This window comes from Coregonus clupeaformis, chromosome 40 (assembly GCF_020615455.1).
Source record: "Coregonus clupeaformis isolate EN_2021a chromosome 40, ASM2061545v1, whole genome shotgun sequence".
Taxonomy (NCBI): Eukaryota; Metazoa; Chordata; class Actinopteri; order Salmoniformes; family Salmonidae; genus Coregonus; species Coregonus clupeaformis.
The window spans coordinates 25,967,176-26,111,354 of NC_059231.1; the positions used below are offsets into that span (position 1 = coordinate 25,967,176).

General features: G+C 44.2%; 4 protein-coding genes across 5 annotated transcripts; all 4 read left to right on the forward strand.

Annotated features, from left to right (window-relative positions):
• The first annotated feature begins 3,905 nt into the window (after nucleotides 1–3,905).
• LOC121571602 (BCL-6 corepressor) lies at nucleotides 3,906–60,558 on the forward strand. The gene is made up of 16 exons (XM_045212122.1): nucleotides 3,906–4,255; nucleotides 18,887–19,038; nucleotides 21,625–21,700; nucleotides 23,130–24,706; nucleotides 24,756–26,487; nucleotides 28,200–28,256; nucleotides 28,840–29,005; nucleotides 29,923–30,204; nucleotides 31,625–31,990; nucleotides 36,422–36,759; nucleotides 42,015–42,290; nucleotides 46,900–47,066; nucleotides 47,254–47,399; nucleotides 48,746–48,823; nucleotides 59,135–59,279; nucleotides 59,483–60,558. The coding sequence occupies exons 2-16, from the start codon at nucleotides 18,950–18,952 to the stop codon at nucleotides 59,955–59,957; spliced, it is 5,970 nt and encodes a 1,989-aa protein (XP_045068057.1). The 5' UTR covers nucleotides 3,906–4,255; nucleotides 18,887–18,949; the 3' UTR covers nucleotides 59,958–60,558.
• A 4,928-nt stretch (nucleotides 60,559–65,486) lies between these two features.
• On the forward strand, nucleotides 65,487–79,589 carry LOC121571604 (renin receptor). Its single transcript, XM_041883159.2, has 9 exons — nucleotides 65,487–65,607; nucleotides 66,432–66,562; nucleotides 66,656–66,784; nucleotides 66,915–67,010; nucleotides 67,132–67,269; nucleotides 69,265–69,318; nucleotides 69,471–69,620; nucleotides 78,291–78,410; nucleotides 78,566–79,589. Exons 1-9 carry the CDS (start codon nucleotides 65,529–65,531, stop codon nucleotides 78,758–78,760), a joined length of 1,092 nt encoding a protein of 363 aa, XP_041739093.1. The 5' UTR covers nucleotides 65,487–65,528; the 3' UTR covers nucleotides 78,761–79,589.
• An 8,030-nt stretch (nucleotides 79,590–87,619) lies between these two features.
• Nucleotides 87,620–105,515, forward strand: senp7 (SUMO specific peptidase 7). Of its 2 annotated transcripts, none has more exons than XM_041883152.2 (23): nucleotides 87,620–87,794; nucleotides 90,957–91,114; nucleotides 91,237–91,308; nucleotides 92,084–92,199; nucleotides 92,773–93,015; nucleotides 93,163–93,218; nucleotides 94,477–94,625; nucleotides 94,771–95,173; nucleotides 97,567–97,703; nucleotides 99,953–100,084; nucleotides 100,216–100,249; nucleotides 100,751–100,984; nucleotides 101,111–101,547; nucleotides 101,704–101,834; nucleotides 101,959–102,075; nucleotides 102,204–102,323; nucleotides 102,441–102,533; nucleotides 102,859–103,076; nucleotides 103,813–103,871; nucleotides 103,990–104,033; nucleotides 104,123–104,191; nucleotides 104,334–104,484; nucleotides 104,727–105,515. In XM_041883152.2, exons 2-23 carry the CDS (start codon nucleotides 91,052–91,054, stop codon nucleotides 104,889–104,891), a joined length of 3,243 nt encoding a protein of 1,080 aa, XP_041739086.1. In that variant the 5' UTR covers nucleotides 87,620–87,794; nucleotides 90,957–91,051; the 3' UTR covers nucleotides 104,892–105,515. The 2 variants fall into 2 exon arrangements, with proteins under 2 accessions (XP_041739086.1, XP_041739087.1); XM_041883153.2 differs by having other exon boundaries at nucleotides 90,957–91,099.
• Nucleotides 105,516–112,252: 6,737 nt separating this feature from the next.
• On the forward strand, nucleotides 112,253–137,047 carry LOC121571600 (interphotoreceptor matrix proteoglycan 2-like). Its single transcript, XM_041883151.2, has 19 exons — nucleotides 112,253–112,587; nucleotides 112,693–112,944; nucleotides 115,532–115,698; nucleotides 115,950–115,975; nucleotides 116,114–116,146; nucleotides 116,401–116,438; nucleotides 117,081–117,298; nucleotides 119,198–119,256; nucleotides 119,530–119,550; nucleotides 121,507–121,727; nucleotides 128,214–128,281; nucleotides 129,330–130,475; nucleotides 131,132–131,386; nucleotides 131,576–131,795; nucleotides 132,283–132,493; nucleotides 133,066–133,254; nucleotides 133,869–134,070; nucleotides 134,288–134,367; nucleotides 134,868–137,047. Exons 1-19 carry the CDS (start codon nucleotides 112,509–112,511, stop codon nucleotides 134,902–134,904), a joined length of 3,522 nt encoding a protein of 1,173 aa, XP_041739085.1. The 5' UTR covers nucleotides 112,253–112,508; the 3' UTR covers nucleotides 134,905–137,047.
• The last annotated feature ends 7,132 nt before the right edge of the window (nucleotides 137,048–144,179 follow it).

Genomic DNA, 144,179 nt, shown 5'->3' on the forward strand with positions numbered 1-144,179 from the left:
TCCAATCCAAAGTGAAATCTAGAATCGGCTTCCTATTTCGCAACAAAGCCTCCTTCAAACATGCCCTCGTAAAACTGACTATCCTACCGATCCTTGACTTCGGCGATGTCATTTACAAAATAGCCTCCAACACTACTCAGCAAATTGGATGTAGTCTATCACAGTGCCATCCGTTTTGTCACCAAAGCCCCATATACTACCCACCATTGTGACCTGTATGCTCTCGTTGGCTGGCCCTCACTACATATTCGTCGTCAAACCCACTGGCTCCAGGTCATCTATAAATCACTGCTAGGCAAATCCCCGCCTTATCTTAGCTCATTGGTCACCATAGCAACACCCACCCGTAGTATGCGCTCCAGCAGGTATATCTCACTGGTCATCCCCAAAGCCAACACTTCCTTTGGTCGCCATTCCTTCCAGTTCTCTGCTGCTAATGATTGGAACGAACTGCAAAAATCTCTGATGCTGGAGACTCTTATCTCCCTCACTAACTTTAAGCATCAGTTGTCAGAGCAGCTTACCGATCACTGCACCTGTACACAGCCCATCTATAATCAGCCCACCCAAATACCTCATCCCCATATTGTTATTTATTTTGCTCATTTGCACCCCAGTATCTCTATTTGCACATCTTCTTCTGCACATCTATCACTCCAGTGTTAATACTAAATTGTAATTATTTTGCACTATGGCCTATTTATTGCCTTACCTCCATAACTTACTACATCTGCACACACTGTATATAGATTTTCTATTGTGTTATTGACTGTATGTTTTGTTTTATCCCATGTGTAACTCTGTGTTGTTGTTGTTTTTACCGCACTGCTTTGCTTTATCTTGGCCAGGTCACAGTTGTAAATGAGAACTTGTTCTCAACTGGCTTACCTGGTTAAATAAAGGTGAAATAAAATAAAATAAAAATAAAAAACGAACATAATCTGACCAACTGGGGACATTTTGTTAGTCCCCATTAGGTCAAATGCTATTTCTAGGGGGGTTAGGGTTAGAATTACATTAAGGGTTAGGAGCTAGGGTTAGTTTTAGGGTTAGGAGCTAGGGTTAGGTTTAGGGTTAAGGGTAGGATTTTGGGTTAGGATTAGGGTAAGAGTACGGGTTAGGGTTAGGGTTAGGGTTAGGGTTAGGGTTAGGGGTTAGGGAAAATAGGATTTTGAATGGGACTGAATTGTGTGTCCCCACAAGGTTAGCTGTACAATACTGTGTGTGTGTGTGTGTGTGTGTGTGTGTCAGCGTTGCTCCAGTGTCTGATTGCAGGAGCAGATGGCTGGATCACTGTGACCTCCCAGAGTGCTGCTCCTACACTGGGATGTGTGTGTGCATTCGCTGTTTTGGTTTACTGACACACGCATGCACAGACACAAACACACACTCAGAGCTCTGACTGTTTCACATATACAGGGGCAACCGCACTACCTCACACACAAACAAACTTACATGAGCACAAAGTCACACACCCACATGGATGCACACGCGTGCACACACACTCACAGACCTCTGATTGTTTTACCACAAAGGTTCATTCAAAGGCTTTCAGCCTTGAAAGGGTTGCTCGTTTTTCTCAGAGCTCAGTTGACATGTGTGCTCTTACATTTGAAAGAGAGAGAGAGAGATAGATGGTGTTAGTGCTCTGATGTAGGACTGGCCCGTGACTCAGCGTATGGTGGCAGTGTGTGCATGTGTGTGCTCCAGAGGGCTGAAAGGGGACGTATGCATTCATGCATCAGAGCTTTGACCTTCTAGACCAGGCCAGTGACAACACCACCAGCCTTTGTCAGATGGACACTCCATCAGGTGGCTTTTTCCTGGTTGCACTTAAGTATATCAATAACTATCACTGAAAGTCTGAAATATGCCATTTGTTATATGTTTATGACAATATTATGCATTTTCCAGCTACTATAAAAGGTTGTTTTTCCTTGCCATGTCACAAGGCTCAGAGGGTTTGGTTGAATGTAAAATGATACATTTCAGTTCTCTGAAAGAAAATAGACAAAGTATTCTTCACGACCTGAGTTTAGTGTGAACCGTTTCGTGAGACCCATTTTTTAAAAATGGAAACAAATCTGTTTTTGATCTTTGTATCTCTCTCTCACCCCCTTCCCTTCTCTGATTCACCTTCCATGCCCTCACTACTAAAGCAACCCTTCCCCAGCCCAGCCTTTTCAGGATTCTCCACCCACTCTCATGCTAATAGCCTACGTGTGTGTGCTCGAATCCCTTGGGGCCGGCGGCTCTCTGATTTCAGAGCAGAATAATGCAGCACTCAGCCCCTCTCTTTCATCTCCTCTCATTCTCCATTCTCTCTTTTTTCCTCTCTCTTTTCTCTCTTTCTCTGTCTGTCTTATCTGGTTCCCTCTCTCCTGTCCCTGCCTCTGCTTCTCTCTCTGACTTCAGTGGGCTAGTTTTATGAAAATTCTCACCTGACAGTTTGCCTTCAAGGACTAATTTGTATGTTTTTTTAATGTGTGTGTGGATTGTGATTGAGAGAGAGAGTGTGTGTCAGGCGTTGCTTTTTCAGCTCCTACTCTCAACAGCTGCATAAAATACACCCAGACCTTCCCCTGCCAACTCTCCTCCCTGGCCTCTTCTCCCCTCCCTCCTCCCTAACCCTCCCTCTCTCTCGCTCGCTCTCCCTCACACACACACACACACCACAACTCCGGCTAGGCTGGATATCCCTAGCCTCCTCCTCTACTTGACACACAGACCTAACAGATGAATCTCAGCCTTGAGCAACCAACACAAAGTCTGCCTTCCCACTTCCTCTTTTTGTGTCTGTCTCTCTTCCTCCCCTCCTTCTTTCTCTCTTTCTGGGTCACTCTCTCATCCTCTCTTCCTCATCACACTTCTCAAACTGACTGCATGGTATGACTTTGCAACATGCAATATTGACCCAAACATGTACAGACAAAAATAGTTATGCTGTAAGACCAATGTCCTTGGCCATCCCCTGTCAATATGTTTGGGTGGAGTGACATATTTGAGAAGTGGATGAATTGTGAGATGATTTTGGGTAGTAAAGCCCAATCTTCCAATCTGCTGTACATTGGGCTGGAACTCAGGAAGTCTGCCCATCTAGTTCACTGTGTGTGACAGCACAGTGTTTACTGTCTTGACACCCAAGGTGTCAGATACACACACACACACACACACACACACACACTATCCACACATCCCCCTGAGGGTCTGACTCAGGCTGCTTTTCTTCAAGTTCCAGAATGAACAGATCTTCATTGAACTTGGACGAGCAGGTTCTCTCTCTCCCCCCCTTCTTTTTCCACTTCCCTCTCTCTGTCATAATCCTACTTTACCTCTTTGCTTTCCTTATTCCACACTCTCTCGCTCTCTCTGCCTGAGCCTCCCGTTAAGCTACGCCGTCATCCCCCAGTCAATTTCTACCCTTCCCTTTCTTTTTTCCTTTTTACCGTTCTCTGCCACCCTCCCCCTCTTCTCCCTAGTATTTTGTTTTACACGCCCGCCCCAGCGCGCGGTGTATGTGCTGGAGGTTTATGGTAATTGCGGTCTCCCGACTGGCCTTCTGGGTAGAGTCTGCGCGAGTGGGAGAGTCGCTCGCAGTACAGCACTCCACTTCGCGCGCCCCGTTCGGCGTCCTCAGCAACTCGCCACGAACGGAACTACCAGCAGCTTTCAGAGAAAAAACGACGGAAAGATCAACATTCCCGACCTTTTTCCCAATATCGCCGGAGATAAATACTATATATTCGGAATAGATTGTGATTGGAAGTAAGAGCTTTGAAACGGCATGCTCAGATAAAACCAAACATGGCGCTGCGAGATACGACCGAGCTGAATGAATTTCTGGAGTCCGCGGACCTCGCCACCTGTATCCTTGCGCACTGCTAAACTGTACGTTACCAGCCACTGGGACGTTCTATAAAGGATGATTGGAAACCTTATTTCTAGGAATTTGTCACACGAAGTCGATTTTGACGACATTTTCTCTCGTGTGGAAACATATTGACATTTCACTGTGAAAAAGTATTGTGCGAGTGTAAAGGAAACACTATAACATTTGGTGTAATTGACTGACAAGTAAATAACCTGTTAGAAACACTTCTGCATATTTATATCCAACGGTTTGAATATTCATTGGCCCGGAATGTCTATGCTTTTATAAAGGAATCGTAACCTCCACGCACGAATCTTTGCTCAGAGCCGTGAACAACTTGGAAAAACAGGAAAAGGAAAGTTGGAAATAGAGGCTATTGACCAGGTAAGACAATTATGTGGGTAATAAAGACGTTTGGTTTTGGTGGGTCTTGTATTCGTTTTGCCACTGTTTAATGGTTATAAACCGTGATCTCCCCCCGCCTATGAGAGGATAGCCTATTGTGGATAGCCTTTCACCACCACAACGACAAATTCATTTTCTCCAACCTGACTCTGTCAAAACCAGAAGTGTAATAAGCCTGTAAGAGAATAATGTCAAGTTCTACTATACAGGTTCGGAGTGATTTCATCTCCGTGTCTGCGTGGCTGAGAGAGCGAGAAGTGGGGAGAAAGCGGAACGCCAACTTCTAAGAATAGCGCATAGGGTGGTCTTTGTGTGTTTCGGCGGGGCAGTGGCATGTGGTTGATAAATAACATGGGTTTAGTTAGTCATTCGGCCCTGTGCTTGGCGTCCGGGGCCGTCCTGTCAACCGTTAGATTGATGAGTCGTAAAGTCATACAGGAGGAGGCTTCTCCCCTCAGCGAACGGTCCCGAGAACGGTTGGATGGAAAGTGACTGATAAGACTGAAGTAGGCAAGGCTACTAAATCAATCTTATTTTCTTCACCAGATCGAATTGTTCTTGAATCAAGTGTTCTTAATATGTGCGTGTGCGCGCCCTAAACAAGGTTACGGAATCCAGCCTCGCCCTGCCAAGAGGAGCGGATTGTTCCGTTCACACACGGTTCAACACACTCCATCTCTCTCTGTCATTTGAACCCGATCTGGGATACAGGCTGCAGAGCTTTTTGCCTGCCTAGCAGTTTTAGTCTTAAATCACCACCTTGCACCAGCAAATTCCTTAACTTTTGGGGAGATAGTTTTCTTCCATATAGGTCTATTGTCACTCCTGTCCATGTTCTAGCTGCGCACGCAGCCATAGCCCAGTGCCAGGGTTTCTCGCAATGACTGTATGGTTTCTCGCCGCGCATGAGGCGTGTGTCCTCGGGCCAGTGATAGAACACTAATTGGGGTGCGATCGATGTCTCCTATTGTCTCTCATTGTTTCCAGCTCATTGGTATTAGTTAGAGTTGTAGAATATTGGAGTCGACCAAATCGTCTCTCTGGTATACAAACTCCCCTGCAAATACACCAGCATATGCACAAACACCCACACCCTGTTTAGCCTTGTAATTAAAAATACATATAGGCTCCTTCGCTTGCCTGCGTTTATAGCATAGGCCTAGGCCTACTACGCACGGCTGGGAAGGAAATTACACGGGCCATGGCATACTCTTTCCCCAACCGCCTTGAGCTGGTATAGGTGGAACCGTGATTTCTGACATAGTGTTTCCCCCCTAGTCATTGTGGCAGAGAAGTGATCACTTCAAATAGACCGATAGGCAGAGGACCAAAGTCAAAGTAAGAGCTTGCGTTACGATTGTCCCATGACATGACTCAGCAATGATAATAAGTACCCTGAAAGTGGGAAATTAATAAGTGGTTTATTTGGATAGAGGTTTTGGTCTGTGCAAACGGACTCATAGTAGAAGCGAGAGAAGGGTGTGCTTTCCCAATGGAAATATTACATTTGAGATGGTTAAAGAACTGGTCGAATCAACGTTGTTTCCATGTCATTTCAATCAAAACGTTCCATTATTTCACCTAACTTTTAAACTAAATCCAATGGGTGAAATATTTGGTTTATTTCACGTTGAATTACCGTTAGTTGATGACTCAACCAAATGTAAATCAGAACTGGACATTGAACTGACATCTGTGTCCAGTGGAAGGTATTCTGTTTCCAATTACAAAATTCCATATAGGTTATATATTGACAAGTTGCGTGTTGGTTTTGTTTGCCTTCCTCCAAGCCTTGCGCACAGCACAGAGCGTACACACACACACACACACACACACACACACACACACACACACACACAGCATAGGGTAACTGGGAGAGGTATCCATATTTAGCCAAGATCTTATAGATTTGTTGGACAATGCCACTGTAGGTCTATGCTAGATTTATTGTGATTGTTGTCCAGGCTCTGTCGCAACCGGCCGCGACCGGGAGACCCATGGGCGGTGCATAATTGTAAATAAAAAAATACATGTATGCATTCACTAACTGTAAGTTGCTCTAGATAAGAGCGTCTGCTAAATGACTAAAATGTCAAATGTAATTGTTCGTTAGAGACCCTTTAAAAAAAATAATAACGTTTTTTATTAAAGTTGGGCGCATTACGTGGTTGTTGTATCATTCTTTGTGGAATTATTGAAAGACTGGATAAGAGTGTCTGAATGACCCAGAGTAAACGACCCGCTTCTTCCTAAAGCTGTGTTATGTGCATAGGCTAACGTTTAATCAGCAGACCTATACTTGGACTTTCAATCTCACTGAGTTGATTCCCCCTCAGGCTACTATACTTCATAAAGTCTAAAACAGCTGATTTAGATTTTGTTCTGGTTGCAGTTTCTTTTTATAGCATCCCATTGGACTGTTTAGCGCATAATTTTCCACTATGCTCGTGAGATGAGGTCAGCCGTGCTGATCCATTCTCCAGGTGTCTGTTCGCGCCCAGAGGTCAAAATTATGCACGAGAGAGAGAGAAAGAGAGAGGAGGAGGATTGTGTGGGGGGGGGGTGTATTATGTGCCCACATGAGACCTTGAATGAACAATAACGGAGGAGAGGGATGGAAAGAGAGAGAGGGGACAGGAAACTAGACATGAAAGGAAGAAGAACATGGGAGGCCCCGTTTTGGGGAGTATTTGAAGTTATTTTGGTGTTTGCATGTTATTCGATCATTTGTTTTCCCCCCTGACCGTGCAGTAGATTAGCCTGTTATAGCGTATGTTGTTGCATGTTATTTCATTGAATAGCTCTCCATCACGTGTAGGAAGGTCATTGTTTCCTCTCGTTGCGCTCGAGTTATGATCTCTCCATACACTATACCACCATGTCCATATGGGCAGATCGGCCGAGGGACTTTATCAATGGAGCAGGAAGAAGATTGCAAAGACACTGATCTTAGGTCAATATTGCGTTTATCCCCTTAAATGATTGGATCGGGAAGGGTAAAGCCTACCCTTCTGTCTACCCGGAGCCTGGCAGGCTATTGTCCTGCGGTTTGATGTATCTCGTATTTGTGACAGCGTCTCTAGGCTCCCCGCGGGGCGGAATGGGGATGATAATCTGCCGCACACAGGGACAATCTCACCGCCTCCATTCTAAACCCATTAACCGCTGTTGGGCCGCTTTGTAATCAGCTGAAATCAATAGATCTATGAGGGGGAATCCATGCGCTAATATGTCAATATAATCCTCTGTGACCATGTGGACGACCATGTCTGTGTCACCTGACTTTGGTTCGATATGGTGCAAAGGTGAAATGGACAGTAAACCTTCTGTATGGGAAGTGAGAAATCATGACAGTATGACTTATTAAAAAATAACCATGTTTTTATGATTCACAGTATATCCCACCTGCAGTTATGGCAAGGCATGTAGTTTTCTTTGGAGCTTGTGTTGGTATATCCCCTGTCATTCATTATGTTGTTGTCCTGCGATTGATTGTAGGCCAGAATATAGGCAATGTTTTCTGTTTACAGCGTTGCTGAGACAAAGCTTCAGCCCTCCCTTTTTAGGCTAATGTCAGTTGTTGTTGTTTGTGTTCTCTCACTGAATAAAACAACAATCCCAACACCACCGCTGCGCTCTTGGCTGCTCATGCGAGGTGCATGTGAACAAAAGTGAAGGCATGGCTGAGAGCTGGGGGAGATCGAGTTTCGGTGCGCTGTACGCCTCCCGGAGGAGATGTCATGGTTTGATTGAAGCTGGGCCTCGGTCCAGGCCTCCTGGGACCTCGCGCTGAAACGGGAGAGGCCTTTTTTCTCTCTGCTTCACAGAGCTTTTAGTTCCGCCGAGGCCCGGAGCACACGGATCACTTCCCCGCAGGGAGACGTGTCACTGCCCCCATATAGCACCCACAGCGTGTAGGCCTGTGACGATAAATAGCCTGGTGTGAGATACTGTTCTTCTTTCATTGAATGGGGAACAAATGAATACAGGTCAGAATTAAGTGTGTCAACCATCCCGGTCCTTCTTTGGTCCGACCTGGAGTGTGTTGATATTTTCATTCTAATAATGTTGCTTTTGTGCAAGGTAGATTGTTTATTTGGCCTATGTTCATGACCTCACTGAATTAGAATTTTGGGAGAGGATGCTGAGGATGACTTCGCCAGCCCCTCGTCCTCCTTTTCGTCTCAGCAGGCCCCATCTTGATCAAGCGGGCCCTTTTGTTTTTAGATGTTACCGCCTACAGCTGACGAAATCCTACAGACACCCTGCACAGAGCGCAGCAGTTCGAGGGTGTGTGTGTGTGTGTGTGTGTGTGTGTGTGTGTATGTAGCCTTATTTGTATTACACTGCTCACGATAACATTAATTTTCCACCGAACCATAAAGTTCTTAATTACGCACTGTTTGGATTTACATGCGAGACGTGGGCTAGGCCAGTGGTTCCCAACCTTTTCCGGTTACTGTACAAACAACTAAATGTAGTACCCCCTTATGTGCGTGTTACATAGAAATCCTGCATTAAACCTTTAATTTGAAGCATAGCAGCAGCATGGATAATTTGAAGGTAATGTAATCACACAGTAGGCCTATCTGATTCACAGCCACTTCCATCACATTCGCAGCCAATAATTTAAAGCAAAAGAAGACATTTGATTCAGGGGATATTATATTCCCAAATATCTGCATATAGATTGAGCCATGGCCCACTGGGCACACACTGGTTGAATCAACGTTGTTTCCACGCCATTTCAATGAAATTACATTGAATCAGTACATTGAATTGACTTTTGTGCCCAGTGGGGGATTTCTCAAATCTCAAAAATGTGTAATAGGATGTTTGAAAGAAAAGGCTAGGGATGTTAAACGTTCAGGCTGCTGCACAGACACTATGGAGGCTGTAGTCAAGAGCACCCGGTTAAATTGTGTTTGAGAGCATTTAACGCTCTAATGGTTAAATGATTGAGGAATACACTGTAGACAGACAGTGTATTAGGTACACCACCCCTTTCACAAATGGTTCGCTCCTACAGACAGTAAGTCACGTGGCCGTGGTTTACCATATAAAGTAGGCCGACAGGCATAGAGAAATTCAGTTACTTTTCGATAGAATGTTAGAATGGGCGAAACGAGTGACCTAAGTGACTTTGAGCGTGGTATGATCGTCGGTGCCAGGCGCGCCGGTTCCAGTATCTTAGAAATGGCTGGCCTCCTGGGCTTTTCACAACGACAGTGTCTAGGGTTTACCGAGAATGGTGCAACAAACAAAAAACATCCAGTGGCAGTCCTGTGGGCGAAAACAGCTCGTTGATGAGAGGTCGAATGAGAATGGCAAGAATCGTGCAAGCTAACAGGTGGGCCACAAACAGGCAAATAACAGCGCAGTACAACAGTTGTGTGCAGAACGTCATCTCAGAAAGCACAACTCGTCGGAGCTGGTCACGGATGGGCTATTGCAGCAGAGGACCACACCGGGTTCCACTCCTATCAGCTAAAAACAAGAAGAAGCGGCTCCAGTGGGCACGTGATCACCAACACTGGACAATTGAGGAGTGGAAAAACATCGCCAGGTACGACGAATCCCGGTTCCTGTTGCGTCATGCTGATGGCAGAGTAATGGTTTGGCGTAAGCAGCATGAGTCCATGGCCCTATCCTGCCTTGTGTCAATGGTACAGGCTGGTGGTGTAATGGTGTGGGGAATGTTTTCCTGGCACACGTAGGTCCCTTTATACCAATTGAGCAACGTTTCCATGCCCCGAAGAATTCAGGCTGTTCTGGAGGCAACCGGGGGTCGACCCAGTACTAGATGGGTGTACCTAATAAACTGGCCACTGTGTGTAGATGTCATTGTTGCAATAGTTTGTGAGTGGGCAACATATACTTTCATCTTAAACTGACATGTTTAATTATTTTGCCATATTAAATTATTGTATGTTGAGGTAATTTACCTAATGTGGACAGTTTGTGTTACTACCTTACACAAGCTTGCATTTTCACCCAATAAAATTGAATGGAATTACACAACAGTTGATTTTGTCACACACTCTGGGATGCGCAGGACTTAGAACCACATAGAATGCGGAGTTAATGAAATGGCACAGAAAATGTGGGACAGTAAGTCTATAAAAGTTGCTGGCCACACACCACCAATACATGGATTGGACAGTCAAACTATCACTTAAATAGCAGCCAACCATTGTCACTGTTGATATCCTATGCCGCATCATGATTCGTTTAAATTAACTAACAGATGAAGTGGTTTGTTACCTTTTCCATGATGGCAGCCTCCAGAAATCAACATCTGACATTCCAAAATATACATAAGCCTCCTTCTACAAGTTCTCATCTAACCAACCATGTAGGCCTATAGGTTATTCCAAGTTTCCGTGTGGCCGTGGAATAGTGTTAGTTTAAACAGCGTTACACCCCAAAGGTTTGCCCCCTGTTCTATTGATTTCAGCGTGTGATTAACAGAAAGTGTTGTGTTACACTTACAACATTGGCGACCCACTTGAATTCAAATGCAACATATCAAAATGTAGCTAGCTGTCTTCTACAAATTGTCCTCTAACCAGTGATGTACATATTATTCACAGATTCCGTGTGGTTTTTGAGCTGAGTTAGTTTTTACAGGACGTGCAACCTCATCTCCCCCCTCTCGCACAATTGATTTCAACGTGATATCGATATGAGTTATTGACAAGTGTTGCATTTCTCTTTCCGTTTTGGTGACCCACAAATAAAAATGCAACATTCCAAAATGTAGCTGTGTTCTGCAGGTTGTTCTCTAACCAGTAATGTAAAAAATATCTCCAGTTCCCATGTGTTTTTTGTTGTTGTGTTAGTTTCAACAGTGCATACAACCTGATTTCCCCCCCTAATCGATATCAGGGATTTATGGGCACGTCAAAACAACAGGGTTTTTGGTGTGTGTACAGTTTATAAGGTGGTTCGTTAAAAAAAGTAATAATATGAATACTATTGTTGCGCATGATTACTATGATTACAGTATGTGTAGATATTACATTTTATGTTTTCAATATCACAAACTGTTTCTGCATATTGGTTATTGATTTGGACACGTTAAAACAGTGTTTTGACATTGGGCTATTTATCAAAATGTCTTGTCAACAGGAAGCAGCTACAGCATAATTTTCAACTTAAGTTTTAGCAATATAAATGGTACTTTCAACATTAATTTCCAATGGTATTGTCAGGTAAAACACTGCTGAATGGATCTAAAAACGTGCTGTGATTGATTTTATTTTGATGATATTGGCCTACCAGAAATCACCAAAACGGGTTTGCCCTGCCTACTAAGGCGACTAACATGCGCATCCTTGTTACTAAAATCCTGGCCCCTCTGGGGACATAAAAGGTCAATTTAGTCCTAATCTGGGCCGGAATGAATGGCCTGGTTCAGCGGCCGTCGCCGGTTCTCCAGTGACAGCACGGGCCACACAATGTCGGCGTTGTTGGCGGTCATGCTGCGGGGTCAATCCTCCCGCACTGACTTGCTTTCGCCTGTGTGGCGGGAGGGCGCGAGGCCCTGTTTACAGCCCGCGCGCAAATAATGGACCCCCCCCCCCCTCTCTCTCTCTCTCTCTCTCTCAATTCAATTATATTCTATTCTATTCTATTTAAGGGGCTTTATTGGCATGGGAACATATGTTTACATTGCCAAAGCAAGTGAAATAGATAATAAACAAAAATGAAATAAACAATAAAAAATTAACAGTAAACATTACACTCACAAAAGTTCCAAAAGAATAAAGACATTTCAAGTGTCATATTATGTCTATATACCGTGTTGTAATGATGTGCAAATAGTTAATGTACAAAAGGGAAAATAAATAAACATAGGTTGTATTTACAATGGTCTCTGTCTCTGTCTTTCTCCCTCTCCCCGTGTGTATGTGTGTGTGTGTGTGTGTGTGTGTGTGCACTATAGTGGAGCTCTCTCTCTCGTCCGTTCCCTCCTCAACCTCCCCACTCCCTCTGCCACGGGACTGCGTGCATGGACACAATGTCCCAATTGTAGGGTTATGTATTTCATTGGTCATGACTTTGTTCGCTATATGGAAATTATAGATTCATATGTACATTTACATTTACATTTTAGTCATTTAGCAGACGCTCTTATCCAGAGCGACTTACAGTTAGTGAGTGCATACATTTTTCATACTGGCCCCCCGTGGGAATCGAACCCACAACCCTGGCGTTGCAAACGCCATACTCTACCAACTGAGCTACACGGGGCAATAAAACCTTGCCAGGAAATGCAAGACACAGATGACTACAAGCACGATTAGCAGTCATACATTCTGTAGCACTCGATTGCTCCACATTGAACGGCCCACTTCTTTCAGACAAATTGGAGGAGGTTGTAGTAATACAAAAATAATACAAAAATAACAGCAAATATGATCACAAGAGGGGAAAAAACTAACATGCTTCACTTCAGAGTTCTGGTGCTGATAGGAACATGTTCTTTCCAAACTCTAAAAGCTAGGACAATGAATACTACATTTATCAAATACTCCAAGTGCAAGATATGTCCACAGTCCACTATCTTACCTAGATAGAAACAAATATGTTCTCAGAAATAAAAACGACTTCAGGCCAAACTGAGCTGCTTTGAGCTTGTGGTCAAGTTCCTGGATAATGTCAAGTTCGTGGCAGGGGAGTACTTCAAGTGTTTAAGTAACTATTGTTCACATTCACACTCAACCCAATCACTCTCTCACACACACACACACACACACACACAAATACAATATATTCGCATAGTGGTCCTAAGGTTACTAATAGTATAGCCTGTACGACCTACAAGGACCAGCCTAGAAACACATTTGGGCCATGGCTGCCCTAAAGACACAGGTAGTAACATCTGGACCAGGGATAAAGCACACCAACCACTGGTCCACCAGAAAAATAAGAGCCAAGCTATCAATAGGAAAATAAAAGGAAACCAAAAAGGAAACCGGAGGCATCAACTTTCACTGCATGACAAGTAGAAACATATTAAGCGTAAGGAGTCACTAGACTTTTAAAAACACAGTTCATAGATTTGGTACAAAATGTACTAAAATGTATTGTAAGTTTAACATCTGAGTAATGCATGACTTAAAAGTCACCCCTTCAAAATAAAAGCTTGTCTAAGATTACCCCAAAATATTCAGGTAAAGTCATGAGGAAAGCCACTAATAAGCTGGTAAATAAGTGATAAGTATAATGTAGCCGTCCCCATGCTGATAATTTGTTGACAATTGTGGATACATTGTACTACATAGTTGGGATTAGGAGTGATTCAGACTTGGTTGTGGAATTATTTCTGGAATTGAGTTTCTGACTTTCCATGGGGTCATGTTGTGACACTGTCCCCTTCTCTCACATTTAGTCCCTGTGTGTTACGGAATAAACTGCTGCATACTGACTACGGGATTGTTGGATCATGTGGAGTGGGAAGTGAAAGCCCTCCTCTGCCCGTTTGAGCCCCTCTATCTGCCGCTGTCTGCCTATCGTGCAGCGCTGGAGGCCTGCCCACGTCTCTCTTTCTGTGTCTACAGGGAGCTGTCTCGGAGTTTCCCTACCCCAGTCTCTCTCTATGACACACACACACGCTGGAACGCAAACACACAGACACTCTCTCTTTTGGCAGCTGCGTGTCTCTCGAGATGTGCTGTTACGCACGAGAGTGAATGAGAAAACTGGGGGACTGGAGACCTCTCCATGACCGTAACCCTTGCCAATCCTAACCTTAACCAACTGCAATGGGGTAGGATCCCGGATAACAAGGACCCTGGAGAAAGGGTTGCTACATTTGTTGTCTTTGTTCGGCATAATGATCCTGGTAATGAATGTTACAAAATAATTTTAAAAAAAGTGATAGATATCAAAAGACCCATTGAGAACTATTATTTTATTTCCAACAATTGAGGCACACCTGTAATCCTTGTATTACCTTAAACGAGACAAATTATGGGCCCCCCCTGGCATTACGGGCAAAGACGCAGCCTTCATTTTGAAGTGGTGAATATATTGCAGGAAAGCTAATCTCTAGACGTGACTTTTAAGCCTTTCTTAGCTTTGTTTTCGATGTTTTATTCTCGGTCATCCCAAGTGGTATGCGCTTTCTTTTCGTTTTGGCAGCGTGCACACACACAAACCCGAGCCCTGCGTAGTGGTGTGTGCATTAATCCGTGTTAATCCTCACTCCTCGCCCCCGTCGCTGCAGAGATTATCCTGCGTCACACTGCATTTTTTTTTTAGAGCAGGAGCTCGAGCCGCTGCACTTCAGAGAGAGTTGGCCCCGGGCCCACTCCCCCGGCCCTGCTCGTCACAGTTCGCTCGAGCCTGCCGGTCGATATAGAGAGAAGGACTTGCACAGCAGCATGCCAGACACAGAAAAATTAACACATTTCCAGATTTATAGCCTACACCACCCAAATCAATATAATGTGTTTGTTGTTTTTAACATATATCAGTAATGTCACGTAGCCTAAACATTAAAATGTAGTTTAATCTCCAGACAGTTTAGCCAGTTGTTGTGCGAATGAAGACTATATATTTATTTACCAGATTTTTCTCGTATTTTATGAATTGATGACCATACCACTGCTCTACCACACACACACACACACCTTCCATTCTTCTCTCCTGAGGAATAACAACTGAAAGGAGGACAGCCTGGGGAGTTGGTTGAGTGCTGGCCGAGAGGACATTATTGTTCCTCCCCATATGACAGGTCAGATGGAGTTGAAGTCGTGATAGTAAAAGGAAACGAGATCGGACTGGAACTGAGGTCTCTCTCACTGTTTGCCCTCTCTCTCTCTCTCTCTCTTTCAATTCAATTTCAATTTAAGGGGATGCATTGGCATGGGAAACATATGTTTACATTGCCAAAGCAAGTGAAATAGATGATAAACAAAAGTGAATTAAACAATCCATTTTTTTACAGTAAACATTACACTCACAAAAGTTCAAAAATAATAAAGACATTTCAAGTGTCATATTATGTCTATATACAGGGTTGTAATGATGTGCATAGTTAAAGTACAAAATGGAAAATAAATAAACATACATATAAGTTGTATTTACAATGGTGTTTGTTCTTCACTGGTTGCCCTTTTCTTGTGGCAACAGGTCACTAATCTTGCTGCTGTGATTGCACACTGTGGTATTTCACCCAATAGATATGGGAGTTTATCCAAATTGGATTTGTTTTCGAATTCTTTGTGGGTCTGTGTAATCTGAGGGAAGTATGTGTCTCTAATATGGTCATACATTTGGCAGGAAGTTATGAAGTGCAGCTCAGTTTCCACCTCATTTTGTGGGCAGTGTGCACATAGCCTGTCTTCTCTTGAGAGCCAGGTCTGCCTACAGCTGCCTTTCTCAATAGCAAGGCTATGCTCACTGAGTCTGTACATAGTCAAAGATTTCCTTAATTTTGGGTCAGTCACAGCGGTCAGGTATTCTGCCACTGTGTACTCTCTGTTTAGGGCGAGTTTGCTCAGTTCTTTTGTAAATTCTTTCCAATGTGTCAAGTAATTATCTTTTTGTTTTCTCATGATTTGGTTGGGTCTAATTGTGTTGCTGTCCTGGGGCTCTGTGGGGTCTGTTTGTGTTTGTGAACAGAGCCCCAGGACCAGCTTGCTTAGGGGACTCTTCTCCAGGTCCATCTCTCTGTAGGTGATTGCTTTGTTATGGAAGGTTTGGGAATCGCTTCCTTTTAGGTGGTTGTAGAATTGAACGTCTCTTTTCTGGATTTTGATAATTAGCGGGTATCGGCCTAATTCTGCTTTGCATGCATTATTTGGTGTTTTACGTTGTACACAGAGGATATTTTTTGCAGAGTCTCAATTTGGTGTTTGTCCCATTTTGTGAATTCTTGGTTGGTGGTCTTTTTTTCTCTCTCTCTGTCTCTGTCTCTGTCTCGCTCTCTCTTTCTCTCTCTCTGTCTCTCTCTCGCTCATATTCAATTCATTTCAAAGAGGCTTTGTTTACATTGCCAAAGCAAGTGAAATAAAATCAAGTGAGAAGAAACAAATGTAACAACATCAACCAAAAACATTGCTCTCAAAAAGGTTCCAAAAAGATAGACGTTTTCAAGTGTTATATTATCAGCTATGTACAGTGTTTAGCAATTTGCAACTAGTTGTAGCACGAATCGTGGGGGAAGATAAATAAATAAATATAGGTGGTATTCACAATATTGTTTGTGCGCCACAGTTTCCTCCTTTCTCTCTCTCTCTCTCTCTCTCTCTCTCTCTCTCTCTCTCTCTCTCTCTCTCTCTCTCTCTCTCTCTCCCCCCCCCCTCTTTATTTCTTTATTTCTCTCTGTCTGTCTGTCTGTGCGCGCAGATCCCTCCCACACAACACATAATAATGGCTGGACTGCAGGTTATGAGGCTTGCTAAAAACACCCGGTGGTTTAATGGTGCGAATCGTGCTCCGCTCCAGCGGTCTGTTTTATAAACGTAGCCCGGCTACCCCTCTCCGGTCTGCCTGCCGCCTGGCTACGGCCTGATGGATTGCCGTCGGGAGATGTTTGTTGTGCAAACTATTCTTAGCACCGGGGATGGGCGTCGACGTGGTCTGGCTTTTCCTCCTGTTGTACACACACACACACTGGACACACACACACACACACACTGGACACACACACACATACCCACACACAACCAGCTCTTCAAAGATGTGCAGCTAGTTCTTTTACTATTCACCTGTGTATTGTAAAGAGGCGTAGCTGTCAAACATTCCAGCCTCGGACACTGTAAATCAGTTACAGCCTAGGCATGGTGGACACGTAGCATATAGCCTACCCTTATAGGTCTACAGAAATATAGAGAAACCCTCCCTTGACGTGACAAATGGCTAAAGCTGCCATTATCTTTGTCTATCCTAGGAAATATCTAAAACACTTTTTTAAATATATAGCCTATATATTAAATATCTATATTTTAAACATATAATATATATAAACATTTATAGGCTTAGAAAATACATAAAAAATACCTTAACCTTTAAAAAATACCACTCAATTGGTATTTGTAGTAGTGTGTGTTTGCGCACATTGTTGAGGATTTTGTGCCAATGGATATGGTCAATAGGCTATTGAACATTACACAGTGCATTGGCTACATGGGCAAGGCGCTACAGAGGGTATATCACTGGGGCCGAACTCCCTGCCAACCAGGACCTCTATACCAGGCGGTGTCAGAGGAAGGCCCTGAAAATTGACTCCAGCCACCCAAATGATAGACTGTTCTTTCTGCTACTGCACGGCAAGTGGAACCAGGGAGTGCCAAGTCTGGGACCAAAAGGCTCCTGAACAGCTTCTACCCCCAAGCCATTAGACTGCTGAACAGTTAATCAAAGCGCTACCTGGACTATTTACATTGACCCTCTTCATTATTATTATAATTTTGTATAATTGTGTGTTTTATTTGCACGGACTCTCTTGCACCGGTCTATGCACACTCACTAGACTCTACTCACACATACTACGCTGACACTTCAACACAGACACACACACAGTGGTGAAAGTACTTAAGTAAGTACTTTGTACTTTAATTTACTATTTATATTTTTGACAACTTTTACTTTTACTTCATTCCTAAAGAAAAGTATGTTTTCTCCATACAGTTTCCCTGACACTCAAAAGTACTCTTTACATTCACACACTTATCAAGAGAACATCCCTGGTCATCCCTACTACCTGATCTGGCGGATTTACTAAGCACAAATGCTTTGTAAATTATGTCTGAGTGTTGGAGTGTGCCCCTGGCTATCCATAAAGAAAAAAGAAAATTGTGCCGTCTGGTTTGCGTAATATAATGAATTTGAAATGATTTTTTAAAAATACTTAAGTACATTTTAGCAATTACATTTACTTTTGATACTTAAGTATATTTAAAACCAAATACTTTTAGTCTTTTACTCAAGTAGTATTTTACTGGGTGACTTTCACTTTTACTTGAGTCATTTTCTATTAAGGTATCTTTACTTTTACTCAAGTATGACAATTGTGTACTTTTTCCACCACTGCACACACACTCACATATAGACACACTTTAACACTCTTCACACACGCTTCTGCTACTACTCTGTTTATTATCTATCCTGATTGCCTAGTCACATTTACCCCTACCTACATGTACATACTGTATTACCTCAACTACCTCGTACCCCTGCACATTAAGTTGGTACTGGTACTCCTTGTACATAGCCTCGTTATTATTTTATTGTGACTATTTTTTTTGTGCAAATATTCTTCTTACTTTTTAACTCTGCATTGTTGGGAATGGGCTCGTAAGTAAGCATTTCACGGTAAAGTCTGCATCTGTTGTATTCGGCGCATGTGACCAATAACATTTGATTTGATTTTGAACCCCGTTTGCCCTAATCGATCTCGTGTTGCCAATTCCTTGAGCCAATTGAACAATCGAAACCTGTAACCCCACACCTACAGGTTTCTGTGTAGGCCTAATGCATTCTGCTATTTTATGTAGGCTTTTAATGTGGTTTATTGCTTAACATTGTGAATTTAGGCCTACATGGATGGACCGATGGAGAGCGTCATAGCACCGTCTGGTTTTAACTGTCTTGCAGAGCGGTGGTCGGTTGGAGGTGTTTTAAGACGGACTGTATACCGGCGTCCCATGAGGGAATGACATGCTCTCCGCTACACAGATGTACGGAACGGTTCCCCCATGGATGAGTCACGAGAGGGCCCAAATGTATGGGATGGTCATGGAGGAGAGGTCAGTTTGCCTTTCCATCCATCCACCTCTCCTCCACCCTCTATTCTCTCCTCTCAACCTCTCCATGCTCCTCAGTCGACATACAATCTGGCTCCACTCTTTTTCTCTTTCCCCTTCCGACTGCTGAATTCAGTCCCCCTGACAAGGTTTCCTATGAGTGCATGGAAAAAACAGTGTGCAAGTGACGATATGGCGGGTCGGGTAAAACAGAACGATCCTGACTGTTTGGGCTGCAGACTTTCTCGGGCAGATTCTCACACACACAGGGCTAACAAAAACATCCATGCCATTCGGGATGACCGGGCATAATGCCTGTCACATGCTTCCCAGTGGAAACAGTTCACCCATATAAATTATTATGACGACAATTTGTGACGTTTTTGTTAGTTTTGGTGTTCGGCAGGGGCAGAGCCAGCATTATGGGCGTCCTTAAGGGTCCTGGCCCGCCCTACCGTACCTCCTTGCCCGTCCAAATAAAATATTAAAATATTGATAATTTATTTGACCGAGACGCCGGCGACAGAAAGACGCATCAATCTCAGATAAATCATTAGAGCGAGGGAAACAGCGCCCCTCTGTCTCAGTATGTGTAGCCCATGTATCTGATGCTGTCTGGACCAAAAGAGTATGGCATGTCCCGTCCCGCCATATAATAACACAATAGAATGGCCCGCCCTGTTCTTCATTCACAATTGGTGATTACATATTTGTTTTATTATATTGTTATTAAAAGAAGCTGTTACCGCGTTCCAAAACATATGCTTTCTGTTTCATAGTTGTTTTAGTGATAGCATATTTGAAATGTATTAATTACACTGTTAGAATGTTGCAGTCACAATTAGCTTGAAGGGGGGTCCCTCGAGGCCCAGCAGTTCTAGTGTTAAAATAATCAGTGCACGAGCAAACGCGTACACACATAGGAGGTCCCATGAAAAAAATCTGCCCCCCTATGGAAATCAAATGCGCCTCCAACTGATTCGTTCTGGCGCCGGCCCTGGGCAGGGTTTTTTTTCCGGCTGTCTAAGTTTGGTAGCCGGAGTCGACACCCCTTCGTCAGTGATTGGTCAACAGTACTACTCCTAGTAAGAGTGGGAACTATGGATGGGATTCTTCAATTAAGTGTTTGTTTTCATTCAACGAGAGACTACTAGTCACTTGAGACATAATGCACAAAAATCTTAGTTAAATGTAAAATTACGCGACTAAGACCTCCTTGGCAAAAACGTAAAAATCTATTGCAGATTTCTTGATTTTTCTTAGATTAATTCAGACTTTTTTGAGGAAGTGTATACTGGCTATGTTGTTGCTATGGTGTCTCAAGAGGGACAAACAGTCAGCTTCTTTCTTGTTTTTCAAGCGAATGTCTCTAGTTAAAGGGAGTATGTGAAGCACAGACATTCACTTCGTCTAGCCAAGTTCTTCTGCTAGGAGCAAACCGAACCTAGTATGCGGGCACCTTAAGAGTTCTCAGAGTTCTCAGTTTCATCTCATGCAGATGTTGTTCGGGCAGGCCAGGCAGGCAGGATTCGGTTGTGCTCAAGCCTCCAGGCAAGGAAGAAGAGGGGGAAGGGAGGAGCTGCGCAAGCGAGGGAGAGGTTGAGCGAGGGAGAGGGTGATTAATGAGCTTGGGGTCACTGTAATAAAAGCAGCATGCCGGTGGCGCGGCAGCTCGAGCCACAGACGCCTTTCTTTCCAATGATGGAGGAGCTGAGTATCTCTCTCTCTCTCTCTCACTCACTCACTCACTCACTCACTCACTCACTCACTCACTCACTCACTCACTCACTCACTCACTCACTCACTCACTCACTCACTCACTCACTCACTCACTCACTCACTCACTGACTGACTGACTGACTGACTGACTTGGCTATATAGGGACCTCTCGCTAGTCGCTACCAGCACTTTCACCATACACAGGTCACGACAAAGTGTGTATTAAGTTCTGACGCTGTGTGTGTGTGAGAGACCGGTTTTGGGCCATTTTCTACTGTGTGGGCTACCTAAGAAGAGAACACTTTCCTAGTCTGGGTTTAGAAATACATGACCATGGAGTTTGTTTATTAATTAGTGTGTGTGTGTGTGTGTACGATCCGTAGCAGAGGTTGAATGGCCTCCCACTGGAGCAGTCTGTGAACTATGATCATCCCTCGCTTAGCTGGCAGGCAGAATGGAGGGAGAGAAAGAGGGAGAGAGAGAGAGAGAGAGGGTCAAGGAGGCCAGAGCGAACAAGTGAAAACGAGTGTTTGGAGAACGTGACTGAATGGCCTGGGCCCCACAATGCACGTTGTCTACTCCCTGGGTGGGGGGGGCTACTTCAGCTGGCGGGCATGTGAGTGTGTGTGTGCGTGTGTTTGTGTGAGAGGGTCGTGATAGATGTTGCTATAGCAGATACATCAAACCCTCTCCCCACCTTTCTGCCCCTCCCACCTCTCTCTCTTTCTCAGCCTGGTGTGTTGCTGGTGCTATTGAAAACTCAAGCCTTTAAGCTTGTCATTAACTCGAGCACTGCCACACCACTGTGTGTGTGTGTGTGTGTGTGTGTGTGTGTACAAAAGATTCTGACCATGTGTTTTCTCTTTCTAGGAGAGTACCTGTTAGTGATGCGGGGACCCAGAGAAACCTGGATTTAAGAGAAGGCAACCACATCACACAAAGCATGGTGCGTCATCCGTGTATGAGATGTGTATTAGTGTTATAACACTGTTTATAATAAGGTTAAGCGACGTTAACCATAGCCTCATACCTCACACAAGTAAAGTCATACCGTGTGTGTATACTGTAACATGCTACAGGTGTATAAGGCAAGTTGAAGAGGTGTATAACCAGTTGAAGAGTGGTGTATAACAAGTTGAAGAGGTGTATAACCAGTTGAAGAGTGGTGTATAACAAGTTGAAGAGGTCTATAACCAGTTGAAGAGTGGTGTATAACAAGTTGAAGAGGTGTATAACCAGTTGAAGAGTGGTGTATAACTAGTTGAAGAGGTGTATAACCAGTTGAAGAGTGGTGTATAACTAGTTGAAGAGGTGTATAACGAGTTGAAGAGTGGTGTATAACTAGTTGAAGAGGTGTATAACCAGTTGAAGAGTGGTGTATAACCAGTTGAAGAGTGGTGTATAACTAGTTGAAGAGGTGTATAACCAGTTGAAGAGTGGTGTATAACTAGTTGAAGAGGTGTATAACCAGTTGAAGAGTGGTGTATAACCAGTTGAAGAGTGGTGTATAACTAGTTGAAGAGTGGTGTATAACAAGTTGAAGAGTGGTGTATAACCAGTTGAAGAGTGGTGTATAACCAGTTGAAGAGTGGTGTATAACCAGTTGAAGAGTGGTGTATAACCAGTTGAAGAGTGGTGTATAACCAGTTGAAGAGTGGTGTATAACCAGTTGAAGAGTGGTGTATAACCAGTTGAAGAGTGGTGTATAATCAGTTGAAGAGTGGTGTATAACCAGTTGAAGAGTGGTGTATAACCAGTTGAAGAGTGGTGTATAACCAGTTGAAGAGTGGTGTATAACCAGTTGAAGAGTGGTGTATAACCAGTTGAAGAGTGGTGTATAACCAGTTGAAGAGTGGTGTATAACCAGTTGAAGAGTGGTGTATAATCAGTTGAAGAGTGGTGTATAACCAGTTGAAGAGTGGTGTATAACCAGTTGAAGAGTGGTGTATAACCAGTTGAAGAGTGGTGTATAACCAGTTGAAGAGTGGTGTATAATCAGTTGAAGAGTGGTGTATAACCAGTTGAAGAGTGGTGTATAACCAGTTGAAGAGTGGTGTATAACCAGTTGAAGAGTGGTGTATAACCAGTTGAAGAGTGGTGTATAACCAGTTGAATAGGTGTAAACCTTGTGTATTATGTGTATAATATTGTTTATCATCAAATCAAATTATTTATTGAGCACATTTCTTCCAGGGGATGCATTTCAAAGTGATAAACAAGTTGGGAAAGTTAAAAACGAGACAAATTAAAATAATAAAACAATAAACAGTGCACCTGAGAGACTAATGCATTAAAATAAATAAAATCAACAAGATATATAAAATTGGATATAACACATTTATAACAGGTTTTAACCTGTGCTATTTCTCCTGTAGGTGGATGCCAGGCTAACCCCCCTGGCCGCCATGGGGATGGACCGCAATGCCTTGATGCGGGAGGGCCTCCGCATGCATGGCGGCGTGGTCTACCCAGGGATCCGAGCGCTGTCGGCCGAGAAGCCCCGCGAGGGGTCCACCGCCCTCAGCTACAACCGGGACGGCATTCCAGACCTCCTCTACAAGCCTGACGTCTCCATGGACAGGAGCAAGCCTACCAACGGCTACCATGACATGTACAAGAGCCCTCCACCAAGCCTTCATAGGGGGCCAGAAGGGCTGGACAGGAGAGGTGTGGGACCTGGGGGGGAGAAGCTCTCAGAGCTGGGCCTGGGGGGTGCTGGTGCTGGAGCAGGCGGGTACCTGCGTCTGCCCTGGGGGCTGAGCCGGGGGCTGTACCCCGAGGCGGGCCTCTACCCCTATATGGACTCTTCCAAGTATGCGGCCCTCAGCATGTACAAGGCCCAGTTCCTCAATCAGCCCAGCCCCTACCTGCCCCAGCACCTGGCCTACCAGTCCCTCTGTGCCTCCCAGGGGGGTAACATGAACCCTGCTGCTGCCTCCGCCGCCGAGAGGCTCTACTACATGCCCCCCTACCCCCCGTCCCCCATCTCCTCCCCCCTGGTGGGGTCTCCCATGAGGATCCCAGCGGTATCGGTGGCCCCCACCTCCATGGTGCACTGCCAGGAGAAGGGGTTGAGTGTCAGGTCTCGCATCCACCACGAGGGCTCTCCGTTTGGGCAGCAGCTTCACCAGCCTCCCCCTCCACCCCAACACCTTCTCCCCCCCCACACAGACAGAGACCGAGACAGACCCCCCAGCAGGAGCAGTAAGCCCAGTAGACCACCCTCCAACAAAGGAGCCAGTAACAGCAGTGGTAGTAGTAGTAGTAGTGGTGGTAGCAGTGGTGGGAGTAATAGTAATAGTAGTAGCCTTCCCATTGATTCCTCCCCTCGCGCCTCTTCTCGCCTCCCCCAGCCTGCTCCTCCCCTGCCTCCCCCTCACATCGACAGCACCTTGGACCTACAGAGGCCAGTCTCTAGAATAGTACCATCATCTTCCTCCTCCTCCTCTTCCTCCTCCTCTTCCCAGACGATGCCTCACCCGTTCTATGTGAGCAGCATGGCTCCAGAGCACCCCTCCCCCGCCCGGCCCAGCCCCCACAAACCCAAACCCAGGGATGGGGCATTGGATCACAGGGCTGGGGGATGTGAGAAGAGACCCAGTCAGTCCCCTTCTAAACTATCCTCTGAGCGGCCAGCCCCACTGAACCAGCCCCCGACTACCAAAGACCCAGCAGACCCAAAGCCTCTGGACCTCTCTGGAAGGCTGCTGGAGTTAGGCCTGCCTCCTAACGGCTTCCCTGTGAAGATGGAGACTCTGGGGTCCCCGGGGCCTCGGTACGGACATCCCCCGAGCCGGGAGCGCCTGAAAGAGACCCTCTCCCTCTCACCCCCCTCCCAACCCTGCCACTCCCCCTCAGTGGTCAGCAGCACTTCCTCCAAAGCCCCAGAGATGATCAGCACTTTGCACTCCTCCTGGGTGGTGCCCACCCTTACACCCTCCTCCACCATTGGGTCCACCCACGCACACCCCCCACCCCCCAGCCCTGTCCTCATCCCCCAGGCCCAGCCCAGACACCCAAGGGAAAGGCTCCTCTCCCTCCGTCATCAAACACAAGGCTCTGGAGAGAGTCCTGCCCCAGCCCCAGCAACGCAGCCCATCCTGCCCCAGGGTAGGAGAGCCAAATACTACCCCAATACCTTCCAATCTCAATCCTCCTTCCACAATACCCCTGTCCCCCAAACCCAATAATGATTGGCCCAAACACAGCCCCAGCCAATCAGAACGTTCCCCCATGGCCGGCCATCATAGGAACTTCACAGAGAAGCCCCCCAAAGCCCCCAAGAGGGCTGAGACGTCCCAGGAGGTGTCTCCATATAATAAACGTCCCTGTCTAGAGAATGCCAATGGGCACCCACCTAGCCACCTCTACCTGCCCCAGAGCGAGGCCTACCTACCTCACAGCATGGCCTACGCCAACCGATACCTGCACTACTCTGTACCCGACAGCATGGCCCTCCACTCTCTCCCTCTGCCAGGGAAGGGCCCGGCCTACCCTCACCCCGTCCTGCTTGGCAGTAACAGCCTTTACCCCTCCCACCTGGCAGCCAAACACCCCTTACCCTACCATGCTGGAGAGTACCTCACCTACAACTCCCAGGAGATGGCCCACCCTCTGATGCACACACACCCAGAATCTAAAGCCCAGGAGCGGGTAGATCAGGGGCCCAAGTCCCGTGGCCAGGGCCAGGACAAACCTAGGGGACTCACAGAGGATTTTGGTGGGTCCCACAGGGGCCGGAGTGATGTGGAGACAGGGGAGGGGTCCCATGTGAATCGCAATAAAGATGCAGGGGAGCGGGGAGGGAGCCAGCCCAGAACCCTCTCCTCCTCCAGCACCAGTATTCCTTCCAAAGACAGAATCGTCTGCATTGACCTCGTACACTCCGACACAGATGGAGAGTCTACGCCGACCGCCAACAAGCCGCCACTCCCTGTCATCGTTCCCATCGCCAGGGGCAACCAACACAAGTGTGGCCAAAGCATGAGGGAAGTGAAGCTGGAGCCAGAACACCAACTGCATCATCATCATCTTCTTCATCATCATCTTCATCACCACCCCAGCCCAAGCTCCACCCTGAGAACTACCCACACAGACAGACAACCAGAGACCACCTGTATGAGGCCCAGGCCCCTCCAGGAGACGGGCTGTCCGGGTGTGGCCTCTAGCCCACCTCAGGGCTCCCCAGGACTGGTTACTCAGGCCGAGGAGAGCCCTGAGGACCAGAGCCCTTCCTCAGACCCAGGGGACCAGGGGGAGCAGGTCAAAAGCACCTTGCGCTGTGCCCGCACATCTGGGGACCGCACGTCTGGCGACCGCAAGATGGGAGACCGTACTTCTGGAGATTATGACCGCACAGCAGTAGACCGTACAACTGGGGATCGTGGCCGCATGTCTGGCGACCGCACGTCTAGACATTGCACATCATCTTGCGACCGCCCATCTGGAGAGGAGAGAGAAGAGATGGACAGACAAACTTTCTCCCAACCCATCCATCGCTACATGGACCTGGGGAAGGAGAGTGAAAGAGAAGGAGGGAGCGTTGGAGACACAGAGGAGTCACATGGAGAGGGGGATGAGGACGAAGAGGGTGGACGAAGAGGCTCACGGAGGACCAGCCTGACCAAGAGGATCGCTAACTCTTCAGGCTACGTGGGCGACCGCATCAAATGTGTCACCACCGAGCTGTATGCAGACTCTAGCAAGCTGAGTCGGGAACAGCGAGCCCTGCAGGTGAGTTGAGAGAACTGCGGCCGTAGTTGGGTTAGGGTGGCGGGCAGCAACTGTGGATGTGATGATAAACATGACCCATTTATCTGAAGCCTTTTACAGTTTACATTTCAGTTCCCATGTGGTCCATGCAGGAATCAAACCCACTACTCTGGTCAATTCTGCCACTCATTTTAGCGGGTCATAGCAGGTCCTTGTAGTTTGGAGAGACAATATGTCTTCATATAGATGTCTTAGAATCAGACTATGTATCAGACACCTGCTCCCCCTATCTGAACTAGGGCGGGGTTAGTCCAGAGTTATAGGCTTATCCCAGCCCTTAGCTGTTGCCTCAGAGTTTATGAGAGGACATTTTAAGCCTGTTGACAGTCAGTGATAGGTTAACCTAGCCCTGTGAGTTGTCTAGGCAACAATGGTTAAGTTGTTAGCGTGCTCTGCTCTGGGGGGGGGGGGGGTAGCCTCTTGCTGTGCTTAACCCCAAGGTGAGCCAGAGGGGCTGAAAGGTGGATGGATGGGGTTCCTTGTTTATAAAGTCCCCTCCACCCTTCCAACCACCCCCCACCCACCCTGGCCTTGTCCAAGGTCACACATCCCTCCCCAATGGCTATTAGTGCCTGGCTTCTCACACACGCACACACACACATTGAACACATGGACAAACACACGCATGCTATATACTCAAACACTGATTCAGTGCTGCACGATTGAACCCATTCCACCTGTGCTGCATTATTGAGTGATCATCCACTGCATCTACTTTTCTACTTATTAAAGACCAACATCAGTGGTTCTAGTTAGATTAGATTAAAAACACATGTGTATACCATTTCTGGCTAGACACACACACCTATTATGGTGTATCTGAATAAGGCAGAGGCACATTTATGTTACTGGTTGGTTCCACCCGTCTGTCCATATGTTGTGAACATGCCTTTGAACCATCTGGTTATGATTGCTGATACAGAGCTGGAAAAAAAAGCTTTCAAATGCTAGATTTCTGCACGTTTACTATCATCTTAATAACTCAATTAAGTTATATTATATACACACAATTCCCCCATTGTAATTAAAAAATCAGTTCAGAAAACAAGGGTTTGATAGTTTTATAATGTGTTTATAGATCGACTCACTGGTTTGATTTGACTATGTTTGTGTGTGCTTGGTGGGACTGTGGCTACTAGATTTTGTATGTGTATAACAGGGGTGCTTCAATCCCAGCTTCCAGGTCTTCAGTACTACTGGTTTTCCGTCATGGTAGTTAATTGATTGATTGATTATTGTCAATGATTGGCCAATCCTTGATTAGTGGGGAAGAAGAAAAACCAGCAGTTCTGTGGACCCAGAGGCCTGGAGTTGAGAAAGGGGGTTGCAAAGACGTGGAGAAATACATTTTAACATACAATACCTACATGAAATGATGGACAGATATATTGAAATTATGAAAATGATGGACAGATATATTGAAATGATGGACAGATATATTGAAATGATGGACAGATATATTGAAATGATGAACAGATATATTGAAATTATTAACAGATATATTAAAATGATGGACAGATATATTGAAATGATTAACAGATATATTGAAATGATGGACAGATATATTGAAATTATGAACAGATATATTGAAATGATGGACAGATATGAAAATGATGGACAGATATATTGAAATGATGGACAGATATATTGAGCCCCCCGTTCTAATTGCTTAGATGGAAGTCATATCACGAGAGGGGAGTAATATAAGTCAACCTGCAGCTAACTGGGAGGTCAGTTCTTTACATTTCTTTATCACACTCTACCCCTCAGACAGGCTTTCTCTCCCCTTCTGCCCTCTATCAGCTCCCTATTTATTTTTCTCTCACTTGCTCTGTACTGCGTCCTCCTTTTCTCTCTCTCTCGCCCTCCCTCTCTCTCTCTCTCTCTCTCTCTCTCTCTCTCGCCCTCCCTTTCTTTTTTCTCTCTCTCTCCTTCTCTTTCTCCTTCTCTTTCTCTCTCTGTGAGCCTCAGGGCTAGCCGTATGTGTTTCCTAGCTGTGTTCATGTTTCAGGAAGGGAGATGGCAGGAACTAGGGCCCAAGAGCGATCGCATGGACTCACCGTGGCTGACTGCACTAGTCTAACCTAACCGTGTCTGGATGTGCCATGCTTGTTCATTTATCTCTCTCTTTGTTCTGTTTTGTTTTGGCCTCCTTTTTTGACACAATGTGATCTTGTTGTTTGCTTCGGTAGTCGTTCAGCCCAGATTGAGGTTTAGAGAGGTGTGTGCGGCGCGGGCTAGACGGTTAGTGGGTTTCATGGCTGTTTTCTCTGTGTGTGTCTCTGTGTATGTTGTGTGTGTGTGTGTGTTTAGCGGGCGATGATGCGGTTCTCGGAGCTGGAGCTGAAGGAGAAGGAGTGCGGGGGTGTGTGTGTGTCTGCGTCGACAGCGGTAGCAGGACAGGAGTTGGCAGACCGCCAGCGGAGAGAGAGAGACTGGGAACACTGCCAACACACCGCCAGGCAGGGAGAGAGCGAGGGTGAGTAACCCAATGCGCACACACACACACACACATGCACACACACTTACAGCAAAACTCAGCTAGGCAGGGTTTGGTCACAACACACACACACACAGTGAGAGAACGAGAGAGACATGGGGAGAGAGTCTTATTTTTAAGGAGCATTTTGTGCTTATCTGTGTGGAGAGAGGATAAAGAGGATGAGGCAGAGATCGAGTGAATGGCGGAGAGGAGGAGGGGGAGAGCTGAGGGGTGAGCCAAAGCAAGTTATAGAGAGGGAAGAGGAATAGTTAGTGAGTGAAAGCGAATGGGAGAGAAGAATGGGAGTGAGCGAGGAATAGAGAGTGTGCCAGAGAAAGAGAGGGAGAGAGTGCGAGGGAGGGAAAGAGAGAGAGAGCAAGAGGGATGGAGGGGGGGTTACTTGTGTTGGCGGGGAGCCCAGCTGTGTATTGAAGCGAGCCCTGGACTGACGTGGGAGCCTAATTATGGCAGAGAGAGGGAGAGAAAGGGAGAGCGAGCGTCACGCTCAGTGTGGGAAGGGCGTGGCAGGGTCATGCCAGGGGGTGGATGGGGGAGGAGAGAGGGAGAGAATGGAGTGTTTTCGTCCTAAATAAAAATAAATCCTCTTGTTCCCTCCCTCTCTCTCTTTCTCCCTCTCTCCCTCTTTTCCATAGTGGCAGCGCCGGTGTGAATGGTTAGACTGTTAGCTCCACTGACACTCTTTACACCATCAAAGTTTTATAGCCTGTCTTTAGAAGAGAATAAACGTTGGCTGCTGTTTAACAGCCCTTCTCTCACTCTTTCTCCTCCTCTCTTTCTCTCGCTTTCCCTCACTCTCTCGGCACCCTCCATCTCTCCCCTCTCTCCATGGCTTCTTTCTCCTCCGCTTCCCCCCCTTTCCTTCTCTCCACTCTCGGTCTTCCTCCCTGGTTTAGGTGGAAGGCAGGACTATGGGAACAACAGAGTCCCAGTCCTACAGAGGTGTGGGGGCCAGAGGGAGAGCCTGTACCCAGGACAGGAGGCCTGGGAGGGGGCTAGAGATGGTGCTAGAGAGGGCGAGGGTTGGCGATGTTCACCCCCAGTACTGGCACCGGCAGACGGGCACCCCCAGGAGAAGGGTGTGCAGGGCATGGTAGCCATTAGGAAACACACACACAGCCTACAGAAGGGAGAGGAGGAAGGAGAAAATAGCTCAGAGAAGGCCAGGATGACTTCAGGTGAGTGTGGGGGATGTAGTTTTCTCTTATCGACCCGTGTCAATGTGGCTCTTTCAGCCTTTTCTCTCCATCTCACCCTTTCTCTCTCTCTGTCCCTCCTCTCACCCCTCTCCCTCTGTCCCTCCTCTCACCCCTCTCTCTCTGTCCCTCCTCTCACCCCTCTCTCTCTGTCTCTCTCTCACCCCTCTCTCTCTGTCCCTCCTCTCACCCCTCTCTCTCTGTCCCTCCTCTCACCCCTCTCTCTCTGTCCCTCCTCTCACCCCCTCTCTCTCTGCCCCTCCTCTCACCCCTCTCTCTCTGCCCCTCCTCTCACCCCTCTCTCTCTGTCCCTCCTCTCACCCCTCTCTCTCTGCCCCTCCTCTCACCCCTCTCTCTCTGCCCCTCCTCTCACCCCTCTCTCTCTGTCCCTCCTCTCACCCCTCTCTCTCTGCCCCTCCTCTCACCCCTCTCTCTCTGTCCCTCCTCTCACCCCTCTCTCTGCCCCTCCTCTCACCCCTCTCTCTCTGTCCCTCCTCTCACCCCTCTCTCTCTCTCCCTCCTCTCACCCCTCTCTCTGTCCCTCCTCTCACCCCTCTCTCTTTGCCTCATCACCGTAGGTGTCCAATCTCTCTTGCTCTGTCTGGCTCTCTCTCCCCCCTCCATCTCTGTTCCCTCTCTCTTTCAACCCTCTGTCTGTTCCAACCCTCTCTCCTTTTTCTCCCACAACCATTGTCCTTCATTTCTCTTTCTCTCTGTCCCATCCCTCTCTCTGTGTGGCAGCCAGTTCAGTGAAGATAGAGCATGAGCGAGAGAGAACACACAAGAGGAGAGGAGAGGAGTGAGAGAAGTGTTTAATCCTGTCTTTGAGAGAGAGAGAGGGAGAAGGGAGGGAGCAGGACAGCCATTCTCTCCATTCCTCTACCACTACCTTCAAAGCTGCTCTTTTCTTTTCATATCCTTTCTTTCTTCCCTTGCGTGTTTGGGTTTCTGTTCTTTTTCCCCTTTTCTTTTGGCATGTGGTTGCACTCGCTCTCCCAGTGCTGGCAGGCGAGAGGGCTATTCCTCCCTGGGGCATTTGAGAACCCCCCCCCCACTTCTCTCTCTCTTTCCGCCCCCTCACTCTCTCTTTCTCTCTCTCTTACACAAACACACAAACACACACACACAAAGGCTTTGCCTATGCTTAAAGTGTAGCTTACATGAGGCTGTACAGCTCATCAGCTTGTGAGAGTGGGCCTTGTGTCTTTTTTGTCTCTATGTGTGTATGTGTGTCCATGCGTGTGTGTGTATGTGTGTATGTGTGTCCATGCATGCGTGTGTCTGTTTATGTTGTACTCCTGTGTCTGTAAGTGTGGGTGTGTCTGTATGTGTCCTATTGTGTGTGTGTGTGTGTGTGTGTGTGTGTTTGTTCTCCAATAATGCCCACTCTCTGGGTCCGTAGATGTGTGTGTGCTGTGGGGCAGTGAGCAACCTACGGCTCCTACTACTAATGATGATGATGATGATGATGAAGAGGTGAGGAAGCTGAAGGTGTGTATCGAGCTGAAGGGGCTCCACCTCCGCAAGCCCACCGCTTCCTCCCCCGAGAGGCCAGAGGTCAAAGAGGAGAGGACATGGTCATCACATCACAGTCCCTCCTTCCTGCCCCGGCCACTACCCCCGACCCCAACCTGGACCCCAGCCCATGCCCCGCCCACTCAGGACAGGAAGTTCAAGGTTGACCCGGAAGTGAAACCTCTGTCACAGAAGCCAGAGATCACGAAGAGTTGGGCCAGAGAGATGCTGGCTAATGGAGACGCTAAACGAGGTAGGCAGTCTGTCTGCAGTCTGTCTGTCCGTCTGAGTTGTCTGATTCTGATTGTCTCTGTGGGGTTGTCCTGTAGCCTTGTCGCCAGTGGTAGTGGGCTTTTACTCCTACTATGTACAGTATGGAGCAGTCTTTAATCAATCAATCAAATGTAATTTATAAAGCCCTTTTTACATCAGCAGATGTCACAAAGTGCTGTACAGAAACCCAGCCTAAAACCCCAAACAGCAAGCAATGCAGATGTAGAAGCACGGTGGCTAGGAAAAACTCCCTAGAAAGGCAGAAACCTAGAGAGGATCTAGGTTCTGAGGGGTGGCCAGTCCCCTTCTGGCTGTGCCGGGTGGAGATTATAACAGTACATTGGATTTTTCTCCAAGATATTCAAACATTCATAGATGACCAGCAGGGTCAAATAATAATCACAGTGGTTGTAGAGGTTGCAACAGGTCAGTACATCAGGAGTAAATGTCACTTGGCTTTTCATAGCCGGGCATTTAGAGGTTGAACTAGCAGGTGCGGTAGAGAGAGAGAGTTGAAAACAGTAGGTCCGGGACAAGGTAGCACGTCCGGTGAACAGGTCAGGGTTCCATAGCCGCAGGCAGAACAGTTGAAACTGGAGCAGCAGCACGACCAGGTGTACTAGGGACAGCCAGGAGTCATCAGGCCAGGTAGTCCTGAGGCATGGTCCTAGGGCTCAGGTCCTCCGGGATGGGAGGGAGAGAGAGAGAATTAGGGGGAGCATACTTAAATTCACACAGGACACCGGATAAGACAGGAGAATAACACCAGATATACACCAGATATAATAGACTAACCCTAGCCCCCCGGTACATAAACTTTACTTTGCAATAAGCTGTTCCATATCTTTTTTTATGTCCTTCGCATCTCCTCAATATCTCCTCTCTGACAGCAGTGTTGAAGCCACAGACAGAAGTTAATCTAGGCTCTCTATGGTTTTGTGATGAGTGTGATAGAAGGAGCAGGCGCAGGAGGGTATTCCATCGTACACAAATAGTGCTGGACAAACGAAACAGGCACAGGGGAAAATCTACCCTGGCAATACAAGGTAACGGTAGCTCCAACAATAACAGGCACAGGGGAAATATCTACCCCGGCAATAACAAGGTACGAGTAGCTCCACCGAGCTACACTACTCTCACAATTAAACAATCACCCACAAGGACAAGGGGGGCAGAGGGAACACTTATACATGGACTAATGAGTGGATAAGAACCAGGTGTGTGTGATTGACAAGACAAGACAAATGGAATGATGAATAATGGAGCGGCAGTGGCTAGTAGGCCGGTGACGACGAACGCCGAAGCCTGCCCAAACAAGGAGGGGAGGCAGCTTCGACGGAGGTCGTGACAGGTTTAGCCTTCAATATCCCTGTGCTTTGTGATGTCACTTCCTCTCTACATTAGCGGCGTAGTCAGCCTGCCAGGGATCAGGGGCTTTCCCAGCAGAGTGGACAGGAAGTGACATAGGAGGACACTTCCTGCTGGGTCCAGAGGGCCTGTGGAGGTCTCTTTAGCGTGTTTAGGGTTTAGAGTGTTAGAGAGGCTGTGTCTGTGGTTAAAACTAACAACTAACGTTCCCACAACTTTAGAGAACGTTCCTTTAAGAGTCTCATTAGGTCAGAACGTAAGATATTAACGTTCCATGGGAACGTTGGAAAAACATTTGTGTCCCCCCCAAAGAATCATTACATATCATGTTACTGTTGCCGAGCCAATCAATGCCCTGATTGGTGAACCACTGATCCATTCACAGCTCTTTGTCTATTGGTAAGGTTAGGGATACTCACACACAGTGCTTTTAAGATAGTTTTGAACTTATATATTTGACACACAGGATTACATTGGGCATGTTCAATTAATCGGTAATTATTATTCAACATGTCCTCAACTGGGATTTGAACTCACAGCCTCTTGGTTCACGGTACGCTGATCTTTACACCTCCATGTCCGTGTAAGGTATCAGTTAATCTGACTATTCCCTCATCATTGATTTTATTTGCTTATTTCAGCAATTTAAGGGCTTTCTGTATAGTTGTCTAATGTTGGTGGGCCATATATTTTAATGATACTCCTGAATCATTATGATCAATAAAATATTTTCTTGAGTGTACTTTTAACAGAGCTGAGATTTATTTCAGAGTGCATTCACCCTATTGGTTACACCTATCAAGTTGTTTCAGTGCCTAGGGAAGCGGGGTTTGTTCTGGACAAGGCCTACCTATACTGATCCAATAAGCACTTGCTTGAGAGATATCCCTTATTGGGACAGTGGTGAGGGCATTTGTCATTGGTGCTGGTGGCTTGGGTTCGAGACCCGCTATGGGAGTCACCCTACTCTCACATTCTTAGCAATATACTCTATGTTAATGTCATTATTTGGCAACAGTTACAACACACCGATCTGATCGAATTAAAATGAGTTTCTCATTGAAAGATGGGAATCTGTAGGATTACGCCTTGAGCATGAATTATAACCACATTTCCACTACCTCTCATAAGTTATCAGTATTTGTTAATTCTATATAGCTGAGCATCTCTCCACTGTCTTCTTGAAATCAACACCACATACCATGTATGTCAAGTGATTCTGTTGCAGTTGGTCTGTTTTTCCACGTTAAAGCTTGGAGATGGAACTCTGTGTTGTGCATTGTTTTGGTACAACTGGCATAATCATTGCTTAAATGGCAAATGTGAGAAAGTAAAGACATGCTACTGTAAATATACACATTTCTGATATTCTGAGAATATGGCAACCTAGGTATATTTCTATCAGAAGCAACACCACCACCTGGGCCATGTTTTGGCAACACATTGGAATGTTCCAGATAGAAATGCAATGTGAGCTGATGTGATTCCTAATCAGAGACATGTTTGTTCTACATGATATATGTGGCGTGGATTTCAAAAAGATGATAGAGCGTTGTCTTGTAGATGCTCAGCTATCGAGAATTCTACCGATTCCCATCTTTCAATTAGATACTTATTTTAATTAGATCAGATAGGTGTGTTGTAACTGTTGCCAAATAATGACATTAACATACAGTATATTGCTAAGAATGTGAGAGTAGGGTGACTCCCCTAGCAGGTCTTGAACCCGGGCCACCAGCACCAATGATAAACACACTAACCACTGTCCCAATAAGGGATAGCTCTATGGCATGTGCTTATTGGGCCAGTATAGGTAGGCCCTGTCCAGAACAAACCCTAACCCCTCCTCCCTAGGCACTTGTGTAGATCTGAAACAACTTGATATGTGTAAGCAATAGGGTGAATGCATTTTGAAGTAAATCTCATCTCTGTAAAAGTACACTTAAGGGAAATTGAGGAGTATCATTAAAACAGGTATATATGGCCCACCAACATTAGATAACAATACAGAAAGCCCTTACATTTTATAAATAAATACAATTAATAATGAGAGAATAGTCAGATTAACTGGTAACTGGCACAGACATGATGGTGTAGCAGGAATATCTGAATGTGTGTGTGTGTGTGTGTGTGTGAGCCTGTGTGTGAGCCTGTGTGTGTGTGAGTGAGAGCACGTGCACATGCCTTTTAGAAATATGGGGGCAGGTGTAGTGTGACTAACGTGTGATGAATGACTGTTTCCCTTCAAGGCCAGTCAAATAGAGAGAGAAAAACAAAGAGAGAGAGAAAGACAGAGAGAGAGTGTTAAACTAGGGCTTTCCCCGTGCTCACACCACAGTTGAGAAAAAGTGTGAGATGAATATACTAAGAAAGAGAGAGGGATTAAAGAAGGAGAGTAAGAAAGGGTATTACCTGCTGTCTTGATGATTCCGTGGTAACCAGAGAGTATGATTGACAGCGAGGCGTCGCCCTCCTCCGACCTATTTAATTACAGCACTACGGCAACCACTGTCCTGGGTTAATGAGGCGTAATATTCCACCACTGTGTGTACGGGTGAGTGTGTCTACTGGTGTGGGTGTGACTGATGTATGTACGGGTGAGTGTATTGGGGGGAGCTTTAAGAGACAGTGTGTGTGTAATGTGTTTTCCAGGGAAGAAAATATTTAGACTTGTAGGCCAACCACCCTCACCCTCCAGCCATTGTAATTTCAAGGACATTTTTTAAAATGTCCATCATGGGTACTTCTTCACTGTGTGTGTGAGGTTGAAAAAAGACAGTGGGAATTGCATTTACTCATTACTCAAACTGAGAGTGCCTCTACAATGTGTTTGTGTGTGTGTGTGCTTGTGTGTGTGTGTGTGTGTGTGCGCGCGCGCTCCCAGACAGAGATATTCATCCTCATTAATAAATCAGCAGACGTAGAGAGCTAGTCGAGCTTTACCTCTGCACCCCTATCCTTCAGTCTCTCTTTCACAGTGAATGTCTTTCTCTTCCTTTCTAAACTTACATTCTTTCTCTCCCTCTCTCTCTCTGTCCTGTAGTTGGACTGCTCCCTTCGACCCAGCAGAGGGACAGATCTGCCCCCCAGGGGCCCCTCATGGGGCCAGGCTGTGACTGGGGATCCAAGGAGCCCAGGAGAGGAGGGCTGGGGGTGAAGACTGAGGGTCAGTGCCCCCCCTCCTCGGCCCCTGAGCCCCCCACCGAAGACACCGCCTCTCTCAAGCCCCGTCGTCATAGTGACACGGACAAACCCAAGGGCAAGCGGCCGTGCAAGACCAAACACACCAGCCAGAGAGAGAGGGAGCGGAGGAGAGAGCTGCTGAATGGCAGCAGCAACCAACATGGAAGCACTGATCTGGGAGCAGCTTTGGAGGACAAGGTGAGTGTGGTGGAGTCATTGGCGTTTCAGTGTTAACAGGTCTGGTGTCTGATTTAACAGGCTAGAATGGGCCTGGGAGAGACGGTGAGATAAATTACAGAGACAGTGGATCGAGGAGGGTCGGTCCACCTCAAAAAGCACAAGAAAGAGGATTTCGACACCCACCATCTCAGATTATTCTGAAATCGTTTCTGTAGTTAGTAACAGATACTATTAGCGTTCCTGAAATGTTATTTTGTTGAAATATAATTTGATCTCTGAGAAATTAAGCTAATCGATTGCACCCAAATTGGCCATTTTAATTTATAGGATTCAGATAATATGCAATAAATATATTACCCAACATCCAATTTGGATCAAACTTCTTCCTACCAATGAGTAAGACATGAGGAATAAATAAAAAGAAAAGGTCAAAAACCACCCACGGACCCCCCACACCCCACACCCAATGCAAAAGCCATCCCAACAACCAGTTCTCTATGTTTGACAAGTAGTATGAAGCTGTGGCTTGTCGTATTGCTTTTCCATACTATGTAATGCATTCCCTGTGAATCTGGTGATGTTTTTTTCCCCTGTTCAGAGAAATTAGCCATTGAAGTCGCTTTGCATTATTTAGCATAAAGTAGTGTGAAAGTAACAGATTTTGACCACTAGATGCCACTGTTCCTGCTATACCACCACACTCTTTATCAATTTTGCTGGTCTCTTGTGTTCATTAACTAGATCACAACATTTCCTTTGCAACTTTGGGTAGAAAACCAATAGATCTGTCTCATTATGAAAATAAATTGTGTGGTCATCCTCACAATTCAAGCCAGTCCTCCATGAAAACAATTCCGTTTGTCTTAATAGCAACCTAATCCTTCAACCCAACTATCCTTTTTATTTTAATTTTTTCTATATTTTATTTTTTCCCCTTTTTCTCCCCAATTTCATGATATCCAATTGCGATCCAATTACGTTTTTGTCTCATCGCTGCAACTCCCCAACGGGCTTGGGAGAGGCGAAGGTCGAGTCATGCGTCCTCCGAAACATGACCCGCCAAGCCGTGCTTCTTAACACCTGCTTGCTTAACCCGGAAGCCAGTTGCACCAATGTGTCGGAGGAAACACCGTTCAACTGACAACCAAAGTCAGCTTGCAGGCGCCCAGCCTGCCACAAGGAGTCGCTAGAGCGCGATGAGCCAAGTAAAACCCCACCTGCCAAACCCTCCCCTAACCTGGACAACGCTATGCCAATTGGTTTTGTACCCAAAGTTGCAAAGGAAATGTTGTGATCTATTTAATATACACAAGAGACCAGCAAAATTGATGAGTGTTGCGGTTTAGCAGGAACAGCGGCATCTAGTGGTCAAAACCTAGTACTTTCACACTAATTTATGGTAAATAATGCAAGCGACTTCGATGACTAATTTCTCTGAACAGGAGAAAAAAACATAATCAGAAGGAATACATTACATAGTATGGAGAAACAATACTCCAAGCCACAGCTTCATACTATTTGTCAAACATAGAGAACTGATACTGTATACTGGCTGTTGGCGTGGGATTGGCATGGGGTGTGGGGGGGTCCGTGGGTGGGTTTTGAATTTTTAGGGGGATTCCTCATGTCTTAAATCAGATGTTGGGTACTATATTTATTGAATATTATCTGAATCCTATAAATTACATGAAAATTGACAATTTGGGCGCAATCAATTAGCTTAATTTCTCCAAGATAAAATTTAATTTCAACAAAATAATGTTTCAGAAACAACAATCCTACCTGTTTCTAACTACAAAAACAATTTCAGAACAATCTGAGATGGTGGATGTCATGGGTTGCTGAAATTACATGGAATAGAGAGACTGAGAGGGAGAAGGGGGAATGAGAGAGAGAAAGGGATTAAATATGTTTACGATGTTTAGAGTGCTGCTGCTGCTCTGACATCTTCCTGCCCTGGAAAACTCCCTGTGGATTGTGTTTTTGTGTGTGTATGTTTGTGTGTGTGTGTGTTGTTGTTCTGTGTGTGTGTGTTTTTTGTGTGTATTACACTTCTTTGACATAGGATTCAAGGTATTTTGCCTGTAAAAACAATTGGGCAATGTTTCTTTCAAACAGCCCTAATTTTACCTCTCTTATCGGTATTCACCTTTTATATAGCCATTTCGTTTACCAGCAAGGAGCAAGAGACATTCAACTTTGACCCTGTTTTTATGACCATTGTCATGGTAACCTGACAGCTGCATGTTCTAGATTCCTTCGTTTAAATTCAGACCTTCCACTGCTTTAATTTCTTCACATTCACAACAGTAAGTTAGCAGCTTGCCATAGCCCGAGAAGCCGGTGTTTGGAGGATATATTGGCACGGGAGTTGTTAGGCCCAAGAAGAAGTCGAGGGCCGGAAAACCATGCCAATATATCCTCCAAACACCGGCTTCGAGGGCATTATCACTTCTATAAAACGGGTTACCAACATATTCAAATAATGATTGACATATTTTCATTAAAAATGTTATTTTGATGAATTTATTCGTACTATTTCATCCTTCCACAAGATATAGTCCCAACACTGAAGCACGTAGGGATCGTCGGGCTCACAAGCAGACTAAATGCTGCTTCACATTCACACACAGACACTCTCGCTTTAGGGTTGCTACCCAAGCCGGCTGGTCGTTCGTTCTATCGGTTCGGTTGCCAGAGACACGACCCAGTCGTTCAGTCTTTTTGTTCTGTATCTATGGACGTGACCCAGTCCTTCGTTCTAAATGTTCCATTGCCATACTGGGTGGCAACGTTCTTATCCCTTGCTTACTAGCTAGCCAACTACGGCTAACTTACAGTCACGTCAAACAGTGCAGCCAGAATAACAACATTAGCTGCATTTGCATTTGTTTAAGCTGTTTTCTAGTAACATTTATTTTGACCTATCCATAACAATGAGCTAATGAGTAATGATTTCGCCTGGCATAGAAAATGTGCTCTCTCGTCAGGACACTGTTGTTCAGAGGAGCTAGCCATCATCACAGCTAACAGAATCACTTCAAACTGAAGCTGGAAAGACTGCAAACTAGCTGCACGTTTCGTTTGACCTTTTTTCAATTGACATTTCTTTTTATATATCCATAAAAATGATCCCAGCTGATTCATAATTTCGACTGGCTGAGAAACGCTGCCTGCCTGTCTGTCTCGTCCCAACTCCCGACCCCTATACGTTCATTACTATGGAACAGCAGGAAATATTATTTGAATATTGAAACAATATTGCAAATGTTGGAGAGACAGACGGCAAGGTTTATACAAATCTCCTCTGTTGAAAACTAAATGTTAGTCTAAAAGAAATGTGAGATAATGTCTAGATGCTTTTTATAGAGGAGATCAAGTTTATAAAGTGCTTGGCTGGGCTGATGAAACAGTGGATTGCGAAGTCAGATGGAACAGAGTAAATAGGCATTTTAATGTAATAGATTTAGCCCTTGGTAACTTGTGGAATAGACACTGGCTGGAATGTGGTTTTAACCAATCAGCATTTAGGATTAGACCCACACGTTGTATAATTGTAAATAATTGGTAAATATTATCCTTGTATTTCCCTGTTATGTTGAATAAAAAGTTGTGGTAATAATATGAGCTGGTTAGACAAAGAAAATCCATTATTAATTTGTTTATGCACATCCTAAGAAACATAAGACTAATAACATTTATTTTCAAAAGAATAGAATAGCATATTTTGAGTTTAATTATGTTACTGGTCTGTGCAGCCCATGGCTGCGCCATACAAATGAAATCAATAGTTCTTATTTTGTTAATTAAAGAGACAAGAGACACACTTGGACTACATTCCCCTGCCCTGATCAGTCAACAGGCCTATATTTTAAAGTAAGAATTAATAAAATGGAATATGCCAGAATAAAATAGAAATCATATTTTTTCCAAACAACTTGAGTGTCACGGCCATGTTGAACCGCTGTCATATAACAGAAAAGTTGTATTTTGTTCTCATTTTCTTTTGTCATAGAAGCATTAGAATCTGCTCCTTCCGATCATGTCAATAAATTAAAAATCTGATCTGAATGAACCTCTGTAGGATGATTTCAGAAAGTAGCTTTTTTGATCCACGTTGGATGTTGGATTCCCCCAAGCATTTTTGTGACAATAGGCAAGAACAGCTCAAGGACAGAACTACATACATTTAAATGGAGAGAATAAATGTAACCTAATTCTGTGAAGGACAGGTTTGATGTCGGACAACAATAGAATATTCATGATTTAATGCGTGCCAAAGATGGTAAGATGGAAGGCGACGTTTATACTGAGGGGTTGGCGGGACTTTTAAATACATTACCGCAATCATTACTAGGTCGGTTGGCAGAAATAAAAGTACAGGGCTTTGTTGCCGGCAATACCTTTCAGATATAAAGAAAAAGCAGCAAAAAGTTGGTGGCATGGTAAAATTAGCAGAAAACGTCTTGGTATGAAAGGTATCTTAGTGTGTGTGTGTATGTGGGTGGGTGTGTGTGTGTGTGTGTGTGTGTGTGTGTGTGTGTGTGTGTGTGTGTTAAGTGTGCGTGTTTGTGTGTGTGTGTGTGTGTCTGTGTGTTTATCTCCGGCTTCAAGCGTTGGGAGTGTGTGTTATTGTGTAGGTCAATGCCAACACTGTGTGAGTGTATGTGCATTCTTTACATAACGAGAAAACCCTGGAGCATTTGAGCAGTAGAGCACTCAATTACACACTCTCTCTCTCTCTCTCTCTCTCTCTCTCTCTCTCTCTCTCTCTCTCTCTCTCTCTCTCTGTCTCTCTCTCTCTCTCTCTCTCTCTCTCTCTCTCTCTCTCTCTCTCTCTCTCTCTCTCTCTCTCTCTCTCTCTCTCTCTCTCTCTCTCTCTCTCTCTCTCTCTCTCTCTCTCTCTCTCTCTCTCTCTCTCTCTCTCTCTCTCTCTCTCTCTCTCTCTCTCTCTCTCTCTCTCGCCCACACAGCTCACAGGAATGTGGTGGCTGAGTGTCTAAAGTGTCGGAGTTGAAAGGGAAAAAAGGAGAGGGAAAAAAAGGCTAGTTGTTTTCCGCTCGCACCGTTCCCATCCCTCGCTTCAGATTACAACAGCTGCTCCGACACGGAATTCCGCTGGGGGGGGGGGGCACACAGACACGTTGTGTGAGGGTACGGCTTCATGTGTGAGAGAGCGTTTGTCTGTATGTGTGTGTGACTAGCTATATCTGAATTGGTGTGTGTGTGTGTTCTTGCTAACCCCCTCCTCCTCCTGTCTCTCTCTTCCCCAGGTCAGTGAGCAGTGTGCTCGGAGGAAGAGACCCGCTTCTCCCCTCCATTACCTCGGCTCTCCGGTCAAGCCCTGTTCCCCCGCGATGCGGCCGCCCTCGCTACCCCCTCAGGTGAAGGGCTCTGGGACAGTCCCACTGGAGGGAGCAGGGGTGAGGAGGGCCCCGCCTGCTGAGCCTCCTGTGGTGCGGCCCATCCCCCCAGAGGCGCGGAGACTAATCGTCAACAAGAACGCTGGAGAAACGCTGTTACAGAGAGCAGCACGGCTCGGATACGAGGTAAGACAAATATTGTCTTTGTTCTCGCTCTCCCTCTCTCCCTCTCCTTTTCTCTCTGTTTCCTCGCTCTCCCTCTCCCTCTCAGTTTTTCTCCCCCCTCCTCGCTCTCCACCCCCTCCTTCCTCCCAGCGCTCTCTCTTCTGTCCCTCCCTCTTTGTGACTCACATTGTTGTTGGCACGTACACACAGACACATACACACACACACACAAACACTGAAGCACGTAGGGATCGTCGGGCTCACAAGCAGACTAAATGCTGCTTCACATTCACACACAGACACTCTCGCTCCTTTCTTTCTTTCTCCTCTCTTTCTCTCTCCTTTCTTCCTCTCTCCTCTTTCTCTCTCATCTCTTTCTCTCTCCTTTCTTTCTCTCTCTTCTCTTTCTCTCTCCTTTCTTTCTCTCTCCTCTCTTTCTCTCTCCTCTCTTTCTCTCTCCTCTCTTTCTCTCACCTTTCTCTTCCTCTCTAATCTTTTTTTTATTTTGGTAGTTTTTAACTCTTTCCCTGCTGGGCTGTGAATCTGGATTTTCCCTGCAGTGAATTGTGGGAATGTTGTATTTCCCTGTGGAATAATGCTCTGCTTAGGAATGAGGTCTGGAGAAAGGAGGGATGAGTGTGGCAGACTTACAAGGAGGAGGAAAAGATCAGTTCTTTTTTTGAACGAGTGTGCATGTGACAGTACTCCGATTGTTTTCAGCTTCTCTGGGGCAGAGACTAGCCCCTATATGTGTGTGTGTGTGTGTGTGCGTGTGTGTGTATGTTTGTGCTCCGTCTCTGTTGTGGCACAGCTTTTTCTGATCTCACACACTCCCGCTCCTTTCCCTGCTTTCCTTCCGCTCTCGCAATCTCCCTCTTGCCCTCATGCTCTCCTCCCTCGCTCTCACGCTCTCCTCCCTCGCTCTCTCTCTCTCCTCCCTCGCTCTCACGCTCTCCTCCCTCGCTCTCTCTCTCTCCTCCCTCGCCCTCTCTCTCTCCTCCCTCGCTCTCTCTCTCCTCCCTCTTTCTCTCTCTCTGTCCTCCCTCCCTCGCTCTCTCTCTCTCCTCCCTCTTTCTCTCTCTCTGTCCTCCCTCTTTCTTTGATTCTCCCCAGGAGGCCTACTTAGCCCCTCTTTTTCTCAGAGCCACACACATGCTGCAACTCGTGAACACACACCCACACACATTTCCCCCTCCCTCCCTCCCTCCCTCCCTCCCTCCCTCCCTCCCTCCCTCCCTCCCTCCCTCCCTCCCTTCTCTCTTTCTTTCTCTCTCTCTGACTCTCTCTCTGGGCTGTAGTTCATTAAGTGGGCTGTCAGTGACAGTTAGATTGCTGTTAATTAACCCCCCCGGCCCACTATGTGTGTTTAAAACAGACCCAGCCTGTATTTCTTTATAACCCCTGGTTTCATTTCCACAGGATTGCGTTGGTCCTCTCTCAGCGCCTTTCAACACATGCAGACTATGTGTCTGTCTATCATCTATTATCTCTCCTTTCTCTGCAGCATGTGTGCCTGTACAGCCGTGTGTGTGTCAGTCAATCTTTCTCTCTGTGTGTGTGTGTAATTCATCTCTGATGGAGGTGTCTTGATGGGGCTGTTAAATAGGTGCAGTAAGAAGGGTGGGTAGGGTGTGTGTGCGGTTGTGTGTGTGTGTGTGTGTGGCTAAGAGGTAAGCGCTGGGAGTATAATTGTGTTCTAATGGCCCTCTAATGTGCCGTGGTGACTGTGGTTAGCAGTGGCGGCGGCTGTTCTTCTCACACACACACACACACACACACACACACACACACACACACACACACACACACACAACCGGGCGCAGCGCAGCAGCGGGGCTCAGTCAGCCGGCTCGGCTCTGATTTATGCGTCTCTCTCAGAGCGTTTTTTTTTCTCCTTCCTCTCCTCCATGTGTCGAGGGGAAAGAAGGAGGGAGGGGAGGGAGGAGGAGAAGGCGGGGTTGTTGTTTGTGCAGCGGTCAGCGCCTTGTTTGTGTAGTCTCAGGTTCTCTCCTTCCCCCTATCCCTCCCTCCCTCTCTCTTTTTTCTCTCCCTCTCCATCTCAGGAAGCGCGTCTCTCACTGCCTGTGTGCGATAAGCCTGGGGCAGACCCCCGGGGCTTGCACACACACACACACACACACACACACACACATACACACATACATATACACACACACATACACAGAGCGTCTCACGCTTCTCACACGCAGGCAGAGAGACATGAAAGCTGAGACACACACACGCATATATACACACACACATGCACACACACACACACATATATACACATATACACACACACAGTGACCCAGTAAGCACACACACTAGCATACTCATGCTCCCTTCCCAACACTCACTGTGTCTCTCTCTCCCCCGTGCGCGCACACTTAACACACACACGCCTGGCATGCCCTAGCCAACACTCTGCATTCTGCATATTTCATGTTGGTTTAGTTTTGCCCTTCGTGCCGCTTCACATGAAAGCCCACTCTCTCTCTTCCTCTCTCTATCTCTCTCTCCCTCCCTTGCTCTCTCTCTTTCAGCATTTTAAATGGTAATGAGAAGAGACTCGGTGGATATCTTCATCTTTCTCTCTGGGCTTGGTCCCATCAGCTTCAGCTCAGACATACAGCCTCATTCTACATCCATACTGCTCAGCTCCTCACCACTGACTTATAGCCAGAAATGCTATAAATGTATTGCTATTTCTGTGTGTGTGTTTGCATGCATGTGTGTGATACATAGCTTTCCTTCTCTGTATGTGTTTAGCAGATTTCTCTGCCTCTCCTGTCGACTCGCAAGGCTTGGCAAGGGATCACACTCTGTGGTCCTGGCACACACGCGCACACACACACACACACACACACACACACACACACACACACAGAGAGAGCTGTTGTGATGTGTGGTGTGATGATGGTTGTGTGTAAGGGGTTAAATGTCTGAGGGATGCATTGATTGCAGTTGAGCGCAGGGAAGCATTCTAGAGAGGGAGATTAGAGGACAGGGGTAGAGAGAGAAGGAAGAGGAGGAGGGAGGGAGAGCGTCTCATTTTACTGCGGAGGAGTGTGTGTGTGTCTGGCTGTGAGCTGGAGCTCTCGTGCTAAGCTCCTCACTCTCTCACAGCGATATTAAACACGGCTCCAGAGGTTTAGCGCTAGGTTTCCGCCACACACACACACACTCTGAGACGTACACTCGCACACATACACACACAGCAAGAGGAGTCTTGGAGCTTGGGTACACTCCTGAGTCCATTTCCAGTTGGCAGAGCTAGAGGACTTCTATCCTTCTTCCTCCTCTTTCTCTTTGTCCTCTCCTTCCTCTCCTTCTCCTTCACTCTATATTCCCCCTCCTCTTCCTCCTCTGTTCATTCTCCTTATCTCCTCTTCCTCATTTCCCTTTCCTCTTTGTCTCCTCCACTCCTCCTGTTCCATCTCCACTACCCTCCTCCCTCCTCATCTCCTCTCTTCCTCTTCTCCTGCTCTCAGAGAGAAAGTGTATGATAAACACTTGCAGTCGACGGCTGTCCAAAATTAGCATAGAAATGGAAGTTTGGAACCGTTCCCTAGGTTCATATGAGTGTGTGTGTGTGTGTGTGCGTGTGTGCGAGGCACGTACGTGTGTGTGAGCGATCGTGTGCGTGTGCCAATGCTCTCTTTTTGAATGAGCACCCCCATAAAGACACATATAACCCCTACACTACCAGAACAAAGCTGTGCAATCGTTCCACTCAAGACTTAAGTTTCCACACACCGCTAGCGGTGTTCATGTAAAGCGTCAATGTGTCAGCTCCCTCAGGTTGGTTAGTAACAAGAGATGATGAACACCAAATGGAACCCAGCCCAACCCTCTCTGTGTTCCGTCTCTCATTGTCATAACCACATAATTGGTTCCAACTCCTGAACAGTTTGAACAGTTTTTTCCCACTCCACTCTACACTACCGGTCAAAGGTTTTAGAACACCTACTCATTCAAGGGTTTTCTTTATTTGTACTATTTTCTACATTATAGAATAATAGTGAAGACATCAAAACTATGAAATAACACATATGGAATCATGTAGTAACCAAAAAAGTGTTAAACAAATGGAATCCAGGTGACTACCTCATGAAGCTGGTTGAGCGAATGCCCAGAGTGTGCAAAGCTGTCATCAAGGCAAAGGGTGGCTATTTCAAGAATCTCAAATATAAAATATTTTTTGATTTGTTTAACACTTTTTTGGTTACTACATGATTCCATATGTGTTATTTCATAGTTTTGATGTCTTCACTATTATTCTACAATGTAGAAAATAGTAAAAAAAAAAAAAAACTTGAATGAGTAGGTATTCTAAAACTTTTGACCGGTAGTGTATCTGTGTGTGTTCTGATTCCAGCCGTAAGCTCTACAACAGTGTGTTCCAACCATGGCCATAGTTGAACGAACGACAGACAGACAGAGTTAGACAGACTAGCTCTATCTGAGTCATTGTTGTTGTCCCAATTCTGGGTTTGGATTCTTGCTGTGCTGTTGTGTGTGTGTGTGCACACGTGCGCGTTCTGTGTGCGTGCAGCGTGCATGTGTGTGTCCAGTTCTTTGTGGTGTAGACACACACTCATCTGTACCTCCCTCCCTCTGTCCTCTGCAGGAGGTGGTGTTGTACTGCCTGGAGAACCGTGTGTGTGAGGTGAACCACAGGGACTATGCAGGCTACTGTGCACTCCACGAGGCCTGCGCCCGCGGCTGGATCTCCATAGTCATACACCTGCTGGAGCACGGTGCCGACATCAACTGCAGTGCACAGGACGGCACCAGGTACATTCACAATGCCCTATACATTACACAGAATGATACAAAAACACACACACACACATCACACATAACACACATAAAGCCGTATACACACACACACTAATATGCAGAAATGGACACACACACAATGTGTATCTCATAATGTGTTTTTCCTTGAAGACAATTTTCATTCGTGTGTGTGTGTGTCCAGGCCTCTGCATGACGCGGTGGAGAATGACCATCTGGACGTAGTTCGGGTGTTGCTGTCCTACGGGGCTGACCCTACTCTGGTCACCTACTCCGGCCGCGGTCTGCTCAAGATGACCCACAGCGACAGCATGGAGCGATTCCTCACTGGTCAGTCACTAACTACTGTATCCCTGCTATACCCTTCATATACCCCTCATATACTGCTTCTATACCACATTATACCCCTCATATACTGCTTCTATACCACATTATACCCCTCATATACTGCTTCTATACCACATTATACCCCTCATATACTGCTTCTATACCACATTATACCCCTCATACTCCCTAGCCCAAAATCTCTTCACCATTTACATTCCTTCTCCCTCTCTTTTTCTCTCTCCTTTTCTTTCTCTCTTTCTTTCTCACAAACACACACATACAGACACGCTGAAAACAGTCCCTTCTCCCTCCCCACCCCCAGACCACCTGTGTGAGGGGATTCAGTTGGCCAGAGTGCGTGCTTTCTCGCCTATCTGGTAACTTAGCAACATCCGCTCTGTTTGCTTAGTGTACGTGCGGACATGGGCTTCTCAGAGAGCACACTCACTCTAGAGACTAGAAACAGTGTGTCTGTGTCTGTGTCTGTGTTTCTGTGTGTCTGTGTGTCTGTGTCTGTGTCTGTGTCTGTGTGTGAGAGAGAGACAAATGAGCTCTCTGTGCGACATACACATGGAGGAAGAAAAGGAACCACACACACACAGACCCCTAACAAGTAAAACCCAATTACCTCTGAGACAGACAGCCGACCTTGAGAGAGAAGGCGAGAAAGGGAGAGGAAGAGGCAGAGTGAGGGAGAAGACATAGAGAATAATGGTAAAAGAGAAACTCGTAGTGATACAGATTGAGTGTGCTATTCAGGTGGAGGTGGATATAGAGAAAGGCACTGGAGAGAGGTTTAGAATGATAGACAGAGAGAGCTACAGAGAGAGCGAGAAACAGAGACAGAAAGAGCAAGAGCAAGCGACAGAGATTGTGTGTGTGTGTACTCCTCCCTCCACCTGGTCCCACTCATCTGGAGGCCGTTAATCCCTCCAAACACACGCCATACGCCCAACGCGTCAGTACTGGCACTCAGCCCAGCTCTCACTTGCTCTATCTGTGTGTGTGTGTGCTAGGTTTGTGTGTGTGTGCGCATGCAGACGCTCCCAGTACTCACTGTGTCTAAATGCCTTCCTCTGTGTGTGTGTGCGTGTGCACACACATGTACTCAGGATGTGTGTGCCGATATCTGTGTGTGTGTGTTTCCGGATCTGTGTGATATGCTTGAGAGAGAGTGTGTGTGTGTGTGGTTCATTTTTAGCAGATTCCTGTAGCCTTGGCCTGAACCAAGCCAGCTATCTCTCTCTCTCTCTGTCTCTCTCGATCTCTGTCTCTGTCTCTCTCTCTCTGTCTCTCTCTGTCTCTCTCTTTCGCCTAAAATACTGTTTGTCCCTCTCTTCTCCCTGTAGATTATTTTGCTGACCTGCAGGGCCGCTCTGATGACGACCCAGTAATCTATTGGGAATTCTATGGCAGCGCTGTGTGTGGTGAGTTCAGTGCTGTGCCTATTTGTGTGTGTTTTGAGTGTGTAATATAACTCTGTGTATATACTGTGTATCTCTCTCAGTCCTTAGTGGTGTGTTTGTGTGTTAATCTAAATGTGTATCTCTCTCAGTCCTTAGTGGTGTGTTTGTGTGTTAATCTAACTATGTATCGCTCTCAGTCCTTAGTGGTGTGTTTGTGTGTTAATCTAACTGTGTATCGCTCTCAGTCCTTAGTGTATTGCTCACAGTCCTTAGTGGTGTGTTTGTGTGTTAATCTAACTGTGTATCTCTCTCAGTCCTTAGTGGTGTATTTGTGTGTTAATCTAACTGTGTATCTCTCTCAGTCCTTAGTAGTGTGTTTGTGTGTTAATCTAACTGTGTATTTCTCTCAGTCCTTAGTGGTGTGTTTGTGTGTTAATCTAAATGTGTATCGCTCTCAGTCCTTAGTGGTGTGTTTGTGTCTTAATCTAACTGTGTATTTCTCTCAGTCCTTAGTGGTGTGTTTGTGTGTTAATCTAAATGTGTATCTCTCTCAGTCCTTATTGGTGTTTTTGTGTCTTAATCTAACTGTATATCTCTTAACTGTCCTTAGTGTTGTGTTTGTGTCTTAATCTAACTGTGTATCGCTCTCAGTCCTTAGTGGTGTGTTTGTGTCATAATCTAACAGTTTATCGCTCTCAGTCCTTAGTGGTGTGTTTGTATGTTAATATAACTGTGTATTGCTCTCAGTCCTTAGTGGTGTGTTTGTGTGTTAATCTAACTGTGTAAATCAGTCCTTAGTGGTGTGTTTGTGTGTTAATCTAACTGTGTATCTCTCTCATTCCTTAGTGGTGTGTTTGTGTCTTAATCTAATGGTGTGTCTCAGTCCTTAGTGGTGTGTTTGTGTGTTAATCTAACTGTGTATCTCTCTCAGTCCTTAGTGGTGTGTTTGTGTGTTAATCTATCTGTGTATCGCTCTCAGTCCTTAGTGGTGTGTTTGTGTGTTAATCTAACTGTGTATCTCTCTAAATCCTTAGTGGTGTGTTTGTGTCTTAATATAATTGTGTATCTCAGTCCTTAGTGGTGTTTTTGTGTCTTAATCTAACTGTTTATTGCTCTCAGTCCTTAGTGGTGTGTTTGTGTGTTAATCTAACTGTGTATCTCTTAACAGTCCTTAGTGGTGTGTTTGTGTGTTAATCTAAATGTGTATCGCTCTCAGTCCTTAGTAGTGTGTTTGTGTGTTAATCTAACTGTGTATCTCTCTCAGTCCTTAGTGGTGTGTTTGTGTGTTAATCTAACTGTGTATCGCTCTCAGTCCTTAGTGTATCGCTCACAGTCCTTAGTGGTGTGTTTGTCTTAATATAATTGTGTATCTCAGTCCTTAGTGGTGTTTTTGTGTCTTAATCTAACTGTTTATCTCAGTCCTTAGTGGTGTGTTTGTGTGTTAATCTAACTGTGTATCTCTCTCAGTCCTTAATGGTGTGTTTGTGTGTTAATCTAACAGTGTATCGCTCTCAGTCCTTAGTGGTGTGTTTGTGTGTTAATCTAACTGTGTATCGCTCTCATTCCTTAATGGTGTGTTTGTGTCTTAATCTAACTGTGTATCTCAGTCCTTTATTGTGTGTTTGTGTGTTAATCGAACTGTGTATCGCTCTCAGTCCTTAGTGGTGTGTTTGTGTCTTAATCTAACGGTGTATCGTCTCAGTCCTTAGTGGTGTGTTTGTGTGTTAATCTAACTCTGTATCTCTTAACAGTCCTTAGTGGTGTGTTTGTGTGTTAATCTAACTGTGTATTGCTCTCAGTCCTTAGTGGTGTGTTTGTATGTTAATCTAACTGTGTATCGCTCTCAGTCCTTAGCGATCGCTCACAGTCCTTAGTGGTGTGTTTGTGTGTTAATCTAACTGTGTATCGCTCTCAGTCCTTAGTGGTGTGTTTGTGTCTTAATCTAACTGTTTATTGCTCTCAGTCCTTAGTGGTGTGTTTGTATGTTAATCTAACTGTGTATTGCTCTCAGTCCTTAGTGGTGTATTTGTGTGTTAATCTAACTGTGTATCTCTCTCAGTCCTTAGTAGTGTGTTTGTGTGTTAATCTAACTGTGTATTTCTCTCAGTCCTTAGTGGTGTGTTTGTGTGTTAATCTAAATGTGTATCGCACTCAGTCCTTAGTGGTGTGTTTGTGTCTTAATCTAACTGTGTATCGCTCTCAGTCCTTAGTGTATCGCTCACAGTCCTTAGTGGTGTGTTTGTCTTAATATAATTGTGTATCTCAGTACTTAGTGGTGTTTTTGTGTCTAAATCTAACTGTTGATCTCAGTCCTTAATGGTGTGTTTGTGTGTTAATCTAACAGTGTATCGCTCTCATTCCTTAGTGGTGTGTTTGTGTCTTAATCTAACTGTGTATCTCAGTCCTTAGTGGTGTGTTTGTGTGTTAATCTAACTGTGTATCACTCTCAGTCCTTAGTGGTGTGTTTGTGTGTTAATCTAACTGTGTATCGCTCCCAGTCCTTAGTGGTGTGTTTGTGTGTTAATCTAACTGTGTATCACTCTCAGTCCTTAGTGGTGTGTGTGTGTGTGTTAATCTAACTGTGTATCACTCTCAGTCCTTAGTGGTGTGTTTGTGTGTTAATCTAACTGTGTATCGCTCTCAGTCCTTAGTGGTGTGTTTGTATGTTAATCTAACTGTGTATCTCCCTCAGTCCTTAGTGGTGTGTTTGTGTGTTAATCTAACTGTGTATCGCTCTCAGTCCTTAGTGGTGTGTTTGTGTGTTAATCTAACTGTGTATCGCTCTCAGTCCTTAGTGTATCGCTCACAGTCCTTAGTGGTGTGTTTGTGTCTTAATATAATTGTGTATCTCAGTCTTTAGTGGTGTTTTTGTGTCTTAATCTAACTGTTTATCTCAGTCCTTAGTGGTGTGTTTGTGTGTTAATCTAACAGTGTATCGCTCTCATTCCTTAATGGTGTGTTTGTGTCTTAATCTAACTGTGTATCTCAGTCCTTTATTGTGTGTTTGTGTGTTAATCGAACTGTGTATCGCTCTCAGTCCTTAGTGGTGTGTTTGTGTCTTAATCTAACGGTGTGTCTCAGTCCTTAGTGGTGTGTTTGTGTGTTAATCTAACTCTGTATCTCTTAACAGTCCTTAGTGGTGTGTTTGTGTGTTAATCTAACTGTGTATCGCTCTCAGTCCTTAGTGGTGTGTTTGTGTGTTAATCTAACTGTGTATCACTCTCAGTCCTTAGTGGTGTGTTTGTGTGTTAATCTATATGTGTTTTGTTCTCAGTCCTTAGTGGTGTGTTTGTATGTTAATCTATATGTGTTTTGCTCTCAGTCCTTAGTGGTGTGTTTGTGTGTTACTCTAACTGTGTATCTTTCTCAGTCCTTAGTGGTGTGTTTGTGTGTTAATCCAACTGTGTATCTTTCTCAGTCCTTAGTGGTGTGTTTGTGTATTAATCTAGCTGTGTATCTCTCTCAGTCCTTAGTGGTGTATTTGTGTGTTAATCTAACTGTGTATCTCTCTCAGTCCTTAGTGATCTGTTTGTGTGTTAATCTATATGTGTTTTGCTCTCAGTCCTCAGTGGTGTGTTTGTTTGTTAATCTAGCTGTGTATCTCTCTCAGTCCTTAGTGGTGTGTTTGTGTGTTAATCCAATTGTGTATCGCTCTCAGTCCTCAGTGGTGTGTTTGTTTGTTAATATAACTGTGTATCGCTCTCAGTCCTTAGTGGTGTGTTTGTGTTAATCTAACTGTGTATCTCTCTCAGTCCGTAATGGTGTGTTTGTGTCTTAATTTAACTGTGTATCTCAGTCCTTAGTGGTGTGTTTGTGTTACTCTAACTGTGTATGTCTCTCAGTCCTTAGTGGTGTTTTTGTGTCTTAATCTAATTGTGTATCTCAGTCCTTAGTGATGTGTTTGTGTGTTAATCTAACTGTGTATCGCTCTCAGTCCTTAGTGGTGTGTTTGTCTTAATATAATTGTGTATCTCAGTACTTAGTGGTGTTTTTGTGTCTAAATCTAACTGTTGATCTCAGTCCTTAATGGTGTGTTTGTGTGTTAATCTAACAGTGTATCGCTCTCATTCCTTAGTGGTGTGTTTGTGTCTTAATCTAACTGTGTATCTCAGTCCTTAATGGTGTGTTTGTGTGTTAATCTAACAGTGTATCTCTCTCAGTCCTTAGTGGTGTTTTTGTGTCTTAATCTAATTGTGTATCTCAGTCCTTAGTGATGTGTTTGTGTTAATCTAACTGTGTATCGCTCTCAGTCCTTAGTGGTGTGTTTGTGTGTTACGCTAATTGTGTATCTCTCTCAGTCCTTAGTGGTGTGTTTGTGTGTTAATCTAACAGTGTATCGCTCTCATTCCTTAGTGGTGTGTTTGTGTCTTAATCTAACTGTGTATCTCAGTCCTTTTTGGTGTGTTTGTGTGTTAATCAAACTGTGTATCGCTCTCAGTCCTTAGTGGTGTGTTTGTGTGTTAATCCAATTCTGTATCGCTCTCAGTCCTTAGTGGTGTGTTTGTGTGTTAATCTAACTGTGTATCGCTCTCAGTCCTTAGTGTATCGCTCACAGTCCTTAGTGGTGTGTTTGTCTTAATATAATTGTGTATCTCAGTACTTAGTGGTGTTTTTGTGTCTCAATCTAACTGTTTATCTCAGTCCTTAATGGTGTGTTTGTGTGTTAATCTAACAGTGTATCGCTCTCATTCCTTAGTGGTGTGTTTGTGTCTTAAACTAATTGTGTATCTCAGTCCTTAGTGATGTGTTTGTGTTAATCTAACTGTGTATCGCTCTCAGTCCTTAGTGGTGTGTAAGTGTGATAATCTAATTGTGTATCTCTCTCAGTCCTTAGTGGTGTTTTTGTGTCTTAATCTAGCGGTGTGTCTCAGTCCTTAGTGGTGTGTTTGTGTGATACTCTAATTGTGTATCTCTCTCAGTCCTTAGTGGTGTGTTTTTGTGTTAATCTAACTGTGTATCTCACTCAGTCCTTAGTGGTGTGTTTGTGTGTTAATCTAACTATGTATCGCTCTCAGTTGTTAGTGGTGTGTTTGTGTGTTAATCTAACTGAGTATCTCTCTCAGTCTTTAGGTGTGTGTTTGTGTGTTAATCTAACTGTGTATCGCTCTCAGTCCTTAGTGGTGTGTTTGTATGTTAATCTATATGTGTTTTGCTCTCAGTCCTTAGTGGTGTGTTTGTATGTTAATCCAATTGTGTATCGCTCTCAGTCCTCAGTGGTGTGTTTGTTTGTTAATCTAACTGTGTATTGCTCTCAGTCCTTAGTGGTGTGTTTGTGTGTTAATCCAACTGTGTATCTCTCTCAGTCCTCATTGGTGTGTTTGTGTGTTAATCTAACTGTGTATCTCTCTCAGTCCTTAGTGGTGGGTTTATGTGTTAATCTAACTGTGTATCTCTCTCAGTCCTTAGTGGTGGGTTTGTGTGTTAATCTAACTGTGTATCTCTCTCAGTCCTTAGTGGTGTGTTTGTGTGTTAATCTAACTGTGTATCGCTCTCAGTCTTTAGTGGTGTGTTTGTATGTTAATCTAAATGTGTTTTGCTCTCAGTCCTTAGTGGTGTGTTTGTGTGTTAATCCAATTGTGTATCTCTCTCAGTTCTCAGTGGTGTTTGTTTGTTAATCTAACTGTGTATCGCTCTCAGTCCTTAGTGGTGTGTTTGTGTGTTAATCTAACTGTGTATCTCTTAACAGTCCTTAGTGATGTGTTTGTGTGTTTATCTAACTGTGTATCACTCTCAGTCCTTAGTGGTGTGTTTGTGTGTTTATCTAACTGTGTATCACTCTCAGTCCTTAGTGGTGTGTTTTTGTGTTAATCTAACTGTGTATCTCACTCAGTCCTCAGTGGTGTTTGTTTGTTAATCTAACTGTGTATCTCTCTCAGTCCTTAGTGGTGTGTTTGTGTGTTAATCTAACTGTGTATCGCTCTCAGTCCTTAGTGGTGTGTTTGTGTCTTAATCTAAATTTGTATCGCTCTGTCCTTAGTGGTGTGTTTGTGTGTTAATCTAACTGTGTATCTCTCTCAGTCCTTAGTGGTGTGTTTGTGTGTTAATCCAATTGTGTATCGCTCTCAGTCCTCAGTGGTGTGTTTGTTTGTTTATCTAGCTGTGTATCGCTCTCAGTCCTTAGTGGTGTGTTTGTGTGTTAATCTAACTGTGTATCGCTCTCATTCCTTAGTAGTGTATTTGTGTGTTAATCTAACTGTGTATCTCAGTCCTTTATGGTGTGTTTGTGTTACTCTAACAGTGTATCGCTCTCAGTTGTTAGTGGTGTGTTTGTGTGTTAATCTAACTGAGTATCTCTCTCAGTCCTTAGTAGTGTATTTGTGTGTTAATCTAACTGTGTATATCTCTCAGTCCTTAGTGGTATGTTTGTGTGTTAATCTAACGGTGTATCGCTCTCAGTCCTTAGTGGTGTGTTTGTATGTTAATCTATATGTGTTTTGCTCTCAGTCCTTAGCGGTGTGTTTGTATGTTAATCCAATTGTGTATCGCTCTCAGTCCTCAGTGGTGTGTTTGTGTGTTAATCTAACTGTGTATCTCTCTCAGTCCTTAGTGGTGGGTTTGTGTGTTAATCTAACTGTGTATCTCTCTCAGTCCTTAGTGGTGGGTTTGTGTGTTAATCTAACTGTGTTTCTCTCTCAGTCCTTAGTGGTGTGTTTGTTTGTTAATCTAACTGTGTATCGCTCTCAGTCTTTAGTGGTGTGTTTGTATGTTAATCTAAATGTGTTTTGCTCTCAGTCCTTAGTGGTGTGTTTGTGTGTTACTCTAACTGTGTATCTCTCTCAGTCCTTAGTGGTGTGTTTGTGTGTTAATCTAACTGTGTATCTCTCTTAGTCCTTAGTGGTGTTTTTGTGTGTTAATCTAACTGTGTATCTCTCTCAGTCCTTAGTTGTGTGTTTGTGTGTTAATCCAATTGTGTATCTCTCTCAGTCCTTAGTCCTTAGTGGTGTGTTTGTGTGTTAATCCAATTGTGTATCGCTCTCAGTCCTCAGTGATGTGTTTGTGTGTTAATCTAACTGTGTATCGCTCTCAGTCCTTAGTGGTGTGTTTGTGTTAATCTAACTGTGTATCTCTCTTAGTCCTTGGTGGTGTGTTTGTGTGTTAATCTAACTGTGTATCTCTCTCAGTCCTTAGTGGTGTGTTTGTGTGTTAATCTAACTGTGTATCTCACTCAGTCCTTAGTGGTGTGTTTGTGTGTTAATCCAATTGTGTATCTCTCTCAGTTCTCAGTGGTGTTTGTTTGTTAATCTAACTGTGTATCGCTCTCAGTCCTTAGTGGTGTGTTTGTGTGTTAATCTAACTGTGTATCTCTTAACAGTCCTTAGTGATGTGTTTGTGTGTTTATCTAACTGTGTATCGCTCTCAGTCCTTAGTGGTGTGTTTGTGTGTTTATCTAACTGTGTATCACTCTCAGTCCTTAGTGGTGTGTTTGTGTGTTAATCTAACTGTGTATCTCTCTTAGTCCTTAGTAGTGTGTTTGTGTGTTAATCTAACTGTGTATCTCTCTCAGTCCTTAGTTGTGTGTTTGTGTGTTAATCCAATTGTGTATCGCTCTCAGTCCTTAGTGGTGTGTTTGTGTCTTAATCTAAATTTGTATCGCTCTGTCCTTAGTGGTGTGTTTGTGTGTTAATCTAACTGTGTATCTCTCTCAGTCCTTAGTGGTGTGTTTGTGTGTTAATCCAATTGTGTATCGCTCTCAGTCCTCAGTGGTGTGTTTGTTTGTTTATCTAGCTGTGTATCGCTCTCAGTCCTTAGTGGTGTGTTTGTGTGTTAATCTAACTGTGTATCGCTCTCATTCCTTAGTAGTGTATTTGTGTGTTAATCTAACTGTGTATCTCAGTCCTTTATGGTGTGTTTGTGTGTTACTCTAACAGTGTATCGCTCTCAGTTGTTAGTGGTGTGTTTGTGTGTTAATCTAACTGAGTATCTCTCTCAGTCCTTAGTAGTGTATATTTGTGTTAATCTAACTGTGTATATCTCTCAGTCCTTAGTGGTATGTTTGTGTGTTAATCTAACGGTGTATCGCTCTCAGTCCTTAGTGGTGTGTTTGTATGTTAATCTATATGTGTTTTGCTCTCAGTCCTTAGCGGTGTGTTTGTATGTTAATCCAATTGTGTATCGCTCTCAGTCCTCAGTGGTGTGTTTGTGTGTTAATCTAACTGTGTATCTCTCTCAGTCCTTAGTGGTGGGTTTGTGTGTTAATCTAACTGTGTATCTCTCTCAGTCCTTAGTGGTGGGTTTGTGTGTTAATCTAACTGTGTATCTCTCTCAGTCCTTAGTGGTGTGTTTGTTTGTTAATCTAACTGTGTATCGCTCTCAGTCTTTAGTGGTGTGTTTGTATGTTAATCTAAATGTGTTTTGCTCTCAGTCCTTAGTGGTGTGTTTGTGTGTTACTCTAACTGTGTATCTCTCTCAGTCCTTAGTGGTGTGTTTGTGTGTTAATCCAATTGTGTGTTTGTGTGTTAATCCAATTGTGTATCGCTCTCAGTCCTCAGTGGTGTTTGTTTGTTAATCTAACTGTGTATCTCTCTCAGTCCTTAGTGGTGTGTTTGTGTGTTAATCTAACTGTGTATCTCTCTTAGTCCTTAGTGGTGTTTTTGTGTGTTAATCTAACTGTGTATCTCTCTCAGTCCTTAGTTGTGTGTTTGTGTGTTAATCCAATTGTGTATCTCTCTCAGTCCTTAGTGGTGTGTTTGTGTGTTAATCCAATTGTGTATCGCTCTCAGTCCTCAGTGATGTGTTTGTGTGTTAATCTAACTGTGTATCGCTCTCAGTCCTTAGTGGTGTGTTTGTGTGTTAATCTAACTGTGTATCTCACTCAGTCCTTAGTGGTGTGTTTGTGTGTTAATCTAACTATGTATTGCTCTCAGTTCTTAGTGGTGTGTTTGTGTGTTAATCTAACTGAGTATCTCTCTCAGTCCTTAGTGGTGTATTTGTGTGTTAATCTAACTGTGTATCTCTCTCAGTGCTTAGTGGTCTGTTTGTGTGTTAATCTAACTGTGTATCGCTCTCAGTCCTTAGTGGTGTGTTTGTACGTTAATCTATATGTGTATCTCTCTCAGTCCTTAGTGGTGGGTTTGTGTGTTAATCCAATTGTGTATCGCTCTCAGTCCTTAGTGGTGTGTTTGTCTTAATCTAACTGTGTATCTCTCTCAGTCCTTAGTGGTGTGTTTGTCTTAATCTAACTGTGTATCTCTCTCAGTCCTTAGTGGTGTGTTTGTGTGTTAATCTAACTGTGTATCGCTCTCAGTCCTTAGTGGTGTGTTTGTGTTTTAATCCAACTGTGTATCTTTCTCAGTCCTTAGTGGTGTGTTTGTGTGTTAATCTAAATGTATTTTGCTCTCAGTCCTTAGTGGTGTGTTTGTGTGTTACTCTAACTGTGTATCTCTCTCAGTCCTTAGTGGTGTGTTTGTGTTAATCTAACTGTGTATCTCTCTCAGTCCTTAGTGGTGTGTTTGTCTTAATCTAACTGTGTATCTCTCAGTCCTTAGTGGTGTGTTTGTGTGTTAATCTAACTGTGTATCTCTCTCAGTCCCTAGTGGTGTGTTTGTGTTTTAATCCAATTGTGTATCGCTCTCAGTCCTCAGTGGTGTGTTTGTTTGTTAATCTAATTGTGTATCGCTCTCAGTCCTTAGTGGTATGTTTTTTGTGTTAATCTAACTGTGTATCTCTCTCAGTCCTTAGTTGTGTGTTTGTGTGTTAATCTAACTGTGTATCTCTCTCAGTCCTTAGGTGTGTGTTTGTGTCTTAATCTAACTGTGTATCTCAGTCCTTGTTTGTGTGTTAATCTAACTGTGTATATCTCTCAGTCCTTAGTAGTGTGTTTGTGTGTTAATCTAACTGTGTATCTCTCTCAGTCCTTAGTGGTGTGTTTGTGTGTTAATCTAACTGTGTATCTCTCTCAATCCTTAGTGGTGTGTTTGTGTGTTAATCTAACTGTGTATCTCTCTGTCCTTAGTGGTGTGTTTGTGTGTTACTCTAACTTTGTATCTCTCTCAGTCCTTAGTGGTGGGTTTGTGTCTTAATCGAACTGTGTATCTCAGTCCTTACTGGTGTGTTTATGTGTTAATCTAACTGTGTATCTCTTAACAGTCTTTAGTGGTGTGTTTGTGTGTTCTTCTAACTGTGTATCGCTCTCAGTCGTTAGTCGTGTGTTTGTATGTTAATCTAACTGTGTATCGCTCTGTCGTTAGTGGTGTGTTTGTGTGTTAATCTAACTGTGTATTGCTCTCAGTCCTTAGTGGTGTGTTTGTGTGTTAATCTAACTGTGTCGCTCTCAGTCCTTAGTGGTGTGTTTGTGTGTTAATCCAACTGTGTATCTCTCTTTCTGTTTCTCAGAGTCATTAGAGGAGGGCAGTGTGTGTGACGTACTGACGGACCCCCCAGGGCCGGAGGACGAGGACAGGAGGGAGCTCTTTGAGTTTGAGTTCTCCGACCGACCCCTCCTCCCCTGCTACAACATCCAGGTGTCCCTGTCGCAGGGGTGAGTACAAACACACATAGATCAATCTGATTGGATAGAAGGAGTGGAAGAGGGAAGGAGGAATACAGAGTGGTACAGAATAAGAGAGAGAGAGAGTTTGATGAAAGTTACAGTTAAACCAAGACCATTTATTCAACTATTTTGTGTGATTCCCTGTGGTGCCTTATCTAACCCTCTCTCACCCGCTCCCTTCTCCTCCTCAGGCCCAGGAACTGGCTTCTCTTCTCAGATGTTCTCCAGCGGCTGCGGATGTCTGCCCGTTCCTTCCGCTCCTCCTTCCCCCACATGGAGGTGGTGACGATGGCCGAGGCAGAGTTTTACCGCCAGGCATCTCTTTCCCAGCTCTTCTCCTGCCCAGACGAGCTGGAGGGCTTCCAGCCAGACAGCAAGGAGCTTCTGGACCTGGTGGAGGGGAGCGCTGAGCTGGCCGCTCTGCTGGGTTCCACCCTGGAGTGCCTGGACGAACGCTGGGACGAACTCTCGGAGGCTAATGATAATGTTGACGCTAAGGCTAATGTCAATGGGAACATTAGGGCAATGGCTAATGCTAACAGTATCATTAACGCTAAGGCTAATGTCAATGGGAACATTAGGGCTATGGCTAAAGGTAACATTAGTGCTAAGACTAATGGTAGCGCTCATGTTAAAGCTAAGGCTAACGCTAACAGGAGGTCGTGACCCCTGACCCTGAACTTTGACCCTGAATTCTGAATCCCTGCTCTACAGTGGGGGTTTAAAATGGGTGAATGAATAAGACCCCTGCCCTGAGATCTGAGATTGAACTCCTGGTTGTACCGGTGGGCTGGACAGAGGACAGATAGAGCAGCAGAGACTGAATATGTCTGTCCTTCAAGTGAAGATGGAGAGGCGACTGTAACTTAACAATGGTCTTATTTTTTATAAATGTATTAATATATCTATAAATATATAAATATATCTGGAAATGTTTTCTCGATTTCTATCCTGCAATTGTGTGAGTGTGTTTGTGTTGTCATGAATGGAAGGTTGTGTGCAGAGGCGTAATGCCCATGGCACAGGGGCATGTTCCTCCTCAGATTTGTCCTGTTAAAAAATAAATACAAATTGCATTAATTTATTATTCTTTTTTTCTCTGTAGTACTGGCCACTTGGCAGTTTTATGAAGTTGGCTTTACCTAGTCCAAAAAGGTTCTCAATCTCCCAACTTCATTACTCGCTACCAAGAAACCATTTCAGGCTATCAATCAAATTAGAGTAGCTAGCTTGTCTAACTATCTTAGCTGGCATGCCTGCTGGCAAGGTTGGTAGACTTTAGGAAAGCAAGCAATAACTAAATGCACTGAATAAGAATCACATTCCTTTCAATCTTTTAACCAGATTTTAGCAGAGATGCAGAGCAGCATATTTAGTTTCTTTAAAAAAAGAACCACCAGTCAGGAGGATACAGATGGCTCAAGAGCTATGCTGAAAAAATTGACATTTTTTTGTTTTTACATAGAATTAAGCATAATGATTATGGCTCTAGATTTCAGAAAATAGCTGTTTCAGGTGTTTGAAAAATGCTAAATTCTCCAACTTCAGGACAGGGGGGGCCTAGCCCCCCTCGGAACTCTCCTCAGATTTTTGGGGTGCAAGACGCCCCTGGTTGTGTCTGTACAGTATGTGTGTTAAACAGTACATTATGTGTGTGTCAGTTTATATGGAAGTGTGTGTACTGTACAGTCTGAGCACTGAGGCTGCGCTTTTGAATGTGACATTTTGTGTTGATAGGAAGCACATGTTGACGATCTGTTCTAATAGTTTTTTGGTCTGCTCAGACAGACTTAGCGCTCTCTTCACCCTCAGGGGCTGTTTTGTACCTGTGTTCAATCTGCTTCTCATTTAGTCTCTAATTTCACTTGCTAAACTGCAGAGAGATGTGTTTTTGTATAATAGGAAAGTTTTAAAGATGATGAGAAGATATTCTCCCTTCAGCACAGAGCTTGTACATAACAGGGTGGCTATTGCAGTACAGTATCAGTTTTACTGTTTGGTGTGTCTTTTTTTTGTTTAAACTTTGCAATTAAAATATCTCATTTGTATTTATATTTTACAAAAAAAAAGCTTTAAAATAAATCTTAAAAACTGCAAGATAAGGTTTATCTGAGTGTTTAGCTTCTCATTGTGTGATTATTATTGAAGGGCTTACATGGACCCATCTAAGCTTTGGACATAAGGCATATGGCCCTGGCTTTTCTAGACCAAATCTGTCTAGTCTGGACCTACAAAGACCTCCAGACAGTTGGGCTACTTCAATATTTCACCTGCACACTTATACTTGCATACTTGTTTAATGTAGCTAGGCCGTTCTGAGCCAGAGTGTGGAGGGGAGAAGCAGTAGCCTACTCAAGAACAAGACAAAACTCCCTCAAGACAAATGAAGCCAAAAGCCTGGATAAACGCACAGCGTTAACAGATACTGCTTTTGTGGAGATGTCAAGTTTGCAAAGAAAGTAAATAATTGAACATCAAATGGGATAAAGCTGACCATCAAATTAAATAAAAATGACTTTACATTCACAATTTGTCCCTGACATTCACAAATCCTTGGAATTGCATCCTTAGTATGCCTAAATCAGGGATGGGCAACTCCAGTCCTCTGGGACCTGATTGGTGTCACACTTTTGCCCCAACTCCAGCTAACACACCTGACTTCAATAATCAACTAATCATGATCTTTAGTTTAGAACGCAATTAGTTTGATCAGCTGTGTTTACTAGGGATGGGGGAAAAGTGAGACCACTCTGGCCGCTGACGGCTGGAGTTGCCCATCCCTGGCCTATATGGACCCTGGTTGGTTAATTTATGATCATATACCCCCACTCAGTGGATGTACTTGATATTACAGGTGAAGAGAAAGTGAACGTTGATGTTTTGGGCTACAGCATTGGTCACCGACTACTCGATCCTAGTCGATCAGCAAACATTTCCGTAAAACCCCCAACGATAAAGCCTCGCGGTCCTATTTTTTTTATTCGTTTCGCGCTGTTGGTGGTAGGCGCACTTGATTCTGCAGCCCTAGCGCCCGGGAGCCAAAGTGTTCCCATTTTGAACCATTTCATGTGTCTGAAGGTAGAACTCCGCCTATCCCGCAGACCCAAAGAGCAAATCAGGTGTCTACCGCTGGCCAATCAGATAGCTCAGATCACCATAGACTGTAAAAATAAACCTGGAACGCACAGCAAAGTTGATATTGTGAATGAGCTTTCAAAACTTTGAAAACCATGACTAGAGAGAGGCTTAACGAACAGGCTACAGAAAAGAGCTGCTGTTTTAATGAGTACGTTAATTTTTCCGTTTTTTTTTTTTTCTCTTGCTACAACAAGAACTGCAGCTGCAATGAATGATTAGCAAAATATTCAGATAAGCTTGCGTTGTTATTATTTGCGGATTGTGTCTTTTTTTACTATCGAGGAATATTTCACTTTCTACTTGAGTTTGGCCGTCAGCTGGATGTTTGTGTCCCTTTTTCTCAGCAGAGGGGGGAGAGGCAGCTATGGAGACAGATAGCTGCCAAAAGGTTGAACGTACGTATCGTTAGGACCGTAAGACAATCCATACGTAAATTGTTAGGATCGTAAGAAAAGCCATGCGTGAAACATGAAACGTAACTGTTAAATTAGACCTGTAAACATACTATGTTACTACTATGACTGAACATTTACATGTTCAATTCTTACTTTGTCTCCCTTTACTCAGTTACATAATTGTTTTATATGTCCAAACTTTTGTCAGGAATGTGGCATCTGCAAAGGACATGAACCGAAAGTAGGTAGTCGAAGTTAGCTAGTCAGTCAAGCAACTGTAGCCCAGATGTTAGAGTTGCTTTGCAGCTTCCGGTTTAATTTCCAAAATAAAAGTCTAGAGCTTGTTTTAGAACGGCATTCGATAACGACGTTATATCAGTAAATGGTGTAGTATAGACTTGGGCCTTCAGCAAATGACTTGTGTGAGAATGATACTATAAAGACCCAGAAGACTCCCGAGTGGCGCAGCGGTCTAAGGCAATGCATTGCAGTGCTTGAGGCGTCACTACAGACCCGGGTTCAATCCCAGGCTGTGTCACAGCCGGGACCTGGAGACCAATGAGGCAGCGCACAATTGGCCCAGCGTTGTCCGGGTTAGGGCAGGGTTTTGCCGGCCGGGATGTCCTTGTCCCATCGTGCTCTAGCGACTCCTTGTGGCAGGCCGGGCGCCTGCAAGTTGACTTCGGTCGCCAGTTGTGCTGGCTTCTGGGTTAAGCGAGCAGTGCGGCTTGGCAGGGTCGTGTTTCGGAGGACGCATGGCTCTCGACCTTCACCTCTCCCAAGTCCGTACGGGAGTTGCAGCGATGGGACAAGACTGTAACTACCAATTGGGGAGAAAAAGCGGTAAAAGTAGAACAAAAAAATTATATATAAATATATTTTTTAAGACACAGAAGAGCCTTGTCTAGAATAACCGCCTGAGCTGCAAAATAGAAAGTAAATATGATTTAGGCTAGGCTTATTCTGCTATCTAAATATGCCATGCTGTTGTGTGTTATTTAATGGCCATATAATTGCATAATTTATTTTTATAGCTGCGTGGGGCTATTGTGGTGATCATGTAACCTAATGAATCACACTTTTTCCAGTATTTGGTAGGCCTTATATTGTTTTTGCGAATTCCACTCTGTATGTAGGCTTGTTATAGCCATTTGCATTGCACAACCCCATCACGCAGAGGCTATATCCATATCAATAAATGAGACAAAACAAAATATTGATTAAGTCTTGGCTGTAACCTGTCCTGAGTGAAATAGCCAAGGGGTCCCAAATGGTCAAGACTATCTATAGCCTATTCTTATTGCCAGATCTGTTTTCCCTATCAGCCAATGCATGTGCTTCTTCAACTATTTAGTTTAAAATGTATTTAGAGGCTATATTTAGAGGCCTGTGAGCTAGGGTCTCTTTTTAAGGGGAGACCTATAATAAAAACAGTTCTAAAACACAAATAGTTATAAAATTATTCCGCAAGACACTAGTACCCAAAATGATATCCTAAATTGCAATGCCTACAAGTTGAAGGCCTATTTTTTTTTTGGGGGGGACTTAAATTAAACATTGAATTATTAAAGTGATATACTGAAGAACTTTGGAGAATTTAGATAATTTTGAATACGCACATGGATTTCAATAAACAAATGGATATTCTCTTTGATTTAGTTCCTATTACAACTCAGACAAATGACAGAATTGATGACATACTGACTGACTGACTGAACTGAATGAAGCGTGAATTAAATGTTCAAATATATTGGAATGATGAGTTGCACTAAGTCATGCATGCTCAAAACTTTATTTGGCTAGTAGGCAAATAGGTCTACATTAGGTCTACATCACAAGCTCTTCAACTGGGCAGCAGTATCACGATGGAGGGAATAGCCTATACGGAAACTACCTAAGACCACTGCAACAGAGTTATTGTAAAGTGTGGGAATAAGCTTATGCCAGACTTAGCCTACGTTTAACCTCTCCCTTGTTCATTTCAAAGTCCATATGTTCATGACCCGATACATATAAATCATGTCAAATTATTTTAAATTAAACCCTCCTACAGAATATGCTTTGGCAAGATTTTGAATGATTAAAAAAATGTCAAAATATTCAATAAAAAAAAATATTTTGAATGGCAAAGACTCCAGTGGTCATACATTATTCATAGCTTCACCAAACATCTATTATTATTCTATGTTTCATTATTCTTGCTATATACAACTGGTATGAAAAAATGTATGCACTCACTAACTGTAAGTCGCTCTGGATAAGAGCGTCTGCTAAATGACTAAAATGTTATGATTGCAGACAGAGCCCAGAGAATGGGATGGTGCAATATTTAATTATTGGGCCTATATCCAACTGCAAAACCTCATTGCTACAGAACTGTTTTTAATTGGTTAATGTTGCATAGGATTACATTTTTTAAGTCGTGTAAAAATAAATCTGAGGGGTAAATTTTGACTCAAAGTGATCTAGACTCAGAAAAGGTTGGTGACCACTGTACTACAGTATATAGAATAGCCCCTGCTTGTGGTATTGATTTTCATTACCTGAAAATGTCAAAGGACAGAGACAATGAACTCCATATTTCAACAGCCATACAATAGAAATCAATCATTGTAATTTCTGCAGAAGACCAATTCATACCCATCATGCATTGCTACCATCTTCGTGACAAGCGAGTCAGTTGATTTACGGTACAGCAAGGAGAATGATGTCGCTGGAAAATCGCAGATGGATGGAGGCTTTATTCACCGTAGCGCTTATCTACTGCTCGGCTTTTACGTCAGGTATAAGATATGGAAATCTTCTGATTATTTACCTACTGATCTAGATCGTTTTCTGGAAATGATCTCATGCAGATAACGTTACTAGTAGCGAGTCCTCTGCCTGAAAATGATAGCTAGCTAACTACAGGAAATAGCTAGCTAGCAACTAGTACCGCTAATGAAATTAGAATCCAAATTGAAAAACACTTCCAATCCTGTTGATAGAAAGATAGTTAGCAATAATTTGTGGCAAGCCATGTTTTTTTCCCTTATAAATATGGTGATATAACGAATAAATACTGCTTGTTGGGCCTAATTACCCTAGCATGCTAGCTAGCTAACGTCAACTTGACAGCCAGCAACCCGCACCAGCTGGGAGTGGGACGACATAATCGCCAGCTAACGTGAGCCATTTCCCACAGTTTAATCCATTTTGTCGTTATGAACAACAATATCTAGCTATCCATTCTTAGCTGTCTTACTAACCAGACTCACAGGGGTGCAACTAGCCAGTTCAGTATCATGTGACAGACAGTACACCAACATCTGATTCACTTAACTTCCTCAAACATGATTCTGCTTTCCCAGTCACGAGACTCCAGCTAACTAGCTACTGTTGCCCGGCTCTGCCATCCATGAAAAAGTGTAATTCGCTGTTTTTAATTAACAGTCAAGTGGGACCAAATAGCAACACTATACTGTCAGAACCGATCTAGATTAACCTCCATAGTCATATGATATTGCACAGTATGGAATGACCTCACCCAAGCCAAACAGTAGTTAGCTTTGCTATGTAGACATTATTGGAAGTTGTTTATAGATCAATTCCTTCTGTTTTCCCTCAGATGTTCAGGGGGACAGCCTCACCATATTGCAGGCCCCTGAGTATGTGTCCTTCCAAAAGGGAGACTGGCCGATCTCAGGGGAGAAGATTCCAGATATGGTGGCTCTGACTATGGGTTTCTCCATCCAGGAGGTACACACACACACACTGATCCTATGTTTGAGCAGGTATGCAAGCCTATTTTGTTGTATATTATATACTAACATCTTGTGTCTGTGTGTGTAGGATCTCTCCTGGCCAGGCCTCCGGGCAGGTCCTTTGTTCCAGCGTCCCAAGGCCAACGTGCTGGTGGTGGTGAGGGGGGTGGACAGCCTGGCCCTGCCCCAGAGTGTGGCCTCCTACCCCCTAGAGAATGTGAGTGTGACGAGAGTTCCAATCAGTAGGGTGGTGGTTGGGGAGCAGCAAAATTGTGAGATTCCTTTTAATCAGATTCTTCACAGAAGCTCTGTTATTAATAACCTATCCCTTGTTCCCTCTCCTCCAGCCGGTGCCCTTCACCCTGGACAGTGTGGCTGAGACGGTTCACTCTCTCTTTGCTGAGGACACTCCTGTGGTGCTCCAGCTGGCCCCTAGTGAGGAGGTACTGTATGGAACAGCACATTATTGGATGAGCACCTGAGTATGTGTTGCTGTGTTTCATTACACAGAGGGTTGGTATGTGCAGGTGTTGGTAATGTTATCCTGTGTATGTGTGTCTACAGAGGCTGTACATGCTGGGAAAGGCCAACGCTGTGTTTGAGGACCTGCCTGTGACCCTGCAGCAGATCCGCGCTCGTCTCTCCCAGGATGGCTCTGTGCTTGCCTCCCTACCACTCAACTCCCTCAGCCGCAACGCTGAGGTACATGCATTAGTCTCGTCACGATGCCAACAATTTACTAACGATACCAGGCCAAGTATCACGATAACGAGTAGTATCGCAATACCGCATGGTAAAAAATTCAGTGGCCTAGCGTCCTGTTTGCCCTGTCCCCCGACACTTATTCCCATTTTCTAAACATTCATATGTTGAATTTAACTTCACACTGTTCACTGTATAATAGAATACTGCATAGAATGGCTAGCTAATTAGCTTATATTTGAAAAGGCCTGCCTGTAATTTGGCTGGAGGAAGGAATATACATGCATAATGATCTGCATGTCATTGTGGCAGTAAGGGGAAAACACTGCATGAAACCTTTACTCTTCAGTTAACACACAGGCACACACACACTACCTCCCTCACACACACGGTCTTCCTCATAAACACACACACACCATTTTTTACATGGTTAGTGAGTGCATAATTATTTTTTTTCTTCATACTGGTCCCCCGTGGGTATCGAACCCACAACCCTGGCGTTGCAAGCGCCATGCTCTACCAACTGAGCTACACGGGACACCACTCTCTCTCTCTCTAAAACATACACACTGCTCCATTAGGCACCAAACATAATGTAAGGAGCACCAGAAAGAGATAGATTTGTGATAGTTTAGGCTTACATTAGGCCTATATGAATCCTACTTTTTAAGCACATCTCATGAGTAGCAGATCATTTTCCTTTCTTCCTGTGCCAATCAAATTTCCCTAGACCTAGTGTCAAGTTAACAGGTTGTTAGCTTTCTAGGTAACATGACTAAACAACGTTTGTTATCAAAAAATTATCGGCCTGGGATTAGTTTAAAACGGCCCGTGACATGGTTTGTGAAATTATATCAAATAAGCACGAAATCGCACAGGAAGAAAAAAAAAGAAGGTAGCTCTGGTAATGAGTCATATTTTTTTGACCGTTTAAGCAGAGACAATATGTTTTTCTTTGCTGTAAAGCTGCAAGCTGTTTTTCCTCTCTGGCACTGCTGCGTGACAGCAAACTTGTAAAGCCTATGACTGGCCTGTGCTGTTGGTTATACCAGGGATGAAATTATATACAGTGTATCAACTTTGCTCGCTCTGAGCGCTGCTCCAATGTATCAAATGTACAAATGTAACAACAGAAGACTCATCAGGGTCTGCATCCCCCCTCGCCATCATGGTCCTCTGTAGCTCAGCTGGTAGAGCACGGCGCTTGTAACGCCAAGGTAGTGGGTTCGATCCCCGGGACCACCCGTACACAAAAAAATGTATGCACGCATGACTGTAAGTCGCTTTGGATAAAAGCGTCTGCTAAATGGCATATTATTATATTATATTATCACAGCTAAATTACATTTTTAAAACTGATGTAGGAATAATGTGCAGGAAGAGCGGACGGAGAGATGCAGGTGACTCCTGTGTGGCTCAGTTGGTAGACTGGCGCTTGCAACTCCAGGGTTGTGGGTTCGATTCCCTAGGGGGGACCAGTACGGAGAGAAAAAAAGTATGAAATGTATGCACTCACTACTGTAAGTCGCTCTGGATAAGAGCATCTGCTAAATTACTAAAATCTAAGTGATGGCTGGAAAGGGATGCGGCTGGTGGATTATAGCTGCTACACGTGATATGCGCATGAAAGTGAAGTGGACATTATTGGACTGGTGCATACAAGAGACTAGTTGCTGTTACTTAAAAAAATGTAACAGAATTGATAAACAACTGACTTAATACATGTTTTATAACTGCCGCCAGCAGGCTCTTTAGATCGATATGGGCAACATTTGGTAGTATCATATGAAATGTTACTACGGTATTCTACAATGTTGGTATCATAAGTATCAAGCCGTTTTAGTACCGTGATATTACCGTGGTACCGGTATACCATGCAACACTAACATGCATAAATAGTGCTGGTTCTGTCTGCGTCCCTCGGTAAAAGTGAACAAGAACGGTAAGGGTTGACCACTTCAAATGTTGACCTCTGACCTTCCACTCTCCCTATAGGCTGATCTGCTCTTCCTGTCTGAGGTCCAGGTTCTACATGACATCACTGCCCTGGTAAGACTCTGAATATATAATTTGTTGGGCACAGGGGCATTGGATCATTTAAATCTGAGCACCGCAGTGCCATCCCCAGAGCCTTACAGCATGTGCTACTTCTTCATTATTGTGGCTAACGCTTGTCGTCTATCCCCTTCACACTCCTGTAGCTGCAGAGACACAGGCACCTGGCCAAGGATCACTCCCCTGACCTGTACTCCCTGGAGCTGTCTGGCCTGGAGGAGCTGGGCCGTCGCTACGGACAGGACTCCTCTCAGTACCAAGACGCCGCCGCCATTCTGGCCAATGTCCTGCAGAAGGTAAGCACAAGGGGGAATGCCCATACTCTGTATTCATAAAATGTCTTAGTGGTGTGACTTACTCCTAAAAGGCCAAGTACAGAAGGCAATGGTTTATGGTTGTAAAAGCCATTTATGTACACTGAACAAAAATATATAAATGTAAAGTGTTGGCCCTGAAATGTTCCATATGCACAGAAAGCTTATTTCTCTCAAAGTTTGTGCACAAACTTGTTTTCATTCCTGTAAGTGAGCATTTCTCCTTTGTCAAGATAATCCATCCACCTGACAGGTGTGGCATATAAAGACACACTTACACCTTGTGCAATCTAAAATGTGCAGTTTTGTCACACTGGCTTTGTGTGGGTGAGCGGTTTGCTGATGTCAACGTTGTGATCAGTGTCCCATAGTGGCGGTGGGTTTATGGTATGGGCAGGCATAAGCTACGGACAATGAACACAATTGCATTTTATCGATGGCAATTTGAATGCAGAGATACCGTGACGAGATCCTAAGGCCCATTGTCGTGCCATTCATCCGCCGCCACCACATTTCAGCATGATAATGCACAGCCCCATGTCGCAAGGATCTGTACACAATTCCTGGGAACTGAAAATGTCCCGGTTCCTCCATGGCCTGCATACTCACCAGACATGTCACCCATTGAGCATGTTTGGGATGCTCTGGATCGACATATACGACAGCATGTTCCAGTTCCCGCTAATATGCAGCAATTTCGCACGGCCATTGAAGAGGAGTGGGACAACATTCCACAGGCCACAATCAACAGCCTGATCAACTATGCGAAGGAGATGTGTCGCGCTGCATGAGGCAAATGGTGGTCATACTTAGGGCTGTTGCAGTGACCGTATTACTGCCACACTGGCGGTCACTAGTCATGAAGGCAGTCAAATTACACGTGACCATTTAGTCACAGTAATTAGGCTTCTCCAAATTCGGATGCTGTTGATGGTCATTAGTAGCCTACCAAACTTGCTAACTGCCTTTTACTCAACACTCTATTGTCCCTCTAATCACTCTGACATCAATGCAAATGTAATCGAAAATCTAATCAAACACTTCATGAGAGCTCATGTTGCGCAACATTTCTCTAGGTTATGCAATTGCGCGAGAAAACCGAGTGATGGCCTCTATTAAAAAGAGGATCCCATCAGCTTTCTGTAGGCTAGGCCTAATATATTTATTTATCAACTTTCCTAATATTAAGCACGTTGCTTATCTTTATATAGCCTACCTGGCTGGTATGAAAATGAACCACGGGAAAAGCGTCCTCCATTCGCTATTTAAGTGCATAGATGACGTATTTTTTCCCGCTGCCCCTGTTTCGAGACATGTGCATGATAATGGTCCATTCTAAATCAAAACAAATTTCACACATATATGATTTAGTATATGTGAAGATGAGATTAAATCAAGAATAGTCTGATGGGTGACAATATTTGCCTATCACTTATTAATGCTATATTATCACTTTTTCGAATCATAGTCGCCCACCTCATGTAGCCTGGCCTATATGCTTTGATAAGGTTTGTATCACAGCTAAAGTGGATAAATAACTTCTTAAAATTAAGCACATTTAATCTGCTTTACAAGGGGTGTATAGCCAAACTGGCATACATAAGCAGCGCATGAGTTTCAAGTTTGGGGAAGATCATTTTCACCATAAAAATGCACCTTTATAATAAAAGCATTACATGCGTAATCACATTTGCGGTCACTTTTGATATTGGTGTTTTCCCGCTAATGGAACATTCACGCTTATAGCATACTGCCATGTGTGCATTGCTGCGCTTATAATGGGAAGAAATAGCCTAATAGTTTATCAACATTTTAAGCTAAACATTATGCATAAAAAAGTAAATGTGGACAGTTCTTCCAAAATCTTCAATATGCACCTCAGAGTTGGATAAGGACGTGCGCAGTTGTCACCGATGTGTCTGTCTTCACTTGTAGCCTGTGAGAAAGACCCGATCACGTGATGAGAGCCCATGTGAGTGAGAGGTGCTTCGGGGCGCGCAGCAGTCAGGGAGAAGCGCACAACGCAGCACTCCGGGCCAAGGGCACAATGGCCACTTGCTGCAGAAGGCATGGATTTTTTTAGGGTGCATTACGGCCACACAAAGGGGATGCCGCCATAAATTTCGAGGCATTATCAAGTGCTTGTCAAATTGTGAATGCGAGACTGAAGTGTGTACAGCCTGCGCAAAAAACAAAGCAGAGCTCATGCCTTTCAAGCGACCTTTTTCAAATCATCATTAGTCGCATCATGCAGCCTTACAATGTATGAAAAATCAAAACATATAGCCCAACGTTTGTAGAACAACTAAAGTTACATTAATAACTCTAAATTAAGCATATAGGAATACCTATTTCTTTGTTAACCGGTCAACACAGAATAGCCGCATGTGCGCACTCCCTCAAATTGTTTGGAGAAAATATCCTTTCTATTTTATTCAACTTTGTTCAATTGTGTTCTTCATACTATAAAATAATGCAACGGAATTCTAAGCAAATCTTGTCTGCTAAATGAACTAGTGTAGCCCACAGCCATATGCCATAGCCAGATCAGGACCTAACAACTCAAGAGTATGTTCTTCTGAAATTGACTACATTTTCTTCAAATCATGCTTCTTTAGACCTGTCTAAAATAAACATTGGATTTGTTGTGAAGGTGAAGGCTATATTACATGGATTTATTAGACTTTTTAAAATGTAGATGTTCCAAAGTTCTGCATCAGTGGCTTATTTTTAAGGTGTGACCAACGGATGCATATCAGGTGAAATCCATAGATTAGGGCCTAATTCATTTATTTCAATTGACTGATTTCATTATATGAACTGTAACTCAGTCAAATCTGAGCAAATTGTGCATGTTGCGTAAAAACAAAATCTGTGTAGATGATTACCATTAAAACGCTCTCTCGTTATGTTTATATTTACATCAACAGCATCATCCCGGATACCCTAGCCTAGACCCAATCCAATTCGCATACCGCCCAAACAGATCCACAGATGACGCACTCTCAATCGCACTCCACACTGCCCTTTCCCACCTGGACAAAAGGAACACCTATGTGAGAATGCTGTTCATTGACTACAGCTCAGCGTTCAACACCATAGTGCCCACAAAGCTCATCACTAAGCTAAGGACATTTACATCATTTAGCAGACGCTCTTATCCAGAGCGACTTACAAATTGGTGCATTCAACTTATGATAGCCAGTGGGACAACCACTTTTCTTCTTTTTAATTTTTTTATGGGGGGGAGGGAGGTAGAAGGATTACTTTATACTATTCCAGGTATTCCTTAAAGAGATAGGGTTTCAAGTGTCTCCGGAAGGTGGTCAGTGACTCCGCTGTCCTGGCGTCGTGGGGGAGCTTCTTCCACCATTGGGGTGCCAGAGCAGCGAATAGCTTTGACTGGGCTGAGCGGGAACTGTGCTTCCGTAGAGGTAGGGGAGCTAGCAGGCCAGAGGTGGATGAACGTAGTGCCCTCGTTTGGGTGTAGGGTCTGATCAGAGCCTGAAGGTAAGGAGGTGCCGTTCCCCTCACAGCTCCGTAGGCAAGCACCGTGGTCTTGTAGTAGATGCGAGCCTCAACTGGAAGCCAGTGGAGTGTGCGGAGGAGCGGGGTGACATGAGAACTTGGGAAGGTTGAACACCAGACGGGCTGCAGTGTTCTGAAGAAGTTGTAGGGGTTTAATGGAACAGACAGGGAGCCCAGCCAACAGCGAGTTGCAGTAATCCAGACGGGAGATGACAAGTGCCTGGATTAGGACCTGTGCCGCTTTCTGTGTAAGGTAGGGTCGTACTCTGTGAATGTTGTAGAGCATGAACCTGCAGGATCGGGTCACCGCTTTGATGTTAGCAGAGAACGACAGGGTGTTGTCCAGGGTCACGCCAAGGTTCTTTGCACTCTGGGAGGAGGACACAATGGAGTTGTCAACCGTGATGGCGAGATCATGGAGCGGGCAGTCCTTCCCCGGGAGGAAGAGCAGCTCCGTCTTGCCGAGGTTCAGCTTGAGGTGGTGATCCGACATCCACACTGATATGTCTGCCAGACATGCAGAGATGCGATTCGCCACCTGGTTATCAGAAGTGGGAAAGGAGAAAAGTGTGTGTCGTCTGCGTAGCAATGATAGGAGAGACCATGTGAGGATATGACAGAGCCAAGTGACTTGTGTATAGAGAGAATAGGAGAGGGCCTAGAACTGAGCCCTGGGGGACACCAGTGGTGAGAGCACGTGGTAGGAGCGACCTGTCAGGTAGGACGCAATCTAAGAGTGAGCAGCGCCGGAGATGCCCAACTCGGAGAGGGTGGAGAGGAGGATGGTGCACAGTAGGCAGCGGATAGGTCTTGAAGGATAAGAGCAGAGGAGAGAACGTTTGCTTTAGCAGTGTGGAGAGCCTCCGTGACACAGAGAAGAGCAGTCTCAGTTGAATGACCAGTCTTGAAACCTGACTGGTTTGGATCAAGAAGGTCATTCTGAGAGAGATAGGAGGAGAGTTGGCTAGAGACGGCACGCTCAAGAGTTTTGGAGAGAAAAGAAAGAAGGGATACTGGTGTGTAGTTGTTGACATCGGAGGGATCGAGTGTAGGTTTTTTTGAGGAGGGGTGCAACTCTCGCTCTCTTGAAGACGGAAGGGACATGGCCAGCGGTCAAGGATGAGTTGATGAGCGAGGTGAGGTAAGGGAGAAGGTCTTCGGAAATGGTCTGGAGAAGAGAGGAGGGGATAGGGTCAAGCGGGCAGGTTGTTGGGTGGCCGGCCGTCACAAGTCGCAAGATTTCATCTGGAGAGAGAGGGGAGAAAGAAGTCAAAGCATAGGGTAGGGCAGTGTGAGCAGGACCAGCTTGACTTAATAAATGAGGATCGGATGTCGTCAACCTTCTTTTCAAAATGGTTGATGAAGTCATCCACAGAGAGGGAGGGGGAGGAGGAGGATTCAGCAGGGAGGAGAAGGTGGCAAATAGTTTCCTAGGGTTAGAGGCAGAGGCTTGAAATTCAGAGTGGTAGAAAGTGGCTTTGGCAGCGGAAACAGAGGAAGAGAATGTAGAGAGGAGGGAGTGAAAAGATGACAGGTCCGCAGGGAGTCTAGTTTTCCTCCATTTCTGCTCGGCTGCCCGGAGCCCCCTTCTGTGAGCTTGCAATGAGTCGTCAAGCCATGGAGCAGGAGGGGAGGACCGAGCCGGCCGGGAGGATAGGGGACATAGAGAGTCAAAAGATGCAGAAAGGGAGGAGAGGAGGGTTGAGGAGACAGAATCAGGAGATCGGAGGGAGAAGGATTTAGCAGAGGGAAGAGATGATAGGATGGAAGAGGAGAGAGTAGCGGGAGAGAGAGAGCGAAGGTTGCGACGGCACATTACCATATGAGTAGGGGCAGAGTGAGTAGTGTTGGAGGAGAGCGAGAGAGAAAAGGATACAAAGTAGTGGTCGGAGACTTGGAGGGGAGTTGCAGTGAGATTAGTAGAAGAACAGCATCTAGTAAAGATGAGGTCAAGCGTATTGCCTGCCTTGTGAGTAGGGGGGGACGGTGAGAGGGTGAGGTCAAAAGAGGAAAGGAGTGGAAAGAAGGAGGCAGAGAGAAATGAGTCAAAGGCAGACGTAGGGAGGTTAAAGTCACCCAGAACTGTGAGGGGTGAGCCATCCTCAGGAAAGGAACTTATCAAGGCGTCAAGCTCATTGATGAACTCTCCAAGGGAACTTGGAGGGCGATAAATGACAAGGATGTTAAGCTTGAATGGGCTAGTGACTGTGACAGCATGAAATTCAAATGAGGAGATAGACAGATGGGTCAGGGGAAAAAGAGAGAATGTCCACTTGGGAGAGATGAGGATTCCTGTGCCACCGCCGCGCTGACCAGATGCTCTCGGGGTATGCGAGAACACATGGTCAGATGAGGAAAGAGCAGTAGGAGTAGCAATGTTTTCTGTGGTAATCCATGTTTCCGTCAGCGCCAAGAAGTTGAGGGACTGGAGGGTAGCATAGGCAGAGATGAACTCTGCCTTGTTGGCCGCAGAACGGCAGTTCCAGAGGCTCCCAGAGACCTGGAACTCCACGTGGGTCGTGCGTGCAGGGACCACCAGATTAGAGTGGCAACAGCCACGTGGTGAGAAGCGTTTGTATGGCCTGTGCAGAGAGGAGAGAACAGGGATAGACAGACACATAGTTGACAGGCTACAGAAAACGGCTACAATAATGCAAAGGAGATCGGAATGAAATGAACTAAACATCTGGGAAAGCGAGAGAACGGGGCCTCCCTCACTTACGTTTCACTGAAACACTCACTCAAATATAACTCTCCCAACTTCCACTTTAGAAATTATAATTGTTGTAAACTACAGCGGTTCAATGTTTTCTAGGAATAGACTCTAACTTAGTTTATTCAGCTAGCTAACTTGGTACAGTATTCTTCCGTGAAAACCTTCCAGGGCACCGAATCCTATGACGCCATAGCCAACTAGCATGCCAGCCTCCAATAACACAGTTTAGCACCAATACTCGGTTACAACAAACCACCAGTGTGTTAACACGCCAAGCAGATCATTCGTGTCCGTGTCTAACGTTGTGTACATTTTTGGGTTAGTTTTGACAGTTTGAGTGAGTATGTCGTCAATTTATTCAGCCAGTTAGTTAGCTAGAATAGTTAGCATACTAGCTAGCCATTGCTCTCTGCCAGCGAACCAACCCCTCCTCCCATGGCACGAACACACAGAGAGAGCCAAGCTAACGTTAACTAGTCACCCATGTCCCGAATTCCCTTGAACGACTCTGGTTACCAGTATGTAAAAACAAAACACAAATGTAGGTTATAACTTACCCTTAGTAGCTACTGTTAGCCAGTTAAGTGCAAAGCTAGCCACTGAATCGATTCAGCCAGTTCGCGTCTGTCCCAACGGAGAGAAAGCGTCTCCAAATATTAAAGATAGGTTGTTCCAGCTATTGTTTAGTTAGCTATCCAGGTAGCAACAAGCTAGCTACATTTCGAGTACAGTAGCTACTAACTACCTAATGTTAACGCTTCAGATAATGAGGTTAGAAAAACAGCTGAATGGTAGGCAGCTAGCTGGCATAATTACAGGTACTCTTAAGCGTGAAATAACTTTGGAAACAACTATCCACAGTTGCTAATAGTTACCAGTAGCTACCTGCTAGCTAGTCCAGGTAGTGGGTTAGCTAGCCTCGTGCTTCACCGGGCTCAGCCGAATACAATACTTACCTACAATAATGACCTATAATAACCTACGATAACTACCTACAACCTATAATAACCTACGATAACTACCTACAATACCTAACTACAATACCTACCTACAATCTAAATACATGGTTTAAGCTTTACTCGACACCATATAAGCCAGAGAGAGACACAACCTTACCCAACGCCTCCTAGGGACCCTGGGACTAAACATCTCCCTCTGCAACTGGATCCTGGACTTCCTGACAGGCCGCCCCCAGGTGGTAAGGGTAGGCAACAACACGTCTGCCACACTGATCCTCAACACTGGGGCCCCTCAGGGGTGCGTGCTTAGTCCCCTCCTGTACTCCCTGTTCACCTACGACTGCATGGCCAAGCACGACTCCAACACCATCATTAAGTTTGCTGACGACACAACAGTGGTAGACCTGATCACCGACAACGATGAGACAGCCTATAGGGGGAGGTCAGAGACCTGGCCGTGAGGTGCCAGGCAAACAACCTCTCTCTCAATGTGAACAAGACAAAGGAGCTGATCATGGACTACAGGAAAAGGCGGGCCGAACAGGCCCCCATTAACATCGACGGGGCTGTAGTGGAGCGGGTCGAGAGTTTCAAGTTCCTTGGTGTCCACATCACCAACAAACTATCATGGTCCAAACACACCAAGACAGTCGTGAAGAGGGCACGACAACACCTTACCCCCTCAGGAGACTGAAAAGGTTTGGCATGGGTCCCCACATCCTCAAAGTTCTACAGCTGCACCATCGAGAGCATCCTGACCGGTTGCATCACCGCCTGGTATGGCAACTGCTCGGCATTTGACCGTAAGGCGCTACAGAGGGTAGTGCGTATGGCCCAGTACATCACTGGGGCTAAGCTTCCTGCCATCCAGGAGCTATATACTAGGCGGTGTTAGATGAAGGCCCAAAACATTATCAAAGACTCCAGTCACCCATGTTCTCTCTGCTACTGCATGGCAAGCGGTACCGGAGCGCCAAGTCTAGGACCAAAAGGCTCCTTAACAGCTTCTACCCCCAAGCCATAAGACTGCTGAACAATTAATCAAATGGCCACCTGGACTATTTACATTGACCCCCCATTTGTTTTTACACTGCTGCTACCCGCTGTCTATTGTCTATGCATAGTCACTTTACCCCTACCAACATGTACAAATTACCTCGACTAACCTGTACCACCGCACATTGACTCGGTACAGGTACCCCCTGTATATAGCGTTGTTATTGTTATTTTGCTACTTTTTATTATATTTTACGTTAGTTTATTTGGTAAATATTTTCTTAACTCTTTCTTGAACTGCATTGTTCGTTAAGCGCTTGTAAGTAAGCATTTCACGGTCAGGTCTACACATGTTGTATTCGGCGCATGTGACAAATTTGATTTGATTGACCAACTGTAGTGTATTTCCACAATCTCTTTGTTCTACCTCCCTCTCGACTTCCTGTGCTTTAGTTTGGTGAGGACTTGTTTGGTCTCTATGGTGACAGCGCGGTGGTGGAGGTTGTCACGGTGAAGAACTTTGAGGCGCCACTGACAAGGAAATCTCGCTCAATCCTGGAGTCCAAACAAATTGTGAGTGCATTTAATGTTTTTTCTACATAATCTATGTACATTTATGCTGTTACACAGATCATAAGCCTGTTTAGACTTATTTCGATCTTCATAATTCATAGATATGGTTTCAATGGATGCAAATATTCTCTCTATACCCCTCTCACCCCCTGCAGAGTAACCCTGGCAGTCCCTATAACCTGGCCTATAAGTATAACTTTGAGTATGCCGTGATCTTCAACATCGTGCTGTGGCTGATGATCATCCTTGCCCTGGCTGTTATCGTCATCTCATACAACCTGTGGAACATGGACCCAGGATATGACAGCATCATCTACAGGATGACCAATCAGAAGATCAGGTTGGACTGAAGTCTGCCCAGCAACACTCCAGCCCTCCAATTAGCCCTCTCCTAGTGAAACTTTGTTTTTCTTGTTTTGTGTGAAAAATAAAGATGTGGAGCTGAAGGTGTAGACCTAATTCTAAATGGGTTGGATAGGTTTAAGCAATATGGTGAAAATTATTCCACTTAGCATTGTATAAGCCATGGTTGCACTAATTACAAACCATATGGCATATACCTATTCCACCTCTCAGCTATACACAAGCTTCTAGTGGTCGGTTATGGATTTAGGAGTAGACATCAGAGTAGCAGTTGTTCAGGTGGAGGTAAGTCTTATCCAATATGTATGACATGTATGAGAGATGCAGTTTATTGGTTAGCACTTTTGAGAAATTGCACAGAGGTTAACTATACAGCAGCTGTAGTTGTGTAGTTTAATGATGAGTTGTAACACTGTAGAGCTTTCTCTGAGGCCTAGTCCTGTACCTTTAACCCCACACTTCACATTCCTTATGAGTGTCCTCTTTAGTCGTCCTACTTCCCTGGTGATTTCAAATTTCCAGTTTTATTTTTATTGTAAAAAGAAAAGGTGATTATTCTAATTCCCTGAAAGACTGAGAATTCTGGGGTGTGTGTGTGATGTAAATGTTTGTCTTGCTATTTGAAACTGTTTTAAGTTAAAGTGAAATCTAGGTGTGTATATATTGAAGTTAGAAATACAAATATCCTGAAGGAAACTGCTGTATTGGAATTGTGAGAAGGTCTGTGTAACATTCACTGGCAGGTTGCATAGGCGCCTTGCATGCATTTTGCGGTTGTGTGACTTGTCAAATGCGCAATAAATTAATTACAATCTGTTTGTACTTTCCTTCATCAGTCAATTGTATTTCACACATTTATTAAACCACCGTAGTCTAGAAACCAGTGAGACATTGGCACAAATGACCTTGTAAAAATGTCCCATAGTTTTATAACATTTGTCTGACACTGAGTTTCTAATAAACAAACTTGTTCTTACTCAGTGACATGACATGTTTACCATAACCAAAAATATTATTCAGTTGATTTATCCAATACAGGAGATCACGAGATGAATGTACTCATTGAGTTACATGTAAATAGCCAACCAGTGAAGCCATGTAGCGAAGCTCCACCTCTAAAATAATCTGCTATATGTAACGGGTTTGGCGTGGTTTTGTAACTGTTTTGGTAACAGCAGATCCACTGTACTACGAAAACACATTGTTCATGTTAATCTTATGGTATTGAACGCACATGGTTTCCATGTGTTTGATATCATTCCATTCACTCCATTCCAGACATTATTATGAGCCGTCCTCCCCTCAGCAGCCTCCTGTGGATATGAAGTAACGGTACATAGGCTATACATCCATGTCAATGATATTATCTTGTGATATGTTATTTCAAGAATATTTTGCTCAACCTGTAGGGAGATTATACTTTTTAAATTGTTTGATGGGGGGTTAAAGTAATTTGGTGGAAAGCCTTGCAAGTGCTTATATCTCCCTATCTGTCAGTCTATCTCTCTCTCAACCAGCATATAGACAGTGAGGAAGATTCGGGCCCACATTGCTAAGAGAGATCAAGAGGAGAAGCCAATCTTCACACCATGTGGTGTTATTGGTAAGAATACTGACTATGACCGTGATCTTAGGTAATTCCATAGATGTGCAACAATGCTGATTGTTAGCTACCTTTTTATAACAATACCAGGGGTAGGAACAGTACTTTAAAATGACATAGGTAAGAACACTGGCATTACCTAACAATGCCAGGGGTAAGAACATTACCTAAAAATGCCACAGGTAAGAAAATTACATAAAAATCACATACATAAAAACACTGTCATTAAGTAGTATGCTTTATTTTAGTTTAACCTGTTGTTGGCTCTCTTCAAAAGTAAAAGATCAATAGGAAAACGAAAAAGAATAACTCACGATCTACAGTAATCCTTTAAGTGGACCACAAAAAATATTAAATATATAGGATGCTTAATAAGTGACAACAAACAACAAATATATAAAGATAACTTTATTCCATTACTCAACAATATGAAAGCAGATCTAATCAAATGGAATAATCTTCCCATAAATCTTACAGATTGAATAAACCTCTTTAGAATGGCATGGCTGCCAAAGTTTTTGTATTTATTTTCGGTAATACCAATTACCCCACCGAATACATTTTTAAAAAAAAGTATACTTGGTCATAACAGACTTTATGGGCAAATAAAATTCATAGAATAAAAAGGAAAGTATTACATTTTATTAAGTCTGAGGGTGGTTTTAACCTTCCAGACTTGGAACTGTATCAACTCGCTACCCAAGGCTTTTATTTGCGACATGTAGTTAAATGCACTAAAGAGGTACAATGGGTACATATTGAAGCTGCGCATTCTCATCCCCAGAATCGTTTTACGTGTCTCCTTTCAAAGGATAAAGCTAAGAACATTAACAACTTCATAGTTAAGAACACTATAACAATATAGAAGAAAATTAAACATATTCTACAAGAACCAATATCACTCCCTAAAAACACAACCTTATGGAACAATCCTTAGATAGCTTTTCAGAATTCACCGAAAAATTGGTCCACATGGAAAACTAAAGGCATAGAAACCGTAAATGACTTGGTAACAGTCATTGCAGATTGCATATCCAACTGACAATCTCTTAGAAAAAAATGTAAAAAATTGGTACCAAGACTAAAAAAGAACTGATGTTGGTACAAGATGGAGGGAAAAAATAACTGATGTTGGAACAAGATGGAGGGAGAGTTGGCGCATAACTAACACAATTACAGTTAACGAAAAAGTACGCTTAATCCAGTATAAATTAATGTATAGAATTTATTATACAAGAGACAAAATTCACAAATTCTACACCACAAAGGCAGAGTCATGTTTTAAGTGTAAAACTAATAACGATTAAATAATCCATGCTTTATGGGAACGCTATAAAGTCCGGAAGTTGTGGGCGGGGCTAGAAAGTTAGCTGTCAGAAATATTACAATGTCTGCATATTTCAAGACATGGCAAATGGGGATGTAGTCAAATCAAATCACATTTTATTTGTCACATGCGCCGAATACAACAGGTGTAGACCTTACAGTGAAATGCTTACTTACAAGCCCTTAACCAACAATGCAGTTTTAAGAAAAATTAGTGTTAAGTAAAAAATAGATAAGTAAAAAAAATAATTAAAGAGCATCAGTAAAATAACAGTAGGGAGGCTATATACAGGGGGTACCGGTGCAGAGTCAATGTGCAGGGGCACAGGTTAGTCGAGGTAATTGAGGTAATATGTCCCTTATCCCCAGTCCCCTGTAGCTCAGTTGGTAGAGTATGGCGCTTGCAACGCCAGGGTTGTGGGTTCGTTTCCCACGGGGGGCCAGTATGAAAATGTATGCACTCACTAACTGTAAATTGCTCTGGATAAGAGCGTCTGCTAAATGACTAAAATGTAAATATGTACACTACCAATCAAAGGTTTGGACACACCTACTCATTCAAGTGTTTTTCTTTATTTTTACTATTTTCTACATTGTAGAATAATAGTGAAGACATCAAAACTATGAAATAACTCATATGGAATCATGTAGTAACCAAAAAAGTGTTAAACATATCAAAATATATTTTATGTTTGAGATTCTTCAAATAGCCACCCTTTGCCTTGATGACAGCTTTGCACACGTGCCATTGGAACACAGGACTGATGGTTGCTGATAATGGGCCTCTGTATTCCATTACAAATCAGCCGTTTCCAGCTACAATAGCCATTTACAACATTAACAATGTCTACACTGTATTTCTGATCAATTTGATGTTATTTTAATGGCCAAAAAAAATGCTTTTCTTTCGAAAACAATGAAATTTCTAAGTGACCCCAAACTTTTGAATGGTAGTGTACATGTAGTCATTTCATAGCCTGTGTGTCATTGTGGTACCCAACAATGGTTAAGAACTATGGCATTACCTCACAATGTCACAGAGAAAACTGCCTACAATGGTATAGAATGGCATAATACAATGGCACTACCTAACAATGCCATAGTTAAGAATACTGGAATTACATAACAATGCCATAGAGCTAACTACAGTGCCTTGCAAAAGTATTCATCCCCCTTGGCGTTTTTCCTATTTTGTTGCATTACAGCCTGTAATTTAAATAGATTTTTATTTGGATTTCATGTAATGGACATACACAAAATAGTCCAAATTGGTGACGTGAAATGAAAAAATTACTTGTTTCAAAAAATTCAAAAAAATTAATAATGGAAAAGTGGTGTATTCATCCCCTTTGCTATAAAGCCTCTAAATAAGATCTGGTGCAACCAATTACCTTCAGAAGTAACATAATTAGTTAAATAAAGTCCACCTGTGTGCAATCTAAGTGTCACATGATCTGTCAGATGATCTCAGTATACAGTGGAGAGAACAAGTATTTGATACACTACCGATTTTGCAGGTTTTCCTACTTACAAAGCATGTAGTGGTCTGTAATTTTTATCATAGGTACACTTCAACTGTGAGAGACGGAATATAAAACAAAAATCCAGAAAATCACATTGTATGATTTTTAAGTAATACATTTGCATTTTATTGCATGACATAAGTATTTGATACATCAGAAAAGCAGAACTTAATATTTGGTACAGAAACCTTTGTTTGCAATTACAGAGATCATACGTTTCCTGTAGGTCTTGACCAGGTTTGCACACACTGCAGCAGGGATTTTGGCCCACTCCTCCATACAGACCTTCTCCAGATCCTTCAGGTTTCGGGGGCTGTCGCTGGGCAATACGGACTTTCAGCTCCCTCCAAAGATTTTCTATTGGGTTCAGGTCTGGAGACTGGCTAGGCCACTCCAGGACCTTGAGATGCTTCTTACGGAGCCACTCCTTAGTTGCCCTGGCTGTGTGTTTCGGTCGTTGTCATGCTGGAAGACCCAGCCACGACCCATCTTCAATGCTCTTACTGAGGGAAGGAGGTTGTTGGCCAAGATCTCGCGATCATGGCCCCATCCATCCTCCCTCAATACGGTGCAGTCGTCCTGTCCCCTTTGCAGAAAAGCATCCCCAAAGAATGATGTTTCCACCTCCATGCTTCATGGTTGGGATGGTGTTCTTGGGATTGTACTCATCCTTCTTCTTCCTCCAAACACGGCGAGTGGAGTTTAGACCAAAAAGCTCTATTTTTGTCTCATCAGACCACATGACCTTCTCCCATTCCTCCTCTGGATCATCCAGAATGGTCATTGGCAAACTTCAGACGGGCCTGAACATGCACTGGCTTGAGCATGGGGACCTTGCGTGCGCTGCAGGATTTTAATCCATGACGGCGTAGTGTGTTACTAATGGTTTTCTTTGAGACTGTGGTCCCAGCTCTCTTCAGGTCATTGACCAGGTCCTGCCATGTAGTTCTGGGCTGATCCCTCACCTTCCTCATGATCATTGATGTCCCACGAGGTGAGATCTTGCATGGAGCCCCAGACCGAGGGTGATTGACCGTCATCTTGAACTTCTTCCATTTTCTAATAATTGCGCCAACAGTTGTTGCCTTCTCACCAAGCTGCTTGCCTATTGTCCTGTAGCCCATCCCAGCCTTGTGCAGGTCTACAATTTTATCCCTGATGTCCTTACACAGCTCTCTGGTCTTGGCCATTGTGGAGAGGTTGGAGTCTGTTTGATTGAGTGTGTGGACAGGTGTATTTTATACAGGTAACGAGTTCAAACAGGTGCAGTTAATACAGGTAATGAGTGGAGAACAGGAGGGCTTCTTAAAGAAAAACTAACAGGTCTGTGAGAGCCGGAATTCTTACTGGTTGGTAGGTGATCAACTACTTACAGTGGGGGAAAAAAGTATTTAGTCAGCCACCAATTGTGCAAGTTCTCCCACTTAAAAAGATGAGAGAGGCCTGTAATTCTCATCATAGGTACACGTCAACTATGACAGACAAATTGAGAATTTTTTTTCTCCAGAAAATCACATTGTAGGATTTTTTATGAATTTATTTGCAAATTATGGTGGAAAATAAGTATTTGGTCACCTACAAACAAGCAAGATTTCTGGCTCTCACAGACCTGTAACTTCTTCTTTAAGAGGCTCCTCTGTCCTCCACTCGTTACCTGTATTAATGGCACCTGTTTGAACTTGTTATCAGTATAAAAGACACCTGTCCACAACCTCAAACAGTCACACTCCAAACTCCACTATGGCCAAGACCAAAGAGCTGTCAAATGACACCAGAAACAAAATTGTAGACCTGCACCAGGCTGGGAAGACTGAATCTGCAATAGGTAAGCAGCTTGGTTTGAAGAAATCAATTGTGGGAGCAATTATTAGGAAATGGAAGACATACAAGACCACTGATAATCTTCCCTCGATCTGGGGCTCCACGCAAGATCTCACCCTGTGGGGTCAAAATGATCACAAGAACGGTGAGCAAAAATCCCAGAACCACACGGGGGACCTAGTGAATGACCTGCAGAGAGCTGGGACCAAAGTAACAAAGCCTACCATCAGTAACACACTACGCCGCCAGGGACTCAAATCCTGCAGTGCCAGACGTGTCCCCCCTGCTTAAGCCAGTACATGTCCAGGCCCGTCTGAAGTTTGCTAGAGTGCATTTGGATGATCCAGAAGAGGATTGGGAGAATGTCATATGGTCAGATGAAACCAAAATATAACTTTTTGGTAAAAACTCAACTCGTCGTGTTTGGAGGACAAAGAATGCTGAGTTGCATCCAAAGAACACCATACCTACTGTGAAGCATGGGGGTGGAAACATCATGCTTTGGGGCAGTTTTTCTGCAAAGGGACCAGGACGACTGATCCGTGTAAAGGAAAGAATGAATGGGGCCATGTATCGTGAAAACCTCCTTCCATCAGCAAGGGCATTGAAGATGAAACGTGGCTGGGTCTTTCAGCATGACAATGATCCCAAACACACCGCCCGGGCAACGAAGGAGTGGCTTCGTAAGAAGCATTTCAAGGTCCTGGAGTGGCCTAGCCAGTCTCCAGATCTCAACCCCATAGAAAATCTTTGGAGGGAGTTGAAAGTCCGTGTTGCCCAGCGACAGCCCCAAAACATCACTGCTCTAGAGGAGATCTGCATGGAGGAATGGGCCAAAATACCAGCAACAGTGTGTGAAAACCTTGTGAAGACTTACAGAAAACGTTTGACCTGTGTCATTGCCAACAAAGGGTATATAACAAAGTATTGAGAAACTTTTGTTATTGACCAAATACTTATTTTCCACCATAATTTGCAAATAAATTCATTAAAAATCCTACAATGTGATTTTCTGGAATTTTATTTCTCATTTTGTCTGTCATAGTTGACGTGTACCTATGATGAAAATTACAGGCCTCTCTCATCTTTTTAAGTGGGAGAACTTGCACAATTGGTGGCTGACTAAATACTTTTTTTCCCCACTGTAAATGAATCCCTGCGCTGGTCTGCTAAAACCTGTCTGGCCTTTACATATAACTGGTGTGTATGTCTGTGTCTGTGTATGTTGAGTTCTATGTTTTCTGCTTCTCTTTATTTCCTGTCTCCTCAGGCTTTAATAAGAAGGAGCAGTTGACGTCGGATTCTGATCCATCGGCAGCCATAATGACCCCTGAACCTGATGATGATGTTGATGTCATCGCTAACAGCGGCCCGGCGCTGTGGTCAGAGACAGCAAGTGTGGATCCTGAGGTTTCACTGGATAACGGGCTGGGACCAATCAATGATCATTAAAAATGTCTTGAAAAAATATACATTCATAGAACTGTACGTCTAGTCAGATTCACTTGAGGACAGATTTTAACATCTTTACAGCCCAACACACTAGCAATAGACTATTAGTCTTACTTTACCGACTTTAGTGAAAGCATTCCCATAGAAAATGTCACCATGACCATAATGATGACTGATTTTGAGACCAAACAGTATATGACATGATAAGTGATTCAATTTCATTTATGTTGTATGGGCATAGGAGTGAGGTTTCTGAACCAAAGTATCCTAACAGGATATTGTAATATTATTGATTATTCACTGATCTATGGAAGCTTTTCTTTAACAGCCCTCCAACAAAAAAAAAGATGTATGTTGACATGCCCTTGCTGTCTTAGTCTCTCTCCAGTGTGCCCATACTCAGTGGTATGGGCACTGAGTACTGAGCACTGAGTTTCTTACAACAGATACCTGTTGTAACTCCAACTTTCACTCACATCAGTCACTATGCCAGTGTGAGGATTGTGTGAAATATGAAGTTATTATATACGTTGATCTCAGGTCAGTATTGGGTCCAGTGAGCCTAGTTTAACCTTTGACCCCAGATTACCCTTTTGGCTGCAGCGTGTGATGGCCTGCTCACCAACCCCTCCACCCAGGGATTGAGCTGGCTTGATCCCCATGCTGCAGCTTCACTATCTGACCAGTAAAATGTCAATACAAACTTGAAAAGTATCTGAATGACTTGTCTTTTATTGTGCTGTATGCATATAACTTCTCAGAATATAAATTATGAGCAATTAGATATTAAACTCTCTGATGAACATTATCAAGAACTGCTATGAATCATCAAAACATGTCTTACATATCTGCAACTTGAAATTATACATGTTATGTGGACCATGAGTAGCCTACATATCAAGTCATTTGATACTATGAAGGAAAATTAGAAGAATTGACTTAAAATATTTGTGAAATGTTATCCAATTCAAAGTATTTAGTATTTAATATCATATACATTTAAATTTGTAACCAAATAATAAAGTAATAAAACATAGGCTTGGATACAAATAATCTTCTCATTCTATGGTCTCATATAGCTAGATTGTCCACTTCCGGAAACAACAGGATGTTCTTCTGAATCAGGAAAAGCTTGAAAACATCGGCAACCTTTGCCATTAACGTGTATTTATGATTTTATGGACGTTGCAATTAATCAGCAAGATGATTTGGAGAGTGCAGTAGCTGTGTATATTTCCCGTCTCCTCGCTCTTTGGTCACGTGCGTGTATGTTGCACTAACTCACAGTATTACCGAGTAAGTATGAGAACCGTGGACAAAAGTTGATATCTGCTAGCTAGCTAACGTTAGCCTATTCATAGATGCTAGCTAAGGCTCGCCTACACTAAATGTCTGTGAAGTTACAGGCAGCTTGTTGCCAGATTTTGTTCGCTAGCGTGTCTGTGCATAGTTGAATGATATTCTAGAATGACAAAGGGCACACATGAAGAGAACCATTATACGGGCAATATTTAACTTTAGCGAAATGCAACGAGTAGCTACCTAGCGTAGTAGTCGATGGCATGGGGGCCAGACCCCCAAATTTTGGGTGACGATGTCTCATGGCATATTAATTTTTACCATTGGAATTTTACGATATGACGAACAATGTCAGTATACAACCAGTTATTGCTCACGTATACCCTTTAATCATATATCATTGGTAAGCTTCGATTCACAGCTATCCATCCACATTTTCAGAATGTTCAGGCTTAAAAAAGGAAACCCTGATACATTTAGTTGGTTCTGAAAAGTCATGAAATTACCATTCAAATGATATATAATATAAACAACTTCAAATGTGACTCTGGGTGACAACATACGTTTTTTCTAACATTAGGAATGTTTTCCCTCAAGAAATGAAGTCCATTTCATGTTTTGTTTCCTTACTTCCTAGTATCGCGATACTGATATCCTGACAACACAGCCATTGACATTAGAATGTTGGAAGCTTAGCCATGTAATTCCATGTAGTGGGCGGCTATGGTTTAGGATTGTAACTTCGGTGATAGAAGCATTAAATTGCACACAACCAGAACAGGGTTTTAAAAACATTTGTAGATACAGGACCATCACAGGATTCACGCATTAACTCCACAGAAGCCTTTTTCCAATATGGCCGCCAAACAAGGCAATGGGGTCTTATTGGATCAATTTCGCATGACCATACCTGTATGAAATATAATTGTAGTATGCCCAATAATATCTTAAAATGTCCATAGGGATGTAGAATACACATCCAAATGAGCCACATTTATAAATATGTTAAATGATTCACAGAATTGTGGTAAGAATGTGCCCAAAATGCTGTCCTAATCACTGATTTCTGAAAATGTCGATCCTTAAAGGGGCAGTGTAGTGATTTTCCTGTTTTTTGTTGTATTTTATATTTCCACACTGAGGTTGGAATAACACTCTGAAATTGTGAAAATCATGATAATGGCATTTTTGTGTAAGGGCCGTTTAGAAGAAGAATAAAAAAAGGCCTGGAATTTCAGCCTGTTCAGGTGGGATGGAACTTTTGGCCCACGTGACATCACAATATGATCTGATTAAAATAGACCAATGACTGTTCATATAGGTAAGAGGGTGGGCTCTAGACCAGCCAATCAGGGCTGTGTATGTAAATATCTTAACATTTGTTTCCTAATGCCCATATGATCAGACTGAGCATTTCCAGGGCCAAAGGAGGCTCGGGGATATAAATGATGATAAATATATTTTGGAGTTATTTTCATTAAATAAACACACAGTGCTTTACTAGACATACAGTGACGATTTGAAACAATCAATTACAAAGACTGCATGGGGGCTTTAATTGGAATATTTAATCTTCAAACAAAAAATTGATTTATACATGTAAATATTCATGGTTGTGGGGTGATAAAAATTATATACAATGTTATCCTGTCAACTGTTTTCATAAAACAAAGGACTAGAAACCTATAAAGTTCCATAGGAATGCCAATAAGTTTTAACCTAATATCTTGGAGAGCAGCAAACCATTACACATAGTTAGTCAACATTTAAAGGGATAATCCACCCCAAACCACTAATTCCTATGTTTAACAGTGTTAAATAACAGTAATATGTGAAAACAATATTTTTTGTGAACAAATGTTTAATTTTGTCATTATAAGGTTGGTAGCAACATGTCAAAATCGTTCTGGAAATCTGTTGCAGCTCAAGTCCACTACAAAACCCGAAATGCTCTGGGCTGGCTAGCTAGCTAGCAAACGGAGCTACACACAATAATACCAAAGTCAATATCAGCATATGAAGTAGCTAGCTAGCTGTAAAATCGCCTAAACAAACTGCACTATCAATTTAGGAGTCTCACAGAGTTCAAATTGCAACTCTGCTGCCCAGAGCAAGTGCAGAGTATGTTGCTATGGCAACAACGGCCCTTTCCCACGTTTCCCACAGACACACGGTGCATTGAGAGATGGTACTTGAAGAACCATACTTGTGGTCCTCTGTAGCTCAGCTGGTAGAGCACGGCGCTTGTAACGCCAAGGTAGTGGGTTCGATCCCCGGGACCACCCATACACAAAAAAAATGTATGCACGCACGACTGTAAGTCGCTTTGGATAAAAGTGTCTGCTAAATGGCATATTATTATATTATTATAAGAAGAAACTGAGTTTAATAATTTGTTACACTGTTTAGATTGAGCACATCTAAGCGAAATATATACTTTGTCATGACGGTATAAACGGATGGATGTGTTCTAGACGAGTATGCCCATACTATCTATTGGCTGATTTGGCGAGCTGGAGTAGGTAATTGTTTTAAAAGCGTTATGAAATGTGATATTGTGTTATCCCCTATCTCCAGTGACGAGAACCGTGTAGCTATGACACGTTCTTGCACGATTTCGTTATTTCACAGTTGGACCACTTACACGTTAAATCATGGGGAACATTTTTATTTTACCCACTGATAGAACATAAGCTTTCACCAAATAGACAGCAGTTTCATTATTTTTTATTTCTGGGGGTGGATTATCCCTTTAAGATATACTCTTACTATGGGGCCATAGCAGGTTGGTCTGTTACTAGAATACTAAAAGTATTGACCTCAACAGGCCCAACATTGATTTTTACTACATGTGACCTGTCAAGATGCTGCTGTTCTTGTGGATTGAGAGATACAGAACATGTATCCATAATGATCCAGTAGTTGCTTACTAACTCCTATTGCAAGTTTATAAACAATGCTTGTATTTGTCCTTGCAAAAGCATTACGCATAAAGTACAAACTAAAAATAATCACACTTGCTTGCACTCACCTGAATCACACTTGCTTGCACGCACCTGATACTGTATTTAACAACATACATCCCCAAGCTATTGGTGATTATGCACATTTAAACTGACAGATATGAAAGTGAATGTATACCATGTGTGTCTGCTGCAGATCTTGCTTGCTGCATCACCATCGCTGCCTTGGTTGGTGACAGGAGGCTCTGGAGAAGGAGTGTCCATCAAGCCCTAAAGGACCATAGCTTGGTCATGATGGACCACAGGAGAGCTCTAACCATTTCACTGGCCGTTGACAAGGTGGATAACGCTCAAGTATGTCTGGCCTGCCTGGTTATATTCATTCATTGGGATTCCTAGTCTTTTTCTCAGTCAGTATGCAAGAACTATAATCAACAACAGTGAGCAAAGTAACAGTACCCCTTTCTGCTTTTTAGATGGGAAGTCCACTCAAAATCCCCAAGACCCTCCTTTCTTCAGAGTCGGGATGTGGGAATGAAGAGGCACAGGTAGATGTTATTCTCTTTGGGTCACCTTTCTCGTAAGGCGTCCGCATGCTTCCCATCTGGAACAGTTCGTGCATATATTATGACGGCATTTAGTGATTTTGGTTCGTTTTGGTTTTCGTCAAGGGTTTTTTCAGTTCGTGCACCCAGCATTTTTTCTTGAGGCAAGCTGAAGCCTACGCCCTTTTGTCTGTGATTGTTCAACAGTAGGGATTCTTCAATGAAGTGTTTGTTGTCATTCAACGAGAGACAAATCACTTTCATGCAAATTTTTTCAGTTGAGAAATACTGCAACAAATATCTTAGTTAGATGTATAATTGCACGACTAAGATCTCGACGAAAACGTTAAAATTCATGACAGATTTCATGAGTTATCTTAGATTAAGTCAGACATCTGAGGAAGTGTATACTGGCTACGGTGTCTCAAGATGGACAAATGCTACTATTGCTGCTTTTTTCTCGTTTTTCAAGCGAAGGTCTTTTAAGGGAGAATGCGAGCACACTCGTTCAGTTCGCCTAGCCTAAGTAGGGCAGACTAAGTAGGGCTTATGGAGTCAAACATTTAGTAAGAAACACAATTATACCTGAAAGACCTTAGCTGACCCCAAAAATGTCTCACCTTCTGTCCCATGCACACGCACACACACACACAACATTAAAATGACAGAAAATAAATGAAACGACAGATTGCACCTTTAACCTTTTTCCCTGAGGTTTTACTATTGTGGTTAGGCCAGTGGGTAAGTAACTTTCCTCCTCCCTCTCTTTCTCCAACAGATTCATTGGTCCCAGATTGCTGGAGACAGAATCAAACTCCAAGATTCCCGTCAGCAGAATGGATCCATCTCTTTGGATCATGGCCAGGTGGCTTTAGCCCAAGCGGCAATGGACAGGTGAGGAGCAGCATTTATGGAGCCACAGATGGAAAGTTATGTTAGGAAGCAAGCATACATAGTCTGGTTAGATTAGACTTGTTGTAGGTTCATAGATGATTTTACTCTATAACATGGTCAGTTAGTAAGATACAGCCTTTGTCTTTCTCTTATTCTGCCAAAATATACATTTGAATTCATGTTATTATCTGTGAACTAATTGGGAGCCTTTGCACGGTAAAGTAGAATTAAGCCACTTTATGTCATTGAGTGCAGTTCTCCAAACGTTCCACAGATGGGGCTCTTCCCCTAAGTATTATTCTCAAAGGTAGCTTACATGCTCCGTGTACACCACCACTACTGGTACTGTAGAGATATAGCTGCAGCAGCAGTGCTTATCTTTACCACACAGACTCACTGCCTGGCCCTATCAACCCCATTCCACCTGTCTGCCCCTCCCCCCTTTAGCCTCACAGTTTCCCTATTGGTCAGAATGGTCATCAGATAAGCCGGAATGTCATATCAGGTCACGATGACACAGAATGGTCGTAGGGCTGTAAAGGTTCTGACTGGTTCTGTTCCTTCCTTCATTAGGCAGATCCAGTTGGTCCTCACGGACGTTTTAAAGACTGAACAGGGGCTGGCCTACCTGGACAAGAAAAGGCGTGGCCAGATGACCGGCAATGGAGAGCGAAAGAGCGAGTCATGGGTGGGGAGTGGGCAGAGGAGGGTGTCTCAGAGCAGCAGAGAGGGGAGGGAGGATCGGAGAGATGACCCCCAACACAGAAAGAGACCCCATGACCACCCCACACCCATCTCGACCCGCAAGGACAGGAGGTAATGCTGGGCTAAATGTTGCTGAATTTAGGATGCCAGTGAGCGATCAAGAGTTAAAACACAGAGCACAGAGTAAGCATACAGACAGTAGAATTTTGTTTGGGTGGCTTCTGACTTTCTTTCATTCCTTCTTTCTCTCTTGTTTAGGTCACACCACAGAGGGGGATCAGAGGAAGAAGAGAATGAAATAGGAGAGGAGAATGGTGAGGACCAGGGGCCTCATATATAAAAATTGCGTACACACAATATGCCCTAAAACATGTGTGCGCCAGTTTTCACGGAAAAAAAGTGAACTTGACTTGAGAATGTGCTTATCCTCCCGCAAACTTTCTAGTGGTTGACGTATTTCATTGCAAGAAGGCAAAAGTAATATGACACTCTTATTCATAACAAAAAAATAGGTAGCCTAGCTAAATATAATAACAAGATGCAAACATTTTACCATGTGCATCTCTCATTTAATTGGGCCTATTAGATATGCTATTATAATTTCAAGTTTTTGTAATTTCAAGTTTTTGCTCTATGCATCCGACAGGGAGCGCGGTTTATAACACAGTAGAATTTAACCGGTGAACAGGCAGTTTATATTTTGCATTGACATTTGTAGGCTACCACTATAAGTAGGCCTACTGTAGTTTACATTTTTTTCAGAGTAGATCATGTTTCAGAATTCGCGGGGCAGTGCAGCATATTTATGTTCGGGGAAAAAGTGAAGGTGAAACATTGCATTCAAACAATCTGTTTACAGATCCACAACAATTTGCAATTGTTTTTGTCTTTCAGAAATGGTCAAATACAGCAAATGTCACTGCAAAAGAAAACATTCTGCCAACACCTCCAAAGACATTTGATCAAGTTTGCAATGCATTGCTATTTCCTTTAGATACTGTCTTGGCCTAAGTCCAATACTTCCAAAGTATACTGCAAATAAGGGTGTTATTGTCACCATAAAAGGTGAATGATGGGTGTTTTTCAGGCGGCGTTATAATGCTCGTTCACGTGCGCACAGTTTTACGACAGGTCTGGTTTATAACGGCGTGCGGCAAGTTTAGAAATCACAATATTTTTCTGCGTACTAAGTCTTTTCAGAAATGGCGCACGCAGATATTTAGTGTTAAATTTATGCAACGGTTATGAGGCCCAAGAGATGCAGTGAAGATATCACACACACACACTCCTACCGTTCTCCCGCCTCCTTATTGGAAAGGCTCTGCAGTATTCCTGGACTCAATCCTGTTGTAAATAAACAAACACTTTACTTTACTTTATAGAGCTGTAAAACAAAGACCTGCTGAATCTGCACCTTCCTTCCTCTCTTACATACACACACACAGGCAAAGTTGATTTAATTATCTTACGGTCATTTGTTTTTTCCATATCTGCTGCCCTACTTTCTGGAGAGTAGTAACATGTTTATTGTATTTGGTGTGATAACTTTATCACCGTCCCTTTACTCTGCAGAGGTTGGTGTGTCAGGGAGGTGTGGGTCAGGGGTACCCCTGGAGGAGGTGACCTTTACTGAGGGGGACAGGCACCAGGAAAAGCATTACCCACAATCCACCAGGACCAGGAAGTCCAATTCAGGTTCAAGCGAATCCACACACGCTGAGGTAGGATCTCTGGATATAAGTTACCTTAATACTGACATTAAAGTTGACTGACTTTAAGGCTAAAGCCAAAAACCTGCAAGCTGGAATCCAAACCATTAGACAACCGGTCCCCAGCCTAACGCAACCTTTATCTCTCTGTTTCCAGAGGGAGAGATGTAGGAGGGAGTCTGCGCTCTACTGTAATGGACAGGTGAAGGATGGAGGGATGAAGGATGGAGTGGCGGAGGGCTTGACCACAGACACCTCCAGGCGCTCCAGGGGGAGCGTGCTGCGCCTGTCCGGGGAGTCCAGAGTCATGGGAGGACTGCCTCCCAAACGGCTCTGTCTGGAGGGGACAGGGGGCAGAGACACCAATGTAGCATCCATAGAGGTAGAGGTGGATCCCTCCGACTTTGACGGGACCTTGATGGTAGTCACTGTGGGGGAAGACGGGGAAGTTGTTAGCCCCTCTAACCCCAGCTGTGGAAGGGAGAGGAGAGGAACCCTGAGGCTGAGCCTGTCCTCCTCCAGCCAGGATAGGTCGCCCAAACCCAGCCCTGCTGAACCCAGTGAGTATAGAGCGCACTGTACACTGCATACCTTCACTCCTGGTGTGTGTGCTTCTTTCACCCCATCTCTCTTATTGAAACAAACATACAGAAATAAACAAACACACAGATTCCTCCCCCTCCTGGAATGGTTACATTATAATGTAGTAGCAACGCGCATGCCCTGCCCTCCTGAGGATCTGTCTATTTAAACCATATATTTCATGTGTTTGAGGGGTGCAAAATCCACTTGTCACTTAAATCTCACTAGATTGATTGCTTTCATTTTACACCTGCGACTCTTTCATACTCTTGCTTGTGCCTGTCGTTTTTTCCCATGAGCGTTACGACCACGGACATTTTTGTAATGACCTGTCAGACACAGCCCGGTATTGGCTGAAATGGGCTCAATGGAATACATTGTCTTTCCGTTGCATCTATAAGAACGCTAAAGCTTCGTCTGGGATTTAACGCTTCGTCTCGAAACTTACATCACAAGAAGGAGATGAAAGATAACTTTATTTTGATGTTTGTTTTTTGTGGAATTGAAACAAGTAATAATTGAATAACATTTTACATTTGTCATTTAGCAGACGCTCTTATCCAGAGCGACTTAGTTAGTGAGTGCATACATATATTTTTTTTTCATAGTGGAATCGAATCCACAACCCTGGCTTTGCAAATGCCATGCTCTACCAACTGAGATACATCTCTGCCGGCCATTCCCTACCCTGGACGACGCTGGGCCAATTGTGCGCCGCCCCAAGGTTGAAATGTTTACAAATTAGATGCGCTGAAATGAAACCAACTTCTGAAAATTAACACTCAGATTATAGTGATATTATGTCTGCTCTCACAAACAATGTAAAGTAATCCAGAGCCAAGCGTGTTGATTTTTTTTATCCGAAGGTATCCTGCTATTGACACACTTGTTGAATTATACAACAGTAATTAATGAGGCAGTCTAGACAGCGCACCTGTTCCACCCCGTTTATGTTAAATTGAATGCACCAATTTGTAAGTCACTCTGGATAAGAGTGTCTGCTAAATGATGTAAATGTTAGTGTATTTATGCAAATGAGGCACATATAATTATCTTTATTTTAACAAAAAAAAAAAAACATGATACCATTAGAAAATGTGTATATGAGTGCATTCAAAAAAAAAAGAAGACATTTGACAATAAATTGAATGCCTAAATTCCCACCAAAATCACTGAACATTATACGTGCCAGTAAAATGTTTAATGTGCTATAATTCAGTCAATATCTGATGGATTTTAAAAATGCAAAAAGTTTAGAGTATCTTCATCCATTGTCTGTTGCATTTATTAGTATTGTTTTAAAACCTTTTAACAATTTTGATGACCTTTGCTCAATGTAGTCTATTTTTCTACTTCCGGCACCAAGCCTAAGCCCCCACAGTGTCTGTTAATGCTGACCACTGGGTGCGTGCTTGTGACTGTCTGTGTCAGTATGCCCAGTGTGTGTGTGTGTGTGTGTGTGTGTGTGTCAACTGAGTTGAGTGTGTTTCTGTGTGTGTCTCTGCCAGTATTGCCTTTTTTGTGTGTAAAAAGTATCTGCGTGCTTGCATGTGTGTGTAATGGCACTAGTTGTGGCCTACAACACTTTGCCATTGCTATGGTTACCCCCCAACATAGCAGGATTACTGCTGTTCCTGTCTTTCCTTCAAAGTCCATTACACCACAGTCATGCAGTGACATGGCAGTGTGTGTGTAATATAGGGTTGGGCGGTATTCAGATTTCCATACTGTTCCAGTATCATACTATATTACCTGCAGTGCACACAAGGGCGGCTATTTCTTTGCAAACGTAAAAATAAATAAATAAGTACGCTAACAAAGGACTAGTGAATTCCCATAGCGGACGCTAGGTAAATGCTAACAAGCGCAAGCGAACAAACTAAATGCAAGGACAGACAACCCAGCTGATAAAGTTCTCAATAGGCTACACTCACACTTGATCCAGGACTGGATTGATGGTCTCTGCTGTAACCAAGAAGCTTGATTTTACAAGCTAGCTACCTATTGTTAGCAAATCAAATGCATAGCTGGAGCCCTGAGCTGGAGAAAATGTATTTGGCACTTAGATCGTTAATTTATACTAGTTATAAGATATCTAGCTAGCAAACATTAATAGTGAATTTGAAGTGAAACTTGATCACCTCTCTTGTGCTGCTCAACTGTGGAGGTCACGTCACGAAACTTCCGTTTGCTCCATGTGCTAGTTGTTATCAAATGTACCTGAATTGAATTGCATTTTTGTGAGTAAAAATAAAAAATTAGAATTTTTAAAATCATACCGTCTTTATTTGAAAATACCCCGGTATACCGCCCAAGCCTAGTGTATAACAATATTTAACTGCAACAGGTTTAATCTGTGTGTGTTTTCTAGTCGTTCTCTCCAGTGATGAGGAGGAGGTAGTCACCCCGTCCCGCAGTTCAGTCCTTCGGCCACAGACTGGGGCTAGTGACTCTAAGCGCCAGAGAAACCATGCTCAGGAAGACATGATGGCAGAGATGGACTCTCAGGTGGGCAAAAACAACTTCTGAAATCTTATGACATCACAAAGGATGGAATAGGGGGATCTCACAATGGATGACATCACAGAGAACAGAATAGGGGGATCTCACAATGGATGACATCCCAAAGGACAGAATAGGGGGATCTCACAATGGATGACATCCCAAAGGACAGAATAGGGGGATCTCACAATGGATGACATCCCAAAGGACAGAATAGGTGGATCTCACAATGGATGACATCCCAAATGGCAAAATAGGGCAATCTCACAATGGATACCACTTCCTGATTCAGCTTACACCGATGCTCGAACCTAGGACCACTGCCTTGCTAGAACACATGACCGCCCTCTTGAGGTGTCTTACCAGTCAGCGCCACGCGAAAAGCTAGCTATTCGCTGGCACAAGTGGGGACACTTCAGGCTGAGGAGTAGGGTACACACATACCCCTGTTCTACACTAACGCTCATTGACATAGGCTGGTAGCAAAGCTAGCCAAAGGGCGTTTTTACCGGTTGAAGTGTTTTTTAAAAGTATAATGCAGTTGATTGGTGACGATGACACAAACGTTATGTTAAGCAGGACATTCATACGAGCCTTACAATCCAATTATAATCTAAAAGCAGTGTGAAATGCACTCATAAGCAACATGTAAATGGTGGCTTTTTTTGCCGGCAGTCTAGGTTTTTTGTTTGTTTTTTAAAAGCGACAGATTCTGTATGAAAAGTGCTATATATAAAATACATCTATTGTCATAATGAGAACTCCCTGTATTTTCCCCTACGGTGGGGAAATTGTGAATAGCGACTCGAGAGTTATAGATTACGGTGATGTCACAAAGGGCTGCTCACGGAGGGATCAGTGTACAGAGGCAGGTGGTGTTAGTGAGGGAGGGCATTGCGTGACTAGACTGGCCCTAGGGGGTAGAACCACCACCTGCTGCCTGCCAGGCTTTAGAGGCCAGAGTGGGGATACTGTAGCTCCCACGTACTGTAGTCGGTCAACTCATAGGAGGACAAGCCAAATGCCCTCGGCTGCACCACATACAAATGAACACACATACACTATATGACCAAAAGTATGTGGACACCTGCCCGTCGAACATCTCATTCCAAAATCATGGGCATTAATATGGAGTTGGTCCCCCCTTTACTGCTATAACAGCCTCCACTCTTCTGGGAAGGGTTTCCACTAGATGTTGGAACATTTGCTGCTGGGACTTGCTTCATTCAGCCACAAGATCATTCGTGAGATCGGGCACTGATGTTGGGAAATTAGGCCTGGCTCGCAGTCAGCGTTCCAATTCATCCCAAAGGTGTTCGATGGGGTTGAGGTCAGGGCTCTCTGCAGGCCAGTCAAGTTCTTCCACACCGATCTCGACAAACCATTTCTGTGTGGACCTCGCTTTGTGCATGGTGGCATTGTCATGCTGAAACAGGAAAGGGCCTTCCCCAAACTGTTGCCACAAAGTTGGAAGCACAGAATTGTCTAGAATGTCATTGTATGCTGTAGAGTTAAGATTTCCCTTTACTGGAACTAATAACTAGCCCGAACCATAAAAAAAAGCCCCAGACCATTATTCCTCCACCACCAAACAGTTGGCATTCGGGCAGGTAGCGTTCTCCTGGCATCCGCCAAACCCAGATTCATCCGTCGGACTGCCAGATGGTGAAACGTGATTCATCACTCCAGAGAACGCGTTTCCACTGCTCCAGAGTTCAATGGCGGACAGACGGACAGACGCTCGCCGGTCCCGTTCTGAGCTTGTGTGGCCTACCACTTCGTGGCTGAGCCGTTGTTGCTCCTAGACGTTTCCACTTCACAATAACAGCACTTACAGTTGACGGGGGCAGCTCTAGCAGGGCAGAAATTTGACGAACTGACTAGTTGGAAAGGTGGCATCCTATAACAGTGCCAAGTTGAAAGTCACTGAGGTCTTCAGTACGGGCCATTCTACAACCAATGTTTGTCTATGGAGATTGCATGGCTGTGTGCTCGATTTTATACACCTGTCAGCAACGGATGTGGCCGAAATAGCCAAATCCACTAATTTGAAGGGGTGTCCATATACCTTTGTATATATATTGTAAGTTAAACCGATCTGTTGATTAACTAAGTCTCTCACACACAAACCCTTTCTATGTCTTATTGCTTATCCGGATTCTCTTGTGCCCTTGTTATCAGAAAGCATGGTTGTTGTTTGCTTGCATGCACTTGTGTGTGTGTCACTCATCAATGTGTTTATGTGTTTGTTTCAGTTGGTGCCTGTGGTGGTGACAGGATTTGGGGTGTCCCCCTTCCCCAGCATTGAGGACTCTGAGAATATGGGCCTGTCCTTCTCTGCCCTGCACTGTGGGGGGGTCCGAGGGGAGGCCAGCGGGAACCTCAGGGTAAGGCTCTGAACACTGTGCTCCGACTGTGGAGAAGATGCAGTACATAATAGAATAGACATTCAGTACATAGCAGCTTGTACTCTTGCAGTGCTTGTGTGACACGGGGCCCTTTCTTTTCTCCTCTGCAGATCACAAACCAAAGAATCATCATACCAATTCAAGGTAATCCAGCACCCCTGGACCTTGTTTATGATGTCGCCAGCCTTTACCATACAGTCCTGGTCCTCTATTTAACCTTTAATCCTTTTGGAACAATTCCATTATTACTTGGTCCAACCTGAACGTGACCGTGTGTGGTCGCTAGCCCCTCTGTGCCTCGGGTGGGCGGTCAGGTGGGGCGGTCGTGTGGTGGCTATATAAACTCTGTTTTGAAATAGACCCTCTCTGATCCTGTTGTGGTCCTCCTGTCTGTCTGTACACCATCCTCATCTTCAGCTGAGCGCACACGTGTGTGTGTGTGTGTGTTAGACCCTAAGGGCTTTTGTGATCTTTTTCACCTTTCTGCTGGTGAAATCTGGCTGCAGAGAGCTACAGTGCTTACCCTTGTGACTACTGATCACTACTATATGTGGAATAGTAATTTGTCCCGGTCTTCGTCTCCTGAATAAGTCCCAGGTTTAGATGACCAGGTTGTTGACCCCTCTCTCTCCCTTCTGTCTTCAGAGCCTTCAGGCCTGGTAGAAGTGATGGTGACTGTGGAGCGCTGTCAGCTGTGGAGGTACAGCGTCTGGGACATGGAGGAGCTACAGGAGAGAGGGCTGGGGTGGGAGGTTGAGCGGGAGAGGGGGCAGCCCCCCCCTGCCCTCCTCCTCCTCTACGTGTCAGACACCCAGGCAGTCGCTGTCCAAGAAGACCTGAGTGAGCTGTCAATCAAACAGGCCTTAGACCCACCCACTGGTGAGAGCCTGCCTTGTGGAACAAAAGTGTGTGTGTGGGTGGGTGTTTGCTCAAGCGTGTGTACGCCTATGTGCAAATGTGTTTGACTGTGTTTTGTTCTCTCTGTGTGTGTGTGTGTGTTCACAGGCCAAGCCAGTCCCTTTCTCTTGCTCACTCTGCGTGACCCTCTGGAGGGGGTGGAGGGTGCGCTCCTTCGCTCCGTCCTCGACATCATCTGTCTCAACAACACCCCGCACGTCGAAGCTGCACGGCTCCGTGGCAACTCTCCTGTCAACGGGGTGGTTGACCTCCACAGTCCCCTCCTGTCATTGGACGACAGTCTGGTGCTGGTCAGCAGAACCGGACTGGACCCTCAGCTGCTCTCCCTACTGGGCCAGAACAGTGCCAAGCCTAGGACAGACCAGGACCAAGAACCAGAACAGGACAGAGAGACACCTGGGCTGGAGCTGGACACTGTGGACAGAGAGGTGGAGGGGGAGTCACAGACACTACCAGACACAGAGACAGACGTACAGACAGAGGAGGAGGAGCAGAGGGAGGTAGAGATCGTACCCCTCACTGAGGTTGGTAGTACTTTGAGTGCATTTGTTTGGGTGTGGACGTGTGTGTGACTGATGTCAATAAGCTCAACCATAACAAAACCCAAAGCTCTAACATTAATAATCAAATTGACAACATGTAACCCATTATACATCCTCTGTCATTTGTCACCCCTCCAGGAAAGTCCAGTCCAGCCTAGACCCATGTACACAGTGTGTCATCACAGAACCAGAGGCTCCTACTCTGTGTCCCTGGGCCCCAAGCCTGGCTCCAATTGGACCCGGTACACACACCAGGGCCCCACACGCAGGCAAGCTACACAACTTGTTGAGTCTTTGAAATTAATCTCCAGGACCTGAGACGGAGACCCTTGCTGTAGAGAAAAGTGTAGATGTATGGCTTAACTTCTTTCTTTCTCATCCTCCTGTTCTTAGGTTGATCCAGTTTCCTCCACCGCCTTCCAAAGGAGGGATCACCGTGACAACAGAAGATCTGGAGTGCCTTGACAACGGCCAGTTCCTGAATGATGTCATCATCGATTTCTACCTCAAGTGAGGGTGACATCAGTGATTGCATGGAGTATCTCCCCTAACAGAGACATCCTCTGTACGCAAAACAGTTTGGTGCCAAAATGGAGGACAATTTCAACTCCAACATGGCTCTGTCTCTGTCCCAACAGGTATCTGCTCCTGGAGAGGGCTCCACAAGATGTGGCTGATCGCTCTCATGTCTTCAGTAGCTTCTTCTACAAGCAGCTCACACGCAGAGACAACGCAAGTGAGGACAGCACCAGCATCTCGTAAGTGTGTGTTTGTGTGTGTGTGTATTTTGGTTTATCATTAATGTATTTGTATCTTTTTGTTGATATTTGTATTGCAGTGTATGTTTCGTGTGTGTGTGTGTTGTCTGTCCCCAGAGCGCAGCAGAGGCGGCACCAGCGGGTGAAGACGTGGACACGACATGTGGACATCTTCAAGAAAGACTTCCTGTTTGTGCCTGTCAATCAGGAGTGAGTGACACACACACACAGCTTTGATGTAAAAACATTTGGTGTACATTTTTTTTTACTATTAAAAATCCTATTTTCCTTAACCCTAACCCTATCCTTAACCTAACCTAACCTTAACCCTAACCTTAACCCCAAAACCCTAAACCTAACCCTTAAGCTTAAAATAGCATTTTAGCAAATTCCTACGCTTTTAGGACATTTGGCTGAATCGTTAGGACATTGGGGTCCTGATAATGTAGGAAAACAAGTGTACACACACACTCACACACACTAACACGCATCAATAAACCATGTGACTTATAGTGCTTTCTTCCTTGTATTGCAGAGCCCACTGGTACCTGGTGGTGATCTGCTTCCCTGGCCTGGAGGATCCCCAGTGTGAGGAGTGGAGCAACCCAGCCTCGCTGAGGGGAACAGGGGGGGAGAAGTCAGGCAAGGCACAGGCTGAAGAGGAGGCCTCCGGGTCTGAAAAGCTAAATGGTGTCACTGAAGTTCCCCCTGGTCCGACCAACACTGACAACCAAGACAAACTGACAGTTACAGGTATGTGTGACTAAACAATTCTCATCATGTCTCTCACAGGACATTAGACCTTTGTGAAACCATCAAACTTACATAATATTTCAACATTAATGAATATTTGCATTGGTTTAGGAAGTATGACTATGGGTGGTTTAGATAAATGCACCTTATGTGGTAGGATTTTTTTTATTTAACCTTTATTTAACCAGGTAAGCCAGTTGAGAACAAGTTCTCATTTACAACTGCGACCTGGCCAAGATAAAGCAAAGCAGTGCGATAAAAACAACAACACAGAGTTACATATGGGGTAAAAAAAAACAAAGTAAAAAAATACAACAGAAAATATATATACAGTGTGTGCAAATGTAGCAAGTTATGGAGGTAAGGCAATAAATAGGCTATAGTGCAAAATAATTACAATTAGTATTAACATTGGATGGAGCCAGAACAGTAAGGGAGAGAGAGAGAATTGTTTAAGAGCTGCTCTGGATTTTTATAATCCAAAAACAATCAGAACACCAGTCACAGACAGAAACAGAGAATGAAGCTGGAACTCAATAGGCTTTAATCTACTGGGTTTTTATGAGACTAAGACACAAATCCCATTCTTTATATCACTGTGCTGCGATAACATACATCATGACAGTAACAACAACTACATTATCAATGGGATAAGGGAATAACAGCAGCATAAATACCTGGGCTGTAACATGAGGAGGATAATGCTGCTGCTGATGATGATGTTTCCTCTCTCTAGTTGTTTCAGAGAGTGTTGTCCAGGGTGAATCAGTACTCCAGCCACCTCCTGGTCCTCCGGTAAGACACAACTGTCTTTAGGGCTCTTATGTTGGGTCTCAATTTCTCGCATTTAATTGTTTTCCTTCTTTCTCACTCTGTTCTCTTTCTTACCTTCTGTCGTTCTTCTTCTCCCTAGGACTGCACTGAGAAGACCTGCCACAGAGACAATGTCTGTAAAAGGTGAGTGGAAACACATACACACACATAGAAAGAGCTCATAACTGGATGTTTATATGCAATTGTGAAATGTCTTTCTCTTCTCTCCTCAGACCCTGCATTCTCATCATGGACTCCCTCAAGTTCTCCCTCCATGAGCGTGTCTTCAAACTCTTACGAGAGTGAGTGTGTTCACTATTCCTGTGCGTGTGCGTGTTAAATATCTGTAGAGAGAATGGAATGGTGTGTATATGCCTGTGTGTGTGTGAATATGTACCTTTATGGGTGTTTAATGTACTCTCTCTGTCTGTCTCTCTGTGTCAGGTATCTGCAGTCAGAGTGGGAGGTGCGTCGGGGCTCTGTGCGTGAGTTCAGTTCTGAGCAGATGAGAGGCTCCCACTGTAAGGTCCCCCTACAGGACAATAGCAGTGACTGCGGCCTATACCTGCTGCAATACGTTGAGAGTTTCCTGCAGGTAACTGTGCACATGGAATAAGAACACACATACATACGCATTCACACACTCACACCTGTAACCAGTCGGGTATTGAACTGGTGTGGTGTCTGAACAACTCAAGACCATGTTAGCCAACTGAGTCTTCAGGTCTCAGGCAAGGTTACTTATGTTTTTCTCTTATGAGAACATACTCACAAACACATATGCTGACATACACCTACATACACCTTGTCTCTCTCTCCTGACGTTTCTCCCTTTAGGACCCTGTGGTGCACTTTGACCTCCCCCTGCGCCTAGAACACTGGTTCCCACGGCAACAGGTGCGGAGGAAACGAGACGAAATCAGGGACCTGGTGCTGCACCTGTATAGACACCAGAGGGGCATGGTGGGTAGTATAGGAAACATGGGAAATGTAGGCAGTTAGGCACGGTAACCGCCTTGGGATTCTGCTCATGCTGAGCAACAAGGAAATTGACATTTCAGCCAGTGATATGATTTCTTAGACAATAAGCGTATATAGTTGTTTCACGGGCCAGCAGGGCTGTTCAAACATACAGTACATGCAGATGTCTCATCATGTCAACATGAAATTAGTCCCTAACATCAAAGGATGTTGCATTAATGACTTAAATCCCTCTGGGGATGGATATGTAAGACTTGCTGTAGTAGCTGTTGAGTTGCTATAGCTCAGGTTCTTGTTTGAAGTTGGTGCATTAAAGGGTCATTCCACAGAAATTCAGTAGTTAAAACTGTTATTCTTTACCGTTTCAGTGGAATGCCCCTTTAAAGAGTCTGTCCCCACTGCACCATAAAGATAGGACAACATACCACCACTATAGCCTCATTTAACACGAGATCAGATTCAACAGGGTCTCCCTTTTATTCTTTTACCTGTTTTACGATGAATTTCCCCCCTATGTGATTCTATTGTAAATGTTATGTCAGTTTGATTTTTATATGTGGACTTTGTTTTAAAATGTACATTTTGATGAAAAAATGTGTTTTGAATATAAAATATAATAAATGCATTTGTAGTCGGAATTACAAATCATTTTCTGTTAATTTTGTGACGATTTTCTGACATTTTGAATCGCAACCACTATGGACACCCTGGAGGTGGTGTACTGGCACAACCAATTTACCCTCCGGGTGAAAGACGCTCCAGGTAGAACATAAACACACACACACATATTTCTGGGTAAAGCTGATGGGCGTGGGGGGGATTTTGTAGGTTTTAGGAAAGAAGAGACGATGGCCCTGTCCAGAAACAACCCCTACACATTACATTGTGTTGATCTGATTTGTGTGGTGTGTTTGTGTGTGTATGGGGTATGATACCGCGACATTTTGCAGGACCCCCTGCTGTCTGATAAGAGGGTTACACAAACACAACACCTAAACTGGACGGACTGAGGTTAGGTACATGTAAATCTCCAGGAATAATATTATTGGTTGCCGAGAGGTAAATACTGATTATAGGTGATTCCAGGTCAAATGTTAGCAATCTTAGTTTGTATGTGTTGGTGTTAGTAAGGGAATGTAAGAGCAGGGATTTTTCTGCAATAGAAACCCTTTGGAGGGTTTTTCAGGACACCTAAATCCATTTTTTTTTTTCAAATTAATTTTCGGGATTGAAAACACTTTCAGTGTAAACTTAAACCACTAAAACAAGATATAAAGTATGTGAAATGATAATGGACATATCTTTAAAAAATATATATAATCTTGGAGAACTAACAATCACCAAAATAAAAGCTAGACAGTCAGGGGAATTGAAAATTCCAAAAGCAATTCATTTAACAGTATTGATTTTGTTATTAAGTTTGAGCTAAAGAACACGGCTTTAGCCATAGCAAAATGCATAGAATTGCAGGAAATTCTTTAAAACTGCTAAATGTTCTCTGAGCTCCATGGCTAAATGTGTAGAATTGCAGGAAATGAACTTTAAAAATGTATAAATGTATCTCGGCTCCATGGAGGAATTTGGAGAATTGCAGGAAATTGGCTTAAAAATGCCACGCCCTTCACCTAAACCCCTTTTTGTAGATAGATAATGCCGCATAATGAGGCAGGGAGCCCAGCCAACAGCGAGTTGCAGTAATCCAGACGGGAGATGACAAGTGCCTGGATTAGGACCTGTGCCGCTTCCTGTGTAAGGCAGGGTCGTACTCTCCGAATGTTGTAGAGTATGAACCTACAGGATCGGGTCACCGCCTTGATGTTAGCGGAGAACGACAGGGTGTTGTCCAGGGTCACGCCAAGGCTCTTCGCACTCTGGGAGGAGGACACAACGGAGTTGTCAACCGTGATGGCGAGATCATGGAACAGGCAGTCCTTCCCTGGGAGGAATAGCAGCTCCGTCTTGCCAATGTTCAGCTTGAGGTGGTGATCTGTCATCCATACTGATATGTCTGCCAGACATGCAGAGATGCGATTCGCCACCTGGTTATCAGAAGGGGGAAAGGAGAAGATTAGTTGTGTGTCGTCAGCGTAGCAATGATAGGAGAGGCCATGTGAGGATATGACAGAGCCAAGTGACTTGGTGTATAGGGAGAATAGGAGAGGGCCTAGAACTGAGCCCTGGGGACACCAGTGGTGAGAGCACGTGGTGCGGAGACAGCTTCTCGCCACGCCACTTGGTAGGAGCGACCGGTCAGGTAGGACGCAATCCAAGAGTGAGCCGCGCCGGAGATGCCCAGCTCGGAGAGGGTGGAGAGGAGGATCTGATGGTTCACAGTATCAAAGGCAGCAGACAGGTCTAGAAGGACAAGAGCAGAGGAGAGAGAGTTAGCTTTAGCAGTGCGGAGAGCCTCCGTGACACAGAAGAGCAGTCTCAGTTGAATGACCAGTCTTGAAACCTGACTGGTTTGGATCAAGAAGGTCATTCTGAGAGAGATAGCAAGAGAGTTGGCTAAAGACGGCACGCTCAATAGTTTTGGAGAGAAAAGAAAGAAGGGATACTGGTCTGTAGTTGTTGACATCAGAGGGATCGAGTGTTGGTTTTTTGAGAAGGGGTGCAACTCTTGCTCTCTTGAAGACGGAAGGGACATAGCCAGCGGTCAAGGATGAGTTGATCAGCGAGGTGAGGTAAGGGAGAAGGTCACCGGAGATGGTCTGGAGAAGAGAAGAGGGGATAGGGTCAAGCGGGCAGGTTGTTGGGTGGCCTGCCGTCACAAGTCGCAAGATTTTATCTCTGGAGAGAGAGGGAGAAAGAAGTCAAAGCATCTTTTCGTTTTGGGGTTGGCTGGGTTCGACAGCACTCAGGGCAAAAAAAGGGTAGGGCAGTGTGAGCAGGACCAGCAGTGTCATTTGACTTAACAAACGAGGATCGGATGTCGTCAACCTTCTTTTCAAAATGGTTGGACGAAGTCATCCACAGAGAGGGGGGATTCAGCAGGGAGGAGAATGTGGCAAAGAGCTTCCTAGGGTTAGAGGCAGATGCTTGGAATTTAGAGTGGTAGAAAGTGGCCTTAGCAGCAGAAACAGATGAAGAAAATGTAGAGAGGAGGGAGTGAAAAGATGCCAGGTCCGCAGGGAGTCTAGTTTTCTTCAATTTCCGCTCAGCTGCCCGGAGCTCTGTTCTGTGAGCTCGCAATGAGTCATCAAGCCACGGAGCTGGAGGGGAGGACCGAGCCGGCCGGGAGGATAGGGGACATAGAGAGTCAAAGAATGCAGAAAGGGAGGAGAGGAGGGTTGAGGAGGCAGAATCAGGAGATTGGAGGGAGAAGGCTTGAGCAGAGGGAAGAGATGATAGGATGGAAGAGGAGAGAGTAGCGGGAGAGAGAGAGCGAAGGTTGCGACGGCGCATTACCATCTGTGTAGGGGCAGAGTGAGTAGTGTTGGAGGAGAGCGAGAGAGAAAAGGATACAAAGTAGTGGTCGGAGACATGGAGGGGAGTTGCAGTGAGATTAGTAGAAGAACAGCATCTAGTAAAGATGAGGTCAAGCGTATTGCCTGCCTTGTGAGTAGGGGGGGACGGTGAGAGGGTGAGGTCAAAAGAGGAGAGGAGTGGAAAGAAGGAGGCAGAGAGAAATGAGTCAAATGTAGACGTAGGGAGGTTGAAATCCCCCAGAACTGTGAGGGGTGAGCCATCCTCAGGAAAGGAACTTATCAAGGCGTCAAGCTCATTGATGAACTCTCCAAGGGAACCTGGAGGGCGATAGATGACAAGGATATTAAGCTTAAATGGGCTAGTGACTGTGACAGCATGGAATTCAAATGAGGAGATATACAGATGGGTCAGGGGAAAAATTGAGAATGTCCACTTGGGAGAGATGAGGATTCCTGTGCCACCACCCCGCTGACCAGATGCTCTCGGGGTATGCGAGAACACATGGTCAGACGAGGAGAGAGCAGTAGGAGTAGCAGTGTTTTCAGTGGTAATCCATGTTTCCGTCAGCGCCAAGAAGTCGAGGGACTGGAGGGTAGCGTAGGCTGAACAGTGAGAGACAGAATAACAACAAAAAAATCCAGAAAAACGCATGTCAAAAACGTTATAAATTGATTTGCATTTTAATGAGGGAAATAAGTATTTGACCCCCTCTCAATCAGAAAGATTTCTGGCTCCCAGGTGTCTTTTATACAGGTAACGGACTGAGATTAGGAGCACTCACACTCTTAAAGGGAGTGCTCCTAATCTCAACTTGTTACCTGTATAAAAGACACCTGTCCACAGAAGCAATCAATCAATCAGATTCCAAACTCTCCACCATGGCCAAGACCAAAGAGCTCTCCAAGGATGTCAGGGACAAGATTGTAGACCTACACAAGGCTGGAATGGGCTACAAGACCATCGCCAAGCAGCTTGGTGAGAAGGTGACAACAGTTGGTGCGATTATTCGCAAATGGAAGAAACACAAAATAACTGTCTATCTCCCTCGGCCTGGGGTTCCATGCAAGATCATGAGTTGCAATGATCATGAGAACGGTGAGGAATCAGCCCAGAACTACACGGGAGGATCTTGTCAATGATCTCAAGGCAGCTGGGACCATAGTCACCAAGAAAACAATTGGTAACACACTACGCCATAAAGGACTGAAATCCTGCAGCGCCTGCAAGGTCCCCCTGCTCAAGAAAGCACATATACAGGCCCGTCTGAAGTTTGCCAATGAACATCTGAATGATTCAGAGGAGAACTGGGTGAAAGTGTTGTGGTCAGATGAGACCAAAATGGAGCTCTTTGGCATCAACTCAACTCGCCGTGTTTGGAGGAGGAGGAATGTTGCCTATGACCCCAACACCATCCCCACCGTCAAACATGGAGGTGGAAACATTATGCTTTGGGGGTGTTTTTCTGCTAAGGGGACAGGACAACTTCACCGCATCAAAGGGACGATGGACGGGGCCATGTACCGTCAAATCTTGGGTGAGAACCTCCTTCCCTCAGCCAGGGCTTTGAAAATGGGTCGTGGATGGGTATTCCAGCATGACAATGACCCAAAACACACAGCCAAGGCAACAAAGGAGTGGCTCAAGAAGAAGCACATTAAGGTCCTGGAGTGGCCTAGCCAGTCTCCAGACCTTAATCCCATAGGAAATCTGTGGAGGGAGCTGAAGGTTCGAGTTACCAAACGTTAGCCTCGAAACCTTAATGACTTGGAGAAGATCTGCAAAGAGGAGTGGAACAAAATCCCTCCTGAGATGTGTGCAAACCTGGTGGCCAACTACAAGAAACGTCTGACCTCTCTGATTGCAAACAAGGGCTTTGCCACCAAGTACTAAGTCATGTTTTGCAGAGGGGTCAAACACTTATTTCCCTCATTAAAATGCAAATCAATTTATAACATCTTTGACATGCGTTTTTCTGGATTTTGTTGTTGTTATTCTCTCTCACTATTCAAATAAACCTACCATTAAAATTATAGACTGATCACGTCTTTGTCAGTGGGCAAACGTACAAAATCAGCAGGGGATCAAATACTTTTTTCCCTCACTGTAGATAGGCTAGTGTTTGTACTACAACAAAGAGTGATTGCGTGCAACAGTAAGTGCTACAGTAAGTTGATTAGCTCAGGATCACTGTCTGTCCACCCGCTGAACTCTTTATTCCCATTATTAAGCTGAATTAAATATCATTAACCTACAGTACATTGTCTTCTACTCTGTAACTTTTGAAACTGTTAACCCTCTAATGGATGGACTGATTCCTCTCATGGATATACAGTAGCTCACCATCTTATTTGAAATTGATTTGGAATTTCAGGTCCTTTTCTGAATTGACTAAATTAAATAATTGGACCCCAACACTGGTTATGAAAAGCCATCGTGAGAGCACATAAAACTGCAATTTTGGTCACTCAGTGTAACAACAGGATCCATATCCACAAGGGAGAGTGAAGGGTGAAAGTGGTAGTTTGAACCTAAGATCCCAACTTTACACATACACACACACACACACACTGAGAGGATTTTGTCTGCCGCCTCTCAGCCCATCATCTCCTAGCTCCTAGACCACTTGTTTCATAATCACTCCCATGTCTGACTGTGTGTGTCCGTGACCTACACACACATGCATGTGTCTATGTAGTCTACATGATGTGATGTACACTGAGTGTACAAAACTTTAAGAACACCTTCGTAATATTGAGTTACACCCTCTTTTGGCCTCAGAACATTCTTCAGGGCATGGACAGGGCAAGGTGTTGAAAGCATTCCACAGGGATGCTGGCCCATGTTGACTCCAAAGCTTCCCACAGTTGTGTCCAATTAGCTGGATGTCCTTTGGGTGGTGGACCATTCTTGACACACACAGGAAACTGTTAAGCGTGAAAAACCCAGCAGCGTTGCAGTTCTTGACACAAACCGGAGTGCCTACTACCATACCCCGTTCAAACGCACTTAAATGTTTTGTGTTGCCCATTAACCCTCTGAATGGCACACACACAATCCATATCTCAAGGCTTGAAAATCCTTCTTTAACCTGTCTCCTCCCCTTCATCTACACTGATTGGTAGATTTAACAAGTGACATCAATAAGGGATCAGAGCTTTCACCTGGATTCACCTGGTCACTCTATGTCATGGAAAGAGCAGATGTTCTTAATGTTTTGTGTGTGTGTGTGTGTGTGTGTAGCCTGTACAATATGATGACCAGTAGGTCTACCCAGGTTGTGTATTAATAACATATGAGATATCACTGGAATCTAATCTGCTTGACTTTAGCTGAGGTGAGGCTCCCTAAATTTAGACTCTGGCTACACAGTACCTAATTCCCTGATGATGATCTATTTAAACCCTCTAAATCCTTCCCATCCAGAAGATGTTTTATAAATGGAGGATTTCATTGGGCCATGAACAAACATGACTCAACCAGTCTCTTTGACACAACTACAAATGATCGAGGAGTTGGCTAAAGCACAACCAGATCTGGCTATGTCATTATGGTTAAACTCAGTGTTTCCTAGTCCATGTCTCCTGGCCCTATAGGCTATGACCTATGATGGATTAAAACAGTGCTGACCTGCTCAGATCATAAACCTGAATTAACATTACCCTGAGGTGCAGATTTAGTGAGATACGCTATCCGTTAGTTCTACAACAGACTGAAAATATAGGCCTCAGCCAGCTCCAGCCTTGAGTTGAGTTTCATTTTGACCAGGACTGTCTGGTACCTTGCACTTACAGCCGTCTCTCTCTGCGGGTGGCCTCTCCTCTCTTCCCTCCCCCTTTCCCCTCTCTCTCTCTCATCCATGTTTCCCTCGCACTAAGCACCCATCCCAGTATTACACCAGTAACTTCTTGACAAGCTGCTCTAAAGGGTTTAGCAAACAAGATTAGAGAGCGAAGAAAATCTCCCTCTCGCAATGGGCCATCTGCCTACCTGAGGTGGCCATGAGCTGTTCTTCAGCACCACGCGACACACCTTCCTCAGCCGACGGAAGAAAGGAGGAAAGGAGGAACGGAGGACATCACTTTATCTAATCACTTCATAATTATTGGTGAAAAACTGATGCGTTTGCTGAATTTCGAACTATGCAAACTCGTAAAGAGGGACTAATACCATTTTTCAACCCCTCAGAGTTAAAACTACTACAGATTTAAGATGTCGGAATCTTTATTGAAATGTATTTTGTATACACTTGCGTTCATTTTAGCGTTTGCACTTTTGGGAATAAGAACAGGTATGTATGTATGTAGGTAGGTAGGACTAATAAATAATCAATCTACACATCTGCAATGAAGATGGAGTTGTTGTCCAATGTTATGTGTTTAATGTTTTATCACAGATGCTGCATCTGAGGAAGGACCTATTCTTCCTGACGGACAGGATCTTTATTTCAAAACAGTTGGCATTTCACCCATTCTATCGGATCCTCAAAGCATAGTTCATTCACATGTCCTCAAGGTTTCACACAAGGACCATGGAGCTATCCACCGGCAGAAGCGCGACGTCCTTTTCCCCAGCGGGGTCAAACTCTGCGGGCAGGAGAGTGTGCAACAAGCCATCGCAAATCACCTCAGCTACTTTCACCTGCGAGGTAAGACCACCACTCACTGACCTGTATGGATCATGCTGGAGGTAGAAGTAGCCCATAAGCGCAGATCTGGAATCAGTTTACCCTTCCCAAATCGTAACCTCAACCATTGGGGGGAGAAAGCCAACAAACTTAAGATCAGTGTCTAGGCTTAACTTCACACTTTATCCGATGGGCTCTATACTGTATAGTGTTGTGCAGTGTGCTTATTCTTTAGGTGTATGGTTGTGTATGATAAAAGGCTGATGATTGTGTGTGTCTGTTGCCTCTAGGCAGGGATTTAGAAAGGGAAGGGAAAGGGGATACCTAGTCAGTTGTACAACTGAATGCATTCAACTGAAATGTGTCTTCGCAGTTGCAACAGAAGTCAGCGGGTGAGAGGCCTACACATACTGTAACATCTATGGGCCTACATGAGTTCACGGTCCTCCCAGTCCCTCAGTTCCAAGTCTTTGGTCTTATAATGGCATCTAGAACAATTGTTATTTACCCCTCCCCCCACTCCTCTTAGTAAAGACATTCACTTGATGGAGTAGTGCTTGAAGTGCTGCAGATATCATGACATCTGTAGGAGGAGTGGTGCCTGCCCACAGACCTATGGCCAGTTGTGCATTTGGCTCCAGATTGGCTTTGGCTACTGACTGTAGGTATTATTATTATTATTATTATTATTAATTTGTATATATTTATTTTTTTAGGGGGTAGATCAGCTTTAATATTACAGATAGATTGTAACTTCCATCAATATAATTGTCTGCATCACTTCCAATCCCCCATTTTTTTCGCAAATATATATATATATATATATACATATATATACATACACATACACATACATATACACAGACATACATATAAATACATATTCATACATATATATACATATTACTTTCCAACCCACCACCCCTTCCCTAATTGAAGTAAACTAATGAACAACAATGCTTAGGCCTCTACTTCCAGTTTATACATACTATATGCATTTTATGGACACAGTCAATTTTACAATAATTATATTTTGTTTGTTTCTACTTCTGAACTTCCTCTACCCTCAACCTCTCCGATCATTTTCATGATGTCCATCCGGTTTGCTTCTATATGCCATATCTTTCTAACTGTGCTCTTTCATACTGACTGTAGGTATTAGCTGATCCCAGATCTGTGCGTGTGGCACGTTCTGGCAACCCTTACGCAGACCATAGATTAGGTCTATATCCTTTACTCACCCAGCCCTAGAAACGTGAGGTGTGTGTTGAAACTGCATTGAGATATTTGGGTCTCAACCTATATGCCCTCTCCAGCATCAGATTTTCAGCCACATCTGCTCTACTTTAGATTCATTTTCTGGCAGTAAGTAAGTCGCACTGTAAGTCAAGATAAGCCCATTTAGAGACTTCAGCCATGTAGGAGCCCCTACAGTGCACTTGGAGAGAGAGAGGGAGGGGGAGGGAGAGTGACTCCTGACCCTGAGAAGGACGTTGGGCGCGAGCAGACAGGTTAAAAATAAAACGCTCAGAACATGTGTCCAGCCACTCAGGAGAGAGAGAGACAGAGGCTTAGGGTTCTGAGAGGGAGGAGCTTTGGAGAGTCTGTGGGCCTGTTAGTGGGACTATTCTGTGGTGAGTGTTCAGGACAGCTCTGCATGTGACTCCAGTCTGGTGGGCTGCTGAGACACTGACCTGGCTGGACCTGACCTGGCTGGACTCCATCAGAGGGTTGCTAACCCTCCCTGGCTGTTTGGCTAACCCTTGGGTCTCCCGATGAATAGTAAAGCTATTCCAGGACGTTCTCTATACTATGCTTGAATGAAAATGTATAACATGTTTTTTTTTACTTTTATGAGATTGGTCAAATTTGGCAATCAAGACTTTAGTTTCAGCCCAGCACTTACTAAAACACCCAATTTAAACATCTGCTCAGTAAGATGGGCTGGAACAAATCCCACCCTGTAGCTCTTTAGACCAGGGCCGTGGTTGGTGATTGTGTAGATATAGGTAGGTGAGCACAATGATTGTGGAGATAGTACTATATTATGTAGGTGCAGGGTCCCATGTAGATGCAGTTGTTAGAATTGAATTGGGAAGAGAATAGTTGGGACAGCGTTAAGGTTAAGGGAGATACTGTGCTGTAGGAACTGATCTTTAACCGTGTTAACCCTATTCCCCTATGGGGACTGGGAGATGCTTTGGCTCCAGGGAGGAGAGCAGTGAGGGTTGAGTAGGTAGCTACAGGTCATTGGGTTGGTGACCTGTAAGCTGACTTACAATATGGAAAGGGGTTACATCACTGATTTAGCAGTGGCATGACAGTGGAGAGTGATACTGAGGTCAGGCAGACAGGTACACAGCATGCTAAACATGGAGTCTGTTGACTCTGACCTGGGGGGGGGGGGGTATGTACTGTACAACGCTTAAATCCACACATGAGCTACGATGCTAGCTAAAATTTACCTCAGGGCGTCACAGCTCCAGAACAGGAGGGGCCACAGCCTAGGATGGTTTTCCTACCTGCTCCTTGTCATGCTTAGAGAAAGTTTTCTACCAAGTAAATGGTTCTTTCACCAATCAGTGACATTAGTGTGTATGTGTTTTAGTGTGTCAGGAGACAGTGTGGGAGGCCTTCAAGATCTTCTGGGACCGCCTCCCGAACCAGGAAGAGTACCAGACCTGGATGAGTCAATGCCTGGATGGCACGACCACCGCTCTGGAGATGGGCAACAACTTCAGCCAATCAGAGGAGCACCTGGCCCTGGTTGAGAGTGTGAGTGGGCTATTTTTGTAAGGGGGAGGGGTAGTGGGTGCATAGGAGATATGAGTCTCTTCAGTCTCCATGAAAGTACCATCATCATGTATATCTACTACTTGTACATCATCATTCATCCAAAAAGTAATAGCTTTCAGCAGTTTTTTTGTGTGTTTTTAAATGTTATTTTGTGTGTATAACTATTCATGCTTCAGTTATTACTGTACTTGCTCCTGTATCATTTCTGTCTTCCATCTTTCCAATTTCAGAGAATGTCACTGACAGGGTTAAAAAGGTAAGGCATCATATCATATTCACTTTCATTGCCATTGTAACCACTCTTTGAGCGTATTCACTGTGCAATAACCTTATATTACATGTGTCTCATTCATTTCCCCATTGCTGTTCTCTACTCCTGTTCTATCAACCGTAGTGAGGCCACCAACTCATGGCTTCATATGTGCAGGTAAGGTTCTGAAGGTTCTTCAACCTTACCTGGCCATATTACTCCTCATCACCTCCTCCATCGCTGTGCACGTAGAGATAGACACACTGTATGTATCTCTATGGCTGCTGTGCCCATATCCACTCCATGTAGAACACCAAACATTGTAATGTGCTTCTTCAATTATTCTTAAGAAAACCTTATTATAATTTGAATTGATGAGATCTGTGAGTGAAACCTCTTTTTAATTGTGACTGATTGTTGTTCTTCCACAGCACCCAGACTACAGACAGGGAACAGGAGGCTCAAGGAGGTCCGTGACACATGCACACACACACACACACACACACACACTCTTGCTCTTTCACCCCTCCTTTATCCCTCCCTCCCTCCATCTCTCTCTCTCTCTCTCTCTCTCTCTCTCTCTCTCTCTCTCTCTCTCTCTCTCTCTCTCTCTCTCTCTCTCTCTCTCTCTCTCTCTCTCTCTCTCTCTTTTTGTTACCTCTTTCTCACTTTTCCTCTTTCTCTCGCCCCCATCTCCCTCTCTTTGCTGTATGATGGGTGCAGACCAGTATTATCCCAGTAGAGCTGTTTAATCCACATTAGTAATCAGAGCACCCACAGAGTTAGCCAACTCCTCTGGCTATTGATGTCTTGGTCCACATATGGGCTTAAGCCAAGCAATGCTTCTGATGTCTCACGGTAAACATATCGTTACAATGATAGTTAGAGGATTAGCTAAAGCACATATAGACCAGCGTCAAAGTTGACAATCAGATTTCTTTAGTCCTGAGGACCCACAGGTTGTGCAAGCTTTGGTTCCAGCCCAGTAGTAATGTACCCGAGTCAGCTAATTAACTAATTATAAAGAGCTTGATTAAGTTGATTCAGAGACAAGGAAAGTGTTGCTTTATAAAAACACTGACTTTTACCCTCTCACTCCCTAACCCCCCAGAGGCCATCAGTGAGGTCATCATAGAGGAGCCAGAGGCTGCAGTGGTGGAGCCTTCCACAGAACCCACAAATGACATAGAGATGGAGGGGTTGGCGCGGGTCCAGCTGGAGCAGGTGGTGGAGCTGAGTATCCTGCTGAAGGGAGAGGGGTACAGCGATGCTCTCAGAGACCCTGCCAGCCTCCAGTACCAGACACTCAACCAGCAGTTCACTGACAAGGTACGCTCAGACCTTCGTTCTGTTTCACTCAAAACGCATTCATTAATTCCTACTTCACTTCCTCTCCTTCCTCTCTCATCGCTCCATCATGCATTTCTCCACTTCACTCCTTTACAGTACTCAGTTTATTTCCTCACTCTTTCCTTCTCTCTCACTCTCCTTTCATCTCTCTGTCACCATCTCCTCTAAATCTTCCTCTAAATGACTTTCCTCTCCTGGCCTCTCCTCACCCATCACTTTGTTTGTAGGCTTGGCGCTGAGGCTATAGTGATTAATTGTTAGATTTAACACACACAGTCAGGGCGCTATTAAGAACCCACACAGTTGGGCAGGATTTCAAATTCCCTTTATTTGACTGTTTGAATTTGACACTAGGCATACTTTGTGTGAAAGGATGCTGAAATTGACAGTTTATGATGTGGCTTGAGACCGCAAGAAGGACTGGAGTCGACAAAGCCTATTCCCCCCTCAGGAAACTGAAAAGATTTGGCATGGGTTCTCAGATCCTCAAAAAGTTATACAGCTACACCATCGAGAGCATCCTGACTGGTTGCATCACTGCCTGGTATGGCAACTGCTCGGCCTCCGACCGCAAGGCACTACAGAGGGTAGTGCGTACGTCTCAGTACATCACTGGGGCCAAGCTTTCTGCCATCCAGGACCTCTATACCAGGCGGTGTCAGAGGAAGGCCCTAAAAATTGTCAAGGACTCCAGCCACCCTAGTCATAGACTGTTCTCTCTGCTACCGCACGGCAACCGGTACCGGAGCGCCAAGTCTAGGTCCAAAAGGCTTCTAAACAGCTTCTACCCTCAAGCCATAAGACTCTTGAACAGCTAATCAAGGCTACCCGGACTATTTGCTTTTCCGCTGCTGCTACTCTGTTTAATATTTATGCATAGTCACTTTAACTCTACCCACATGTACATATTACCTCAATTACCTCGACTAACCTGTGCCCCCGCACATTGACTCTGTACCGGTACCCCCTGTATATAGCCTCGCTACTGTTATTTTATTTTACTGCTGCTCTTTAATTATTTTTTATTTTTTACTTATCTATTTTTTACTTAACACTTATTTTTCTTAAAATTGCATTGTTGGTTAAGGGCTTGTAAGTAAGCATTTCACTGTAAGGTCTACACCTGTTGTATTCAGCGCTTGTGGCAAATACATTTTTTTTTTTTTTTGAAGGCAGGACACACACACCCACGAACTCACAGATAACTTTCCTCCACCATTGATGCTTTTTGACTGAGAACAACTGGGTCAGACATTTTACTGCTGCTGGTAAAATAAGATGATTTTGACTCTCCCCTACTAGCCATTAATTTACTCATTATTACTCTGTCTTAAACTTGATCACTCTGTGTACGGAAAGTGGGAAGGAGATAGAAGAGGGAGGAGGAGAGGGACGGGCAAGTTCGGAAAGACACAATCTGACAACTGAAGCAGTAGGCTGTGTCGCCAAATGTGTCAGAATAATAGTGATTGCGAAAGCAGGGTATCTGGCGCATTGAGAGAGAAACGCAGAAGAGGGTGTAATGGCAGGCTTGTTTGCACACTATTAAACTTGATTACATTTTATCACTGAGGAGGTATTCCACAATCCTGGGTCAATGAGTCAGCAGAACAATGATTCTCTTCACAAAGCACTTCACATTAGCATCCAGCAACAAGGTTCAATCAGTGGTCTGAGTGAGTAGTAGTCACTAGATGGCCATGCTAGAGAGGACATCAACTGGCAATATCCTCAGAATTCATGAGCAAGCCAAGTACATAAGCTATTCCTTTTTTATTTGATTAGGTTTAGAGATAAGGTTAGTGATAAAGTTTGGGCCACGAATGACATGGATGCTGATGTTGACTGTTGAACTCACGTTGACCTCTGTGTTTGCAGATAAAGGATGCTCTGGGGGGACTGCCAGGCTTTAAGAGTGTGGCTGTGCTGGAGTTCAGGTCAGTCTCTACTGTAGTGATGTAGTAGCCTGGTCCTGGTCACATCTTGATGTGCTTTAGTTTAACCAACTCCCTTAACTATCATTGTCATGCTATACTGTACATACATGTATGGCATGACAGCAATAATCTGAAGAGTTGGCTACAACACACAGATGTGACCAGGCTAGTGGTGTAGACCATTGGTTTGATAAATTGACCTGACCTTCTAACCTGGTCTTTGTCAAACATAATTTCTTTAGATAAAGTGTGTTTTGTTTTTGTTTCATGCAGGCTTCAGAAGGATGCCCAAGGGTGAGTATAGACCCTTACCAACAGCCCTGGAGGTGTTCAGTCATTAGTAATCTGACCCTAGATCTGTGGTTAAGAATAACCTAGTCTACACAGAGTGTGTGTGTGTCTCTGCCTGAAGTTCACGCGGGATCCATGCTGTGTTTACCTGTGAGCGAGCGTGGACACTTCTGAGGGTGTGTTGGGTGTTTTTTTTTGTTTGCTTGAAGTTAATGGTGTTATCGTGGTCGCTCACCTGGTAAGCAGGATAAGGCCGGGGCCTGACAGAGAGACCAGCTGCTACCTAACCCCAACCCAGGAGAGGAGCTTATCTAAGGGGCTTTATGCCCACAGCAATCAGCATCATGGCCTGTCAACCACAGGGAGGGACCATGCTGGGTTTCCCTCATCAATGTCTCTATACAGCAAATTTGTGATCTGAATTTTTACACCCACAGTGTTAAATGTAACACTTTCAAATCAAATCAAATTGTATTAGTCGCATACACATATTTAGCAGATGTTATTGCAGGTGTAGCGAAATGCTTGTAGTTGTTTGCAAAAAAAACTTTTAGGTGAATAATGTAAGAAATAACAAAAAATACAAATAAATACTGCAAAGTTGCATAGGAGCTAGAAACAGAGCTGCCATGTCTATCGGCGCCATCTTGAACTTATACGTGAACATCTCAAATAGTGTTAAATTAACACTTTTCAAAGTGTTGATAAACTAACAACCCAAGAGTGTTTGGTCCCTAACACTGTGGATGTTGCAGATTCTGACTTAAATTAACACTTTATTAGAGCTGATGCTGTTACACTTCCTCAGTGTTAGGGAATTAACACCTGTGGTGTTACAGTAACTCGTTTTTGGGTGTTTTAATTATTTGCATATTTCTTTCCCAGGGTGTCTTTCAAGGTACCAGTACCACCCATGACTGTTTGGTAGTGACAGAGACATGATTGTTGCATTCGATGGCTTTCAGTCCTGTAGCCTTCACCAAGTGAAACACACCAGAGATTTTAACACAAATATGCTGTGTAGGCACACTAACACACACAGGAATACACACACACACACACACACACACACACACACACACACACACACACACACACACACACACACAGTCCTCTGCTCATGCAATTACATGGGACTTTACTAAGAAAAGCCTTGCTCTCCTCTGAGTGGTGATCCCAGATTCCCAGGTCAGTAGCGCTACAGTATGGAACTGACAGGAACAGAACAGTAGGTCCATCTGCTCACCTGGTATCTGCAGGTGCAGCAGAAGAGTAGGAAAATAACATAGAGTAGTTTCAAGTGTCATTAAACACTTGGATTCTGAAAGTTGTCTTATCAAGGAGTATTCCTTTACCCAGTTTGAGCTGACAGCAGGAAAACTGGGATGTGGTGGTGCAGTGAGCTGATTACAGGCACGTGCCTCACCCTGGGCCAAGCCAAGCTGCTGAGAGATCTAGGTCACAGGGAAAAAGAGAAGAGCAGAGAAGGGCTCCCTGAAGCCATATGAAGCTGATAGATGGCTTTTTCCACATAGCCAGGTTCAACATCCAGAGTCTCTTGTGCATTTTTTGTTGTGTTTATGACCATATTGATCACTTTAGTGGTAGGTCTGGTTGGATGGAAGTCATGGAAGTTATAGTAAAAAATCTATAAAACTATCATTTCAGAATAGACTCATATGCTTTTAACAGGTTGGTTAGTACATCTTTGGAACTCTACTCTTCCAAGGGAAACTGCTCTCCTCTTAGAGACGCTGTTTCTAGCTAAGCTTAGATGAATAAACTTATCAATAAAATAATATATACATTGATAGTAAAATTTTATGATTTGTCAATGGGTGTATGGGTGGATAGATGTTGATGATGGAGGGATGGATATAAATATACTTCATAGATTGATATATTGATCAACTGACAGATTAACTGACTGATGTATCTGTACATATATTGCCTATGCAGGTTGGATGGTGTGGTGGTGGTCTATGCGGTGACAGTAGAGGTGGAAGAGGAGGGGGTGAGCAGTGACCAGCTGGACTACCTGACCCTGCAGTCCAATCTGGTGGAGAACTCCTACAGAGAGGTGGAGGAGAGGAACTACATCACTGAGGCCCAGCACAAGGACAACATCATCAGTGATACAACCCTGGCCCTGGACCCTGACTCACTGCAACTAGACACTGGTACAGCACTACACAACACTACTGTACAATACACTATCTACACATTACCATACAATGCCAAACCACTATACACAATACTCTGGCACTGTAGCCCAGGGCCGGCTCTAGCCTAAGCGAGATTTGGTTGAGGGGCCCCCATCTTGCGGCAAAACATTTTAGTGGACCCCTTCTTTACGGTGGAGAGAAACATTTAAGTTTTAAAGTTAATTTCCTTACATTTTCCACATTTTGCCATGGGCTGGAGGGAAAGTGTTGCAGTTCTAAAGCAAACTTTCTCAAACTTTACGCATTTTGCCATTAGGCAGAGAGAAAACATATTAATTTCATAACAAATTGCATGCAAATATACCCATTTTGCCAGGGGGTGGAGAGCAATTTGTGCCATTTTAAAGCAATTCTACAGATGTTTTAATGATTTATGCCATGATAATATGATATCTGAGTGAGAAGAAAAAGAAAAAGATGAATGGGTGCTCCCTGGAGGTCAGGGCCTCTAGGCACGTTCCCTGTGTGCCCAGTCGATATTTGGCCATGATTACTGCAAGTTTAGATACACTACATGACCAAGAGTATGTGGACACTGGAACTAAGGAGACTCACCCTAACCATGAAAAACAGCCCCAGACCATTATTCCTCCTCCAACAGACTTTACAGTTGGCACTATGCATTCGGGCAGGTAACGTTCTCCTGGCATCCGCCAAACCCAAATTCGTCCGTTCGACTGCCAGATGGTGAATCGTGATTCATCACTCCAGAGAACGCGTTTCCATGGCTCAAGAGTCCAATGGCGGCGAGCTTTACACCAGTCTAGCCGACGCTTGGCATTGCGCATGGTGATCTTAGACTTGTGTACGGCTGCTCGGCCATGGAAACCCATTTCATGAAGCTCCCGACGAACAGTTATTGTGCTGACGTTGCTTCCAGAGACATCTTGGAACTCGGTAGTGAGTGTTGCAACCGAGGACAGACGATTTTTACACGCTTCAGCACTCAGTGGTCCCGTTCTGTGAGCTTGTGTGGCCTACCACTTCACTGCTGAGCCGTTGTTGTTGCTGCTAGATGTTTCCACTTCGCACTTACAGTTGACCGGGGCAGCTCTAGCAGGGCAGAAATTTGACAACCTGACTTGTTGGAAAGGTGGCATCCTATGACGGTGCCACGTTGAAAGGCACTGAGCTCTTCAGTATGGGCCATTCTACTACCAATGTTTGTCTATGGAGATTGCATGGCTGTGTGCTTGATTTTATACACCTGTCAGCAACGGGTGTGGCTGAAATAGCCAAATCCACTAATTTGAAGGGGTGTCCACATACTTTGTGTATATATAGTGTAGCTGGCTACTGTAGACTAACTACCAAGCAAAAAATTGTTAGCTGACAAGGCTAATTGAGTGACTGTCAGTGACTGACATAACTAAAAAAAAACTGCTAATGCACAGCCAAATTTCGAAATTGCACTTGGTGTATTCTACTATTCTTACTCTCAATAGTAAGTTGAGACCCCGACTGAGTTCCATATCTACATACAGTGCCATCGGGAAAGCATTCAGACTCCTTGACCTTTTCCACATTTATTACGTTACAGCCTTATTCTAAAATACATTTAAAAAATTACAAACCTCAGCAATCTACACACAATACCCCATAATGACAAAGCGAAAACAGTTTTGTATTTTAATTTTTTATAAAAAAACAATAGAAATACCTTATTTACATAAGCATTCAGACCCTTTGCTATGAGACTAGAAATTGAGCTCAGGTGCATCCTGTTTCCACTGATCATCCTTGAGATGTTTCTACAACTTGATTGGAGTCCACCTGTGGTAAATTCAATTGATTGGACATGATTTGGAAAGGTACACACCTGTCTATATAAGTTGACAGTGCATGTCAGAACAAAAACCAAGCCATGAGGTCGAAGGAATTGTCCGTAGAGATCCGAGACAGGATTGTGTCGAAGGCACAGATCTGGGGAAGGGTACCAAAACATTTCTGCAGCATTGAAGGTCCCCAAGAACACAGTGGCCTCCATCATTCTTATATGGAAGAAGTTTGGAACCACCAAGACTCTTCCTAGAGCTGGCCGCCTGGCCAAACTGAGCAATCGGGGGAGAAGGGCCTTGTTTAGGGAGGTGACCAAGAACCCGATGGTTACTCTGACAGAGCTCTAGAGTTCCTCTGTGGAGATGGGCGAACCTTCCAGAAGGACAACCATCTCTGCAGCACTCCACCAATCAGGCCTTTATGGTAGAGTGGCCAGACGGAAGCCGCTCCTCAGTAAAAAGCACCTGATAGCCCGCTTGGAGTTTACCAAAAGGCACCTAAAGGACTCTCAGACCATGAGAAACAAGAATGCCAAGTGTCACGTCTGGAGGAAACCTGGCACCATCCCTACGGTGAAGCATGGTGGTGGCAGCATCATGCTGTGGGGATGTTTTTCAGCGGCAGGGACTGGGAGGCTAGTCAGGATCGAGGCAAAGATGAACAGAGCAAAGTACAGAGAGATCCCTGATGAAAACTTGCTTCAGAGCGCTCAGGACCTCAGACTGGAGCGAAGGTTCACCTTCCAACAGGACAATGACCCTTAGTCCACAGCCAAGACAACGCACGAGTGGCTTCGGGACAAGTCTCTGAATGTCCTTGAGTGGCCCAGCCAGAGCACAGACTTGAACCTGATCTAACATTTCTGGAGAGATGCAATACAATAGCTATGCAGCGGCGCTCCACATCCAACCTGACAGAGCTTGAGGGCATCTGCAGAGAAGAATGGGAGAAACTCCCCAAATACAGGTGTGCCAAGCTTGTAGCGTCATACCCAAGAAGACTCGTGGCTGTAATCTCTGCCAAAGGTGCTTCAACAAAGTACTGAGTAAAGGGTCTAATACTTATGTAAAGGGTATGAATACTTATGTAAATGTGATATTTCAGACAATTTTCAAAAATGTTTAAAAAAAAACAGTTTTTGCTTTGTCATTATGTGGTATTGTGTGTAGTTTGATAAGGGGGAAAAAACTATTTTATCCATTTTAGAATAAGGCTGTAACATAACAACATTTTGAAAAAGTCAAGGGGTCTGAATACTTTCTGAATGCACTGTATATATAAACGCAACATGCAACAATTTCAATGATTTTACTTAGTTACAGTTCATATAAGGAAATCAGTCAAATGAAATAAATTCATTAGGCCCTAATCTATGGATTTCACATGACTGAGCAGGGGTTCAGCCATGGGTGGGCCTAGGAGGGCATAGGCCCACCCACTTGGCAGCCAGGCCCACCCACTGGGGAGCCAGGCCCAGCCAATCAGAATGAGTCTTTCCCCACAAAAGGGCTTTATTACAGACATAAATACTCCTCAGTTTCATCAGCTGTCCGGGTGGCTGGTCTCAGACGATCCCGCAGGTGAAGAAGCTGGATGTGGAGGTCCTGGGCTGGCATGGTTACACGTGGTCTGCGATTGTGAGGCCGGTTGGACGTACTGCCATATTCTCTAAAACGACACTGGAGGCGGCTTATGGTAGAGAAATGAACATTCAATTCTCTGGCAACAGCTCTGGTGGACATTCCTGCAGTCAGCATGCCAATTGCACACTCTCTCAAAACTTGAGACATCTGTGGCATTGTGTTGTATGACAAAACAATATATAAGTGTGTGTGTATATAATGATTTGGGGTCGGGGGCACCCTAGTGCCCAAGGGCCCTAAGTGACCGCTTATGTTTGGAATCGGCCCTGCTGTAGCCAGACTATGAATTCCATGGGACCCAACACCCTACAACACCATACAATGAAGCCAACAACACCAATTGGATCACTGTATCTGATTGTAAGACACCTAGTTCCACAAGAGCCAGCCCCAACCTACCTTAGTTGTCCCACCTCCACCTATCCACACTGGCTCTCTGGGGCCTAATTTCCTTCATTCTATTTAACAGCACTTGGTCTTATGCAGCGTTTTGTGGTGAAGAGATTTCTGTTCAGAAGTGGGTCATTTTCGATAAACAAATAACAGACTCATCTTTTATAGGGACTGTGTATTTACTCTGCAGCAGTTCAATCTTCCTCATTAAACGGTCTGTCTGATCGAAGTGAGCCAACTGGATTTGAAGAATCAGAACCCTTACCTCTCTTGCTTTACTTCAATCCATTACCTTCACTGGGCTCCAGTGCATGTTTTAGTTGCACACACACACATATACACATGCACACACACATACATGCTCCACACAAACACACATACAGTGGGGAAAAAAAGTATTTAGTCAGCCACCAATTGTGCAAGTTCTCCCACTTAAAAAGATGAGAGAGGCCTGTAATTTTCATCATAGGTACACGTCAACTATGACAGACAAATTGAGATTTTTTTTTACAGAAAATCACATTGTAGTATTTTTAATGAATTTATTTGCAAATTATGGTGGAAAATAAGTATTTGGTCACCTACAAACAAGCAAGATTTCTGGCTCTCACAGACCTGTAACTTCTTCTTTAATAGGCTCCTCTGTCCTCCACTCGTTACCTGTATTAATGGCACCTGTTTGAACTTGTTATCAGTATAAAAGACACCTGTCCACAACCTCAAACAGTCACACTCCAAACTCCACTATGGCCAAGACCAAAGAGCTGTCAAAGGACACCAGAAACAAAATTGTAGACCTGCACCAGGCTGGGAAGACTGAATCTGCAATAGGTAAGCAGCTTGGTTTGAAGAAATCAACTGTGGGAGCAATTATTAGGAAATGGAAGACATACAAGACCACTGATAATCTCCCTCGATCTGGGGCTCCACGCAAGATCTCACCCCGTGGGGTCAAAATGATCACAAGAACGGTGAGCAAAAATCCCAGAACCACACGGGGGGACATAGTGAATGACCTGCAGAGAACTGGGACCAAAGTAACAAAGCCTACCATCAGTAACACACTACGCCGCCAGGGACTCAAATCCTGCAGTGCAAGACGTGTCCCCCTGCTTAAGCCAGTACATGTCCAGGCCCGTCTGAAGTTTGCTAGAGTGCATGTGGATGATCCAGAAGAGGATTGGGAGAAAGTCATATGGTCAGATGAAACCAAAATAGAACTTTTTGGTAAAAACTCAACTCGTCGTGTTTGGAGGACAAAGAATGCTGAGTTGCATCCAAAGAACACCATACCTACTGTGAAGCATGGGGGTGGAAACATCATGCTTTGGGGCTGTTTTTCTGCAAAGGGACCAGGACGACTGATCCGTGTAAAGGAAAGAATGAATGGGGCCATGTATCGTGAGATTTTGAGTGAAAACCTCCTTCCATCAGCAAGGGCATTGAAGATGAAACGTGGCTGGGTCTTTCAGCATGACAATGATCCCAAACACACCGCCCGGGCAACGAAGGAGTGGCTTCGTAAGAAGCATTTCAAGGTCCTGGAGTGGCCTAGCCAGTCTCCAGATCTCAACCCCATAGAAAATCTTTGGAGGGAGTTGAAAGTCCGTGTTGCCCAGCGACAGCCCCAAAACATCACTGCTCTAGAGGAGATCTGCATGGAGGAATGGGCCAAAATACCAGCAACAGTGTGTGAAAACCTTGTGAAGACTTACAGAAAACGTTTGACCTGTGTCATTGCCAACAAAGGGTATATAACAAAGTATTGAGAAACTTTTGTTATTGACCAAATACTTATTTTCCACCATAATTTGCAAATAAATTCATTAAAAATCCTACAATGTGATTTTCTGGATTTTTTTTTTCATTTTGTCTGTCATAGTTGACGTGTACATATGATGAAAATTACAGGCCTCTCTCATCTTTTTAAGTGGGAGAACTTGCACAATTGGTAGCTGACTAAATACTTTTTTTCCCCACTGTATGTGAACACACACACCGAGCTAAACCGCTTCAGCGAGTGTGTCAGTAAGTAGGTTAGTTCTAACTTCTGGCAGGGTTTCTTCCAGCGAATGGAACAAGTTCTACAGTAATGATGACTATACCTTCTCCCTGGGCTATGGGAATTCTCCCTGGCGGTGTTGTAAAGGAATCAGTGTAATTCGTTTACTGTGTTTCCCTGAAGATGGATGCCGTCTGATGGACCGGGTCATCTGAAATGAGGGGTAAATACTGTCAGATGCCTGCCTGGCACGGTGTGTGGTGACTTACAGGCACTGCTTGGCTCCAAGTTACAGCCTCCAGGCCTGATGGTAATGCAGTCTTCGCCCACAGTGGCAGGTATAGGGGCCAGATCTGTAGGGTGATTAGTAGGGTTCCCCTTAGGTAAGCACACAGTCAGCACCACCACTGTCAGGACTGGGGAGAGGGAGAGTGGATTTTACAGAAAACGTAATTCCTCCTGTACATTGAGAGAGAAAGTTTGACTTATTATGCAGCAGAGTTTGTTGAGAGCCTTTTGTTGTTGTTTATAATGATCCTGGAAATCTGAATATTAGGTTTGATTGAATAGGGCCTCCTGTGACTCTGTGACAGTATTGACTCTGTGTCCTCTTTGGTTTCACAGTGTCCAGTGTTACTGAGTCCTTTGAGCCCACTGCTGGAATACCCGAGGATTACACCAACGGCAGTGTGGTAAGTCAGAGGTCATCTCCATGACAACAGCCTTTGACCTCTCCTGTTGGTCCAGAGGTACTTTCTGGACAACAGTGAGAGGCACAATGCTGAGCATGGATCTTTCTAAATATCAAACCAAATCTATATAGGTGTGCATTTCAGTGTGGAGTGTATTAGAATGGTGTGTTAGGTAATGTCTTGTTAAGACTGCTGCTAGGTGGTGTTAACCAGGCCTCTCCAGTCCAGTGCTGAGGAAATGGAAAAGGATGAGGGGAAGGCTTTGAGGATTAGCTTGGCTCTTGCTATAATAATCCACTACTGTTCTGGGGCTACAGAGAGAGAGAGAGAGAGAGAGAGAGAGGGTGATATATTCTCACTCCAACTGTGTTTGTGAGGGATAGGTCTAGAACATTTTGAAAGATAAACAGATAAACAATGCAGGACTCTATTATCATTGTTGAATGTTACACGTCTGTCTGATTCTGCCAGTAGTCTAGCAGCTTAAATGTGCTGTGTCGTGGTAATCAGAGCTGGGAGCTCCAGTCTTGATCTTGGACAGTAACTGGGTCTGCTGGTCTACTTTGCCTGCTAAGGCCCTAAGTGATTAATTGGAGTAATTACATGGACTGGAAGAGGTTGGCAAACTACCAGTCAGTAACTGGCATTTACAGCCAACCGCACACAGCCATAACAGAAGCTCTAGGCATCAAAGCTGCCCAGGACTACCTTATCTTAGAGTGATAGATTTCTCTCCATCAGACAGAAGCTGGATTTTAGTTAGTATTATGCCTTGGAGTAGTTGTCACACCATGTAGGTAGTTAAAACTTGATAACAATACACAGAGCATGTGTATGTCAGTAAATCATTTTTGGCAGTCATTAAGTCATGGAAACCTATAATTCCCTAGCCTTGCAGTTTTGAAGACTACTGATTATAATATAATACAGTACAGGGTTGTGGTAAATTCCATGTCCTGAATTGAAATGGAATGGAATGGAACCCCAACCTGATGGTGTAACAGTTGAGGGACTAATAGGTTTCTCCTGTAATGTTTCTGTTGTCAAGGAGGACATTTTGGCTGCTGAGATGACCCCAGATGCCCCCGAGGTTGAAGCTGAGGATGTAGCAACGGGGGAGAATGATGTCATTGTTCAGGAGGACAGCGTGATCCTCCCCGCTGAGCCTGAGGTGACCATCGATGACACAAGCATTGAGGAGGAGGTTATGCTGTTGGAGAACACTGTGTCTACAGAGAGCCCTCTGCTGGAGGACCTCCCTACAGACCCTACCTCCCCTGAGCAGCCAGAGGGCGCTACGCTCCCCGAGCCTCCTCTGGAGATAGAGGCCCCTGGTTCAGGTGTTAGCGTACTGGAGGACTTGCCCTTCCAGCCTGAAGAAGAGGAAGAAGAGGCCATAGAAGAAGAGCCAGCCCCAGCTCCAGAAGAGGAACTGACCATAAAAGAAGAGGTAGTTCCAGAAGAGGTAATCATAGAGGAAGATATCCAAACAGAGGAAGCTGAAGCGGAGGTCTCTGAGGAAGATGAGGTAAAGGAGGAAACAGTGGAGGTCCCTGACACAGCAGAGGTTCTAGAAGAGGAAGCTGGACCCTCTGAAGACCTGGAGTACTCCATCATAGAGACAGAGACCATTGAAGAGGAAGAGGCCCCTGCCTTCGTCCCTGTGGAGACGATGGAAGCTCCCGAGCCAGCGAAGGACCTCATTGTCCCCGAGAATCCCCCTGCCATCGAGACTCTGCCCCCAGATGAGCCTGAAGAGGAGACTAATGTGGTGCTGGCTTATCCAGAAATACCTGAATATGGAGAGGAAGTTGAGAGCTTAGAGGAGGGACCAATCATCGAGGAGCCAGTAACTAAAGAGGATGTTGTGGAGGTGGAGGAAGAGGTGGCAGAAGAAGTGGTCGTTGAAGTTCCGGACATTTCTGAGATCTCGGAGGAGGACTTGGTAGAAGACAAGATCTTATTGGTCGATGAGGCTTCTCCGGAGGCCACCCACCCCACCCCTCTCTCTGCGGAGAAAGAGTCACCCTTCACCCGAGTCTCTGATGTCATAGTAGAGGAGGAGGAGGTTACAGTGGCCACAGCCCTGGACACAGCCCCAGAACCAGAGGCAGAACAAGAGGACCAGGGTGTCACCCCAGCTCTCATACCCGCCGAGTACCACCCTGGTCCAGACATTTCCATCACTCTGGAGGTAATGACAGATGACTGAGAGTTGATGTTTGTAGTGTATGTTTTTCAGGGCTCTGAGTTTTTCCTGTCTTAGTGACCAAGTGACTTGACTAGGAAAAACTCCCCTTGTTATAGTACTGAGTTATTCGCCGTTCAAGCAGGCAGAAATACAGCGGGCATTACGTGTTTTGCATCATGTTTTGCATCATAAAGGCTGTATTTCTGCCTGCTTGAACGGCGAATAGCTCAGATACACATGAAAACATTAAATGACCCTGGGAATCGTATTTGTGCATCTTTGAGCAATGATCTATTGATTCCTGGGGTAATTTCATGTTTTCACGTGAATGACCGATTGTCGGTCTGCACATTAGGGGCCGTTCATTCACTGTTCGTTCGCTTGCTATCGGCGCGGTGTGTTATAGGGACCTCCCGCCAGTGTCGACTGACGGCCGTCATTTTCGCCCATTTCAACATGTAGAATCAGTTTGCAAATTATGGCCGGCACTGTGTTTAGAGGTGCTAAGTACTCTCGGCCAGCAATCCTACTGGTCTGTCCATGCCTTTAGTCTAATCATCTGTAAGCACAGACATTTCCTTGTTGTATCATGAATGTTACCAAATGTTGTTCCACACTGACCAATTGCACCATGAATTGTGTCATGTCTGTTTAACCAGCTGCAGACGATAGACCCTGTGACAGACTATGACCTGGTCCACTTCGGCGGGACAAATCAAACAGAGGAGGGGAGCAGTGGGTACCCTTCTGGAGTGGTACATGGTACGGACCACAGCATTGCCATGCCAATCAACCCTGGGCGGGCTCTGATGGTGTTCTTCAGTCTGAGGGTCACCAACATGATGTTCTCAGATGACCTCTTCAATAAGAGCTCCGCGGAATACAAGGCCCTGGAACAAAGGTTCCTAGAGCTGGTGAGCTATTCATTTTGAGCATTTATTCCCCCTGTATTGACTTAATTTGAAGTGTTGTATGTAGACAGTGTCAACTCTCTGAACCCATCTTTCTCTCTCTCTCTCTCTCTCTCTCTCTCTCTCTCTCTCTCTCGCTCTCTCCATTCCCTCCTCCCTCTCCCCTCTCTCCCTCCCTGCCCCCCCATCTAGCTGGTCCCCTACCTCCAGTCCAACCTTACTAACTTCCAGAATCTGGAGATCCTGAACTTCCGGAATGGGAGTATCGTGGTCAACAGCCGGATGAAATTCGGGAGGCCGATGCCTCGCGGCGTCAACAATGCAGTCTACTTGATCCTGGAAGACTTCGCTAACACAGCCTACCAAACTATGAACCTGGCCATTGACAAGTACTCACTGGACGTAGAGTCAGGTAAGGTTGACAATTACCACATATTTCACCGGAGACACAAATGCAGTTACAATGCCTTAAAATGTGCATATCTACATGGATTGTAAGTTAAACGCATGACACAACCGATCCATTTTTAGCATGAAATCCTTTTTCAGGGTGGTTCTTATCTAGACAGAAGACAAAGAGCCGGTCTCACCAGCCAGACCCTGGCAACCAGGAACACAACATCTGTATAGTGTTGACGAGTAGGGGGGTGTGAACTAGAGAACAGATACTGTATGAATAAAAACGTTGACATCTTTTGTCATATACCCCTGTTTTCATGCAAGGAGAAACTATATCATGCTATGACTCGGGACTAAACTTAAAGTAAATATGCAGAGCAATTAAAATAATTTATTTGAATTGGAACTAGTGAACTGCATTGTCTGCACTTATCCAATGTGCACTTATCAGGAGTCGACTGGAAATGCCCTAACACCTGTGTCCTGTGTGTTGTTGCTAGGTGACCAGGCGAACCCGTGTAAGTTCCAGGCGTGTAATGAGTTTGCCCAGTGTTCTGTGAACCGCTGGTCTGGCGAGGCGGAGTGTGTTTGTAATGCTGGCTACTTCAGCGTGGAAGGTCTGCCCTGTCAGAGCATCTGTGAATTGCAGACAGACTTCTGTATGAATGACGGGAAGTGTGACATCATACCTGGACAGGGGGCCATCTGCAGGTGTGTGTTTGTGTGTGTGTGTGAATTTCATTACAATTGACAGAATCTGAATGGCACTTACCCCACTCTTTATTGAAGGACCAATGCACAATTCCAATAAATGTCCATACTGTAAAGCCATCTCAGAAACAACATAATGGAAATGCACAGGCTCATGCACACACACACACAGTATGTATAAACAGATGTGTGTGCCAACATGTGTGAGGCCTCTGTTTCACACATTTAACATTTAAGTCATTTAGCAGACGCTCTTATCCAGAGCGACTTACATCACACCCACCATCATAAAACAAACAGAGCACTCCAGATGTTGTTTACCTCAACATGGCCAACGAGGAAGTTCACACCCTCCATGGAACGTTTAATCCCAGTTCCCACAAATAACAAATAAACATTTACACTCAATTTAACTTTTCTTGAGCATTGATCAACTTCAGTGTGTGTGTGTGTGTTATTGTGTTGCACTAACAGTTGTTCCTTATGATTCTAGGTGTCATTATGTTGAGAATTGGTTGTGTTCTAGGTGTGTGTGTATGTGTGGTACTAAAAGTTGTTCCTTGTGGTTCTAGATGTCGTGTAGGGGAGAACTGGTGGTACCGTGGAGAACACTGTGAGGAGTATGTGTCAGAACCTCTGGTGGTCGGCATAGCGATTGCCTCCGTAGCAGGTTTCCTATTGGTTGCATCTGGTGTGATCTTCTTCCTGGCGAGGACACTACGGGATCAGTACGATAAGGATGAGGCAGAGGACCCAATACGGTGAGTGTCAACACACACCACTCCTTCTTTGTCATAGCCTCTCAGAGGGAGGGTACATCACCTGTTGGATAGGGACTGCCATCCAGTCATATAAGTAGTTAGAGTTGTGTGTGTGTGTGTGTACAGTGCGTGTGTGTAGGTGTGTTGGTGCGTGTACGTGACTGTGTGTGCTTTAGGAGGTGAACAAAGTGTAGGTGTCTCTAACACTGTCAGGAGGCCAGAGGCCTTATATGCACTGTAGCCCTGGTCAGTACAGTACAGTACAGCAGCTTACAGGTGTTATGTTATTAGTAAATACCACTACAGACTTAACCTGTCTAAATATAATTACTGTAAAAGGACATCCCCTATTTAAGCCTTGGTCAGACATGATTATCACAGAAGACTACCATAGTGACTCCTTTCTCTCTCCCTCATTTATTCTCTTTGGGGACTGAGTTAATCGTTACCCTTTCAAATAAACAATGTCCTCTTACCCACGACCCTCCAACCTACTCTCACTTACACAAAGGGTTTTGTCCCGATTACAATTACCAGACAGAGGTATTTGTTGGTCTCTCTTTCTCCTATTAGCAGACTAAGCTCAGATTTCTCTCTCTCTCTCTGTTCCCCAGGCGAGGGGAGAGTATCCCGTCTCTAGAGAGGGCCACTAAGTACAACCCCATGTATGAGAGTGAGGCCACGACGGGCTACAGCCACTACTACCGCCGCTACCCAGAGGCCCCGGTCTACAGCAGCGCCAGCGCCGAGGCCTCCACAGACTTCAGCAGTGAGGAGATACGCCACATCTACGAGAACAGCGAACTGACCAAGGAGGTGTGTGTCTGTGTGTGTAGGCTGGTGGGGTTGAAGGAAGGTGAAAGCCAATGTGTGGGATCCCCTTCCATATTTACCTCCTACTTATCTCATACGTATCATTCAATTCCTTAATCTAATCTGTACTGTCTGGATATAGGCCTACCGTTTGGACACAATGTCTGTCTGTCATGTAACCTTTCTCACCCTGTTAACCACACCCACTCTTCTTCCACAGGAAATCCAGGACAGGTTACGCATCATCGAGCTCTATGCGAAGGACCGGCAGTTTGCAGATTTTCTGCGGCAGCATCAAACGTGAGTGTGGCTCCAATCATTTATTCAGGTCTAACTTGAGATTTGAGCGCGCAAATCAGACTTTAGAAACAGATAAGGATGAAGACTTGGAAGACAATGCAAAGGGAAGGAGACATTTGGCTCCCAGAAACATCTAACCAGCTATGTCTGCCCCAGAGAGACAGGCCACATTAGTGGAGACAGACAGTCACTCTGTTTGGTTTCAATGTGACTGGCAGCATATGTCTGTGTGAGAGTGAGAGAAAATAAGTGTCAGTGTGAGGTATTGGGTTGCATGAGCGTGGTGATGTTGCATGCCATCACTAATTAGAGTCGTATTAGTGTGATCGCGTGCGAATGTGTGCAACTGCTGTCTCTGTGTGTGTGTGTGTGTGCGTGTCTTGTCTGGTCTGTGTGTGTATTGAGTTGCTTGGATTTGCATGGCACAGTTAGTGCCAAGTGTCTGCTGCCTATTACCCACACTGCCCAGTGTAATCAGTGTGTGTGTGTGTCTTCCACAGTGCCCTGGATACACGCAGAGAGAGCACGTCCACGTAGACCTGTATGGGACACTCAGCTGTATGCTGAGCAACATGGTAGCCTGTCCTTAACTTGTGAGCATAGGAGAGTCTTTGCTCTTGCCCCGTCCTGCTTTTCCTCCTTTGTCAGTGCCTTCTCTCGATTGGGTGAGCTCTGCTGGAATGGGTGTGGTGGCTGTGGGCATATCTGCTGCTCATTGGATGTCTTCCTTTGGGGGAAGACCCGCCTCCCTCCATCTAGAATCGTATTCGTTACTTGAAATGATGACAAACAAAATGCAATGCTCTCTAGGATACCTGTTCTTTAGGTAGCACATAATACATGATAGAGTATTACATTTGCATGTAATGTCATATCTCACCCAGTTGTTGTTGACAGAAGAATGTAGCACTGTGAATGTGTAAGTATTTATCCCATTGGAATGTTGGATAGGTACTGTAAGGTGTGATTCTCACTGTATCTGCTAATGGTTAAAGAACTGTATGAACTAGAGCCTTTTCTTAGAGGGATGGTCTATACCAGGGGTACACAACTCAGGCCTTCAGGCAACTCTGGCCCTCTGGCAACTCTGGCCCTCTGGCAACTCTGGCCCTCTGGCAACTCTGGCCCTCTGGCAACTCTGGCCCTCTGGCAACTCTGGCCCTCTGGCAACTCAGGGCTTCAGGTAACTCAGGCCTTCAGGTAACTCAGTCCTTCTGCAGGGACTAAAAGCAGCAGATATTATTGCCCTCTGGACCAGAGCTGTGTGCTCTTGTTCTATACCCAGCTGTAGGTTGTGGGAGATTGAGCGCAGTTGACTGGCCAGTGTCTATGCTGTTCTTGGTGCAATGGGATCTCTGTTGTCTGAGTTTCTTGCTAGTAGTAAGCCTAGATAGTGTTCTCCTGAAGTTGGAAGCTAGTTGGATGGACTCTGTGGGCGAATCTTAAATCTCAGCCCTCTATGGCTCTTGTGAAAGTAGTGCACTATATAAGGTAGTGCACTATATGGGTGTACTTTGACATTTTAGGAAAAGTGGTCAAATGGAGGGTGAATCTTCCATTTTTGTTCAGCTGCAATAAATTCCCCTCTTCTTTCCCTCCTTCTCTATCCCTCCCTCTCGCACTCTCTCACTCTACATCAGGAAGCAGTTGGAGTTTGTTTTCTGTAGGGATAAAAAGTATTATGAGAGAGTGGGAGAGATTTTGCTGAAGGACCAAAATATAATTGAAAACACATTTAGAATGGAAACAATCTTCAAGGGGAAAGAAAGCAAACCCAGGATTTGATCAGGCAGTCTGTTTTCAGATAAAATGCGTTAGAAAACATTCAAAAAATGATATAAAATGTACATGGGTAAACAACATGTGCTCTGTGGATAAGCAAACTCTTAGCAGCAGCTTTTACTAAAAAAATAATTCACCAGAAACTTCAAAATAGTCCATTCTGTAACCACTAGTTTGGACACCATCCTTGCTTTACCCTGTAAGTATTTCACATAAAGAGGAATGGTTTCCAGTGAATCCTCAAAGTTGCAGCTCTTCATGCTGTAGTTTAACTTTTTCACATTTGTTTTAACTGTGAATAGTCATAGGAGGTCACAAGAAAACACGGGTCGAATCTCAAATGGTAACATATTCCATATAGTGCACTACTTGCCTAAAGTAGTGAACTATATAGGGTAAAATGTGCCATTTGAGACATAGCCACAGACATATAAGATATTTCCTGTTTTAGGTTCATGTTTACATTTCATGATATCCTGTCCTTTTCTCTCAGTCCTCTGTATGGCTCCACACAAGCGAGAACACAGGTTACTGTGGTAAAGCACAAGCTTACCTTTCACTTATGAAATCGTCATGCCTTTGCAATCTGTGTGTTAATTTTTATATACATTTTCTTGTGTGCATAAACTGGTTTTTATCAACATTCTCTTCCTCCATCGGGACACATAGCCAATGGGATGGATCCAGAATGCTGTGATATAAATACTATCTGAGAGTTGTGGTATGCTCTTTACACTAGAATGTCAACTGAATGTGTTTGAAATGTTGACATGTTTTGTTGTACACAATGTTCGTTTTTGTTTTTTGTTTTTACATAAGCAGTGGTTTAATATTTTTACAATAATACATTACTACTTACAGTTATGTCAATGTTTATTTAAAAAACATTAATAATAAAATGAAGCAATAAATAAAAATATACGTTTTATACTAAATTATTATTCATGCTATGTTTGTTACAGAAGTCACCTGTTGATATGCTTGGTTCAAGAACAGAACTGGTGTCTAGGATTGCTCATATAAGGTCTGTGGGAACATGGTTTGTTGACAGTTTCACAGAGGGCTTCAATTAAGATCACTTTTAGGAGCAGTAAACACTCCATTTTCTGTTCAGCTCCTGTGTCAGATTTGGATGTGTATACACCTAAGTGTAGAACACATTAGGAACACTTGCTCTTTCCATGACATAGACTGACCAGATGAATGCAGGTAAAAGCTTTGATCCCTTATTGATTTCACCTGTTAAATCCACTTCAGTGTAGATGAAGGAGAGGAGACAGGTTAAAGAAGGATTTTTAAGAATTGAGACATGGATTGTGTATGTGTGCCATTCAGAGGGTGAATGGGCAAAACAAAAGATTTAAGTGCCTTTGAACAGGGTATGGTAGTAGATGACAGGCGCACTGATTTGAGGATGTCAAGAACTGCAACGCTGCTGGGTTTTTCACGCTCAACAGTTTCCCATGTGTATCAAGAATGGTCCAACACACAAAAGACATCCAGCTAACTTGACACAACTGTGGGAAGCATTGGAGTCAATATGGGCCAGCATCCCTGTGGAACGCTTTCGACACCTTGTAGAGTCCATGCCCCGATGAATTGAGGCTGTTCTGAGGGCAAAAGAGGGTGTAACTCAATATTAGGAAGGTGTTTCTTTATGTTTTGTACACTCAGTGTATACTTAAGCAATAAGGCCCAGGGGTGTGTGGTATATGGCCAATATACCACGGCTAAGGATTGTTCTTATGAACGATGCAATGCGGAGTGCCTGGAAACAGCCCTTAGCCCATGGTATATTGGCCATATATCACAAACCCCCAAGATGCCTTATTGCTATTATAAATTGTTTACCAACGTAATTAGAGCAGTAAAAAAAAAAGTTTTGTCATACCCGTGGTATGCAGTCTTATATACCACTGCTGTCAGTCAATCAGCATTCAAGGCTTGAACCACCCAGTGTACATGTATATGCTCTGTTCATCTATTGATCCAGTATTCGCATTGATGTGTTGATGACCACTGATAGGCTAGGTGTTTAGCCTCTCTGCTCTAATCCTAAAAACAGATTAGCAATAAGAGCTGTGGTCTGTGGATTAGGCCAGGACTGTGTGCCAGGAAACAACGTCTTAATGTGTTAAAGGTGAGTGACTGATGCATTGTGACAGCTCACCTCAGGGCACAGAGCGTCCCGCTCTGGAACAGCCATAGGCCTTATCCGCCTGATGTCACCAACACTGCAGTGTGGTGGAGAAGGAAGACCCAACAAACGAGCACAGATCCACCCGGTCTACTATGTCACTCTCTCTGGGGGATAGTTTTGATTGTCCAAAAAATGATGTAATTGATCACGATCCAGGGATACTTGCCTTGTGTTGTTATTTCATTTTGGGCACTGAGAGGAGGGAAGACCGAACCACAAAGAGAAGGGGGATCCCTTTGGGGATGGGTAGTTTCCAAACTCTGGATTATCATGGTTCACCCCCGCATTTGGAAATGGTTAAGCCATGTGAGTGTTATTTGGAGGCTATTTGCCTTTAGCCCAAGTCCCTTGCCCTGCTAATGCCAACTTACTGTTAACATAATTTATGAGCATACAGCCTCCAAACAACAAAACTCAGGAAAACATACAAAGGGAAAAAATGTGATTATAGCACAACATTGTCCTGAAGACCTTCCCAAAACTTGGCCGTATGGATAGTGACTCACCTTGGATCAGATGCATGGAACGCAGATGACTTAACAACAGTTGTAGACATTATGCCTTCCCCGCCCTGCCTTAGGCACACACACACACACACACACACACACACACACACACACACACACACACACACACACACACACACACACACACACACACACACACACACACACATACACACAGCTAGACCGCTCCACTACACCTGTCATCCCTGTGGGACATCTCCATGATGACAGTGTGTGTGAGGTTGTGTATGTTTGCATCATTAGTCTGACCGAACACACTGTGAGCTCCTCCAGATGGCTCAGTCTGGGCTCTGTTCTCAGGCTACAGTCACTGTGGGTGATCCCTGGCTCTCTGTCAACCTGAAACATCACAGACAGACCACAAACACACACAGAAAAGGCGGGGTGGTACTGGCTCTCTGTAGGTTGGAATTGCCCCTAAACGCTGACCTAGGGCTGGATTAAATCCGTAGCACCGAAGATCAGCGTTATAGTGTGATTGATCAAAAACAACCTTTACCTTTCAACCGCGCTACAACGCTGATCTTCGATGCTATGGATTGAATCCAGCCCCTACAATGATCTATGGTCAATGTCGGATAGGATTTTGAGAGGGTAAACTGATCCTAGATCTATGTCGGTCTTCTACCCACCCAGCTACAGCAGGCACAGTGACGTGATCCTGTCACATGATCCTACATCTTTAACCCCTGACCCTAACCCACAGCTCACAGGACATAACCAACAGAACATCACAGTTCCTTAGTTTGTGTCATTGTGTCTGGAATATGAGCATACCTGCTGCCTGCTGCAGCTGGATGGTGGACACTAAAGTGACGGTCAGTGCTATCCAGTATCTTTGGGACGTCCTTACCCTAAACCTTAACCCTACCCTGACCCTACCCTTACCCTAACCCATTTAAAATGCAAACTTCAATGGGATAGGGACATTCCAAGGATCCCGGATAGCACGGACCCTACAGTGACTGGGTCTGAGGGAGCAGACAGGGGTGCGTGAGAAGAACACAAGCTCACAGGAAACCCCATGGAGCTGCAATGCATTCTAGAATCTTGACTTAGGAGCTTTACAGGCTCAGCAAGGCCCCCTGCATGGCTCTTATCTATCACTTCCCCCCTCTCTCTCTCTCTCTCTCTCTCTCTCTCTCTCTCTCTCTCTCTCTCTCTCTCTCTCTCTCTCTCTCTCTCTCTCCCTGCTTCTCACTCTCTGTCTCTCTCTGTCTCTCTGTCTCTCTTTCTCTCTCTGTCTCTCTCTTTCTCTCTGTCTCTCTCTCTTTCTCTCTGTCTCTCTCTGTCTTTCTCTGTCTCTCTCTGTCTCTCTCTTTCTCTCTGTCTCTTGCTCTACTATTTTTCTCTAACTGTTCTGCTTTCTGCCATTATGCTATTGTGTTTCTGTATTCGACATGGCTACAGCTAACTTCTAAGAAGTTGTATAATTACTTATTACTGACAGATTGATCTACAATTTATCCAATTGTTAAACAACAATCGCATTTTATGTCAACGTAATGAATATAAACACATAACATAGATTATAATTGTAATTCACTCCATTGTCTGTCAGCTGTCTTTTCCCCTCAGTATTAGAACACCTGGGAGATACTGTGAATCAGTGTGTTAACCAAGGTCTTAATGAAAGACTTGCTCTCATCAGCTTAACCCCTTTGCCCTGTCAGCAAGATTTTTCCCACTATCCTCCCACCTCACATCATCCACATTGTTTTTCTCATCATTGTCAAAAGCAATGAAAGATATTTTGCTCAATTCAACAATATGCGGAGGGATGAGTGATGTTAGGGCATGGTTTCAGTGAGAGATTGTTCTGGCCGGGTCCTGTCCCACAGGCCCAGGGATTACTCAAGCTTTTAGTTAATGTTAGGGTTGGCACCTACTGACCATCCTCCTGGGAAGGGTTGGGGATTAGGAGGTGGCTGTGTTGGAGCAATGTGGTGACAGACAGCTTATTCCACAGCATGAGTTCCCATAACAAATCCTATTCCCATAACAAAGCCAAGCATTACCCATTACATTTTACATTTTAGTCATTTAGCAGACGCTCTTATCCAGAGCGACTTACAGTTAGTGAGTGCATACATTTTTTTATAAAAAATGTTCATGTGGAAACCCCCATAGTCATTCAGAATAAGGTTGCAATATTTGTCAGGAACCAAGGAGAATCAATCTGGACTTTGAACCTTGAATGTGATCAGACTTTATAATGGGAATATTTATATTCTCTGTGCCACCACTAGGGGGCACTGTCTTTGTGTGTAGGTCCGAGAGTGATGCCTCTGTCGCCATACAAGTAGGATGAAGTTGACCCTGGATTATGGTCATTGTAATTAATGACCATGTTTTCTGTGGTAAATTGTTTTGAATATTGTCTTTTGAAAATGACACCTTACCCTGGATCCTGATCTAAGGTCAGTTTTGGGTTTTCCCCCATTATGGTTAGGGTTTGGACAGGGTAAGCTGATCCTAGATCTGTGTAATATCTCAGTCCATGTAGATACCCTACAGGGTATGTGTTTTCAAACTTAGAATCTCCATGCTCTACAACCACATTTTTATGGGTTAATATCTTTGGATATGTTCTGTGCGTTTCATAGAGACTATTTAATTGTGTTTCTTATGACCCTATCTTCCCCAGACATGGATACAGAAATGGGTGCCACCTGACCTGGCGTCTCTAGAGGGGGGAAACATTTGGCATGGAGGCGCTCCAAAACCTATTTGAGATTAATTAGCCTGTTCATCGATGTTTCCTCAGGTACTCGTTCACTATTAAACTGTTTGTGAGAACTTGATAGAATTGTTGTGTGCCCGGGGGACTCACTTCCCTGACGGACTGTAGATAAATCCAGCCAATCCAGCTCCTCCATCACCCACATGTGCCCAGAGAGCTGAGGCCTGGTCCACTCATGAATGGAACACAGAACATAGAGTACAGCAGGAAACACAGAGTCAGGTATGCACACGGAGCCGCATTGTCGCTGTCGCATGAAAACCTATTATCTTCAAAACCAGAAAATTTTCAGGAAATTTAAAAAATGACCATATTTTCCCAATAACAAACATACAATTATGAAAATTCAGAAGCTATTTCGAATATATTGTCTTGGTCGTAGAGTCATGAAATGTTCAGAATACATTGAAGGGAGTTACAGCATTCAACAAATGTAAAAAAACAACAACATTGGGTTACGACACATACACACACTATGCTGAATGTTTATACAACTATAGAGAAGAGGAGCACCCACTCTCACTGATACACAATCCCCCCTCCCCCCTCTCTTTTTCTGCCTGTTATGTAATTACAGTGATGCAGAAGTGTCGCTTGATAACTCAATCAGGTTGCAGCTCATTCCAGGGTGTCAGGACAGACTCCTGTTTAGTGTCTTATTAAACATGGCTGATTTATGACCACACAGATGACCTTGTCAGCCTGAACGCTAACGGTCCTGCACAACGCCCAAGAGAAACTGCTGATGGTCGCAGAAAGAACAGTGTTTAAAACTTGAGGTCTTGTCAGGGACTGCTGTTGACCACTTATAATATGGTCATAGAAAAGAGATTGGCTAATTGTTATTGGTCACAGAGAGAAGACCATAGATGACTGATGACCATGTATAGACGGTTACAGAGAACAGTGGGACCATACGTCTGAGTTTCTTCTCCTCTCTTTTCAGTGCAAAATAGAAGCATAGGGTATTTTATTCCTCTCTTTGCCAGTCTCTCTCTCACTTCCCTCTCTTTCTTTCTCGCTCCCCTTATTTCTCCCTCTTTCCGCTCTCACTCTCTCTTTCCTCTCACTTAATCACTCTTTCACTTTCTCTCCCCATGGTTTATTTTTTTATTTGATAACTATTTGCTTTCACCCTCAGGCCTTCTAATGTCTCCAGCGTGTTTTTGGTGAGCGAGAGAAAGACAGAAAGAGAGAGAGGGAGAAGGAGAGCGGCACGTGGCTAGACTACTACTCTCCTTTCGGCCCACGTGCCTCACCAGCAGAGCAGCGGTCTCAGGGTGAGAGGGAGGTCATTGGCTGATAGAGCTCTTGAAGTCATCACCAGGGTCTGTCTGTCTGTCTGTTTTAGATCCTTGAGTTGAAAAGGTCAAAGTGTGGGTCAAAGTGTGGGTAGACCCTCTGACCATGCAAATAATAGGTCTGAACCGCAGACAGAAGCCATGTGGTGCTGTTCTTTTCTGACATGGCACAAATAGTGCCCTTATACCATTTAGCAACATGCAGGCTATGTTCTCCTCATTGACACCACATTGATAGATGAGTTCTTGCAGTACATTTCTATGACCCCCCCACAGTGCTTGAGACAGAGAGTGATGTACAGTACAGACATTACAGCATGTGTTCTAGCTGCTAATGTGAGCACAGTGACCTTAAAGATTAGTTTGATCTTCTTTCCTATATTCCTAATTGAAAACATACGTCATTTCATCTCTGTGTGTTTAAGACACATTAACATTGACAGTGTGTTTGTGTAACAACACATGATATCTGCCACTGTTTGCCTCAGAGAGTCAATGACTCTTGTGCTTTCTCCTCTCCCCTGCCTCTCGTGCAAGGGCTCCTCATTCTCCTTAAACTTAAAAAGCAATTTATAGCTCTTTATGATGATTAAATTCCCTTCTCGTCCTACGGGATGCTGCCACAGGGCTTCTCACTGTCACTCAGAGGCCTAGTGGCTGGTGAGGTAACAGTTTTCTAGTGATTTATACCAGACAGATGTTCTGTGTGTGTGTATGTGTATGTCTGTTGTTCATCTTAAATGTAGGGGTTTAGCTCTGATACAAGACTGCCCAACAGAGTTAGCATAGAAAAAGTAAAAGAGACATTTCCTTTCAAAACAACATGCCGTGGTGGATACACTGGCAGCTAATGCACCAAAGATTGTTTAGATGAGAAGAGATGGTTAAGATACCGTGCGTGTGACTGACTGTTGAACCTGGGTCGTCTACGTACCTCAAGACTGTGTTAGCATTCTGGGGTAAAACCTAGGCATTGGCTTGGGGAACTAACGTCTTCAGGTCTTGGACAGAGTTTCACATGATGCGAACATGGTTGACTGAACCCCCTTTGCTCCTTCGATACTTTAGGTTCAGCTTTACATTGGTACTCCATCCATTGACACTGCATGTTTTTACCTTTCCTGTGAGATGAAAAACTATACAGTAGTCAAAATGCTGTAAATATTATTTTAACCTCTGAAATGAGTTTATAGACAGACCACCTCTTGCTTTGATCTATTGATGTATCTGTCCCTACAGGATGCCTCACAACATACATA

Excerpts from the sequence above, each read along its gene's own strand:
- LOC121571602 (XM_045212122.1), top strand. The coding sequence starts at position 18,950 with ATGCTCTCCGCTACACAGATGTACGGAACGGTTCCCCCATGGATGAGT. Across the intron at positions 30,205-31,624 it reads GAAGGCCAGGATGACTTCAG|ATGTGTGTGTGCTGTGGGGC; the intron begins GTGAGTGTGGGG and ends CTGGGTCCGTAG. Across the intron at positions 59,280-59,482 it reads CAGGTGTCCCTGTCGCAGGG|GCCCAGGAACTGGCTTCTCT; the intron begins GTGAGTACAAAC and ends TCTCCTCCTCAG.
- LOC121571600 (XM_041883151.2), top strand. The coding sequence starts at position 112,509 with ATGTCGGAATCTTTATTGAAATGTATTTTGTATACACTTGCGTTCATT. Across the intron at positions 117,299-119,197 it reads ACCAGCAGTTCACTGACAAG|ATAAAGGATGCTCTGGGGGG; the intron begins GTACGCTCAGAC and ends CTGTGTTTGCAG. Across the intron at positions 134,071-134,287 it reads ACAGCGAACTGACCAAGGAG|GAAATCCAGGACAGGTTACG; the intron begins GTGTGTGTCTGT and ends CTTCTTCCACAG.
- LOC121571604 (XM_041883159.2), top strand. The coding sequence starts at position 65,529 with ATGATGTCGCTGGAAAATCGCAGATGGATGGAGGCTTTATTCACCGTA. Across the intron at positions 66,563-66,655 it reads TGGGTTTCTCCATCCAGGAG|GATCTCTCCTGGCCAGGCCT; the intron begins GTACACACACAC and ends CTGTGTGTGTAG. Across the intron at positions 67,270-69,264 it reads CCCTCAGCCGCAACGCTGAG|GCTGATCTGCTCTTCCTGTC; the intron begins GTACATGCATTA and ends CTCTCCCTATAG.
- senp7 (XM_041883152.2), top strand. The coding sequence starts at position 91,052 with ATGATGGACCACAGGAGAGCTCTAACCATTTCACTGGCCGTTGACAAG. Across the intron at positions 93,016-93,162 it reads TCGACCCGCAAGGACAGGAG|GTCACACCACAGAGGGGGAT; the intron begins GTAATGCTGGGC and ends TCTCTTGTTTAG. Across the intron at positions 102,076-102,203 it reads ATCATCGATTTCTACCTCAA|GTATCTGCTCCTGGAGAGGG; the intron begins GTGAGGGTGACA and ends CTGTCCCAACAG.